The following is a 144,179-nucleotide window of genomic DNA, read 5'->3' as shown; positions in this document are numbered from 1 at the left end:
ACTACATGTACTGTACTGCTCCCTACCTGTACTACATGTACTTTACTGCTCTCTACCTGTACTTCATGTACTGTACTGCTCTTTATCTGTACTACATGCACTTTACTGCTGTCTACCTGTACTACATGTACTTTACTGCTGTCTACCTGTACTACATGTACTGTACTGCTCTTTACCTGTACTACATGCACTTTATTGCTGTCTACCTGTACTACATGTACTTTACTGCTCTCTACCTGTACTACATGCACTTTACTGCTGTCTACCTGTACTACATGTACTGTACTGCTCTCTACCTGTACTACATGTATTGTACTGCTCTCTACCAGTACTACATGTACTTTACTGCTCTCTACCTGTACTACATATACTGTACTGCTCTCTACCTGTACTACCGTACTGTACTGCTCTCTACCTGTACTACATGTATTGTACTGATCTCTACCTGTACTACATGTATTGTACTGCTCTCTACCTGTACTACATATACTGTACTGCTCTCTACCTGTACTACATGTATTGTACTGCTCTCTACCTGTACTACATGTACTTTACTGCTCTCTACCTGTACTACATGTACTATACTGCTCTCTACCTGTGCTACATGTACTGTACTGCTCTCTACCTGAACATGTACTATACTGCTCTCTACCTGTACTACATGTACTATACTGCTCTCTACCTGTACTACATGTATTATACTGCTCTCTACCTGTACTACATGTACTTTACTGCTCTCTACCTGTACTACATGTACTATAATGCTCTCTACCTGTATTACATGTATTGTACTGCTCTCTACCTGTACTACATGCACTTTACAGCTGTCTACCTGTACTACATGTACTTTACTGCTCTCTACCTGTACTACATGTACTGTACTGCTCCCTACCTGTACTACATGTACTTTACTGCTCTCTACCTGTACTTCATGTACTGTACTGCTCTTTATCTGTACTACATGCACTTTACTGCTGTCTACCTGTACTACATGTACTTTACTGCTGTCTACCTGTACTACATGTACTGTACTGCTCTTTACCTGTACTACATGCACTTTACTGCTGTCTACCTGTACTACATGTACTTTACTGCTCTCTACCTGTACTACATGCACTTTACTGCTGTCTACCTGTACTACATGTACTATACTGCTCTCTACCTGTACTACATGTATTGTACTGCTCTCTACCAGTACTACATGTACTTTACTGCTCTCTACCTGTACTACATATACTGTACTGCTCTCTACCTGTACTACCGTACTGTACTGCTCTCTACCTGTACTACATGTATTGTACTGATCTCTACCTGTACTACATGTATTGTACTGCTCTCTACCTATACTACATGTACTTTACTGCTCTCTACCTGTACTACATATACTGTACTGCTCTCTACCTGTACTACATGTATTGTACTGCTCTCTACCTGTACTACATGTACTTTACTGCTCTCTACCTGTACTACATGTACTATACTGCTCTCTACCTGTACTACATGTACTGTACTGCTCTCTACCTGTACTACATGTACTTTACTGCTCTCTACCTGAACATGTACTATACTGCTCTCTACCTGTACTACATGTACTGTACTGCTCTCTACCTGTACTACATGTACTTTACTGCTCTCTACCTGTACTACATGTACTTTACTGCTCTCTACCTGTACTACATGTACTATACTGCTCTCTACCTGTACTACATGTACTATACTGCTCTCTACCTGTACTACATGTATTATACTGCTCTCTACCTGTACTACATGTACTTTACTGCTCTCTACCTGTACTACATGTACTATAATGCTCTCTACCTGTATTACATGTATTGTACTGCTCTCTACCTGTACTACATGCACTTTACAGCTGTCTACCTGTACTACATGTACTTTACTGCTCTCTACCTGTACTACATGTACTGTACTGCTCGCTACCTGTACTACATGTACTTTACTGCTCTCTACCTGTACTACATGTACTGTACTGCTCTTTATCTGTACTACATGCACTTTACTGCTGTCTACCTGTACTACATGTAATTTACTGCTGTCTACCTGTACTACATGTACTATACTGCTCTTTACCTGTACTACATGCACTTTACTGCTGTCTACCTGTACTACATGTACTTTACTGCTCTCTACCTGTACTACATGTACTGTACTGCTCTCTACCTGTACTACATGCACTTTACTGCTGTCTACCTGTACTACATGTACTATACTGCTCTCTACCTGTACTACTTGTATTGTACTGCTCTCTAACAGTACTACATGTACTTTACTGCTCTCTACCTGTACTACATATACTGTACTGCTCTCTACCTGTACTACCGTACTGTACTGCTCTCTACCTGTACTACATGTATTGTAATGATCTCTACCTGTACTACATGTATTGTACTGCTCTCTACCTATACTACATGTACTTTACTGCTCTCTACCTGTACTACATGTACTGTACTGCTCTCTACCTGTATTACATGTATTGTACTGCTCTCTACCTGTACTACATGTACTTTACTGCTCTCTACCTGTACTACATGTACTGTACTGCTCTCTACCTGTACTACATGTACTGTACTGCTCTCTACCTGTACTACATGTATTGTACTGCTGTCTACCTGTACTACATGTACTGTTCTTTACCTGTACTACATGTACTGTACCGCTCTCTACCTGTACTACATGTACTTTACTGCTCTCTACCTGTACTACATGTACTGTACCGCTCTCTACCTGTACTACACTGCTCTCTACCTGTACTACATGCACTTTACTGCTGTCTACCTGTACTACATGTACTGTACTGCTCTCTACCTGTACTACATGTATTGTACTGCTCTCTACCTGTACTACATGTACTTTACTGCTCTCTACCTGTACTACATGTACTGTACTGCTCTCTACCTGTACTACATGTACTGTACTGCTCTCTACCTGTACTACATGTACTGTACTGCTCTCTACCTGTACTACATGTACTTTACTGCTCTCTACCTGTACTACATGCACTTTACTGCTGTCTACCTGTACTACATGTACTTTACTGCTGTCTACCTGTACTACATGTACTCTCCTGCTTTTTATCTGTACTATATGCACTTTACTGCTGTCTACCTGTACTACATGTACTTTACTGCTCTCTACCTGTACTACATGTACTGTACTGCTCCCTACCTGTACTACATGTACTTTACTAATCTCTACCTGTACTTCATGTACTGTACTGCTCTTTATCTGTACTACATGCACTTTACTGCTGTCTACCTGTACTACATGTACTTTACTGCTGTCTACCTGTACTACATGTACTGTACTGCTCTTTACCTGTACTACATGCACTTTACTGCTGTCTACCTGTACTACATGTACTTTACTGCTCTCTACCTGTACTACATGCACTTTACTGCTGTCTACCTGTACTACATGTACTATACTGCTCTCTACCTGTACTACATGTATTGTACTGCTCTCTACCAGTACTACATGTACTTTACTGCTCTCTACCTGTACTACATATACTGTACTGCTCTCTACCTGTACTACCGTACTGTACTGCTCTCTACCTGTACTACATGTATTGTACTGCTCTCTACCTGTACTACATGTATTGTACTGCTCTCTACCTATACTACATGTACTTTACTGCTCTCTACCTGTACTACATATACTGTACTGCTCTCTACCTGTACTACATGTATTGTACTGCTCTCTACCTGTACTACATGTACTGTTTTGCTCTCTACCTGTACTACATGTACTGTACTGCTCTCTACCTGTACTACATGTACTGTACTGCTCTCTACCTGTACTACATGTATTGTACTGCTCTCTACCTGTACTACATGTATTGTACTGCTCTCTACCTGTACTACATGTACTTTACTGCTCTCTACCTGTACTACATGTACTATACTGCTCTTTACCTGTATTACATGTATTGTACTGCTCTCTACCAGTACTACATGTACTTTACTGCTCTCTACCTGTATTTTACTGCTCTCTACCTGTACTACCTGTACTATACTGCTCTCTACCTGTATTACATGTATTGTACTGCTCTCTACCAGTACTACATGTACTTTACTGCTCTCTACCTGTACTACATGTACTGTACTGCTCTCTACCTGTACTACCTGTACTGTACTGCTCTCTACCTGTACTACATGCACTTTACTGCTGTCTACCTGTACTACATGTATTGTACTGCTCTCTATCTGTACTACATGTACTTTACTGCTCTCTACCTGTACTACAGGTATTGTACTGCTCTCTACCTGTACTACATGTATTGTACCGCTCTCTACCTGTACTACATGTACTTTACTGCTCTCTACCTGTACTACATGTACTTTACTGCTCTCTACCTGTACTACATGTACTATACTGCTCTCTACCTGTACTACATGTATTGTACTGCTCTCTACCAGTACTACATGTACTTTACTGCTCTCTACCTGTACTACATGTACTGTACTGCTCTCTACCTGTACTACATGTACTGTACTGCTCTCTACCTGTACTACCTGTACTGTACTGCTCTCTACCTGTACTACATGCACTTTACTGCTGTCTACCTGTACTACATGTATTGTACTGCTCTCTACCTGTACTACATGTACTTTACTGCTCTCTACATGTACTACAAGTACTTTACTGCTCTCTACCTGTACTACAAGTACTTTACTGCTCTCTACCTGTACTACATGTATTGTACTGCTCTCTACCTGTACTACATGTACTTTACTGCTCTCTACCTGTACTACAGGTACTTTACTGCTCTCTACCTGTACTACAGGTATTGTACTGCTCTCTACCTGTACTACATGTACTGTACTGCTCTCTACCTGTGCTACATACACTTTACTGCTGTCTACCTGTACAAGATGTATTGTACTGCTCTCTACCTGTACTACATGTACTGTTCTGCTCTCTACCTGTACTACATGTACTGTACTGCTCTCTACCTGTACTACATGTATTGTACTGCTCTCTACCTGTACTACATGTATTGTACTGCTCTCTACCAGTACTATATGTACTTTACTGCTCTCTACCTGTACTACATGTACTTTACTGCTCTCTACCTGTACTACATGTATTGTACTGCTCTCTACCAGTACTACATGTACTTTACTGCTCTCTACCTGTACTACATATACTGTACTGCTCTCTACCTGTACTACATGTACTGTACTGCTTTCTACCTGTACTACATGTACTATACTGCTCTCTACCAGTACTACATGTACTGTACTGCTCTCTACCTGTACTACATGTATTGTACTGCTCTCTACCTGTACTACATGTACTTTACTGCTCTCTACCTGTACTACATGTACTATACTGCTCTCTACCTGTATTACATGTATTGTACTGCTCTCTACCAGTACTACATGTACTTTACTGCTCTCTACCTGTACTACATGTATTGTACTGCTCTCTACCTGTACTACATGTACTTTACTGCTCTCTACCTGTACTACATGTACTATACTGCTCTCTACCTGTATTACATGTATTGTACTGCTCTCTACCTGTACTACATGCACTTTACTGCTGTCTACCTGTAATACATGTACTTTACAGCTCTCTACCTGTACTACATGTACTGTACTGCTCCCTACCTGTACTACATGCACTTTACTGCTCTCTACCTGTACTACATGTACTGTACTGCTCTTTATCTGTACTACATGCACTTTACTACTGTCTACCTGTACTACATGTACTTTACTGCTGTCTACCTGTACTACATGTACTATACTGCTCTTTACCTGTACTACATGCACTTTACTGCTGTCTACCTGTACTACATGTACTATACTGCTCTCTACCTGTACTACATGTATTGTACTGCTCTCTACCAGTACTACATGTACTTTACTGCTCTCTACCTGTACTACATATACTGTACTGCTCTCTACCTGTACTACCATACTGTACTGCTCTCTACCTGTACTACATGTATTGTACTGATCTCTACCTGTACTACATGTATTGTACTGCTCTCTACCTATACTACATGTACTTTACTGCTCTCTACCTGTACTACATGTACTGTACTGCTCTCTACCTGTACTACATGTACTATACTGCTCTCTACCTGTACTACATGTACTATACTGCTCTCTACCTGTACTACATGTACTATACTGCTCTCTACCTGTACTACATGTACTGTACTGCTCTCTACCTGTACTACATGTACTTTACTGCTCTCTACCTGTACTACATGTACTGTACTGCTCTCTACCTGTACTACATGTACTGTACTGCTCTCTACCTGTACTACATGTATTGTACTGCTCTCTACCTGTACTACATGTACTTTACTGCTCTCTACCTGTACTACATGCACTTTACTGCTCTCTACCTGTACTACATGTACTGTACTGATCTCTACCTGTATTACATGTATTGTACTGCTCTCTACCAGTACTACATGTACTTTACTGCTCTCTACCTGTACTACATGTATTGTACTGCTCTCTACCTGTACTACATGTACTTTACTGCTCTCTACCTGTACTACATGTACTATACTGCTCTCTACACAAAAGATAAGGGAGGGATCCTCCAGCTCACCTGACACTAGGCATGTGTGTCGTGGACATCGCACGGACTCTCGTGTCGGCACACGATGGATGAGGACAGGCAAGGCAGAGGGTTGAATCCAGCGATGTAGAGGTTAAAATGGAAACTTTCCAAGTTTACTAAATATCAAAAGTTAAAACAGGGTCCTAAGGAGAGGAATCCTGGTGTGCAGGTGGGAGAGTGTCTCGGTCCAGTCTAGGGGCCTACGCGTTTCAGACGTTGTGCACGTCCTTAATCATGGCTATTTGGTGTTTAGAAACTGGGGCTCTGTTTTTATGTGTGTAAGTTCCGGTTTTGCCAGCTGACATGTTTGATTGCGCTTCAACACTGGGGTGAGTCACTGAAACGCACGCTAATGAGGTTTGTATATCCAGCCAGGGGTTACTACGTGGTGCACAATGTTCTAAATGAATCATCATGAAAGAGGGGAAAGAAACCTTTGTCTACCTGTACTACATGTACTGTACTGCTCACTACTTGTACTACATGAACTGTACTGCTCCCTACCTGTACTACATGTACTGTACTGCTGTCTACCTGTACTACATGTATTGTACGGCTCTCTACCTATACTACATGTACTGTACTGCTCTCTACCTGTAATACATGTACTTTACTGTTGTCTACCTGTACTACATGTATTGTACTGCTCTCTACCTGTATTACATGTATTGTACTGCTCTCTACCTGTACTACATGCACTTTACTGCTGTCTACCTGTAATACATGTACTTTACAGCTCTCTACCTGTACTACATGTACTGTACTGCTCTTTATCTGTACTACATGCACTTTACTGCTGTCTACCTGTACTACATGTACTTTACTGCTGTCTACCTGTATTACATGTACTATACTGCTCTTTACCTGTACTACATGCACTTTACTGCTGTCTACCTGTACTACATGTATTGTACTGCTCTCTACCAGTACTACATGTACTTTACTGCTCTCTACCTGTACTACATATACTGTACTGCTCTCTACCTGTACTACCATACTGTACTGCTCTCTACCTGTACTACATGTATTGTACTGATCTCTACCTGTACTACATGTATTGTACTGCTCTCTACCTATACTACATGTACTTTACTGCTCTCTACCTGTACTACATGTACTGTACTGCTCTCTACCTGTACTACATGTACTTTACTGCTCTCTACCTGTACTACATGTACTATACTGCTCTCTACCTGTACTACATGTACTGTACTGCTCTCTACCTGTACTACATGTACTATACTGCTCTCTACCTGTACTACATGTACTGTACTGCTCTCTACCTGTACTACATGTACTGTACTGCTCTCTACCTGTACTACATGTACTGTACTGCTCTCTACCTGTACTACATGTACTTTACTGCTCTCTACCTGTACTACATGTACTGTACTGCTCTCTACCAGTACTACATGTACTGTACTGCTCTCTACCTGTACTACATGTATTGTACTGCTCTCTACCTGTACTACATGTACTTTACTGCTCTCTACCTGTACTACATGCACTTTACTGCTCTCTACCTGTACTACATGTACTGTACTGATCTCTACCTGCACTACATGTATTGTACTGCTCTCTACCTATACTACATGTACTTTACTGCTCTCTACCTGTACTACATGTACTGTACTGCTCTCTACCTGTACTACATGTATTGTACTGCTCTCTACCTGTACTACATGTACTTTACTGCTCTCTACCTGTACTACATGTACTATACTGCTCTCTACCTGTACTACATGTACTGTACTGCTCTCTACCTGTACTACATGTACTATACTGCTCTCTACCTGTACTACCTGTACTGTACTGCTCTCTACCTGTACTACATGCACTTTACTGCTGTCTACCTGTACTACATGTATTGTACTGCTCTCTACCTGTACTACCGTACTGTACTGCTTTCTACCTGTACTACATGTATTGTACTGCTCTCTACCTATACTACATGTACTTTACTGCTCTCTACCTGTACTACATATACTGTACTGCTCTCTACCTGTACTACATGTATTGTACTGCTCTCTACCTGTACTACATGTACTTTACTGCTCTCTACCTGTACTACATGTACTTTACTGCTCTCTACCTGTACTACATGTACTGTACTGCTCTCTACCTGTACTACATGTACTGTACTGCTCTATACCTGTACTACATGCACTTTACTGCTGTCTACCTGTACTACATGTATTGTACTGCTCTCTACCTGTACTACATGTACTTTACTGCTCTCTACCTGTACTACAAGTACTTTACTGCTCTCTACCTGTACTACATGCATTGTACTTCTCTCTACCTGTACTACACTGCTCTCTACCTGTACTACCTGTACTGTACTGCTCTCTACCTGTACTACATGCACTTTACTGCTGTCTACCTGTACTACATGTATTGTACTGCTCTCTACCTGTACTACCGTACTGTACTGCTTTCTACCTGTACTACATGTATTGTACTGCTCTCTACCTGTACTACATATACTGTACTGCTCTCTACCTGTACTACATGTATTGTACTGCTCTCTACCTGTACTACATGTACTTTACTGCTCTCTACCTGTACTACATGTACTTTACTGCTCTCTACCTGTACTACATGTACTGTACTGCTCTCTACCTGTACTACATGTACTGTACTGCTCTCTACCTGTACTACATGCACTTTACTGCTGTCTACCTGTACTACATGTATTGTACTGCTCTCTACCTGTACTACATGTACTTTACTGCTCTCTACCTGTACTACAAGTACTTTACTGCTCTCTACCTGTACTACATGTATTGTACTGCTCTCTACCTGTACTACATGTACTTTACTGCTCTCTACCTGTACTACAGGTACTTTACTGCTCTCTACCTGTACTACAGGTATTGTACTGCTCTCTACCTGTACTACATGTACTGTACTGCTCTCTACCTGTACTACATACACTTTACTGCTGTCTATCTGTACAAGATGTATTGTACTGCTCTCTACCTGTACTACATGTACTGTTTTGCTCTCTACCTGTACTACATGTACTGTACTGCTCTCTACCTGTACTACATGTACTGTACTGCTCTCTACCTGTACTACATGTATTGTACTGCTCTCTACCTGTACTACATGTATTGTACTGCTCTCTACCTGTACTACATGTACTTTACTGCTCTCTACCTGTACTACATGTACTATACTGCTCTTTACCTGTATTACATGTATTGTACTGCTCTCTACCAGTACTACATGTACTTTACTGCTCTCTACCTGTACTTTACTGCTCTCTACCTGTACTATACTGCTCTCTACCTGTATTACATGTATTGTACTGCTCTCTACCAGTACTACATGTACTTTACTGCTCTCTACCTGTACTACATGTACTGTACTGCTCTCTACCTGTACTGTACTGCTCTCTACCTGTACTACATGCACTTTACTGCTGTCTACCTGTACTACATGTATTGTACTGCTCTCTATCTGTACTACATGTACTTTACTGCTCTCTACCTGTACTACAGGTATTGTACTGCTCTCTACCTGTACTACATGTATTGTACCGCTCTCTACCTGTACTACATGTACTTTACTGCTCTCTACCTGTACTACATGTACTATACTGCTCTCTACCTGTACTACATGTATTGTACTGCTCTCTACCAGTACTACATGTACTTTACTGCTCTCTACCTGTACTACATGTACTGTACTGCTCTCTACCTGTACTACATGTACTGTACTGCTCTCTACCTGTACTACCTGTACTGTACTGCTCTCTACCTGTACTACATGCACTTTACTGCTGTCTACCTGTACTACATGTATTGTACTGCTCTCTACCTGTACTACATGTACTTTACTGCTCTCTACCTTTACTACAAGTACTTTACTGCTCTCTACCTGTACTACAAGTACTTTACTGCTCTCTACCTGTATTACATGTATTGTACTGCTCTCTACCTGTACTACATGTACTTTACTGCTCTCTACCTGTACTACAGGTACTTTACTGCTCTCTACCTGTACTACAGGTATTGTACTGCTCTCTACCTGTACTACATGTACTGTACTGCTCTCTACCTGTGCTACATACACTTTACTGCTGTCTACCTGTACAAGATGTATTGTACTGCTCTCTACCTGTACTACATGTACTGTTCTGCTCTCTACCTGTACTACATGTACTGTACTGCTCGCTACCTGTACTACATGTATTGTACTGCTCTCTACCAGTACTATATGTACTTTACTGCTCTCTACCTGTACTACATGTACTTTACTGCTCTCTACCTGTACTGTACTGCTCTCTACCTGTACTACATGCAATTTACAGCTGTCTACCTGTACTACATGTATTGTACTGCTCTCTACCAGTACTACATGTACTTTACTGCTCTGTACCTGTACTTTACTGCTCTCTACCTGTACTACATGTATTGTACTGCTCTCTACCTGTACTACATGTACTTTACTGCTCTCTACCTGTACTACAGGTACTTTACTGCTCTCTACCTGTACTACAGGTATTGTACTGCTCTCTACCTGTACTACATGTACTGTACTGCTCTCTACCTGTGCTACATACACTTTACTGCTGTCTACCTGTACTACATGCACTTTACTGCTGTCTACCTGTACTACATGTACTGTACTGCTCCCTACCTGTACTACATGTACTGTACTGCTGTCTACCTGTACTACATGTACTGTACTGCTCACTACTTGTACTACATGAACTGTACTGCTCCCTACCTGTACTACATGTACTGCACTGCTGTCTACCTGTACTACATGTATTGTACGGCTCTCTACCTATACTACATGTACTGTACTGCTCTCTACCTGTACTACATGTACTTTACTGCTGTCTACCTGTACTACATGTATTGTACTGCTCTCTACCTTTACTCCATGTACTGTACTGCTCTCTACCTGTACTACATGCACTTTACTGATGTCTACCTGTACTACATGTATTGTACTACTCTCTACCTGTACTACATGTACTGTACTGCTCTCTACCTGTACTTTACTGCTCTCTACCTGTACTTTACTGCTCTCTACCTGTACTACATGTATTGTACTGCTCTCTACCTGTACTACATGTATTTTACTGCTCTCTACCTGTACTACATGTACTGTACTGCTCTCTACCTGTACTACATGTATTGTACTGCTCTCTACCTGTACTACATGTATTGTACTGCTCCCTACCTGTACTACATGTACTATACTGCTCTCTACCTGTACTACATGTATTGTACTGCTCTCTACCTGTACTACATGTACTGTACTGCTCTCTACCTGTACTACATGCACTTTACTGCTATCTACCTGTACTACATGTATTGTACTGCTCTCTACCAGTACTACAGGTACTTTACTGCTCTCTACCTGTACTACAGGTACTTTACTGCTCTCTACCTGTACTGTACTGCTCTCTACCTGTACTACATGTACTTTACTGCTCTCTACCTGTACATGTACTTTACTGCTCTCTACCTGTACTACATGTACTATACTGCTCTCTACCTGTACTACATGTACTATACTGCTCACTACCTGTACTGTACTGCTCCCTACCTGTACTACATGTACTTTACTGCTCTCTACCCGTACTACATGTACTGTACTGCTCCCTACCTGTACTACATGTATTGTACTGCTCTCTAACTGTACTACATGCACTTTACTGCTGTCTACCTGTACTGCATGTACTGTACTGCTCTCTACCTCTACTACATGTACTGTACTGCTCTCTACCTGTACTACATGTATTGTACTGCTCTCTACCTGTACTGTACTGCTCTCTACCTGTACTACATGTACTGTACTGCTCTCTACCTGTACTACATGTACTGTACTGCTCTCTACCTGTACTACATGTACTGTACTGCTCTCTACCTGTACTACATGTACTGTACTGTACTGCTCTCTACCTGTACTACATGTACTGTACTGCTCCCTACCTGTACTACATGTACTGAACTGCTCTCTACCTGTACTACATGTACTGTTCTCTACCTGTACTTTACTGCTCTCTACCTGTACTACACTGCTCTCTACCTGTACTACATGTACTATACTGCTCCCTACCTGTACTACATGTACTGTACTGCTCTCTACCTGTACTACATGTACTGCACTGCTCTCTACCTGTACTGTACTGCTCTCTACCTGTACTACATGTACTTTACTGCTCTCTACCTGTACTGTACTCTACCTGTACTGTACTGCTCCCTACCTGTACTACATGTACTGTACTGCTCCCTACCTGTACTACATGTACTATACTGCTCTCTACTTGTACTACATGTACTGTACTTCTGTCTACCTGTACTACATGTATTCTGCTCTCTACCTGTACTACATGTATTGTACTGCTCTCTACCTGTGCCACATGTACTGTACTTCTGTCTACCTGTACTACATGGACTGGTCTACTATCTACCTGTGCCACAATGAGCTGCAACTATGGACAACAGGTGAGGGAGGCTCCATTTTATTATTTCTGTACACGGTGTATACTTACAGGACTTTGAAAAAGCTTTTGTCCTCAGCATAGAAAAGTTATTTAGAAGCTTCCAGTGACTCTTTCTGACTTTTATATGGAAGGACTTGCTTTATCTGTCCACCTGACCTGCTCTTACTTGATTGTAGGATCAGGGGCTTTGAACCCACAACCTACATCTACAATACGTGGTCCTTAACAGGTTAAAGAGGTTTTCCCATCTCATAAAGTGATGGCATATCTCTAGGATATGCCATCACTTTCTGATCAGTGGGGATCTGCCGGGACCTCCACCGATCCTGAGAATGAAGGAGTCGCAGTGCTTGTTATTACAGATTTTCCCCGCACAGCAGCGCTCCCAGACACCCGCTGCGCAGAGAACTGCACACTCCCCTATTTAAGTGAATAGGGCCGTGCTGCAATAAACTGCACAGCTGGTGTCCAGAAGTGTTGAGAAGGGGAAGCAGTGCTAAATTAGCGTTGCGGCCCCTTTAATTTCAGGATCGTGGGGGTCCTGGCTGTCTAAACCCCCACGGATCTGAAAGTGATGGCAGATGAGAAAACTCAATAAGGGAGTTGTCTAATTTGGACAACCTGTGTTCATCTAATTGATCTTCCGACATTGTGCTGATCATGGGGGCTGCTGGCTGGGACCCTCCTAAATTTAGCTGTGGTGTTGATCATCTCTCCTTTAACATCAAATAAAGCATTACACATCACCAATTGAAATCAATAGGCCATCCATGTAATTTGCGGATGCAATGGGTCGCGCTCTTTGTATCGTCCCTCCATTCCGGCTAACAGATCGGGGTTCCCGAGCAGGGGACCTAAACCCCCACCCTAACAGCTATATGCTGTAAAACATACAACTTCATTAACAACTGATTGGTAAATGAAAAGTGGAATTAGAACCAAGGAAACAAAGTTCAGCAGAAATATATTTACAGATTTATTTTGTGTAAAAAAACAAACCAAAAAAATCAAAGTTAGTGAATTACACAGTTACAATTATCTTTTTTTCACATTCATGCTCAGAACAAATGTCCAAACTTTATTTCACTTATTTCTGTACATTAGATCCCTCCTAATAATCACACACGGAAAATAGCATTAGTTATCAACATAGATAAATTTATATTTCAAATACATATAATACCAATGTAAAAAGGATATTTATCTCATGTTTATCATTTGTTGTATACTTTAAAAAGCACTTTTTTTTTTTGTATATTTTCTTTGCCGTAACAATAAACTGCTGGTTTATTTAAGTATGAAATTAAATAAGACAATTGACTAAATCACAGTATTTAAAAATAATTAAAGGGTCGCTCTCAGGAATTTAGCACCAAGTATCTAAATATATATAGATGTGTTTATGTATATAGGAAACTGGTATTTATTATTACAAATAATAAAAGACAAAGAAAAGAAAATTAAATAAGTAAAACATATACAGTATATATATATATATATTCTTTCATCTATGTTATACCTGCCTGATTACGTTCGAAGCCAGATAAAAAAAACTGAATTGTCTGATCTATAACTATACCATTCCAATCACTGTATACAGAAACATAAACCTTAAAATGTAGCGAAACGTTTGACAAACTTCTGACATGTTATAGAGACATGTCAGAAGTTTGGATTGGTGGGGGTCCGAACACTGAGACCCCCACCAATCACTGGAACGAAGCAGCTGAAGCGCTCGTGTGAGCCGCTTCGTGTCTGTTCGGCTTTTTCCGGAAATCAATGTATCGGTGTACGGACTCAATAGAAAGTCTATGATCCCGTACTCCGATACATCAGCTTTCCGGAAAAAGCCCAACAGACACGAAGCGGCTGATCTCTCACACGAGCACTTCAGCTGCTTCGTTCCAGTGATTGGTGAGGGTCTCAGTGCTCGGACCCCCACCAATCCAAACTTCTGACATGTCACTATGACATGTCAGAAGTTTGTCAAACTTTTTAGCTACACTTTAACATCACATATGCTAAAAGCAAGAGTTGTAAACGGTAAACACTAAGCAATAAACATCCCATAGGTACCTGAAATGGAGTTCCAGATGGAATGACAGTTATCCCGCATAGATTAAAGACTGCTTTACCCGGGCAGACTTCTGCTCATAACGAGCGCCGATACCAGATATAACAAGTCAATCAGCGCTCGTTGACAGGATCTTTTACACGGGCCGATGCTTTCTGTATGGGGACGAACGATTGTTAATACGATCATTCGGTCCCCGTCAGTTTGCATCATTATTGGCAACACATACCCTGTTTAGACGCGGAGATGTGCTGCCGACAACAATGATTTTATAGGCTGCACAAACGATGTGATCGAGTGTTTCTGATTTGTCAGCCGATCGCTGCTATGATCGCACTGATCGGGAACGAGCGTTTGTAGGAATGCTCTTTCGGACAATATTTGGCCCGTGTAAATGGGCCTTTTACTCTTACCTTACAAAGCTTTCCCTAAGGTATTAAATGTAATGATAAAAAAATCATAAAATGGGTTAACAGTATTTCCATTTGTACATATATACAACTGTAAAGTGGGTTATACATCCCTACTGGCTAACAAGTTGTTATATATCATTTTTCATAGACCAAGGCTATTCTCTAAGAATCACTCTGAATGAAGTAGATTGTAAGCTATGGCTCATTGGAGTACGGTGCCTGAGGCAAAAAAGTATAAAGAAAATAAAGCAAAAATACGCTACAATACATTTCCTCTGTTAATGCAGTGAGAATCCGGATTGCATATATCACAAGTGTATTTTTTAAGCAGCTGCTGAAAGGAATCTATACCATAGCACACAGTGATGCCCAAAATCTGTACTGGAAGGATCCTATACACATAAAAGTAAAGTAGGTAATAATCCCAGGGTAATGTATCATTCAAACAGTCAGTGTTGCCTGTGAATTTAAAGGGGTATTCCCATCTTGGACATTTACAATATATCCAGAGGATATGCCAGTGACGGCTAGAGAAGGAAGGGCAGGGGGTCCTGTACTAGAGACAGGTGTGGGACCCGCACCTATCGGACATTTATCATGTGGATATGCCATAAATGTTAGAGATGGGAATACCCCTTTAAATAAACCCCAGTGCACACACAAAGAGCGACTAATAGACACACACAGAAAACGGCAACTTATTATTGATGCATGTGGCAGTCGATACCATTATCTATTGTTTATGCAGTTTCAATAATTGATCACTTACACTCATGAAAGGTTTCAAGATTAAGAAATGCAGTCATCCCTACATAGAACCTCTCCGGACATGTCTGTTTTTAGTTAATATTTTCTTAGAACTGTGCGTTGTGCTGTTCCTCTATTATTATTCCTGTAAATGTATGAATATAATGACAACAAAATGGAACATTACCATTCCAATTGTCAATGGGGTGTGTGATCACAGTCTGATCCAATCCAATCAGTGCCGACTGTGTCAGAACATGCCCTATTGGCAATAGTTGTCAATTTATTTACACATTTTCAGGAGGAACAACAGAGGGACGGAAACAGATTTATAAAAAATATATATTTTGTGGAACAGATATGTCTGGCTTGTTCTTATATATATATATATATATATATATATATATATATAAAAAATGGGAATAGATTCCAGAAGAGGGATCACGAATATTTTCTAAATTAAATATTTCCCTCCTTTCAAGAAAAATACAAAGAAAAGTCAAATAATTCCTTCCTTCAAATACTGTAATGGAAAACAACAACAACAAAAAAAAAGACATGGGTGAGTATCATAAAATAAACAATTCATTTCTATTTTGACCCTCTTGTCTGACAGGTCACTTGTTATTGGAGCTTGTTCTGGGCAGTGCTATCATTTAATAATAAATATATTGTTATATTAGCCATAATCATGATTATATTACTATTCACTGAGGCTTGTAAAAGGGAAAGGGCTGATAACCTTGATATATACAATAGTTACTAGGGCTTATTCACAAGAACGGGTGTCAAATCAGCGTTTTTCACGGCCGATTTGCATTCGTGCGGGACCCAATTTCACAGATCCCTCATAGATCTATTTTACGGTTTGTTAAAAAAAACCACGGCCGGGTGAATAGTTCCATAGAAGAACATTGATTATAATGCAGCCGTGTGATGGCCGTGGATTTAGCCAAATCCCCATTCAAATGAATGGGACAGAAACAGAAATTTCTGTAACTATTCTAACTCGTGTGAATATAGCCTAACTTAATTTTCACCTTCTTTTAATAAATACGGGAGTCAGTGATCAGCACTGATTTTTCAATGCCACCAAGACTCTCACTAAACAAAATCTCGGCAGCCTGCTGGAGCCAATGCAATCTGTATACACTTGGACACTAATAGTTGAAGTGGCTGGCCGACAGATCCATGAGAATTTTTAAGGGGGTTATGTGGGGACCGAAAAGTATTAGCAGTGTAGTCCCTGCAGTATGTGAGTACACTCGCTAATATACATTCTGGTCCACAGTTGCTCTGATTTCTGTAGCGTGGCCGGGAGACCGGATGTCTAGTTGCGCAGTCTTCCTTCATGACGATACGACTCGTCACGTGACCGGCCCCGCTGCACTCTATGTAACAGCTGTACTACTACTTGTACATAGAGTACAGCGGGGCCAGTCACATGATAAAGAGTCGTGTCACCATCAAAGAAGACTGTGCAACTAGACTTCCGGTCCCCCGCCAGCGCTATAAAAATCTATGAAAATCTCAGAATCAGCGTGACGGGGGACCGGAATGTATATTAGCGAGTGTATCACATACTGCAGGGACTACACTGATAATCATTTTCGGTCCCCACATAACCCTTAGGCTGTATTCACATGGGACAAAAATGCAGCAGATTTTCCGTGCAACTCTAAACAGGCTGCAACTAAGGATCTGTGCAAGATAAGTAATGTAATGTATTTACCACTATTTCTGTATATTCATTCTATTAATATACTAAAATGATGTCCACATTTTATTAAAAAAAAAATTTTTTTTTTTTGCTTTTTTTTTTCTACATTAAGTAAATATTCTGATTAAAAGTCACACAACATAGACAGTATGACAAATACATTATTACTTCACATAAAACCACAAACCCATGAATTGTTGTGCTCAAAGCCCCTTCCAAAGACCTACTCTTACATGAGCGTTTAGGGATAGGAAACACTTTATGTTCACTCCTCCCAATACTCGTGCAGATTATTGCTACAAATTCAATATTCAACATCACAAAATACTACACCATTCCTGAGAATAAAGTACATCATTGTGTAAGGGGGTTCCTTATGCTAAAGGTTGATAAACTGATGTGCTACTATTAGTGATTTGGGGTATTTTTTTGGAAATCTTTTAAATGTCTATGCAAATATTAGTAATCTTTTACAAATATATAAAATAATTCTCTACAATAACAAATAAACATTAAGGGAGCAGTATAGAAATGTTCTAATAGAGGTTATAGAAAATTACAGAATGTATCAGAATATTCATTTTAGCGGCACCGTAACAAAACATTCAGGTCTAGAACACTAAATTAGAAGTGTAACTTTTTTTTTCAGACCTGGTCTAAAAATACTAGAAAATAGAATAGCTACCACTTAAAGGCTATGTACACCTGTGAATTTTTTAATTTTTTTTTATCAATGTGTTTGGTGGAACTTTCTAAATACTTTTTATTAAAAATTATATTGACTTTTTGAGATACAGCTGCTTTGTATTCTGTAAACAGAGCAGCTGTATCTTGCACTGAGACCGGAATCTGTCAGGTCAGCAGCACTGACGGGTTCAGTGACAGCGGGTCCTGCGTTTCTCTGATCACATCTAAGTTATGAACTTAGATGTGATCGGTAACAGCTGAAACCGTCAGTGCCGCTGACCTGACGCATACAGGTTTCAGCACTAGATACAGCTGCTCTGTATACAGGATACAAAGCAGCTGTATCTCAAAAAGTAAAAATATTTTTTTTATAAAATGTATTTAGAAAGTTGCACAAAACACACTGTATATTATTTCACGGCCACTCCTTTCCTGCACTAATCCCCGATCATAAGTCAAGCTGAGAAAGAAAGCTATTATACAGACAAGCAGACTTGTACATAGCTTGCTGTTACTAGAGAACGTTGTGGGGTTAGGAACAGGTTCACTTATGTATTTGGTTTTTCAATGTCTAATAAGTGAAGGTTCATATCAGAAAAATAAAACTTTTCAAACTGGTTTTGTGTCCTGTTGTGGCTATTCCTTTATCTGTATAAATAAAACATAGTGATGTCATCTTGTTATACGATGAGCTACAATACCAGATACTGTCCATGGACAAGAGTAGTGCTGTGTCTAGGGAAAAAGCAGACCCTTTTTTATAATCCTAGTCGTCCCCTTATCTAGGCTGTACGTATACATGATGGGTGTTGGCTAAAGGCCCAATTATCGGGCAACGAGCGTTCATATGAATGCCCTTGCTCGTTCATCCGCTGATTTTATCATTGTAAATGCCAAAACTATTATCGTTGTCGGCAGCACATCTCCCTGTGTGAAGAGGGAGATGTGCTGCCAAAATGATAGAAATGTATGACGACAAGCGATCAGAGTAACGATCGCTCGTCCCCATGCATTGCTCCTTGTGAAAGAAGCAAACGAGCGGCGATCACCAAGCTGTCTCGTTGATCGGCGATCGTTTACATGGCCCATGTCAGGCCATGTAAGAGGACCCTAACGCTTGTTCGGCCGACAACTATTTCTCCCAAATCCACCATGAAATATTTTTTCAATGGGGAGCAGAGAATAAGCAGCTGCCAGACACCTCTGTCAGTGCCTTATCTCTAAGGCTTCGTTCACATCTGCGTCAGGGTCTCGGTCTGACGGAGCTTCCCGTCATAACGGGAGCCCGACTGAAACAATCGGAAACCATAGGTTTCCGTTTGCATCACCATTGATTTCAATGGTGACGGATACGGTGCCAATGATTTCCGTTTGTCTCAGATGTGCAAGGGTTCCGTCGTTTTGAACGAATCAATACCGTAGTCGACTGCGCTATTCATTCCGTCTCAACGAAGGAGTCCTTGCATAACTGAGACAAACCATTGGCACCAGATCAATCACCATTGAAATCAATGGTGATGCAAACGGAAACCTATGGTTTCCGATTGTTTCAGTCAGGGTCCCGTTCTGACGTGAAGCTCCGACGGAACGTCAGAACGGGACCCTGGCGGAGATGTGAACGAAGCCTAACAGGAACAAAAGATAAAGCCTGTTGAAATCCAACATATCCAATCCTTCCTCTGACATCTACAGTTGAGAGGCCCTCATTCACATTAGACTGTCAGTCGATCAAGGTGAAATTGGCAGCTTTGGGTGACTTTCATCCATGTGTATGGCCATCTTTGTTTTACAATCTGTATTTTTTCTTGGCCAGGGGTGAGAAGGAAAACTTTTTATTTGGTTTAACTACTTTATCCTACTGCGATGAGTTTCTGTTTTAGAAAACAAAAACTAAAATAGTAGAGGAATACAGACTTAAAAAAACGTAAAACACGACACAATATTAGCGTTTTATCAAGGATTCTGCATAAGAACAGAAAAGCTCTAATATCTATCGTAAGCAATTGGTGAAAAAAAAAGTCTGGTTCGGACAGTGGGGGCATAGGCTTTTAATATCGATCTCTAAAGGTCAGCTTTGCCATATTAAACACAACTTGCATTTTTATTGTTCACAATTGTTATATATTTACATTGCATTAGGGTAATATAATCCAGATATATAATGTATTGTACCAAATTGTTTTTCAATTATTTTTTGTAATTATTTTTTTAGAAAAATAGAAATCAGTTTCTATAGTTTATATCCTTCTACTTCTACATATACATTTCTATTTTCACAATTTATCAACGATATCCTAATAATACATTAATGATGCAGGTAAACCAGTGGATTGTCTTTGCCTTGTCTAATAAAGAATTCACTGGTAAACAGAGTAACATGTGCATGACAAGAGGAAGATGGGAACGCTGCAAAGTTTAGAATAGGCTTCGGAAACCTCTGCCACGCCACTTGCCGGGAAGTCCCAACATGTCATGGAAGAAGTGGGTTCCAAAATACCTGGGCAGGCACCAATGATCTTAGTTTTACTTGTTGATATCAGTAGTGTGATGTCATCGTCTAAAGTGCGAACACATTTATGACTGTCAAAAATTGGAAATCTCAACCTTGAATTTCCTAGCACTTGCCTGTATTGGAATTTTGCAAACTTTAGCAACTGCGGCCTGGTTTTCCTAATGTCGGTCAGTCATATATAGCACTAAAAAAACATGAAAAATAAAAGACACTTAAGCACTATCCCAGCCCTTCTAATTACAAAGATACAAATAGTATAAAACGTCACCTTAAATTGAATGAGCGTCAAAAATTTCCATCACTCGCGATTTACCACCAGGACTTTTAGTCCCGGAATTAACAGTTCTGGAGTAGAATTTATACAAATCGATGATCTATATTGAAGTGGGAGAAAAAGTTGCATGATGACCCACACACCAGATATCTCATGCCAGAAATGGCTGTGTGGTATTGGTCTTAAACCCAGTAAATTTTTTTATCTTAGTGGAAATGTTTTCTATTCAAAGAAAGATTCTAATGGGGACCCGTCAGCGGGCCCTCGAATTGATTTATGTACAGGGAATTATGCCTAGCATACAAAGTTCCTTTGGAGCTCCTTCATCCCCGAATAGAGCAATGTGGAGCAAATTGCTCTCCCTCAGGTAGGCAATTGCTTAATCTGAAGGGACTTGCAGAGTAGTGGCTTGAACTGTAAGGCCGGGTTTCCACGTAGCGTAAATGTTGCAGAATTTCCGCAACGGAATTCTGTGCGGAAATTCCACAGCATTTACAGTAGCAGCAAAGTGGATGAGATTCAGAAAATCTCACGCCCGCGCTGCGGAAAAAACGCAGCGTAAACGTTAATAAATTGACCTGCGGTTTAATTGTCAATTTATGCTGCGTTTTTGTTGATTTTCCGTTGCGGGTTTTCCCCATTGAATTCAACAGAAAGCTAAGTGTTGCGACTTTTGTGGCGTATTACGCTGCAAAAGTCGCACCTACGGAAAATATAAAAAAACGCCCTCCTCCTTCCTGCAGTCCGGCCTCTTGGGATGACGTTGCATCCCAATCACAGGAGGCGGGCCTGGATGATGTCAGAGGCCGGGCTCCTGGGATGACGTTGCATCCCATGTGACCGCTGCAGCCAATCACAGGAGGCTGGCCCGGATGACATCAGAGGCCGGCCTCCTGGAATGACGTTACATCCCATGTGACCACCGCTGCAGCCAATCACAGGGAGCGTAATACAGGGAGGCAGGACTGCGATGGAGGGACGCGCAATAACAACGACCTACGTATGTATGAGTGGTTTTTACTGCTGCTTTCCACAGCAGAAATTCCTTCAGAAAAAACAGACTGAATGTATAGCGGGTTCCAGGTCGGATACGCTGCGTGGTTCTTGCGCAGTGTATTTGTCCTGTGGGAACCCGGCCTAATAGGCACTAAACTTTTGCCAAAAACAGAAGTTCCTATCTCTGGCTGTTCGATCCGGGGAACCGTAGTGGAAGCAGAAGTCTGCACTGGCAAAAGTAATATTCCGGAATTACAAATGGACCCCCCCCCTCCCCTTTGTATATGGGACATCTTGTCCTGTAAACTAAGAAAATAAAATATGCCAAGGGACCAACAGGTCCCTAAAGTCAATATATCAGCTGCCATATATCTCAGTGCAAATATAACTACGTGGAAAAAAAGAAAATGATCACATTTCTGTAAAGAAAAAAATGCCATATTTATCAATATTTCTGCAGATAGAAATCGTGCAGGCAAATTCTGTTTATATTATTGCTTATTTTACCTAAGAAAATCAAAAAGCAAAGGATTTTTTTTTAAGCCAGTAATGGAGGCAGTGAATATCATGGCCCAGAAGAAGCAAACTTTTACTGAAAATCTCATAAGCAATATTTATATTTAATACTGTACAAACTAAAGAGGTACTCCGGTAGAATATACAAAAAATTATATCATTAGGAACACTAGATTTGATCCAACTTTATGAGGTACTAATTGTTACTGTTTCTTTCCAAATACTTGTCCATGAATGGATTGACAGGTAAGGCCGTATTCACACGAACCAGTGTCAAATCGGCCTTGAAAAACGTCCGTTGTTCACGGCCGATTTGCACCCCTGCGGGAACCGTTTTCACTTATACCTCATAGACTTGAGTCTATTAAGGGATCTGGGAAAATTGGCAAAATTAGGACATGTCCTATTTGTTCACGGGCCGTTCACACGGTCTGTTAAAAAAACAAAAAAACAACGCTATGGATAGGTGTCCGTGCCGTAGAACCGTGCCGGGAATTACGGAGCATGTCTTACTTTTTGGATTTTACGGGCCGTACTCCCATACGGCCGTGTGCATGAGGCCTTAGCGGGTCTGTCTTTTTTTTTTTTTATATAGGGGTTCTCCCATCAAAAACATTTATGACATATCCACCTCTGGGACCCGCACATATCTCTAGAAGTGGGTCCCCTTAACCGCGTTCTAGCTTTTTGGGCTCACGCTGTCTCCCGGCCACTTCCTGATTACATGGTCGGGAGTTACGGAAACAGCGTGACTCACTGAGCTACGCTGTTTCCGTAACTCCCATAGAACTGAATGGTGGTTATGGAAGCAGCATAGATCGCATGCTACTTCCATAACTGCCATTCACCACTAAGCGAGTTGCGCTGTTTCCGTAACTCCCGACTAGCTAGAACGGGGGATAGAAACAGCTAGAACGGGGGATAGGGGGCCACATTCTCGAGATAGGTGCGGGTCTCAGAGGTGGGACCCGCATCAATCTGACATTATGTGTCATAAATGTCTCTGATAGGAAGACCCCTTTAAGGCTGTCTTATTAGAGAGCAGTTGGCAGGACTGGTAGGGGAGTTTGTATTCACCTGAAGGAGATTTCCTTTGAGAAGTTAGAACACATCTAGTGACAAGTTATTTAAAAAAATAACCTGTAACAACTTTCATTCTTAGCTACTAAAAAAAACGGTAAAAGTACTAAAGTAAACCTGTTGGTGGTCGACTTATTAAGCATTTTCCTTATAACTGAGTTTGTTATTAGGAATACGATTCAAGAAAATAGAAAACCCTTTAGAGCACACATTTGAGATTTACTGTCCTTTCGGCTATTACACACAAGTACTTATAGTGCCTATAATAAAAATCCTCCATGTCATGTCAGAGTCTTTTTCAACCATTGGGATAAATTGCTTGCACTATATGTACCAGGAAGCACTGTGGACAAAGACATATCCTTGAAAGACAGTTACGGCACTGTTCACACTGGCATCATGCCTTTTGTTTTTTACAGGGTCTATAATGAATAAATCATGATCCACTTTGTAAAAACAGCTCCAAAAATGGCCGTAAAAAACGGCTAAAAATCTGAGTAATTTTTCTATGGGAATAGTTATCACGAAGCTATTCAATTAAAGTTGTTATGTGAACATAGACTACAATATATTAAAAATCTACAAGAATAAAACAACTACTGATAAGAGCTCCAACAAAACCACAACCAGCCAAATGCAAGGGGTTATGTGGGGACCAAAAATAATTATCAGTGTAGTCCCTGCAGTATGTGATACACTCCCTAATATACATTCCGGTCCCCCGTCACGCTGATTCTGAGCTTTTCATAGATTTTTATAGTGCTGCCGGGGGACCGGAAGACTAGCAGCACATCCATCTTTGATGAAGATACGACTCTTCGTCATGTGACCGACCCCGCTGTAATCTATGTACAAGCACTAGCTGTAGTACAGTGATTACATAGAGTACAGCGGGGCCGGTCACATGACGAAGAGTCGTATCTTCATCAAAGAAACCTGCACAACTAGACTTCGGATCCCCCGACAGCGCTATAATAATCTATGAAAATCTCCGAATCAGCGCGACGGGGGACCGGAATGTACATTAGCGAGAGTTGTCCCATGCTTGCAGAACTGACATATGGTGAAAAAGGTCATCACCAGTAAACTTACTCCCCTGACTAACAAAATATGGGTTCTCTAGGGTCAAGATGTAATAAAGGGGGTCCCCATTCTCTTTTAGCCTGAAGAAGAGATCTGCCAACAAAGAGCAGCTCCTACTCTGGAGTACAACCGTGTATGACAGATGTCTGCGGAGTTCCGCCGTTATCTCCGGGGTTTACGCTGCCGGACCTGCAGCGATCACCTGATCATCATTCAGGTCTTCATTTCAGATACTACAACCTCTGTAACTACTCTCAAGCTTGAATAACAGGTTTTTTTTCTATTTTATAACATTTTAAAGGCAACGCACAGTATTATTTTCCCACCTCAAACTTTCATAGTACATGTGAAATTTTAATTCTAATATTGAGATTTTATATACGAATGTTTTTTTTTTTCAGTAAATGTAAGCAGTCACATTGTGAGGTCACAGTAATAACTAAACTAAAGGATGACATAATGCAGCAAGAGTCTATGAAACCCACAGATACAGTAGAAGTTTATAAAATGTTGTATGGTCTTCATATAACAACTAGTTCTAATTTCTTTAGTGAAGAACGAAAATAATTCCCCCAAAATTTCACAGTCTTGCACTTCTAAATTCCAAATCTTTTGGGTAGCTCATTTATCTTTATACAAAAAAAAATCATGTATCTCCTGAAAGCTTAGAGTTGCATTAAACGAGTTCTTAACTTTTGGTCGTTTCTGCCCACAAGGCATGTTGGCGCCTTAGGATACATCCTATATATGTCTACACCTCCATAGAAGAATATAGTGATGAGTGTTTTATAAACCTCTATATTTTTCTATGCCGGTACAGATAGGAACATATCCTTGGAAGACCAGATAATTTACCTTTGGTCAGGTGAGTAGAAACCTCCAAGGTAAACAGAGCGCTGAAGAGATGACACAAAACATCATTGCTGAGAAAACAATTCTTGTCAAAATCACATTATCCCTTAAATTTCACTTCTCTCATCAAACAGTCTTATGTGGGGACCCAAAAGTATTATCAGCGTACTCACTGCAGTATGTGACACTCGCTAATATACATTCCGGTCCCCCGTCGCGCTGATTCTGAGATTTTTATAGCGCTGCCGGGGGACCGGAAGTCTAGTGGCACAGTTTTCCTCCATGACGACACGACTCTTCGTCATGTGACCGACCCCGTTGTACTCTATGTACAAGCAGTAGCAGTAGTATAGTGGGTACATAGAGTACATCAGGATCGGTCACATGATGAAGAGTCGTATCGTCGTCAAAGAAGGTTGTGCAACTAGACTTCCGGTCCCCCGGCAGCACTATACAAATCTATGAAAATCTCAGAATCGGCGAGACGGGGGACCAGAATGTATAGCAGTGTACTCACATGTATACTGTATAATTTTTGGTCACCACAAAACCCCTTTAAAGGTTTTTTTTAATGCCGGGCCAAACAGTGACAAATCATCCTTACTACACAGAAAAAGGAACTGTGATCAAGGTTTTTTATGGGTATCTAAACTATATGGGAAACTATAAAAATGGACACCCACACAAAAGTTCTAGGGCCAGATAGGAAGAGGAGCTTATATTTTGTAAATCATATAAGGAAAGCCAGTTTACGTATACCTCCAATTTGAAGTGTCCCAGGCTAATACAATAGGGAACTCTATAACCTGCTATATCCTAATATAATTGATGTCCAGAACGAGAGCAGGGAACCTATGTGGAAATCAAATTCTCTGTAACAGTCTAATGCTTCATGCACATGAACGTGTGCGCCGGCCAAGTCCCGTCAGTGATCCGTGGAAAGATAGGACATGTCCTATTTTTCCTCGAATCGGGTCAGTTTTCACGGACCCGATTCACCTGCTAAATGGGCCGGTCAAGACTATTGGGTGCCACTCGGATGCCGTTAAAAACAATAGATCTACAGACTTTTTATACACTATATAGCCATTACCCATAATGTCCTCCTATAGAGTAGCTGATAATGTAGTCCCACAAATACGAGCCTTGGCACTTCAAAAAATGGAGACCTGCTTTACAACCTTTTCATACAGGACGATTGTGAAATAGGCTAAAGGTTTTACAAACGACCAAATAATATTATTGCACAAAAATAAATATAACAAAACATGCAGAGTTTTCCCGCTTTACAATGTGGTATTCAGTGATCGACAGAGTAAGGCACATTGATCTGTACCTAGGACAATGACTTTCTTCATGCTGTTTCACCTCAAACTTTTTGAAAAATTAATAGTAATCCACTATTAGGTGATTTAATTTATTGGTTTCTTGACCCCCACCCTCACTTTGCAATATTACTTTACACTTTGTTATCTTTCTTTTTGCGCTTTTTAGGGAATTTTTTCCCCCGTTTTTAGTGAACAGAAGGGTATACTCAACTAACATTAAAGTAAATCTCCATTTCTTATCATTATGTAATTTTTAAGATTCAAAATTCTGTGCCAATTAATTTCTTAATCTATATTTATAGTGGTTGTAGTTTGTTTTTCTCATACAGAACTCCGCATCTCCTGCATATTCGTATAGTTAAAGGGTACCTGTGGTTTCATTTGACTTTTCAGGATAAGCTACCGTGTGTACATGAGGAGGAGAACGATTTCTGGCCATTACACTACACACCGTAAGAGGAGAATATGCTCCATAACCTTCTCTCTCACTCAGAAACATCCCCAGGATCATGCAGGATATATGGAGAAGTACTGACCTGTACTGATGTGAATAAAGTGCTTTGGTTGTGATAGACAGTTCCTATGCCTGTCGTTCTGCTCTTATCTCCTGCACGTCCTGTTCACTCTTCCCCCTCCCCTCTCCATAGACTCCCATAGACATGTGTAATCTGATACATGGGAGCTGCAGGCCGACTCGAGACGGATAGAGCTGAATTTTCAGTATGAAAGTCAGTTTAACAGAGGGAGGGGGAGCAGGAAAACAGCCGGATAAGAGCAGAAAGAGGCTTGTTACTCTCATAAGATATATTACAAAATTTCTTATAATCGCCTGTACTATTAATTTAAGCAAAGTTTGTTAAAATGACAGTGCCTATTTAACTAACAAACTTCTAGCTGCCTACATCCGCCATAATGTCCTGTTCCCACAGCGTTTTTTACTCTGATTTTTAAGTGGAAAAAACGCACATACCCTTAGGAAGGAGCCTAGGAGCTTACCGCATACTATTTATACATTAAACAATAATAAAACTGTAAGCTCCTAAACTCCCTTTAGTGGTGGCTGTAGACGAGGCAACCAGGAGTTGATTAAACTATATCTATGCAGGTTTATACTGTATCTGGGGATTATTACTATATATATATGTATCAGAAAAATGAAGCTCCGACCACTATAAAGTATTAAGAGATTATTTCTACACAAAATTTTGGGCCTTTTAAAAGCTCCAAAAAGTAAACACTCACTCTATAGCTTTATTCAGACGAGCGTGTCTCAAATCGGCGGTGAAAAATGGCAGTTTTTCCACGGCCTACTTGCACCCGTGCAAGACCCGTTTCAGGGATCCCTCATAGACTTGAGTCCTTTACCACCATGATTGAAAAGCACAGAAAGAAAAATTATTTAAAAAAAAAGCCATACCTTTTACCATTTAGGATTATTCGTTTTGTCGATGTGGTGAAACGTAAAATATTCCATGTAATAGTAATATAAAAATATGGCTGAAAAGCATAGACATAGCTCCGAACTATCAAGTGAAGAAGAGGGGGGTGTAGGACAGGCATGCCAATAAATTAAAGTCATATTAAAGTAAAAAAACTCTTAAGCACAATAGTTATTTGTAGAATAATCATAGACGGGAAAGTTTTTACATAATTAAAAGATGCATTAAAAATTTAAGACAGACAAAAAAAAAGAAAATAGTAACTAAAATACATTTCCTGGTCACAGAAAAGAAAGCTACCCAGTGTGTACCAAGTGTCATTTTTTTTGTTATTTTTTTTTCTGCAAAATATCACCCTTCCTAAACAAATATACCAAGCCCTGCTAAGTGTACCAAAAAAAACACCGAAAAAAATTTGTTGCAGTGCCCACAATGCACAATATTTGTAAAATTTGAAAATATTAAATTTCTTTTCAAAAACTTCAAATACAACACAAAATTGTTAATGTTATTTAATAAATTGTAAAATCTTTTTTTTCTTCACCAAAATATTTTCTTTGTCACTTCACGGAGTGTCCCTGCACGAGTCCATTTGTGTTTTATTTTCAAAGTTTAGTTTTTGTTTTGTTTTATATGAAAACCTTCTTAAATGACAATTAAGAATCATTCAATTTGCATCAAGGTTCCTGTTTGATGTAATAGCTGCCAGATCCATTACTTTCCTGATCTGAAGCTAGAAATGAATAGTCTTCTCCGTCAAGAAACTCCTCCTTTAGCTGCAGCGTTGGTACTGAAAAAAAAAAAAAAAAAAAAGTTTAACAGTCACAGCTAATCTTTTATTGTATATAATATTCAGGAGACAGGATAAAGTAGAGGAACTATAAACATGAATAACAAAATAGAAAGATGTGAGACCATATGAATCCATTTGGTCTGTCTGGTATTCTCAAAAGCCCTACGGGGCTGCTTTACGATCAAGTGAATGTCCCCCTTTAACACCAAACTTTTATAGCGGTCGGAGGTTTGTTTCTTTTTTTTTTGCTACAGAGCTCCAAATCCTCTGCATAAGCATAGAGTTAAATGATTAATACCTGGCTACCTGCATCCACCACTAGAGGGAGCTTACTGTACACTGCGACTGCAAAAAAGATATATTAAGAGATTACTTGATCAGCACAGAATTTTGTACATTTTCAGGTTTAAAAAAACAAAACAATGCTTAAGAGTGGACGTTCACTTTAAGCCTTTGAAATATTGAATTTAAAGGGTTTGCCTAGTTTAGATAACCCATTTTCAAATACTCTATTAGGGAATTCTGAGGTAATGGGGAGGTGGGGGGGTTCTCTGTTTAGGATCCTCATCTCTTGTCCAGAATGGAGAGTGGTTATAAAGGCCCCGTTCACACTGAGTTTTTTGCAGGCAGAAACATCTGCTTCAAAATACCGTCTGGAATTTTGAGGCAGATTTTGACACCGTTTGCTGCGTTTTTTGGCCACGGCCATTGAGCACCAACGGCAAAAAACGCATAGAAAAACACTTTCTCTGCCTCCCATTGATGTCGATCTGAGGTCAGAGACGGGAACGCCCAAAGATAGGGCATGTCACTTCTTTTTGCCGCTCGCGGAAAAAAAAAAGACTCCGCCTCCCATTGAAAAAATGGGAGGCAATTTTGGCAGTTTTTTTCTGCGGCTTCCGTTGCAAAAACTCAGTGTAAACAGGACCCAAGAGTGTCTCTTGGTCTGGAGAACCTGTCTTATCCTGCATCACATGCGCAACCCATTAATTTGAATGGGCACTGTGTGATACTTAAATCAACACTAACTTTTCAAACAATTTATGCTGATCTAATATTCTACCTGATATAGATCAACTTTGTAATTTAACTACTGTTAAAATGTATTTGATTTATCCATGCAAATTTGGTGTGAGGTTACTGCCACTAGGTGTCTCCCTTCCTGTAATCTGCTGTCCACCCCCTGTTGTCAAGCAATGTCTTTCCCTGTTTACAGAGCACAATTGATGGACTGCAGAAGGTGGGGGTGTGTCTCATCATTGCCTACTATACAAGTCAATGGAGAGGGGAGGGGGGAGCAGCAGGAGGGAGCAAAGAGAGAGTGAGTCAGCGACACTCACTGCATGTACGTTTATGGAGGGGGATGGGGTCCTAGGACTTACTTGACAGAGTATGGGTTAACCTTATGAGAAGAGAGGCAGAGCAGCCAGTTATGAGCAAAAAAACATTAAAACTTTATTCTGCAGGTTGTTACAATTCAGGTGGGACCAAATTTATATAGTTGTTTTATGTTTTACTACTTTTGCACAATAAAAACATTTTTTTTTTAAAGTATTTGTTTTTATGTAGCAATATTCTAAGAGCCATAACGTAGCTGTATGACAGCTTATTTTTTGCAGGACGACTTTTAGTTTTTATTAATACCATTTATGACTTTTTGATCGCTTTTTGTTGCATTTTTTGCAAGGTAGGACGAACACAAAACAGCAAGTCTGACATTGTTTTTAATTTGATTGGGTTAAATAATCTAATCTTTTATAGTTTGGATCGTTGCTGACACGGCGATACCAATTATGTGTAGCTTTTTTTTCCCCATAAATTTTGTAAAGGAAAAAAGTGGGTTTTTCATTACTTTTTTTTACTTTGGATTTTCATTTATGTATTAGTAACTTTTTACAAAATGTTGAACTTTTTTTTTTAAGTCCCATTATGGGACTTTACTATGCGATCGTTTGATCGCTCTTGTAATGCACTGCAATATCTCTGTATTGCCGTGTATGATGCTTGTTAGTGTAAAACTGAAAGGCATTCTATTAGCCCCTGCCTCTGGCATTCACTGACAGCAGACCTGGGGTCCTTTGTTAGGCCCACAGTTGCCATGGAAATGATCACGTCGCGGTGGTGCCGATGGGGTGACAATGGGAGCCTTCTCCGTCTGAAACCACTTAGATGCTGCAGTGTCTATTTACTGCATTTAAGGGGTTAAGGGCGGGATCGGAGGTAACGTCAATCGCACCCATAAGGGTACGGCCACACGGAGCGGCCCTGACACGGTCGCATTGCGGCCAACAACCGCGCTGGCACTATGTAGGAGCGGCTGTCAAATACCTCGTTAAGGGGTATTCCGGTTACATGCGCACTGCCGCTCCATTCATTCTCTTTGGGAGCACCGGAGATAGCCGAGTGCAGTGTTAAGCTTTTTCCGGCGCTGCCATAGAGAATGTTGTAATTTGCAAAATCGTGCGGCCATAAAGGGTGTATTAATTCATGGCCGCACGATTTTGCAGATAAAGGGACAATTTACCCGCGTTAGCATGCGGCCACTAACAGGCTGTTTGACAGCCGCACAAAACATGGTGCTGGCGCGGTCAGGGCCGCTCCGTGTGGCCCTACCCTTAGAGCAGGAGCCCAGCTGTCTTTAGACAGCCTGACACCGTGCCGGGTTTATGACACAGAAGGACTATTTGCAATATCGTGAAAAGTAAAAGGGAGATATGATGACCAAATTCACATCTTTGTTTATTCAAGCCGCATCTATTATTATTTTCTATTTCCTTAAGACCTCATGCACACGGTACAGTGATAATGGCATGGACGGCCGCGGACTGTTACCAGCATTTGCGGGCTAAGCCCCCATTGTAAAGTACAGGAGAATGGTCCGCAAGTTCAAAAAATAGGACATGTCCTATGTGTTGCAGGTCTTTTCTACGGCCCGGACAACTTCCCATAAATATATACGGGAAGGTGCCTGTGGGCCACAGAAATGAATGGATCCGTATTTTTATCTGCAATTACGGATCTGTAAAAATTACAGTCGTGTGTATGGGACCTAAAGGCTACGAACACCATTGGGATCTTTTTTTTCTTATTGTTATTGAAATGCATTTATTTTGGGATAAAAAAACTTTAGTGGCGGACTTTTATTCAAAAACAAAAGCGGTTCCACTTCTATGGTTCACCGTACATAGAGGATGCCGAAAGCCATTCTGAGCCGAATTCACACTTTTACTTGATCAGAACGGAGTTTAGAAAATCGCACAGGAGCCGCTGTCAGCCGAGCCGTCAGTGCATCTTCAGTAAGCTCCGGCATTCCAACTCACGGCTGTATGAAGGGAAACAATGGATTTGGAGCTCTGTGGTGGGGAGGCTCCTATCCCTATGAAGATTTTTTATGACATTACAGAATTCTGTAGGCAATTAGATTAAAAAAAAATTAGACCATAGGTACACTTGCGGCTCAAACGGGGGAGACCTGTATAAGAGTGGCGCCCGCTCTGGCAAACCTGGCTAGTACCATTCATGGAAATGCGCCCGTATTATGCTCGTATGAAACTGGCCTAAGGTCAATTCTTTATATGGGACTAGAACTATACTGTACATTCGTGTAGCACATTGTACGACGTCAGGACGGAGAAGACAAGCACACACAACTAATGAGGAGTTGTACGTGTGAATCAATGGTGCATAGGCCAGCTTTAGGCCTGATTCACACGAGTGTACTTTACGTCCGTGTAACGGCCGTCACACGGACCCATGTAATTCAATGGGGCTGTACACACGGACCGTTGAAAAATAGGACATGTGCTATTATGTTCTGTTCTCACGGATCCCTCCATAGACTCAAGTCTATGGGGATTTGTGAAAACGAAACCCGCACGGGGGCACCTTGGACGTGAAAAACGGCACGTTTTTAAAGTTCGAGTTTCCCCACGTTCGTCTGAATCTAGCCTAATGTGGATTGTTTTACCCAGGATGCTGTCAGTGTGAACTAGCAGTTATTATCCATCCTCCTAGTAGTAATAATGAACTGACAACACAGCTTTACAGCAGACGGTCAACGGGGATGTGTTCTTCATCAGCGTGGAGCAACGGGTGACATCGTGGCCAATATGGATCATTGAAGAATTTTACACTCGGATGATTGTGTCCCTTCTAGGTGTGTTTTTAAGCAATAGAGCAGATCGTGGCTCATGTCTACACAGTCTTCTTCAATAAATGAAGGGGAATATTTATATCATCCCCATTTAAGTTCCAAACTTATGACGTAAATGTGAAATTTCTAGAAAAAGTAGACATTTTTTAAAAGCACACCCCCAGCTGATATTTGCATATTTGTAAATTTTGGCCCAATGCACATACCCTAATTGTGACCGCTAAAATACGGTTATGTTCACACGCACTGTTTTCAGACGTAATTCGGGCGTTTTATGCCTCAAATTACGCCTGAAAAAACGGCTCCATTACGCCTACAAACATCTGCCCATTGCTTTCAATGGGTTTTACGATGTTCTGTTCCCACGAGGTGTAATTTTACGTGAAAAAGAAGTGCATGTCACTCCTTGGGACGTTTTTGGAGCCTTTTTTCATTGACTCCATTGAAAAACGGCTCCAATAACGTCCGTAAAATACCCGCGAAAAAGGCGAGTTGCTACAAAAACGGCTGAAAATCAGAAGCTGTTTTCGCCTGAAAACAGCTCCGTATTTTCAGACGTATTTTGCTAAGGCGTGTGAACATACCCTTAATCCGCATTTTGAGGACCCATTCTTTTCTATGGCCCCATGCACAGACACGACCATGATTTAGGCCCCATGTACACGACCGTATCGGTTTTGCGGACCACAAAAAAACCACTGGTCGTTGCAGTCCGTCGGCCACTAAAAAACCCTGGTTGTGCATCCATGTGTCATCCGGACTCACGAATCCACAATTCACCAGTATTGATGAATCCGCAAATCCAGACCGTATAATGACTTGCCCTAAATTTTTGCGGTCCGGATTTGCAGCCCCCACATCGAATTGTGTAAATCACGGTCGTGTGCATGGAGCCATAGAAAAGAATGTGTCCGCAATTTATCCGCAAAGATACGGTCGTGTGCACGAGGTCTTAGACGGATCGGATTTGCGGACTCACCAATGCTGGTGAATTGTTGTTGTTTCACGAGTCTGGATGACACATGGATGCACAATAAGGGTATGTTCACACGTAGTCAACAAAAACGTCTGAAAATCCAGAGCTGTTTTCAAGGGAAAACAGACCCTGCTTTTCAGACATTTTTTGACCAACTCTAATTTTTCGCGGCGTTTTTCGCGCCGTTTTCGCGGCGTTTTTTACGTCCGTTTTTGGAGCTGTTTTCATTGGAGTCTATGAGAAAACAGCTCCAAAAACGTCCAAAGAAGTGTCCTGCACTTCTTTTGACGAGGCTGTATTTTTATGCGTCGTCGTTTGACAGCTGTCAAACGACGACGCGTAAATAACAGGTCGTCTGCACAGTACGTCAGCAAACCCATTCAAATGAATGGGCAGATGTTTGCCGACGTATATGGAGCCGTATTTTCAGACGTAAAACGAGGCATAATACGCCTCGTATACGTCTGAAATTTGGCCGTGTGAACATACCCTAAGGGTTTTTTGCAGTCCAACGGACCGCAAAACCAAAGGAAAAAAAAAAAGTGCTTTAATGCACAGGACTGCGGGATCACAGTACTGACAGTATAGACAAGTTTTCTACAGAAATTGACCAGTGTTTTTCTCAATGTATTTTCTCGATTACGTTATGATGTTATATTTCGCTAGGGGATACTGATACAGCTTTCTGAAATTTCCACCGTCTCTCGTTGTTTAATGTGCCTATTATAACAGGGCTTATGTAAGTAAACACAAAACACAGCTAGTCACATGGCTGTATTATTTATTTCATCCATATCTCAAATCAGTGCAGGTTCTACCATTGCAATAAAAGAAGAAAAATGGTGTACCCAGCACTCTTGTAAAAAAATTGTTTTTGTTTTTAAAAAAGACCAAATAAAACCTATTAAAATGATAATCACGGGACCACGCTCACGCATTTCAAACCTCTAGGGTTCTTAATCATAACTTGATTTTTACAAGAGTGCTGGATACACCATTTTTCTTCTTTCATTGCCTTGTATACCTGCTGTCGACTCAGGATTTCTCTTGGGATATCTCCGAGCACCTTTACCATTTGTACCGTGGTCTTGACAAACGTATGGAATAACACAGTGGAAACGCGGTGAGCGAACCTTTATTTATTTTTTTCAGGTTCTACCATTGTCTATATGGGGCTGTCGTTTCGTAAATATAACTCCATGTTGTTGTTTCTCGCTCTATACCAATCCACTGTATCTCCTGTAAGGTACTCTGAAAACCTGTTCAGATGTAGAAATCCTGGGATCGAATTATCCTTGCACTACCTATGGTTACCATTATGAAGAAGGAATGGCTATACTTTGCATTTCATGCACACGACCGTAGTTTTTACAGATTCGTTCTGCGGTCGTGAATCTGGACCCGAAAAAAGACACATGTCCATCAAGTTCAAGCAAGGGATGGGAAAAATTTCTACACATAGGAGCTTATATTTTTTTTTTTCTAGAAAATTATCTAAGCCTTTTTTGCAGCATCTACTGTCCCCGCTGTGACGACTCCTGCGATGACTATTCCATAGATTCACAGTTCTCACAGTAAAGAAGGCTTGTCGCCTCTGCTGGTTGAACCGCTTTTTCCAGACGGAGGGAGTGCCCCCTTGTTTTTTGAGGGGGTTTTACATGGAACAGGATTTCACCATATTTTTTGTATGTGCCATTCATATATTTATATAAATTAATCATGTCCCCCCTTAGTCGTCTTTTTTCAAGGCTAAATAGGTTTAGTTCTTTTAATCTTTCCTCATAACTTAGATTCTCCATGCCCCTTATTAGCTTTGTTGCTCTTCTTTGTATTTTTTCTAACTCCAGGGCATCCTTTCTATGAACTGGAGCCCAGAACTGAACTGCATATTCTAGATGAGGCCTCACTAATGCTTTGTAAAGTGGTAATATTACATCCCTGTCCCGTGAGTCCATGCCTCTTTTAATACACGACAATATCCTGCTGGCCTTTGAAGCAGCTGATTGACACTGCATGCTGTTATTTAGTTTATGATTTACAAGTACACCCAGATCCTTCTCAACAAGTGACTCCCCCAGTGTAGCTCCCCCTAGGACATATGATGCATGCAGGTTGTTGATACCCAGGTGCATAACTTTACATTTATCTACATTAAACTTAATTTGCCAACTGGATGCCCGAACACTTAAGATTGTTTAAATCAGCTTGCTATTCACAAACATCTTCCATAGACTGAACATTACTACATAGCTTGGTGTCATCTTCAAAAATAGAAATAGTCCTATTAATCCCATCCTCTATATCATTAATAAATAAGTTGCATAATAGTGGTCCCAGCACTGAACCCTGGGGTACACCACTTATAACCGGGGACCATTCAGAGTAGGAATCATTGACCACAACTCTCTGGATATGGTCCTTGAGCCAATTCTCAATCCAATTACAAACTATATTTTCTAAACCTATAGTCCTTAATTTACCCATTAGACGTCTATGAGGGGCCGTGTCAAATGCCTTTACAAAGTCCAAAAACACTATATCCACAGCGGCCCCTCTGTCTAGGCTTCTGCTCACCTCTTCATAAAAACAAATCAGATTGGTTTGACAACTTAATACTATTTATTGTCACATAATCCTGTATATAGTCCCTCAATAGCCCCTCAAACATTTTCCCCACGATGGATGTTAAGCTTACTGGTCTATAATTACCCGGGGAAGACCTAGAGCTCTTTTTGAAAATAGGCACCACATTTGCCCTGCGCCAGTCCCTTGGCACTATACCAGTCACTAGAGAATCTCTGAATATTATGAAGAGGGGGACAGAAATAACTGAACGAAGCTCCTTAAAGGGAAAGTGTCACGATTTTTTTTTTTATATAATATTGCTTTTAGTTTGATATTAAAATAAATTTTATTTAGTTGTGTTCTTGTGTTGTACTTTTTACTTCTCTATGGGGCTGCCATTTTTTTTTCCATGTCTGTATGTGTCGATTAACACACAGACCAAAAGAAAGGATTTTGGCAGAGCGAAATCCGGCACCATTTTCATGTGGATCGGATGCCGCGGCCGAACAGTAAGATGACGACTTCCGTTCGCGGCTTCCGGCCATATGTTCAAGGCAGCGAAGACGCAAGGCATAGGAGCGGAGGCGGCAGGAGCAGGTTAGTTATGTGAATGTTCGTGTTATACTGTGTGATTACCACTGTATCTAATCCTCCTACACTGTGCATTCGCTCAGAAAATGGCGGCACACTGTGTAGGAAGTTTGAAGATTCAACCCCCTCCTTCTGGCACTAGCCAGGATAAGGGAGGGGGGATTGTGTGAGGACACTAGAGCGAGTGTGTCTACCCCAAATTTGCAGCATAAAGCAATGAGGTTGCTTTACCACATTGCCAATGCTGCAATTTTGGGAATTGCTCCCTCTAGTGACCAGCACATGGAAATGTTATAAATTAGAATCTAATTTATAATAATATTTCCTGACTTGTGAAAAAATTGTGTAATCACTTATATACTAACTGTTTAACTGAAAAAAAAATAAAAATTTCTAGCGACACATTCCCTTTAAGAATTCTAGGGTGTATCCCATCTGGTCCCGGGGCCTTGTGTACATTTATTTAATTTAGCTTGGACCATCTCTACATTCAGCCAATTCAGTATATCAACTGATATATTAACAGCACTGGCACCGGCTACATCAGCTGCTCTTTCTTCAGTTGTATATACAGAGCTAAAGAACCCATTTAGTAACTCTGCCTTCTCTTGATCCCCTGTGACCAACTCCCCGTTACCACTATATAGGGGTCCTACATGTTCAGACCTTGGCTTTTTTGCATTTATATACTTGAAGAATTTTTTGGGATTTGTTTTACTATCCTTGGCCACCTGCCTTTCATTTTGTATTTTTGCTGATTTTATTACCTTTATACAGATTTTATTAAGCTCTTTATAATTTACAAAGGCTGCAGATGTACCCTCAGATTTGTATTTTTTAAATGCCTTTTTTTGTCATGTATTGCCCTTTTTACAGAAGGTGTAAGCCATGTGGGTTTAATTTTAGTCGTTTATACTTCTTACCTATAGTAAAATCTCCCATTTATCATTTGTCCCATTATTTGACATTAGTTCTTCCCAGTCTATATCCTGAATTGCAGCCCTCATCCTGGGGAAATTGGCTTTCTTAAAATTAAATGTTTTTGCCCTCCCAGCCTGTGTAGGTTTTTTACAGTATATGTAAAATGTAACTATATTGTGATCACTGTTACCGAGGTTTTCACGAACATTGACATCCCCAACAAGCTCTGCATTATTAGAAATGACCAGATCCAACAGAGCTTCACCTCTAGTCGGGTCTTCCACAAACTGGCCCATAAAATTTTCCTGCAACAGGTTGAGGAAATGTCTCCCCTTTACAGTCGAAGCCGAACCATGACACCAATTAATATCCCGGTATTTAAAAGCTCCCATTATTACTACAGTACCCGCCTGTGCAGGCCGCTCCATCTGTTTATATAGCTGACCTTCCATCTCCTCAGTTATATTGGGGGGGGGGGGGGGGTCTATAGGTTACACCAAAAGTATTTTTTTCAGTGATTACCTCCCTTTGTAATTCCCACAAGGTTTCAACCTCCTCACAATCTTCACCCTCTAATGCCTCTTTCACACTCGCCTTCATATCGCTTCTCACATACAGACATACACCACTGCCTTCATATCACTATATGGCTGGGTTCACACGACCTATTTTCAGGCATAAACGAGGCGTATTATGCCTCGTTTTACGCCTGAAAATAGTGCTACAATACGTCGGCAAACATCTGCCCATTCATTTGAATGGGTTTGCCGACGTATTGTGCAGACGACCTGTAATTTATGCGTCGTCGTTTGACACTTCTTTGCCGCGTAATTTGAGCTGTGCTTCATTGAACTCAATGAAGCACAGCTCAAGATTTACAAGCGTCACAGACGGCTCGTAAATTACGAGGAGGAGCATTTACGTGTGAAACGAGGCAGCTGCAAACAGTCTGTCTTTTCACACGTAAATGCCTCTCAGCGTGTGAACATACCCTATCACTTCTCACATACAGACATACACCATCGCATTTCCTATTTGTCCTGTCTTTCCGAAAAAGTGAAAAACCCTGTAGATTTACAGCCCAGTCATGTGAAGAGTCCGGCCATGTTTCAGCAGCACCAACTATATCTATATTTTCTTCCAGTACTGTCGTGGAAGTCAATGGCTCAAAATATATTAGACTGAAATTTAACAAGGCCTCCAGCTCCCCCATTTTGCTTGCTAGACTTCTGGCATTTGTGAACATACACTTTACCTTGCCTTTAAATGTTTCACTTTCAGTATCAGAAATGTGATTATTTGACATTATTTGGGCATTTTTATTTTCAGTGCTGTTTTTTTATGTCATTTTATGGTTTGAATTTGCGGGTTCACAGTAATGGTGAAATATATATATAAAAAAAATGTGTGGATCCATGAATCCTGATGGCTCAACACAACAAATGTTTTTAGAAGTCTAAGGCCCCATGCACACGAACGTATTTTTGCGGCCACAATTCACCCGGGTGAATTGCGGCCCCATTCATTTCAATAGGCCCATGCACACTGTGACTGTGGTTTCCATGGTCTGTGCATTGCCCTGGAGCCTGGACCGCAAAAAGATAGGCCATGTCTTATTACGGCCGCGTTTTGCAGTCCAGGCTCGTTGAAATCCGTTAAGGTCCATTAGGCCTCATGCACAAGGCCGTAGTGGTGTGCACGGGCCGTGATTTGCGGCTCAGATGGCTGCAGAGTGTCACCCGTGGCACACCCGGGCCACAAATCACAGCCCGTGCACACCACTACGGCCTTGTGCATGAGGCTGAATGGACCGTAACGGATCCGTGGTTTTGCGGCCTGCCATGTGCATGAGGCCTAATAGTAATGAAAAACCAGTTCAGTTTTTGAATAAGGCAATTTGTCTGTTTGAGAAAACTGCTCATAGAGTTGTAATTTTTTTAAAGTTCTCAGTCCAGCAGATTTTATTGTTACTTATGTTTTTCGCATGTTATCCTTCTAGAATGTGGTTAAAGAAAATAACACGGCACTGTGTAAACTTTTATTATGGTTATTTACATCTACATTGACAGGTGACTTTGGCACAAACTTTAGGAAAAATTGTGCTGAAAACCGCAAATGCCCATCAAAATATGTAACGAAATGTTTTTGCCCGTTAAACAAAAATATATAAAAACTTTAATAATATTTAATTCGAAAAAATAATCAAAAGTATATAGAAATACACATTTGACCCAAACAAGACTAGAAAACAAATAACAATATCTGTATACAGAACAGATTCTTGGCTGAAGTGGTCACTGTTTAGAACCTGCTACCAGGAAGAGTTCTGATATCTGGAATTCAATTTAAAAATATCAATTACAAATAGATCTAATTATATATATATATATATATATATATATATATTAAAAAATAAATAATATTTCTATTCTGAGGATTAATGCATCTAAAAGTTTAGCTGTAGATTTGTAGGTTTTACTTAGGCCTTCTGCACAAAGCCGTAGCTGTGTGCACCGTCCGTGATTACGGCACGGACGGGCAGGGGAGTGTCACCCACTGGCCGTCTGCAATCACGGACTGTGCACACACAAGATGTGCATTCATCTCAATGAGGCCGGACCGCAATTGCGGACCGTATAATGACTTGTCCTATTTTTGCACCGACCGATGCATTGACCCATAGGTTATTGTGGGTTTTATACTATTTGCAATTGCCGCAAAACTACGGTCGTGTGCATGACGCTTAGCGTTCACCCCAATATCACACTTCCTGAACCTTTGTCAGAGTAACATATAGGGAGTGGAATTGCTTGGCAAGGTCCTCGCACATCGGAGCCGCTCTATCTTTCCTGGCTAACACTAGATCTGCCCTGTAATGTCAAATATAACTTATTTTGGCTCATTGACTTTGCGATGTTGCTAGTTTTAGTTAGGAAAAGAAAATCAATTGCGGACAAAAATAGGGCGGTTTATTTTTTGCAGATAATTTCTACGGCCCGGATACACATCCGTAAATATACGGAAAGGCGTCCGTGGCCTTCCATCAGAGGTTGACATCGGGAGTCCTCGAGATGTAGGCCTCCAACGGAAGGCAATATGCGGATGTGAAGGGGGCCTAAAGCCTTATTTAGATGCCAGTATTGTGCAAGCCAAAACCAAGATTGAAACCTACACAGAAAAAGTATAATGGAAAGATTTGTACCTCTTTTGCATTTTGACTAAAAATACCGAAGCAAAACACTTACTAAAATACTGCGGTGTAAAAAAAAGGCCTCATGCACACGACCGCATTGCAGTTCTGAAGGACCAAATGCATCGGTGTATTAAGCAACGCACATCGACTTCCATGTTCACAGTGTATGGCCATAATTTCCTCAGGTGAGGCGGGTGCAGAAATCACCGGCAACCGGGCACTTTAACTATTACGGTTGACATTGGGAGTACCAGCAGTGAGCTCCTTCGGGATCGGTGGCCACTGTAAAAGGTGTTGTCCAAGGTAAACTACCTGTTAAAATATTAACTATTCAACCAAAATGGATGAATTAACACAGCTGCGCTATTGTTTTCAGTAAACCCACGGACACCCTTTTTCTGATGGGTGCCGAAATGTCTACGTTGTTTAACAGAACCTGCGCTTCCAGCACTATAGGTTGTTCTGCTCCTGTGACTGAGCAGATCAACGGAAACCCGAATGCAAATGTGAACAGGGCCTAACTGCTGCTAATGACTTCATATTAGTGTAGTAGCTTTAAACATATATCACTTATAACCATTGCATTTTTTAGTTTTCGAATTTATCCATAAACATTTTTATTTATGGCTAAGGCCATGTTCACGTCTACGTTGGAGACTCCATTCAAAACCTCCGTCACAGATTCCATAAAATTTTTATTCAGGGATTTGAAATTAGAAACAAAACGACAAAATATATATTTTTTAAATGCTGTTCACTATAAATGTCGTGTTAACATTATTAACAGTACAGATTGTTATGAGGATTCCAAATACAGATTTATTATTTTGTTTATTGTAAGCCATTTATTCATTACAGTTTTTTAATTAAAAACGGGTTGTCCAGGCACGGACAACTGAATCCATATGATCGGTGGGGGCCCGACACCCGGACCCCTCACCGATCAGTTGCCTTCAGACACCGGATGTCCATAGCAGAAGCAGATGGCTCCGGTCACAGAATGGTGCACGAGCTGCAGCATGGTCTCTATGCATTGTACGGAGCCATCTGCCTCCGGCTCCAAATACTGCATTACATCCGGTGCCCGGATTGGTACGGGGTCCAGGTGTCGTACCCCCTCAATCATACACTGATGACCTTTCCTGTGGATAGGTCATCAGTTGTCCATGCCTAGACAGCCCCTTTAAATGTTAGTGACTTTTTCCAAATAATTATCGTTACTACATTTAAAAAAATAAAATAAAATTTGTCCCACTAGGAGACTTTTCCTTATATGTTTATCTTTTAATGATAATATATTGGCATCTTCATATGCCAGTGCATTAGAACATATCCAGGAATTTGTTAGAGGGGTTTTCCAGCTTCTGACAACTGATGACCTATCCACCGGATAGGTCATAAGTACGTGATCTGTGGGGGTCCGACACCCGGGCCCCGCACAGATCAGCTGATCCGGTGCCTCCGTGCACCGGACATATAAGCCAGAAGCAGTTAGCTCTGGCCATGGAATAGCGGCCGAGCTGCAGCTCTGCTCTTATTCAAGTGAATAGGAGCAGACCTGCAGTTCTCCAGCACGGCCGCCATGCTATGTACGGAGCCAACTGCTCCCAAGCTCCGTACATAGCATTATGTGCCACAACATCCAGTGCCCGCAGGCCACCGGAGCGGCTTATCGGTGCAGGGTCTGGGTGTCACCCGCGCCGATGACATACTGATGACCTATCTGGTGGATAGGTCATCATTTGTCAGAAGGTGGACAACCCCTTTAAGGAATACCTATCACAGAATTGCCCTGACTTTCGCAGGCCCCCAACTGGATGTATAAAAGTGTAAACCGCCAGTGATGGCGTCACTGGGATTCACAGGAACAATGGGGACCCGCTGTTTACGCACCTTAAATGCTGCGATCAGCATCGATAGTAGTATCTAATGAGTTAAATGGTTATCCCGTAATATCAATCCATTATGTGAAGGAAGGGGTTTTATTAATATCGCTGCCTAAAATCTCTGCTACATTCTAACACTGAATCCACAAACTAAGATTTCGTTCACATCTGCGTCGGGGTTCTGCTCGTGGGTTCCGTAAAAAACAAAAGCACGATTTCCAAAAGGAATAAAGGAGAAAAAGCCCCCCAACATTTGTAAAGCAACTTCTCCCGAGTATAGAAATACCCCATATGTTGTCATAAACTGCTGTTTGGGCACACGGCAGGGCTCAGAAGGGAAGGCGCGCCATTGGGCTTTTGGAGCACGCTTTTGCAAAGCCCCTGAGGTACCAGTACAGTGGGAACTCCCCAAAAGTGACTCCACTTGGCAAACTACAACCCTTGAGGAATTCATCTAGGGGCGTAGTGAGCATTTTGACTCCACTGGTATTTTATAGATTTTATAAGAATTGGGCAGTGAAAATAAAAAAATAAATAGGATTTTTTTCTACTAAGACGTAGCAAATAAAGGAGAAAAAGAACCTCAACATTTGTAAAGCAACTTTCTCCCTAGTACGGATATACCCCATGTGTGGCCGTAAACTGCTGTTTGGCAGGGCTCAGAAGGGAAGGAGCACCATTTGGCTTATGGAGTGCAGATATTGCTGGATTGGTTTTTGGTCGCTATGTCGCATTTGCAAATCCCCTGTGGGAGCAAAACAGTGGAATCCCCAGAAGTGACCTCATTTTGGAAACGACACCTCTCAAGGTAGGTATTTACATAGGGGTGTAGTGAGCATGTTAACGCCACAGGTGTTTTCCAGAAATTATTGTGCACTCGATGTTGCAGAGTGAAAACCGCAATTTTCCATAGATATGACATTATGCGGTGCCCAACTTGTGCCACCAGGGCTTAGGAGTGAAAAAGTACCATGCGAAATGGAGACCTAATTTGGCGATTTAGAAAATATTGGTTCACAATTGCAGGGGCTCGGAGGTGTATTTCACTTTATAATGTGGGGACATATGTAAGCTGTGCGGAGAACATCGCCACGTTTTTCCTTTTCCGTCTATGTAAAACCACCCTAAATCCTGTTTCTTGTAGTTAGAGCAGCATGATCTTGTCCAGTTCCCTAGAAAGCTGGGACTAGAATTAGGTTTTTTTTTTTTTTTTTTTTTTTTTTTTGTAGTAAACGAGAAATGGCTGTAACTAGGAATACATTAGGCTATAGTTACAAAAAGTATTTATCCAACTCCCAAAAAATTGCAGTAATAAATCACTATCCATAGGATTGAATGGACTAGCTTGGAAATCTCGTCATAATCACTCTAGCCAAGCGATCTGTAAGAAAAATGTTTTAATCGCTACTTGCTGGGAGGGATTGTTAAGCTACTCAATGCATTCCTATGGACAGCGATTTATTCCAGCATTTTTTTTTGTAGTGAGATACTGGTAAATACTCAGTAAAAAGCCCTAGCATAATGCATTCCCATGGACAACAATTTACACTGTAAAAAAAATGTAGGTCTAGCGCCAGCCTAATGCAGAGCTATCTTGTGATAGCGGCGATTCAATATATAGTTCAATCAAATTTTATTATGTTCATATAGAGCAGGGATCAGCAACCTTCAGCTCTCTAGCCGTTGTGACACTACAATTCCCCAACATGCCCTTACAGCCTTTTGCTAGAATACTAAATGGACATATGGACAGTGACGTCAGGAGCTTTCCCTGGGCCTGTCCCAAGGAAGAGCACCTACTAGCGCTCTGCCCAGGGACTCCGGCGCTGTGGAAGCTCCTGATGTCACCATTCTATATGGACAGTGACTTCAGGAGCTCCCCTAGTGACAGAGTTCCCGGGCAGAGCATCAGCTAGCGCTCTGCCCAGGGACTCCGTCACTGCTTCGGACATTAATGTTCATATACGGACAGTGACAGAGGGAACTTTGCAAAGCTGGAATCCCTAGGTAGAGAATCGGCAACGCTCTGGCCGGGGATTCCGGCTCTGGAGAAGCCCCTGACATCACAGTCCATATATGGACAGTGATGTCGGGGGCCTTCCCGAGGTATATGTTTAACGTATACCTGGGATGGATGTAATGCTGCATACCAAGTCACTCTTTTGGTCTGTGTTAGAATAAGAGAGCCTTATGAGCACATTCATCGTGTACGTCAGGAGCTTTCCCGACGTACACGGAAAAGGTAGGGCAATAACGTGATGCGAATGGGGCCCATCATAGAACTTGTTGTCCAGACCAGAATCCCTAGCCATTAATTTCTCCATTCCTTGTCTATTGGAAATCTCAGAGCTATATTCTTTTGAGTAGACATGACTCCCAGAAACATAAAAAAAGGGAGGCTCCATATAACTTAGTCACCTGAGTGTACAATTGATTCTACTTTCCCAGAAGGGAACAATAAGTCTACTGGACCATCATATATGTAAATATGTGCCCACCGTATCCCCACATCTCAAGCACACCTCAGAACACGGAGGGTATATTTCATGGAGTTCTATACCACCAGTATAGTCATTTATAATTTTCCTCTTGTAGTCTGCAGCAGATGGCGGACTTATGTGTAATTGCAAAACCCCTTAACCAAGCCTCTGAATCAAAAGATTATTGGGAACTGGAATTGGGCCAAACGGAACTGGGGAAGTATTCTCAACACTATTCAGCAACACTCCCTCCTACAGTTAGTGTCACTCCGCCACCTCTAACTATAGCCCGCTTCTGAACATGCCCACCGTAGCGCAATAGTGCACATACAGCCCCATATTACAAATGTACACTTTTGAAATACAAAAGGGAAGATTGGCTATACACAATGTCGGCCAAGAAGGAACAGGACAGCCAAACTACCAGAGGATGCAGGCCTCAGGGGACGTTGCACGAACTACAAAAATCATAGCATGATCTGTGAAGATTCGTTTGGGGCGCATCGCTATTGGGAGAGCTGTAGTCACATGGGCAGTGATGTTTCGTACTTTGAAGACCCAGCTAGAGAGGAGGAACATGTGACCATAGCGCGAAACGTCACTGCTCCTGGATGTAAATAGCCAATGCATCACGTGATTGCACTATTGAAGTATGTTTTTTAAAAGATGGATAACCCCTTTAATTCTCCTTGCACTTCTTCTGCGCTAAACTCCATCTCCATGCCTCCCGCATTTCTGGGGTTAGGGATGGGTATCTAGAGAAATAGTCTTTGGTTTTCGGTTGGAGTTCAGATTCTGTAAGGTCACTATTTTACCTCGAAGCAAATACACTTGTTCATAGTAGAAACAAAACTCCTGCAGAACATCTTTAGTTAAATGTAAATGTATTCTACCCTTGAACTGGAAATGTAGAGACACTACATAAGTAGTTGCCGATCTTGGTCTCGGGGCTCTTGCGAAATCTGCCGCTTTTGTCGCTGAACACTTAATACAGACGCTGTAGTCTATGCCTTGCAGCCACGTATCTCTGGTCCACTAGTTTTCGGAGAGCTATTCTGGTTTCATTTAATTTGCTCCAATCATCGGCTTGACTCTAGAGAAGTCAATCTGAAGCCAGCTTGGCAATGTCTTCTGTGCAAAATGTTTACATTTGTTTTTCAACCCCTTTACGACTGCCATACGGCTAAATACGTTCCAACTGCTGATGCCCTGTGCAGTTGTCACGTATATAAATGTTGACAGCCCGGAACAAGGTTTAATGAGTGCAGTGCTGCTTCAGTGTGAGCAGCGCTGCACTCTGTCTGCCGGGGCTTTAAGAGCCCTGAAATACACTCCCACTCTAGATAACGCCACACACAACCCTCTGTAAATTGCGCAAAACCCTCTGTAGATAGCGCTACCTAAGCTCCCTCTAGGATTTGAATTCCCGGTCAGCGCTCTGGCCGAGGATTACCCTTCTAGAGGGAGCCCCTGCTGTTCCTCCATCCCTGCAGTAGATAGTGCCACCCCCTGCAGATAGCAACCACCTAAACTCACACTAGGAGCGGAATCCCCAGTGACAGATCGCACTGGCCGGGGATTCCGCTTCTAGAGAGAGTCCCTGACGTTACTGTCCATATATGGATAGTTACGTCAGGGACTACACTTGGAGCGGAATTCCGCTTTTGGAATCAACCCCTGATGTCACTGTCCATATATGACAGAGACATCAGGGGCTCCCTGTAGGAGCGGAATCCCCGGCCACGGACTTCTTACAAAGGAATGCCTCCCTATGTGCTTCCACATAGTAGCAATGTACTCCTTTTTTTCCCCCATACAGTAGTTAGATCCACCTTGTGCCCCCCCCTATAGTAGTCAGGTCTTTCTTTGTGTCCCAAAATAGTAATTACAAAATGAGGGTGCCATTTACAGGGGGGGGGGGGGGGTGCTATCTGCAGGGGAGATGTTACTATCTACAGGAGGATGGCACTATGGCTGGCATATAAGCACTACCTACAGGGGACACTGTGGCACTATCTTCATGGGCACTGTGTGTGGCACTATGGCACTTTTGCAGTGGGCACTGGCACCATGTGGGCAATGTGGCACTATCTACAGTGGCATTGTGTCACTATCTACATGGGCACTGTGGTGTTTTTAGGGGGTTGGGACAAGAGACCCCATACAATTAAAATTCATAAATTTTGTTAAAAATTTCCATGAAAAATGGATGCCAAACGGCCGGGAAATGGATTCAAATTTTAAGACACATTGATGCAAAACAGCCATGAAAAACTGACAGCTGATTCGTTGTCGACTGCCATTTTTTCACTGTCGTGTGTATATAGCTTTATAGTCCTCTTCACTCTCCCCTCATAGCGATCCAGGGTGACGGAGAGAGAGAAGGACTAATTGTTGCAGAGCTGTACAATACAATATTATATATATATATATATATATATACACACACACACACACACACACACACACACACACACACATAGTATAGACACTTGTTTTTCTTACATATAATATGGATAAATATATATATTAAAAAAACAAAACACAAAAAGGTGTTTTTTTCACATTTTCTGTTATTTGTCTGCTCATAATAAAAATTAAAAACACGGGATTAATTAAACTAATCTAGAAAATTAAAGCCTTTACAAGTCTTGTTAAAAAAACAAAGTAAAAATAGTTGTGATATTCAAAGCAGTTATAAATAAGTGCATATCAGAAATGGAAAATTTGACCTGGACACAGGGGCATCAATGACCAACGGTCATGAAAGGGTTAAAAAAATGGGAGGAGTGAGAAATGAAAACTCCTCCCAAGACACATTTCAGTGCTTCCCATTGAACAGGGTGGATGGTAAATTCACCCCCCCCCCATCTCCCCTCACTAAACATCACAGGAACGCGATGCGACCAAACACATTTTTTTTTATCCACAGAAATAAAAAAAAAATAGAGAAAATAAGAAAACAAAAAACATACAACTTTTAAATGTTGTGAAATGTTGTGGCCAATTTTCACATTCCTTTTCCAGGAGTGATGTAAGGCCCTATTCACATGACAGGGATTCCTTTTGGGGTCCATTGCTCCTAGTGCGGCCACGTTCTTTGAACGGCCGTCACATGGCCGCACTAGGAGCAATGGACCCCAAATGGGGCTAGTCACACAGCCGATTTTTTGATGCCCCGGTAAACCTGGCCGTCAAAAAATGGAACATGCCCTATTTTTGGCCGTTATCCTGGCTCCCATAGAAGTCTATGGGGCCGTGTAAAGCACGGCTGTCACTCGGATGCAATCCGAGTGACGGGCGTGCATTCTGCTGCTCGCTCTCTTCTCCTCCTCACAGTGCGAAATGCATATGAAGAGGAGGAGGGTATTTTGTTGCTCCCTATAGGAACGGAGTCCCTAATCCTTCGGCCGAAGCGGTGGCCGGGGATTCCGCACCAGGAGATGTCCCTTACAGGAAGGTAGGGGGGTGCCATCTATGGGGGGGTGGCTATGTACAAGAGTGCTGTGTAGCACTACCTACAAGGGGAACTGTGTAGCAGTATCTACAGAGGGCAGTGTGTGGCATTTGCTACAGGGGGCAGGGTGTGGCATTTGCTACAGAGGGCAGGGTGTGGCAGAAAATGTACTAATTAAATTCATCCGTTTTTACAACTGACAGGGAAAAAAACGGATGCAAAACGGGTCAAAGGCTCTATACACACGACAGGGACTGAGTGTCGGCGGATAAAAACAGCCGATTTTGACCCGTTTTGCTCCCTGTCCATTTTAAAAATGGATGAATTTCATTTGTAAATTTTCTGCCACACACTTCCCTCTGTAGATCAAGCCACAGCCCCCCTTTAGGTAATGCCACACAGCCCCCCTTGTAGGTAGTGCCCCACAGTCCCTTGTACATAGCCACCACCTATAGATGGCACCCCCTACCTTCCTGTAGAGGACTGCTCCAGGGGAAGTCCCTGACATCACTGTCCATATATGGACGGTTGAGTCAGGGACTTCTCCTGGAGCGGAATTCAGCTAGGGATTCAGCTCCTCCAGGGAGCAACAAAATACCCTCCTCCTCCTCACATGCACTTCACACTGTGAGGGGGAGAAGAGAGCGAGCAGCAGAATGCATGGCTGTCACTCGTATCACATCTGAGCGACAGCCGTGCTTTACACGACCCCATAGACTTCTCCTGGCCGCACGGCTCCCAAAGAACGGCCCAAAATAGGGCATGTTCCATTTTTTTTATGGCCCGGCCCGTCAAAAAAAAAAAAAAACGGCTGTGTAAAGAGCCCCATTTGGGGGTCTATTGTTCCTACACGGCAGAGAATCCCTGTCGTGTGAATACGGCCTAAGAGCTCTCTCTCCCCTCACAGCTTGCACTCACACACACTCTTTATGAGGGAGAGATACTGCAGCTGCACCCCCTCCTCCTCTTTACTGTGAGCAGTGGAGGAATCTAAACATTTACAGAGAGCATGCAGGCAGGAAAAGAAGAACTACAGATTGCTGGAAAATGAGAAGATGCCACTGAACCCCCCATATGATAAATTACAAAATATCATGTATTCACAATTTTTTTGCCAAGAAATAAAAATAATAATAATAAGCACGTCTTAAAGCAGATCTGTCAGATCTCCTGTGCTACCGTATCTGAGGGCAGCATATAATAGAGGGGGATATAGAAATATAGTTTTATATGTTTTGCTTTAGTATTCATCTAAAAAGCTGGCAGGACTGATAAAGTCTGAGTCCAGCTTCCCCCGCCCGCACTGTATACAAACTTGTACAAGAAAAGCTGTCAATCCCGGAGCTCAGCATTTCTCCCTGACAGATCCGCCTTAAAAGGGGTTGTCCAGGCACGGACAACTGATTCATCAGTATATGATCGGTGGGGGTCAAACAGCTGGACCCCGTACCAATCAGCTGCTCCAGCTTTGGGCGCCGGATGTTATGTAGAGAATGCAGTATTCGCAGCCAGAAAAAGACGGCTCCGACCACTGCATAGTGGCCGTGCCGCAGAACTGCAACTCTGCTTCTATTCACTGCAGTACTAGAGCTCGGCCACTATTCCATGACCAGAGCCATCTGCTTACGTCATAGATGCCCAGAGGAGCAGTGCGGGTTCCGGGTGTCGGACCCCCACGATCATATACGGATGACCTATCCTATGGATAGTCAGTTGTCCGTGCCTGGACAACCCCTTTAATTTGACTCATTTTCATTCAAAATTGATTTAAAAAGAAAGAAAAACAACACACGGACTTACTCTTTTTGTGTCCTTTATACTGTTGAGACTTGGACTTCTTCTTCTGTTTGGATACAGTGGTCTGGTTGTCCTTCGTTGCTATAAAGAACAGGTAGACAATTATTTTTAGAAATCCGTTTACCCCTGTTACATTTCTTGCATGTCTACACCGAAGGGGGTCCTACTACTTGGAAATAACCCCTCCAGCAGGAGAACAATCACTAGAGGGAGCTATTTAAACAGTTTGTACAGTAAAGGTGCGTTCACATAGATCAGTCACATCAGCATTAGTTTTTTTTTTTGTCTCTAAAGTGATTACAACTGTTGCAAAAATTTGTCAGTTGCCATCAGGCTTTTTCACAATTTTTTTTGTATTTTTTAAAATCAAACAACTGTTTATTAAAAGTACATAACATACATCCATTAGCCGGTATAGTACATCACTAGTAGAAAATATACAGTATATAAAACAACATCTCTTTGGTCTCAGTATATACATTATACACTTTATACACACATCTCCACTAAAATCTACCTCCGAACATAAACTCCCCTTCCCACCCCCTTCCCACCCCCTCACTCAACCCTCTCCCCCCCCGACCGAGCGTTCTTCCTTTTCCTTGGTGTTTCCCACTCCTTTCCCCTATACAATCCTCCCGCGTATCAGACTTCCTTCCCGCCTTATTCTGAGAAGTCTCCTAATGACCTGCCGATCCATAGTAGTGTGTCCATTTGCCCCATTGCTTATCATATTTGTGTAGTGCCCCACGTTTCATATAGATTCTTTGTTCCAAAGATACCGTACGATTAACATAACTCACTAGTTCAGAAACCTCCGGGGGATCCACTTGTAACCAGTATTTTGCAATCAGTTTCCTTGCATGATATAATACCTTTTTAATAGACAATATTTCAGCTCTATCCTCTTCCACCCCACCCATGCAGACCAACAGAAATATCTTAGGGTCCAGCGGCAAGTCTCTACCATACACCCGGGTCACCATTCCTCTAACCTCCCCCCAATACTCGTGCAGCCTCGGGCAGCTCCAGAACATATGTTTCAAATCCGCCCCATCCAACGAACATCTCTGACACTCCATCGTTGATCTAAGCCGCATTTGCCAGAACAACTTAGGCGTTCTAGATACTCTATGTAGAAGAAAGAGTTGCGACCTTCTATGCGCTACACTTATGGAAAGGACTTTCGGTGATTCCAGTATTTCCTCCCACTCATCCTCCATCAATGTTCCCACATCCCTTTCCCATTTACATTTGACCTCTGCCATCGGATCTCCTAGGAATTTAAGAAGCAGAGTGCCATATAGCAAAGATATAAGCCCTTTCGGGTCTCTTGCCCCCAGTATCTGCTCCACCACCCCCATACTGGAACAGCTCAAATCCACCAATCGAGCCTGGGCTTGTGCCGCGTGTCGCAGCTGCAGGTACTGATAAAACAGCCTATGTGGGAGGCCAAACTCCTCCTGCAGTTGCGAGAATAACTTGAAAATTCCCCCTTCGTATAGCTGGCACACCAGTCGAACTCCTTTTTGTTCCCACTCCTGAAATCCGTCCAAAGTGTTAAATTCCCATAGGTATGGGTTATTCCAAATAGGCATGTAATTGGAGCATCCTGTAACTCCCAGTATTCCCTTACATTCCCACCACACCTTATGGAGCAGTAACAAGGTCGGTTCTCCCCTCGCCTCACTCTTCAATTTATGGGATTCCAGGGCCTCTAGCATATCCATGCGCTGACCCAAGTAAAACAGCAGCTTCCCTCTGGAGTCCCATTCGTCTCTATCTTTCCAGCCTGTAAAGTGTTGTAGTTGTGCCGCCAAATAATATATCCACGCATTCGGAATAGCAAAACCTCCCTGCTCCGTTGGTAACTGCAATTTTTCCAATTTGATCCGAGGGATCCCCCTTTTCCACACCAAGTCCCTGAACAAGTTATGTATCCTCCTGAACCAATACTTAGGCAACCACACTGGGGCATTATGCACCACATAAAGAACCTGAGGCATTAAAATAATTTTTATTAAAGTCGCACGTCCCAGTGCTGAAAGCGGCAACCCAAGCCAAATTTTAGACCTCTCTCTTATTTTCTCCAATAAGGGCTTCACGTTTAAGGCAACAAATTAATGCGCCTTTGCCGAGACTGTAATCCCTAGGTATCGAAATTCCGTCACACAGGGTATAGTTACCACCCTCACCACCAACGGCGAGCTCTTTTTCACAATTTTTACTACAAAACTATCAGTTGTCATCGGTTGTCGTTAGTGGTCATTAGTTTTTACCACAGTGGTCCATCAAAAAGGTAGTCTAGGGTCTGAAAATGTGCCCATTTTTTTTTGGGACCGATGCATCGGCAATGCTCTGGCCGGGGATTCCCACGCCGGTTGCTGCCGGAAGGTGGACGCGGAAGCACCTGGCGTTGAACTTGGGAACAATAGATTAAATAGGATACGGTACCGGACCTCCTAGGGAGCCGGACACGAAAACTCTGCAGGTAACGTTTTTGGATCCGGCTCCTGCACAGGTCCGGCGGCACAACGTACGTCCCATGTGCCAGAAAAGATCCCATAGAAAGCTATGGGATCCGTTCTATTATCAGTTTCCCTCCGGCCGTTCTGAAACACGCCGGAGGGAAACGGACAGGGGCAACGGACATATGTGAACGGCCCCCAAGTATTCCGTTCAAAGAGAGCTGCATGAATCAGACCATGGGGAACTATCCCTCTCCCTATTGGTGGCTGTGTGAAATGTAGCAGGGGATTTGGAGCTCTGTAACAGAAAAACAGAGCTCAAACGTCTTTAAGTATAGATTTCAAAATGAACAAGCACAGAATTTGGACCCATTACATGAAATAAAATTAATGTTATATGTACAATTTAGCCCTTTATTGCCATAGACCACTGTAAATAGTCCTTCACCATTCTTAACCACCAGGAATATTAGGTGTTGAGCCACCCTAGACCACCAGAGATATTAGGCATTAAGCCATAAGCACCTTAGTGCACCAAGGATATTACCATTAACCAATTCACTCCTCTAAGATACCAGATCTCTCTAGTGGTTTAGAGGCGGTTACATCTGATCACTAACCTCCAAATGTACCCACATAAAAATGCATTAAGTTGTATATTTATAAAGTTAGCAAAAGGACTATAATGGGGAGATATTTTGCCATCTCTGCCATTGGCCACTAAAGATTTTGGAAACCTCCCTTTTAAGAACTAAGTACATGCCCTTGTTTTTTTCTTCTGGGTTTGTCCACTGCTGTTCTCAAACTATTTCTATGCAGCTCTCGATGAAAGAGATTAAAGGCTATGTACGCCTTCGAAATAGACATTTGTATTAAAAAACAAAAAAAAACAATTATCAGTGTGATTGGTACAACTTCCAAAATACTTATCAAAAACTTTTACTTTTTGAGCTACAGCGGCTTTGTATCCTGTATACAGAGCAGCTGTATCTTGTACGGAGACCTGTATCCGTCAGATCAGCGGGACTGACGGGTTCAGTGCCAGCGGGTCCTGCGTTTCTCGGACATCAAGCTGTTACCGATCACATCTAAAATGTGATCGATAACAGGTAAAAGTATTTTCACAGTTGCACCAATCACACGGATAGACATACGCAATAAAAAAACAAAAAAAAAAAAACTATTTAAAAAGTTGTACATTTTTGCTGTGCATGGTACTCTTTGCATCGGGAGGGATGTGTGTGGGAGGGGAGGGGGGGGGATGTTCCTTTTCTTTTGTATTACATGTTTTTATATTTTGGAAAATATATCAATAAGGAATATTTGATTTAAAAAAAAAAATATACAATATATAATGTACAATATATAGCGGTTAGGTCTAATGTTGGCTATACAATTTAGATAGAGGTCGTCCGAGGGATCGTTCGGCCGACAGCTATTCCTCCAGGCTCTCCATACACTAGTACGATAGGCCAATCGGTGCGATCAATAGGGAAAAGGGAGAAAGCCGCTGCCAGACTCCTCTGGCTGCAGCTAATCTACTAACAAAAAGATAGATCGGGCATGTTGAAATTCAACAGCCCAAACCTTCTCTGCCCAGACATCTGCAGTAGGGGGAAAGTCGAGACGCCACCACACACAGATAGTCGACTGGGCCCGCCAAAATTTTGGCAGGTTCATCCGACATACATCTAATGTGTATGACCAGCTTAACACTTATATAAAGCTCAGATTCTAAAACCTGAAAACACAATCAATATGGGTTTTGCTTAGTAAAACATGTCAGCTTCTTACATTTCAAGATTGTGCGGTTACCAAAACCGAAAAACCCAATGTCCCCTTACCAACCCTAGCAATAGGGTTGTGTGAAATCTTGTATACAAAGATATTGATAACCATCTTGGATATTCCATATAGTACCTAGTGCTAAAGTCCCTTTGTCTGTTCGCAACAATCGGACCTGACACAATGGATTACTTTCTAAGAAATATCTGTCCTTACTCTGCTCCCTCATCATCACAGTCTCTGAATATAAGAAGGTACAGGCACCACTGGTGATCATATGAACTAAAGCTATTTAATATTTCTGTAGAGCAATTTTAATAGTCATGGCTATCAGACTCCGAGTAACTGTAAATGCGTCACATTGGGGACAGGGACAATGTGGTCACGTGACTGCAAAGTCATACTGCGGCTGAGGTTTATACTGTACGAAGCCTGTGGAATTGCGACAGCGAATTAAGGTAAAGTGTTTAATGCAAAAATAAAAATTGTAATTCAGTATGACCCATATTATGGGCAAAGGGGAAAAAAATAGTTGCCAGTTTGAATAGGAAAGAGAACATTAGGCTTTATTCACATCAGTCGCAGAGTCTGTCAAAACAACGCACACCTGAGCGGAATCTGATGGACCCCGCTGTAAGTCAATGGGGTTTGTTGGGCACCACTGGTATTCATTTTGCAACAGATCCGGCACTGCGCCAGTTGTATGAGGTCTCTGCCAACCAACTGTAAATAAATTTGGATGGAACATCGTGAGCTTCTCTAAGTTATAAGGGTATTTCCACCGGATTGATGTGGATCCCAGCTCTGGCTCCCGCACCTATATCAAGAACGAGGGTCACGGACCCGGTTTCACCTGGTGCGGCGGCCGCTTGCCGCAGATTCCCGAGGACTAGTGGAGAAAGGCCTGGGCATGCGTGCATCTCTCTTCATTCTGTTCAATGGGAGTTATGGAAATAACCGAGCAAGCGCTTCTCTCTCTTGATCTAGTTCCCGACTAAAATATGCAACTAGCGGCCGTCGCACCAGTTAAAACGCAGTCGGTGATCCCCGTTTTTGATATAGGTGCGGTCCCACAGCTGGGACCTGCATCTATCAGACATTTATGGCATATCCTGTGCCTCTACCATAAATGTCTAAGTTGGAAATAGCCCTGTAATGGAGTTCAGCCAATCAGAACCTCTGGTGGCATCCTCAATAAGGTTTATTGGCTGCGCACAGCTTTGCTCATAATGATCCTAAAAAGGTCCTTTTCAGCTGGAAGTCAGAAATCGCATAAAGCCCCTCTCCCCTAAATTCGGGTTTTGGTAGCTGTATAGTGGGCGCTTTCAGCACAGGCTACTTTAAAAAAAACTCTATGGACATATGATCACATCACTCAAAAACACAACTTACATTGTGGTGCTGGAGGTTGTAGTGGGTATCCTGTTAATTGACACCAGCCAACGGGATAGAGGTCTGGGGATTCACAGTCTACCCACTGATCATACTCATCTTCCCAGCCATCGAAATGGATCCTCAGCAGCCTGTGTATAATGCGTGTGACTGTGGCAACGCACACTAAGCGGGGCTCCATGAGATCGACAGCTTCAAGCTTCATTCCAACACGAAAGCCATGATTGGGGACTTCCTAGAGAGAGACAAATAAGACTCCAACCATAAGGAAGAAACGGTGGGGATTATAGTACTTTGGGCAAAATGTATACACCGCAGGGTTTGCAAAAGAGAGGTGCACGTTACGAAATGCAAATAACACCAGAGAGAATCCCTGGGTCATGCTGGTCTCCTCAGGCCCTGCACTAGGAATAACAAAGTGGGGAGATTTACCAAAAGTGATGCAGTTGCCCATAGCAACCAGCTTCCATTTTTTCCCCCCAAAAGCTCTTTTGTTTTTTTTTTTAAATAAAGAGCTGCAATCGGATTGGTTTATATGGACAACTGCTTCACGTTTCTTTTGCCCTAGTTTTGATAAACCTCCCCCAGAGTGTACGGTTTGCCTAGAATATTATAAAACATGCCAGAGAACTTCAACCTAGCAGGTTTAAGAGATGAGATCAGAAAAACAAGGGACTACTTTTTCACCCCCCGCAAACTGTGCCACTCTAGTCAATGGGCTGTGTCCGGTATTGCAGCTGTGCTTCATTTAAAGGCTATGTACATCTTTGGAAACGTTTTTTGTTTTCTTGTCTTGCGTGGAGACCTGTATCCGTAAGGTCAGCGGCACCGACCGGTTCAATGACAGCGGGTCCTGCGTCTGACAGGCAGGATCAAGCGGTTACCGATCACATCTAAGTTATCGGCTGTTACCGGACCCGTCGGTGCCGCTGACCAGACAGATACAGGTCTCAGCGCTGCTCTAAGCTGTATCTCAAAAAGTAAAAAATCATTTTTAATCAAAAGTATTTAGAAAGTTGCACAAAACACCCTGATAAACATTTTTATTTAAAAAAAATAAAAAATAAACAAAAGTTTTCAAAAGTGCACATAGCCTTTAAGAAGAATATGCTTTTGCGTGTTTACTATTAAAGTACTGAATGGACCGTCATGTGTATATTACCTTGTTAAAGAGCTTTACAGGAGCGGCTATAGATCCAGTTTCCCTGAGGTAGTCAAACCATTTGAAAGGTAGTTTTGTGTAGCCTGGAAAATAAATAACTGCTAGTCAGCTTGTCCGGAGGATTAAACAAGATTTCCCTGAAAAAGGCAAGTTTGTACTGTATTTGTAAACTGTAAAGCCGGGTTCACATTAGCGTTGGTTTCTGTTCATCGGTTTCGTTGCAGCGTTCCGTCAGGGGAACCCATGAACGGAGACTAAAGCTTCCGTTTGCATTACCATCGATTTCAATGGTAATGCTTCCGTTCAGTAAGGTTCCAGTTTTTATTTTCGCAAAAATAACCGGAAACCAAGGCAAACGGAAGCGTTACCGTTGAAATCGATGGTAATGCAAACGGAAGCTTTAGTTTCTGTTTGGCTTTCAGTTTATCGGCTCCTCTGAGGGAAAGCTGCAACGGGACCCATAAACGGAAAACCGACGCGGATGTGAACAGGCCCTAAATGCGACTTGTGAATATAGCTTTTATCACGGTGATATTTTGAGAAGTATACAAAACAAAAACTGCTGCAAGAATCTCCATGTACCTTGGGTTTAAAAACAAAAAACAGAAAAAAATACTCCACAACTGACATAAAAGAAGTTTGCATTGGTAAGGCCTCGCGCACACATTCGCGGCCTGTTATACGGCTGTAAATCACGGATCCGCTCACGGATGGCTTCAGTGTGCGGTCCGTAGTTTTAACGGACCAATAAATAGACTGATCTGCAAAAACTAACAGGAATAGGACCTGTTCTATAATTTGCAGAACGGCCACGCGGATCCGCAAGAAAAAAAACGGACGTGTGCATGGCCCCATAGAAAAGAATGGGTCAGTGTGCTATCCGCTAAAAAAACGGGATAGCATACTGAAGAAAATAAAGGAAGTGTGCTTGAGGCCTAAGAGTCTGAACTGGAACCCACACCTATCACTAAGATCAACGGTCCCATTGTAATCTGTGAACGGCCCATCAAGTTTGGAGGTCTAGAAACCTCAGCTAAAAGCCAAAGATGCACTCAGGGGCTCAGAATGTGTTTTCCCCTAAAAAGTTTCAATACGGAATTGCCAAATGGCAAAAAAAACATTCCCACTCTACTCAAAACGATACTAAAAGTTAATCATAAGACATAACTCACTCCTGATGGCTAAAATATAACCTTTATAGGGCCAAAAACCTGACACATGAACTATCTAAGGGTCAGTTCACACAAAGTTTTTTGGGCACCGATTTTGATGTGGAAACCGCGTCGGAATCCGTGCCAAAAAGCTGCCAAATTCAGCCCCCATTGATTTCAGTGTGAGGAAGAGGCGTTTTCTTTACCGGGCAGCTTTTGGCTGCTTGCTTTATAAAAAAAAGTGTCATGTCCTTTCTGTCCAAGGTGCCCACCTCTCACCTCCCACTGAATCAATGGGAGGCAGAAAAACACCCATGGAGTGTTTTTTTGCCCTCGGTCCCTGCAATAGCCTTATTGGAACGTGGAAAAAGATTTGCAGGCAGTTCAAAATTTGCATTTTTTTTCTGCCTGCAAAAAACGGTGTGAACAAGGCCTAAAGCTCCAGATACTAGAGGCCACAAGTGGTAACAGAACAGATCAGCTGTTTGTTGTGGTAGCGACTGCAGTTCACTTCCCAAATTATTATGTTCAGGGCAGTACCATGCCGTGCTTAAAATGAAAAAAGCAATGCCGGTTGCCCCCCGAAATGTTGGCATGAGAACCAATGTCTTCCCTCAGGGGCCATGGCGACAGAAACCCTGTCCAAGAACCTTTTGAAGCATGAGATTTACCTCACAAGGACTCTCCCGTGGAGATGGCCATTTATAAAGAAGACCGGATAAAATCCCACTTAGTCATTTGATGGGCCAGCATCATGGCCAATAGAATCCATCGTGTAGACCTATCAATGTTTAGATATCGCACCTGTGGAAGTCCTACATATAATAAAACCCCAGTGGGCATGGTGCCAAGTCTGTGCATTGTGATCTTTATATGTGTGACTTACGCAAGCGCCATATCTCGACATTGATAGGCCTACACGAAGGATTGTCTTGGCCGTGACGCGGGTCTATCAGATGACTAGGCGGGCGTGTATCCTTTCTTCTATCGGAGTTCGAGGCTTCAAAAGGTTCTTGAATGGCATTTCTGTAACCATTGCCCAAAAATACGCCGGTTCTCGCCAAAACATGCCAGAAAGGGGGGAGGGGTGGACTTTTTCATTTTAAGAACGGCATGACATAGAATTTTAGGAAGAGTGGGAATAGGGCTTTTTTGGTTGCCATTTGGCAATTTATAGTTACCCAACATATATTTATTGCCCGCCACCTACTGGGGTTTTTTTCGTCAGTATTTTTCCCTCGAGGACCGGTCAGCTCTCCGGACATGTCTGTTTTAGTAAACACCTGCATTTCCCATAAAAGAACAATTCTGGGGCATCTTTCCTTAGAACGCTGCATTGTGCCGTTCTGTTATAGCTTAGAGAAAAATACACAGTCTCGGACACTGTCAGCATTGATCGGACATGGTCAGACTGTAAAGGGACATGCCACATTGATAGTAACACCAGTTTTAAATTATATTCTACATTTCCAGGAGGAATAACAGAGGAACGGCACAATGCAGAGTTCCAAGACAAAAATGCTTGGGCATTGTTATTCCACGGGGAATGCCAGTATATACTAAAAACAGACATGTCGGAGGAGCAGATAGGACCTCCCTAAAATCAAAACTCCAACAATGATCAGGTTCCAACCATGAATGCGGACTTGTAAATAATAGCGGTTTACATTTAGGTTGTATAATATCAATATAAAGCCGTACCTCGTGGTGGAGTTAGTTCAATCTTGTTAATTTCACAGAAACCAACAGGGAATATTGATGGGGATAAAGCATGGTAACAAAACCAGTCTGAGCCGTCTGCTGCTTCGGAGCCATCAATTCCAATCATTAGGTAGCCCTCTGCCAAAACCTAAAAAACAAAGCAAATCGATAGAAGATGAAATGACAAAATAAGAAGCGAACATGAGGTTCTGAAAACTGGAGAAAACATGGCCAGGTGGCCAAGCTGGACAATCATAAAGAAAGTTGAGCAGCACTTCAAAGGGTTTGAGGTCAACTGTATTTTGGACATACACCTTTACCCACTTCTGAATTTTGAAAGAGTTGTAGAAATCTAGCATGGATCCCCAATAGAAATGATATAAAAAACCAAGCATAAATATTGAATAGTGATACTACATTTAATCACCTTTCGAATGGTCGCTACACATATTGCAGAAAGGTTTAGTGGATCAATAGCTTCCAGTTTCATCCCTTCTTTGAACCATTCAGAGCTCTGGTCAACATCTTTGACCTAATAAAAAAAAAGAAAACAAAAATCAGCCAATTTAAAGGGAAGCTGTCATGATTTATTTTTTTCATTATTATATTGCTTTTAATATAATGTAAACAAAAATGTCATTTATTTGTGTTGTCACTTTCTACTTTTTAATGTATTCACACTTTTACTTCTCTATGGGGGCTGCCATTTTTTCCCCCCATCTTTGTATGTGTCGATTAACGACACATACAGAGATGGAATACGGCAGCTACAATGCATAGGACACAATGAACGGCTCCCGTCCACTGCCTCTGCTCTCCGGCTCTGTACTGCGCAGACGCAGGTCAGAGTCACACAGCAGAGAAGCCGGTTTGTAGGGAGATTGCAGGCTCCATTATGAAGACCGGCTGCACTGCAGGCAAGGTGTGTGTCTCTGTCTGTCCCTCTCTCGCTCACAGACCCCCGACGGCTCCCCCACCCGTCGCTAGATGTATTGTAATTTTTACCGACATCTGGAACACGAAAATTTTTGGTCTGGTGATTATGTGAAGCTATATGCAAGTAGACATAAGTAACAGGGTCATGTATGAACTCCGCGCATCTTGAACTTTTATATTTAGGGAGGTGTTGAGTCTCGGGCAGATTTTTACCCACAAACACGACTTTTAATAAAAAAAAAATGTACACAACATCACACACTTATGCAAAATTGAATGAAGGTGTCCATAAGTGTACAGTGCAGGGTGGCATTTTTACATTGTACTAGGTGTCTACTTACATAAAATATGTGGGTATAATAGGATTTTTTTTTATTTTACAATTCATGTTTTATTAGGGTTGGTCAAAAGCATGAAAACTGCAGCGGCAGCAAAAGGGTCAAAGCCAACATTGGACACAATCTTTCTATAGGCCTCATTTGGGACAGATCATTTGGCCATAGAGCTACTGATTTCTCTGGCACGTCTTGGCTATTTCCTTAGATTGTAGAAGTCTACAGATCGGCTTCATTGTTAAAAAAACAAAAAAAAAACAAAAAGGAGGTCGTAAAACAAGATACATGTGTTGAACATACAAATTTACCTTTGCGAATAAATGAGCAGGGGCATCATAATGAGATTCCTGTTTTTTAAATATATCTATAAAACAAAGTAAAACAGTATAGTGTAAGTTTAGAACCAAGAGAGTACTAAACACCGTAAAAATAGTCCCATGATAAGGCAGAGCGTCCGCGGAGTCAGTATACCTGATCTCTTAAAGCGATGACCTATACTTCGAGACCAACCAATGTGATGAATGAGGGGGCTGTACATGTGACACCAGAAATCATCCGTTTTGTCTTCACTTTCTTCATACACCAGTCGTAGTCGGCCTCCAATGACGGTGTCTACAACGGCAACCCGCGTCCGGCAAAGGTGTGTTTTGTCCACGACTTCTACCCTCATTAAAGACTTGAATGGATACTGCATGCCATCCGATACCTTCCAAGAAAATGGAGACGGTTAATTCCCGCCAGAAAAATATAAAATAAAAACAAAAAAAACACATGCGATAATTGTAATGCGTACTTCAGGAAAAAAAAAAGCCAATGCCATAAAAAGGAAAATTCACCGTAATATCTTACGTTTTTTTTTTTTGGTTTTTTTCTACTTACCTTTTGAGCAAAATCTGGAGGGAGGGTTTTTGCACCAGTCAGTCTTTTGACTAAAAAAGCTTTCCAATTCGAGTATTTGTGTTGTATGGCTGTAACGAGAGAAACGCAACAAGGTATTAACCTGGTTTCCCAATAGACAGGTCAACACCTACATAAACGTTATTTCCAACCTCAGACAGAAGAAAGCATATCAACTATTCATTTTACCAGAATGAATCTTATGACCGTCAGTGTACATATCAGAAAAACCAACATTTGAATAAAATATTAAGTTAAATATATTAAAATCCACTATATGTAAACTTTAAAAAGGAATTTAAAAAAATAAAATAAAAAAAAAGTCCAATTGTGGGCCTATAACATTCTATAGAACTCGCTACCGTTGGCTAATGGTTACCCGCTATTTATGTACTTCAGCAGTGGCTGAAGAGGCTCAGCTATGATCCATTGGCGCCTTCTTAACTGCCTTACCCAACAGGAGTCAGGCCCCATGAACAAGGCCGTAAAATCGCCCGTATTTACTGGCCCATTCGTTTCCATGGCCGACAGACACTTTCCTGTAAATATACGGGAATGTGTCAGTGCTGTAGAAACTTTCCAGAAAAAATAGGACATGGAGCAGGCGGCTTTGGTCAGCCATGTGCTTTACACTACAGTCCTGGCCAAAAGTTGAGAATCACACAAATTTTGGTTTTCACAAAGTTTGCTGCTTCAGTTTTTCTGTTGGCAATTTTCATTAAAGAGGCGCTGTCACCACGTTATGAGTGGCCTATCTTGTACATGATGTGATCGGCGCTGTAATGTAGATTACAGCAGTGTTTTTTATTTAGAAAAACAAATCATTTTTGACGGAGTTATGACCTATATTAGCTTTATGCTAATGAATTTCTTAATGGACAACTTTTACTTTTTGACCAAGTGGGCGTTGTGGAGAGAAGTGTATGACGCTGACCAATCAGTGACCAATCAGCGTCATACACTTCTCTCCATTCATTTACACAGCACATAGTGATCTTGCTAGATCACTATGTGAAGTCACTTACTCACATATTAAAGTTACTGAAGTGTCCTGACAGTTAATAGACATCACTACCAGCCAGGACGTGATGTCTATTCACAATCCGGACACTATAATTGCAGTGATCGTCGCATTAGCTCAGGAGAAAAAGTGTTAATAAAGACAAGGCAGCTGATATTCAAATCAGCATTGCAGAGTGTTAAGAGCAGACTGGTTGCTTTAAAAGGGGGATGGTGCTTGAAATCAATGTCTTCTTCTGTTAACCATGGTTACCTCCAAGGAAACATGTGCAGTCATCAGTGCTTTCCATCAAAAGGGCTTTACAGGCAAGGAGATTGCTGCTTGTAAGATTGCGCCTAACAACCATTTATCTGATCTTCAAGAACTTCAAGGAGAGAGGTACAATATCTGCGAATAAGTCTTCAGGGCACCCAAGAAAGTCTAGCAAGTGCCAGGACCGTCTCCTAAAGAGGATTCAGCTACGGGATCGGTTCAGTACCAGTGCAGTGCTTGCTCAGGAATGGCAGCAGGCAGGTGTCAGTGCATCTGAACGCACAATGAGGCGATGGCTTTTGGAGGCTGGCCTGCTGTCAAGAAGGGCAGCAAAGAAAAACATCAAGGACAGACTGACATTCTGCAGGAAGTACAGGGATTGGACTGTGTCATGCCAACAGTAAAGCATCCTGAGACCATTCTTGTGTGAGGTTGCTTTTCATCGACGGGAGTGGGCTCACTCACAATTTTGCCTAAGAACACTTGCATGAATAAAGAACGATATCTAAACATCCTCCAAAAGCAACTTCTCCCAACCATCCTGGAGCAATTTGGTGATGAACAATGCTTTTTCCAACATGATGCAGAAACAGGTCACAAGGCAAAAGTGATAACCAAGTCGCTCAGTGAACAAAACATTGAAATTTTGGGTCCACGGCCAGGAAACTCCCCAGATTACAATCCCACTGAGAACCTGTGGTCAATCCTCAAGAAGCAGGTAGATGAGCAAAAACACAGAAATTGTTATAAACTCCAAGCACTGATTAGGCAAGAACGGTGGCCATCAGTCAGGATTTGGCCCAGTGCGGACATCCAGCATGCCGGGGCGAATTGCAGAAGTCTTGAAAAAGAAGGGTCAACACTGTAAATATTGAGTCTTTGCGTAAACTTGATTGATGTATTGGTCAATAAAAAGTTAAAAACGTATGAAATGCTTATGATTGTACTTCACTAACCATAGAAACATCTGACTAAAAGATCTAAAAACACCGAAGCAGCAAGTGTAGTAACAGCCAAAGTTTGTGTCAGTCTCAAAACTTTTGGCCAGGCCTGTACACAGTGGTTTGTTTAGATTGTGTATAATAACCTCTCTTAAAGGCGTAGTCTCCTAAATACAACCCCTGCCTATAAGCCCTATTTGGCTCCATATTGCTCATCCCCCGTGAGCTGGAACGTGGAGACGCTCTGTAAGAGTGGCTCTTGTTCTAGCCGTCTAGGTATGACATGGGCGGCCAATTATTTAAATGGCAGACATGTAATACCGCATTGCCTAGAAAGAGATGTATTCTTGGCAGCGTAGCGTTGCGAAGATAAAATAACCACAAATTCTGAACACATACTTTGTGGAGGGACAAGGGGCTTTCCACTGCTGGCGCACCAACCCACTGGATGGATATCACTACTGCCGATGTTATACCAGAAGTCCAGGCTGGCATCATTTTCAAAGCCTTCATACCTCAGCAGAGCATTGTAGCCTGAAAACACCACAACAAAATACATTTAAAAATAATATATATTTTTTTTATTTAATGAAAAAAAAACGTTATTTTACACGGAACGGCACAAACATCCCATAATAATGTTATCTTTATTCAAGGGGTTGTACCAGAATGGCCACTTATCACCTATCCACAGGATAGTTGGTGATAATAGTCTGATCACTGGGGGTCCCACAGATGGAATCCCTACCGATCACGAGAATAAGGGTCCAGATCTCTCTGTTCCTCCTTACTGCACCCCCCCGCAGTGTGGAGGAGCTTGACTGAAGTGGCGGTCCAGCATGCGCATGCCTCTCCATTTAATGTCCATGGGTCTGACTATTTACTTTGCGGTTTCAGTCAGTCCCATAGACTTTGAATGTAGCATCATCGTGCGTGCTTGACTGCAGCTCCATTCAATGTCCTCCTCAATGCGGTCAATCATTGAGGAGGGACGGGGTAGGGGGGAAGATTTGGACCTCCGTTCGGTGGCGGTCCCTGTGTTGTGCACCCAGAAATCAGGCAATCATCGCCTATCCTGTGGGTAGGTGATGATGTGCGATTCTGGTATTAACCCTTTAACACTTACTGTCCCAAGTCTATTTTCCCTTTTTGACGTTTTAGGCATTTTCTAATACATACAGGGACAGTATAATCTATACCCTAGGGGAAAGGTGCTTATTGAAGGGAAAATATACATCTAAATATACACCGTTTAGTGTATTGCTATGTCAATTCTATGTATTTATGTGAATTAGGCACTCAGGGTGCTGTAGGAATGAGAGGAGGACACACAGGGAGAGGCAAGGTGAAGGCTGCAGAGGGTGCTAGATGTTGTGAGAAGAGTACCGCAATGTTCTGCTTTATGTTGTAAGAGAAGAGAAATATTTTAAAGTCATAAAGGAGTTAAGGTGTGACCTGCTTGATGGATGGAGCCTAAGACACTAGAGAATCTGTGCTTACAGGCTTCTGAGACCGTTCAGCCATTACATTAAAACCACCTGCCTAATAGTGTGTAAGTCGTCTCCAAAACAGCGCTGACTCGTCGAGGCACGGACTCCAGGTGTCCTGTGTTATCTGGCACTGAAACGTCAGTAGCGGATGCTTTAAAAAGTGGTTGTCCAGTCATGATGGCCTATCCGCAGAGCTCTTCTTCCACTTAATTTCCTTTGCCGCTCACACTGTGAATCGCAGACACACTTGAAGTGAATGGGAGGAGGCTCTAATATTGTGAATCGCGGCTACAAGTGTGTTGGCGATTCACAGCGTTAGCAGTAAAATAAATGAAGAGGAGGGAGCGGTCGTACGAGCGCTGCGGCCCCTTCAAAACAGTTGATCGGCGGGGGTGCCAGGAATTGGATCCCAACCATTCAGATATTGAAGGCCTATCCTAAGGATGGGCCATATATTTTTTAGGACTGGACACCCCCTTTAAGTTGTGAGATGGGGGTCCATGAATCAAACTGGTTTTTCCAGCACAGATGCTCGATCCAATGGAGTTCTGGGGAATTTGGAGGCCAAGTCAACACCTAGAACTCTGTCATGTTCCTCAAACTATTCCTGAACAATTTTTGCAGTGTGGCAGGGAATATTACCCTGCTAAAATAGGGCACTGCCATTAGGGAACTTCACTGCCACGAAGGGGTGTGTTTGGTCTGGAGCAATGTTTCGGTAGGTAATGTGTGTCTAAAAGTAACATCCATAGGAATGCCAGTACCCGAGGTTTCCCCAGAGCATCACACCGCCTCAGCCGGCTCGCCTTGTTCCCACAGTGAATCCTGGTGTCATCTCTCTCCCAGGTAAGGCTGTGTCCACATCAGCGTTGCCCTTCCGTTGAGGGGTTCTGTCTGAGGTTTCCGTCGGGTTCACCCCTCATCGGAAAGACAAACGGAAACCTTAGCTTCCGTTTGCATCAGCATTGATCTCAATGGTGACGGAAACGTTGCTAAAGGTTTCTGTTTGTCACTGTTGTTTTTGACGGAATCAATAGTCGACTGCGCTATGGATTCCGTCAAAACAACGGAACCCTGTCACAACGGTGACAAACAGAAACCTTTAGCAACGTTTCCGTCACCATTGAGATCAATGGTGATGCAAACGGAAACTAAGGTTTCCGCTTGTCTTTCCGTTGAGGGGTTAACCCGACGGAAACCTCAGACAGAACCCCTCAACGGAAGGGCAACGCTGATGTCAACAGGCCCCAAGGGACACACAGGCACCTGGCCATCCACATGACATGAGAACCAACAGACAGGCTGCCTTCTTACATTGCTCCATTTTGATACTCACGTGCCCATTGTAGGCGCTATCGGCAGTGGACACTCCGATTAGTCAGTGACTACGCATCAAGCTGAGATGCACTGTGTATTTTGACACCTCTCTATCATTTACAGAATTAACTTTTTCAGCAATTTATGCAACAGTAGCTCTTCTATGGGATAGCACCAGACTGGCTAGCCTTCGCTTCCCACAAGCATCAATGAGCCGTGGGCACCAATGACTTTTTCGCCAGTTCACCAGTTCTTTCTTGGACCACTTTGGTAGGTACTAACCACTATCCATTTTGGAGGTCTCAGATCTAGTCGTTCAGATCCTTATGCTTGCCCAATTTTCTTACTTCCAACGCATCAATTTCAATAACGAACTGTTCACTTGTTGCCGGATATATCCCCCCACCATTGACTGGCGTCATTGTAACGAGGTAATCAATCTTATTCACTTCACCCATGAGTGATTTTAATGTGATGGCTGAACGGTGTACATATAATATCCCGCCATGCTAGTGGGCATGAGCCCAAGTTTCCATAGATTGGTACAATTATCTCAACCTGAAAGCTTAGCTTTGCCTAGAGTTTGTACTGGTGCCCATCACCCCCAGCTTGAAAAAGCCCCCTTGAAATAATAATATAGATTAATAAAAGTTTGTTTGTGAATGGAAATGAAAACCGCTATGTGTGTACCCAACTATAAAAGCGATGAGGGTGGAGATGCCACTGACCTGCTAATTTCACAATGACAGCAATCCAGAACACTTTTGGAGACAGACTGTTGTCTGTATTGAGAACTTCTACTCTTACTCCTTCTGAAATGTCACCCCAGCAACTCCCCATTGGTGCCTGCAAAGGATAGAATTGAAATATTTTTACCTTGAAATAATTATATCTCATAAATGGATATAACAGATACAGTCAAATAAAGTCAACCAAGCCTTTCCAAACAGCTTCAGGAATCCAAAGATGTCATCTTAATGGCTATGCGCACCTCCAAAAGCTTTTTTTTTTTTTTTTATAAAAACGTGTATCAGTGTGATTTCTAATTATTTTTTATTGAAAATTATTCTTACTTTTTGAGATGCAGCTGCTTTGTATTCTGTATATAGAGCAGCTGTATCTAGCGCGGAGACCTGAATCAGTCAGGTCAGCGGGACTGACAAGTTCAGTGACAGCGGGTTCTGCGTGGATCAAGCGGTTACCGATCACAGACCGGTTAGGGACACGAAGAATCCGCTGACACTGAACCCGTCAGTGCCGCTGACCAGATGGATACAGGTTTCAGTGCTAGATACAGCTGCTCTGTATACAGGATACAAAGCAGATGTATCTCAAAAACCAAAAATAATTTTCTATAAAAAGTAATTAGAAAGTTGCACCAATTATACTGATAGACATTATATATATATATATATATATATATATAAATAAAAACAGAAAAGATCCAGCAGCACCGGTAGAAGGATGTGGGTGCAGGCCCCAGGGAGCAGACCAAGCTCTCAATATCAACAGAGATCCAAAAAAAGTAAGCAGCACACCATAGAATTTAGTGAAAAAGAGGGTACTTTATTGACCCATGTGCGACGTTTCAGCTCTATCCACTAGAGCCTTTCTCAAGCAATTTCTTCAGCTCTAGTGGATAGAGCTGAAACGTCGCACTTGGGGTCAATAAAGTAACCTCTTTTTCACTAAATTCTATGGTGTGCTGCCTACTTTTTTTGGATCTATATATATATATATATATATATATATATATATATATATATATATATATATATATAAAAAACTTTTGTGATGTATTAAAAGTATAGCCTTTCCTAAGACACATATATTAAATGTCATACAGAACAAGTGGCTCAATAGCTGCAATACAGCGTGACCGAAATACTAATGATGAATTCTTAAAACATCATTTTGATCGCTTGTATAAGGAGGGCTTCGCTCTGTATTGTAGTAAGTCAGAACCTTTTGGAGGATCTATCGCATTCTCACTTCCTACATAGTTGTAAATTGTAATTTGCTTAGTGGTCATCTGATTGATCATGCGCCCACAGGAGAAAAACAGGAATCGGTACAACACAGCTGCCCTAGGCATTATAATGGGGCAATGAGTGTATATAGCGGTCACATGCCTTATGCTGGCCGTACATAAGACTTGTTGGCAGATTTCATCTCTGCCTATTGTGCTGCCATATAGTACCTTGACAGGAAGAAGGATTGGGCAGTCTGTATTCTGCGCTCCAAGGAGAGAAGCACAACAAGGTGTCTGGAAGCCACTTTTCCCCCTCTTGCTACTAAAAGCAGAGTGTGCATGCTTTTCACGGGCCAATTATCGGGCAAACGAGCGTTCCCAGAACGTATGTCCCCGTTCATCGCTCTGTGTAAACAGGTCAGCGATCAGCAGATGAACGAGCAATCACTCATTCATTGGCTGATCGCATAGTTTAGGCAGCCGAAAATATTATCGTTGTTGGCGGCACATCTCCATGTGTAGACGTGATAAAAACGTATGGGGACGAGCGATCGTAGTAACGAGCGCTCGTCCCCATACGTAGCTTTTTGTGAAAGGAGCAAACGAGCGCCGATCAACGAGCGGTCTCATTGATTGTCGCTCGTTTACACGGCCCATGTTAGAGAGCGGTGTTGTCACAGATGGCCAAATCTCCCTTTCTATGGCTACATGATCTTTTATTCAGCAGTCCACATTTATAAACATCTCCGAGAGTTAGGGCCCTTTTACACGGGCCAATTATTGGGCAAACGAGAGTCAACGGAACGTGTAAACAGGGCAACGATCATCCGATGAAAGAGAAAACACTCCTTCGTCGACTGATCGTATCGTCTTTGAAGCAGAAAATATTATTGTTGTCGGCAGCGCATCTCCCTGTGCTGCCGAAAAGACGGTAATGCATGGGGACGAGTGATCGGAGTAACGATCGCTCGTCCCCATACATTACTGATCATAGCTCAGGACCAAACGAGCGCCGATCAACGAGCTGTCTCGTTGATCGGCGCTTCTTGTTACGGCCAAAATTGGCCTGTGTAAGAGGACCCTTAAATGTGGACCGGTCACGTGTTTGTAGCCTATGGCTGGCATGAAAGCAAGTCATTCTGCACCGTCATACAACACACTTGGTTCAAGTTAAAGGGAAATACTTACATGTTTGAAGCAAGTCACTGGTGCAGCCATCAAGTTAGTGCTAGTCATGTACTTGCCCCAGTTAAAACCCTCGGCTGTAATGGCTACGAGGAAAAAGAATAAAAGTATTAAACGTCAAGGTGTATCGTGGAGTAAAGGAAGAGGAAACAGGATTGTTCTTACCAGTTTTATTTAACGATTGATTCTTCAAGGTAGCTTGATATTGTGCATAAGCTGCCAACTTAGCAACTAATGGCTGTTTTTGGAGAACCTTTGCTTTTTTAGTGGGAGGTTTACCCTGAAGGAAAAAAATAATAATTGTATATCTATCTATTGGATGAACTATTTTATTTAAATGATGCAAAATATAAATGTTATCATATAAAAACACAAAACCTGGAGCATGTGTACTTAAAAACACTAGGTCCAACTTTGAACATGATTTTACAGCTTATATTATATATCAACTTTTTAGATACTTCAGTAATATTATGCAGATTCTAATCCACAGCCTGTATTATAGTCCGGAGCTGCATTCACAATTCTGCCGAGTGTGGATATAAACAGGCAAAAGCATCACAATCCACTACCTGTAGTCTTGCCAGGATGCTCGCCTTTTTAGAATTTGAGGAATAACTTCGCGAGCAAGAGACACTGCAGAACCTCTTTGTTTTGGAGTAGAAAGCATCTCGGACTCCGACCATTCCACACATTTCACATGTAGCTGATAAAAACAAGCAAAAAAAAAAAACCCCAAAGTTATAAACGTTCGAGGCAGATTGAAAAGCGTTCGCTGGAATACTATCCCTTTAAAGTAAAATTTCAGCTTATGGTCAGTCACATGGAACTCTACCTATCCCCAAAAGTTTTAATCACCTGAACGCTGCCATTTCTGCGACGACCTATTGTCCTCTACTATGTCCCAGCTGAAGCTTGTGCCGACCTTAAAGAGGCTCTGTCACCAGATTCTCAAATCCCTATCTCCTGTTGCATGTGATCGGCGCTGCAATGTAGATAACAGTAACGTTGTTTTTTTGTTTTTTTTTAAAACGTTGATTTTTGGCCAAGTTATGAGCTATTTTATATTTATGCAAATGAGGTTTGAAATGGACAACTGGGCGTGTTTTTTTCGTATGTCCAACTGGGCGTGTATTGTGTTTTTAATTGGGCGTGTTTACGTGTATGACGCTGACCAATCAGTGACCAATCAGCATCATGCACTCCTCTCCATTCATTTACACAGCACATAGTGTTCTTACTAGAACGATGTGCAGCCACATACACAAGTGTCCTGATAATGAATACACATGACCTCCAGCCTGGACGTCATGTGTATTCAGAATCCTGACACTTCTGAATCTTTTCTGTGAGCTTCCAGCAAGCCACTCGTAATCTTGCGAGATTACGAGGTAAACGAGATTTCGTTTCCCTTGCTGGAAATCTCACAGAAAAGATTCAGAAGTGTCAGGATTCTGAGTACACATGACGTCCAGGCTGGAGATCATGTGTATTCATTATCAGGACACTTGTGTATGTGGCTGCACATCGTTCTAGTAAGAACACTATGTGATGTGTAAATGAATGGAGAGGAGTGCATGATGCCGATTGGTCACTGATTCGTCAGCATCATACACTTCTCTCCACAACGCCCAGTTAGTAAAACAAGTAAACATGCCCAGTTAAAAACACAATACACGCCCAGTTGGACATACGAAAAAAAACACGCCCAGTTGTCCATTTCAAAGCTCATTTGCATAAATATAAAATAGCTCATAACTTGGCCAAAAATGAACGTTTTAAAAAAAACCAACGTTACTGTTCTCTACATTGCAGCGCCGATCACATGCAATAGGGGATCGGGATTTGAGAATCTGGTGACAGAGCCTCTTTAACAACTTGGCCACCGAGCAGCTGGTGCATGCAATAGAAAAAAGCTAAAACTACCAACCAGTGCAATTATCAGTTTTAGCATTTCCTATGCGATCTGCCAAATCCCAGTGCTGTGGCGATCAAGTGATCACAGTCAGCACAGGCTTCAGCGGACACAATCTCAGAAATGGCTGCTCTTAAGTTATTAAAACTTTGGGAAGATGTAGAGCGCCATGTGACTGGCCAAAATCGGAATTTCCGACCTGGAAGGAACGATACACAGATCTGTATGACTTGAATGTCAGCTTCTCCATTATAGGTTCAGCCAGTGAGGGAGATTTATCAAGACGAGTGCAGGCTGAAAAGTGGAGCAACCATTCAGATTCCACCGCTCCCCCTTTTATAATTAAAAGCAATGACCCCATTGGTTTTTATGGGCAGCTGCTCCCCATTTCCTTTGCACTGTTTTCTGTAAATCTCCACCATAAATGTCTACAATTGTAGATCCCATTGAAAACAGTGAGATCCACCCACCAAAAACCGCCTGTCTAGGGTAAGCTGGAGAAACGCAGGTCATTTTATGTTTTTTTTAGCCTTGTTGACAGATGTTGTATATAGAAATGTAGTCCGTGACTGCCACATGTTGCACAATACAGCAATCCTATATAAGACCATGTACTTACCCATGCCAGACTTTCCATCGGGATAAGTGTACACCTGCCCATTGTTCTTGATAATGGGGAGACTGGACTGCAACGGGGCAACCTCCTCTTCACTCTCGTCGGAGCTGGAGCTGCTGCTGGTGTCCTCGCTACAACTATCATACCCGTCAAACATTCCGAAGGAGTCCCGTCTTTTCCGCACACAGTGTGAAGAAAGCTCAGCCTGAAAAGACACAAACCCCAAACACCACGTAAATCAACACTGATCACACAGAAGTACCGGCCCTTGAGTTTTTCCAATATCACCACCGTTACGTCATCAGGGTGGTCATTGGTTTTCACAGACTCCTGGGTGGCAGTTCTGCCTAGTTATTTAGGGAAACACCCCAACCTGCCATTAATGACTCGGCAGGCATGACATTCTGGAGTCTGGGAAAGATGGATGTTGTGGGGATTGCAAGTCATTCCTCATATGCTGTCACCCAGCTTTTCCAGGTACAGACAAAACTAGAATGACTGATTTTTTTTCAAACAGCTGTATTCCCAATATAGGAAATAATATCCACATGAATTCCGGCTACTACAATATTCCTACTTTTACCACTGTACACATTACACAGGTTAAACACATGTGTAAGAGCTCGGATAACAAGATGTAATGCCATTTCATTGGGAGGATAAGTGGCAGCCAAGCACCCCTGATCTTAGAAATAAAGGATAGGAGTGCGGCTGCCTCCATACACATTACACAAATATGTAATGTGTATAGGAATTCCGGGCCATTGCGCTCGCTGGAATGAGGATTCCCCTCCGCAGCAGTACCTGAAACAACGCCATCCATGTCTGTGTGGCTGTGTCTGGTACTGCAGCTCAGCACCATTCACTGAAATAGGGTTGAGCTACAGTACCAGATAAAAAACTATATGACGAGATTGGCACCGTGTCAGGTATTGCAGTGAAGGAGCAAGAACTGCTGACCCTTCATTCTGCTGACCCACCGTAGTTACTGGGTTTGGACCCCAACAATTACACATTGATGGCCTAACCTAAGGCTAAGCTATTGAAGGGACACTCCGGCCAAAACTAAACTTGTGTCAGTCTCTCACCTGTTATTGTTCTTGCTGCTTCTATCTCTATATATCAGACCGGGGCAGTTGCTTAGCAGCAGTGTGACTCGGGCTCGGTGACTACTTTCTCTATTTGGGTCTATGGAGATCTATGTGTCACCCATCACCGGCTTCTGCAGTTCCTGTACCACACTAGTATTACACAGGGGGGGCAGAAACTTCTATCATCAGCTCCCACCGATACTTACACAGGTTCCTGTCACACAGGTATAATGTAGAAGAATATAGCGCAGCCTCCCTGTCTGTATACTTATGGTTTCTCAGTTTATTTAGGAGAATATAGAGAGAATGATAATCACAGTGTCCCCCAGCATGCATAAATGGTATGGTCTTTATCTGGTCATGTGATGCTGTGCTGAAGCATCATGGGATTGATAGCAAAGCAGAGAAGAAGAGAAAGCTGGGAAATCTAAGAAGCAATATGGAGGCTTTTTTTGAGCACAGACAAGGCAGCAGTTCAAAAAGTAAGTGCAGTATACATAAAAGAAGTGTAGAGAGTGGTATACAGTCAAGCGGGGGTGCAAGTAGGGCTGGGCAATTAATTGAAAAATCAAAATCGAAATTCAACGCCTTTAATAGACGTCATCTTGTGAATTTCGGTTTTATCAATTATTTTTTCCCAGATTTAAACTGTATCTGCATCTTCAGCATGCAGAAACAGTTGTATACAATGGTAGAGCAGGGGTCCGTACGGTCCCTCCTCTACCAGTCACTGTGTTTTGCTGGACGCGAGGCAGGGACGTCATCGCTCCTGCCTGCGCCGTGCCGCACAGACCAGAGGGATCTCCTCCACTCGTCATTGGAACAGGGTTAGGAGATTATGTATATTATTATTTTTATCAGGCACTATTGGGGACATTATATAGCGTGGGGGCAGCTATGTGGGACTTTATACTTTGTGGGGTGCATGTATGGGGGCAGTTATTGTGGCATAATACTGTGTGAGGGCAGCTATATGGCATTATACTGCCTGGAAGTCAGTTATAGGGGCATTATACTACGTAGAGGCACTTATGGGGGCATTATACTGTGTGGACGGCAGTTATGGGGGCATCATAGTGTGTGGTGGCAGCTATGAGAGGCATTATACGCTGAAGGGGCAGCTATGGCAGCATTATATTGTGTGAAGGGCAACTATAGGAGCATTATAATGTGTGCGGGCACCTATGGTGAATTATATTGTGTGGGGGTAGTACCAGGGTGTATATTATATACAGTAGTTTACAGAAGGCTAAGGGGATAAATATTAATTCAATGGCGTAGCATGCAAATAGGGGGTGTGGCATGCAAAAGGGGTGTGGCCTAATTGGTCAAAAATCGTAATCGAGGTTACATCTTCAATTAACCGTGATTTTGATTTAGGTCATGACTGCCCAGCCCTAGGTGCAAGGACAGAAAGTTGTGTTTCCACTGGTGGTCTTCTTTAATGGTATGTAATGAAATCAAGGCTGTAGCTCGATGGCCATCTCTAATACAGAACTCTTGCATTTTGTGTTGGACCTACACGATCTGGGTTGCACCGGCCTGGCCATTACGGCCAAGTTTCCGTCATTTACAACTTGGTACCATAGACCTTGCCGCACATTATTATGGGTTGTAGGGTCATAGGGCCGCCAAAGTTGCAAGTTCGCTTTGGCTTATGACTACATAGCCGCGACAGGTCTCTCCCAGAAACATATCTATGCCAAGAGCTACTCTAATAAAAAGGCACTAGCTGCTTAATATCTTGTGTTCATACAAACACTGAAAACTGTGCGGGATGCTTGACATGGGGGGGGGGGGGTCGATTTTAAAGGGGTTGTAGGAGGCAAAAAACAAAAATATGCCCGCTTTCTTCCAAAAACAGCTGCCCTCGTGTCCATGGGCTGTATTTAGAATTCAAGTGAATGGTGCGGAGCTGGAATACTAGACACAGTCCACGTACAAGAGTGGAGGGGGTTCTGGAAGAAAGCGGTCCTGTTTTAAAAATTTCCTACAACTCATTCAGGGAACGTGACCTTGCGGGACATTAGAAGTAGAATCGCGTACACCGCGCGCTGGAGAGAGCCGTACACTAGCAGGCTGCAGAGCATCTCACATAATGACAGTTCTGAAGAGACAATAGACTGTCAGGAACGAACCTGCAGTCATGTCAAACTTCACAAATAAGGGAGAGGCATCAGAAAACTGGGTGCCAAGTGAAGACACCAAAGAGCGTGACCTATTAGAACAGCGGGTAATTAAAAAGGTAGAGTCTACTTTTCTTGCTTCTTACCCAACACCCAGAATAAGCTCAGTAGTCATACATGGTGAGCTTATACACAGTATGGCTCTGTTCACACATCTTGAAATTTGACAAGATTTCGGCATGGATTCCATGTCAAAATCCGATGACAATCCGCATCCCATACATGTGAGCGGGGTTTCTGCAACCCCAATTCACATACTATAGAAATTCAGTGCAGATTTTAGTCCGCCCCATGAAAAAATAAAATAAATAAATGAACTCATGCGACTTATTTCCACAGATTCTGAATGAAAAAGATGAGGATTAAAGGGACTGTCCGGGCACTAGACTGTTTTTCATACTGATGAGCCATTCACAGGATAGGTCATCAGGACCCCGGAACGATTACCTGTTCCGGCTGCCTCCGGGCACCGGATGTTCGTGCCAGAAGCAGATGGCTGCGGTCACAGTATAGCAGCCGTGCTGAAGCTTTGCTCTTATTCAAGTGAATAGGAGCAGAGTTGCTGTTCTGTAGCACGGCCGCTATGCAGTAGTCGCAGCCATTTTCTTCCGGCACTGACCCTGCATACAGTGCATAACATCCAGTGCCCAGAAGTAGCTAGAGCGGGTCAACAACTCTGCAGCACGGCCTTATTTTGTGACCGGAGCCATCTACTTCCGGCATGGACATCCGGTGCCCGGACGCAGCAAGAACAGCTGATCGGCGTGGGGTCCGGATGTCAGTCCACCACCGATCATATACTGATGACCTATCCTGTGGCTAGGTCATCAGTATGAAAAATGGTCCCATGCCCGGGCAACCCCTTTAACCCCACTGATTCACAATGAGGCTGATCCTCTTCCGGAACCGCTGCACACCTGCGACAGAAATCCATGGCCAAGACTCAAATTTCAGCCTTGGAAAAACACATCAAATTTTAACGCAATGTGTGAACGGAGCTATATATCCACTAAAGTGTATCCCAGGATATATAATATATTATCTGCCCCAATTCTGCTGTCTGAATGGCAGCAAGAGCAGGGGTAGAGAGTGGGGTAACACATGGCGGCAGGATCAAAATGCCCACAGGGTTTGTTTATAGTCTGTAACCATGGAGACATATAGCACTGCATGGGTGCTGTATACACAAAACAGTACACTTTTTATTATTAAATGAAGATTATTAGCATGAAGTTCCTTTTTTTTTTTTACTTTTACCCTAGAGCAATGAATATTTTTAGTGAAATAGGGTAAAAAAAAAAATAGAATAAAAAAAACCAATCATTTTACATTTGTCAACCAAGCAAACAATTTGTAATGTGACAAAAACATGTTTTTTTTTAGACTTGCTGCTAGAGCCATTTAGTCTGTTAGTCAGGAGGAACACAAAAACGATCAATAACCACAGACAAGCATAGAGACCGCAAAACCCGCTCTACAGGACCCCACTGAACAGCACCTCATATCTCAGCTTCCTGGATCTGGACAACTGATGACCTATCCACTGGATCGGTTATTAGTACATGATCTATGGGAGTCCGACACCAAGAACCTGCACAGTTAAGCCGCTCCGGCAGCATTCGGCCACCGGACGTACATGCCGGAAGCAGTTGGCTCTGGACACTAAATAGCGGCGAGCAGCCGTACTGGTATTCAAGTGAATAGGAGCAGAGCCGCAGTACAGCCGCTATGCTATGTACGGAGCCAACTGCTTCCGGCTCCGTACATAGCATAATAGGCCGTAACATCCGGTGCCCGGAGATAGCCAGAGCAGCTTAACAGTGCGGGGTCTGGGTGATGGACCCGCACCAATGATATACTAATGACCTATCTGGTGGATAGGTCATCAGTTGTTCAGTAGTGGACAACCCATTTAAGCCCCCCCACCCCATTTATAAATAATCTGCGCTTTCATGATGCACAGATCTCAGAGGTTCTTTCTCTGGATCATCAAGTACAGTCCTGGCTTCCATGGTCATCTTTATATAGAGAAATACTCCTTTAGCTGGATGTTACAGGATCCATCAGAAAGAGTACATCAGTATACAGAGGACGGCCATGACATCACTCTGTGCAGATACTAAGAGGGTCCGGCTATGGGGTGGGAGACCATCAAGAACCTGAACAAACAATTCAGTTTTACCTGTAGATTTACTTACATATTATAGACAAACTAGGTCACCAGTCACTGTGATTTGTCATAGGTCCATGAGCAGAGACCATTACCCATCAGCCCCAATGAAGTCAATGGGAAATCCATCAATACTGCTCAGATATACACACAAGGAAAAGGAAGGCAGGACCCTGCATTCTTACGATCATTAAAGAAGTTTCTAGTGGAAACACAACTTACCAAGTCTGCACCCCCCACCTGACTCTATACCACGCTACACTTCTTTTATGTATACCCTACTTACTTTTTGACTTGCTGCCTTGATTGTGCTCTAAAAAAGCCTCCATCTTGCTTCTTAGATTTCCACAGTTTTCTCTTCTTCTCTGCTTTGCTATCAATCCCATGAATTCCCCTAAATAAGCTGAGAAACCATAAGTATACAGACAGGGAGGCTGCACTATATTATTCTACATTATACCCGTGTGACAGGAACCTGTGTAAGTATCAGTGGTGGCTGATAGAAGTTTCTGCCCCCCCCCCCTGTGTAATACTAGTGGTACAGGAACTGCTGAAGCCTGTGATGAGTGACACATAGATCTCCATAGACCCAAGAAGAGAAAGTAGTCACCGAGCCGGAGTCACACTGCTGCTAAGCAACCATCCCGGTCTGATATATAGAGATACAAGCAGCAAGAAATATAACAGGACACATGGAATACCAGAATGGCACACAGGGGAAAGATTCGTATTGGCCGGAGTGTCCCTTTAAGGGATCCCAGCTAATAGAACCCAACGATGACATCTCAATAAACCTGAACACACATTTATAATTGCTTCAGTGGTAAAAAGACATGACACTTCAGAACAGCATTAAGAATGCAAAATACAAGGGAGTATAGTCCACACCCTATAAGTAAACAGACACTAGGCTGTTATATATATATATATATATATATATGTGAGACAGATCCATTATACACAATTTCTGCAATAAAAGGGAGGACTTTACCCATTTAACTAAACATCAGAACACAATTTTTACAATTTCTAGATTATTGAGTAACTTAGTAAATACATTGCATTACTTATCCAGTACGGAGTTAAAGCCTGCATTATAATCCAGAGCTGTATTGATAATTCTGCTGGTTTCTATTGGAAACAGTCAGCAGGCACACATCACCTCCTATATGCAGTGGAAAATTCAGAAAATTTCTGTACGGTCGTGAAAACGTGATACAAATCACTAGAACTAGCAAGATTTCAGCTCTGAAGCCAGCAGAATGGTGAATGTAGCTCAGAACAAGAATACAAGCTGTAACTCAGGATCAGTACAAGATAATTAATGTCAATTATTGTCAAAATTACTAAATTTATATAGATAGAAAATATACAAACTGATGATCAGCACACTCTATATCTACATATACTGCCAAATATATTCCATAGCGAGAAGCGAAGAGTGCGGATCCCAAAATAACACAGTCGTCTCCCATAGAGACCAACGCTAAATAGTCTGATAGTCTAAATGCATTATATATTGTGCCATGGTTGGCACCCACTCACTGTATGGGCAGCCCCACTGTAGATGGCAGCATTATTCCACATGAGAAGGCATATAGCAACTAGACATACACCAAGTATATGGAGGCATGGGCTGCAGAGCCTGACATGCCACCTTCACACACAGTTGCCATGGGCACGGTTGTTGCTACCTATCAGTAAGGACCAGGTGACAGCCCCCCCCCAGAACCCATACACAGGGGTCCAATACCAGTCAGGCCTCACTGCAGCACAGGAATGGCAACAAAGGGGGTAAAGCCTGAATATTGCCCAGCCCGAGCCCTACACCACTTACCAGCTCCTTAGCCTTTTCCATCAGCCCCTCATGGAGGTCCCGTGTGTAAGTTCCCAGCGCCGTGGACACCGGGCAGATAAACGTGATCTTACCTCAGCTCAAAAACAATGAACTCCTGCACAACATCAACAAAACCAGCAGCACGACGCTACTGCGCCTGCGCGCCCCGCAGCTTCTCATAGGTTCTTGCCTTAGCGGTGACACCCACTTCCGGCGGAAGACTGGCTGAGCGTTCCGTCGCAGCGTCGGATGTGGGTGGTGCTTGCCAGTCATTGACGCCCAGAGGCTCCGGCGTTCACAAGCTCAGTATTGATAGTGCAGGAGCTGGGTGTAAAGCGCGGAGCGGGACTGGACGGTTGTTGCTGGGGAGGGCGGGTTTGTTGCTGGGGAGGGCGGGGTCCCGGTTTGAAGTTTAAAGGTCACAGGAAACTCCACGTGCTTTTAAAGAGGTGAGTGTGTGTAATGGTTTGTTGCAGATGAGGGGTGTATAGCGGTATGAGGAAGAGACCCGTGATGGCTGCTGGTTAGCATGCGATGTGTGGTGGTCATGTGCAGTGTCCAGCTTTTTAAAGGGCTCTTCCATCCATCAACACTTATCACCGCTTCGTATTATAGTGAGTGCCCACGGCTGTTTTCGTACCTCTCATAGATTTGCATGGAGCAGCGGTGCACGTTTGGCAACCGCTACATCCGACTCCTTCCCACCATGGACTGTAGTCGCCTGTTTTAGGTGGGGATTGTACCCTATTTGATCTAATGTTTATCACCTTTACCATAAATGTACCTGACTGGAAAACTTAAAGGGGTTGTCTGATTTTTATATAATTGTCATACAATTTTCCTCGTGCTTTTGAAGATCTCTGCTTGTTGTTGTTCAGTAAGAACATTCATTATTTACTTCCAGTGCATAAAGTTCTGTCCATGGTCATGTGATGGACACACAGGTGCGGGGATCGTTACAAGACACCGCTCTGATACGCGTAGTAAAGGTCGTTTTACACAGCCGACTATTGGGCAAACCATCATTCATAGAAAGCTCATTGCTGATAATAGTCCTGTGTAAACTGGTCGTATTGTGTTTTTTTTTTTTTTTTTTCAAAGTACATTTATTATGGTTGTCGGCAGCACATCTCTATGTGTAAACAGGGAGACGCGCTGCAACATGATGATGATGATGATGTATGGGGACGAGCGATCAGAGTAATGAGCGCTTGTGACTGGAGCAAACAAGCGCCGATCTGCGCTTGGTGCACCGGCCAAAATTGGCCAGTGTGAGAGGACCTTAACTGCAACGAGTTGTGCATGTGTGTCCGTCACATGATCACGGACAGAATTTTATCCACTGGAGGTAAACAATGAATGTTCCTACTACATAACGGCAAGCCGAGATCTTGAAAATAATATAACTTAGGCCAGATTCACTCGAACGATGAGTCCGGTCACAGAATTGGTGAATAGGTGAAGTTCCGCAGCACGGCCGCTATGCGATTTACGGAGACCATTGCATCTGGTACTGTGCAATGACATCCGGTTCCCGCAGGCAGCCGCAGCAGCTGATCAGTAATGTCTGGGACGGCAAAATCCATTCCATAGATCTGAATGGGCCGGTGTCTGTGGCATTTGCATGGGTTTCTGAAAGCCCGATTCAGATAAATGGGACAGTCACAAAAATTTCTGTCACAAATTTGCCACATGTGAACATACCCTAAGGGTATGAACACACAGTGTAAACACTGCAGATTTTCCGCAACCGATTCATTGCGGAAAATCCGCAGCGTATTACAGTAGCAGCAGTGTGGGTGAGATTTCAACAAATCTCGTCCCCGCACAGCGGAAAAAAGCCACAGAAAAAAACGCATATAAATTGAGCTGCGGTGCGGTTACTTCAACCGCAGCATGTTAATTAATTCTGCCGATACATAGGTTGAAAAAAGACACAGGTCCATCAGGTTCAACCATTCTCAATAAATTACCCGTCATTCATTGCTTGATTAGTTATAACCTTCAATGCCATTCATCAGTAAATAAGCATCTAGCCTTTTTTTTAAATGCTGACACAGTATCTGCCATCACTACCTCTTGGGGTAGGGCTTTCCATACCTTGACCATTCTAACTGTAATCGACACGTACAGAGATGAAAAAAAAATGGCAGCCCCCATAGAGAAGTAAAAGAATGAAAAAAGTAAAAAGTACAACACAAAAACACAAATAAATAAAATGTATTTTAATATCATACTAAAAGTAATATTATATAAAAATAAATAAATTTCCGTGACCTTCCCTTTAACCAATTCTTCACCCACTTGCACACACATTCCCCCAGTCCCTGTGTCTGTAGCTTCAGAACAAGACTGTTGTGTGGAACAGTATCAAAATCTTTTGCAAAATCCAAATAAATCACATCAGCCGCATGACCAACATCCAGATTTGCACTGACCTCCTCATAGAACCCGAGCATGTTGGTGAGGCACGACCTGTTTTTCATGAATCCAGGCTGGTTATCAGTTATTAGACTTTTCTCCGCTATATACTTTTGTAGTTCATCTCTTAGAATAGCCTCAAATACTGAATACCACAGATATCAGACTTACCGGATGGTAGTTACTCGTTTCCACCTTTTTGCCCTTCCTAAATATTGGTACAACATCAGCCGTCCTCCGATCCTGTGGCACTGATCCTGTTACAAGAGTCTGATACGCAACTCTTCTGTTGCGGGTTTACCCGTTGAATTCAATGGGCTGCTTTAACCTGCAACAAACCACTGTGTTGCGATATTTGCATCAGAATCACATCGATTACGCCGCAAAAATCGCAAGTAAGAAAAAAAAAAAATAGTTATACTTACCCAGAATTCCCTGCTTCTCCAGTCCGGCCTCCCTGGATTATGTTGCAGGCCATGTGACCACTGCAGCCAATCACAGGCTGCAGCGTCACATGGGCCTGCCATGTCATCCAGGGAGACCGGAGCATACGTCAGAGGAGGGAGGGGGTTAGTATGTGCGATCATTTACGCAGTGGAATGTACGCCCGAAATAACGCACCAAAGTGGGATTTCGGACGGCAATCCCTGCAGTGTTCAGGTCGGATACGCTGCGCAGCTTAAAATAGGACAAGTCATTTTACGGGCTGCATTTGCGTTCCGGGCTTTTTAAAGTCAATGCACATCTTGTGTGTGCACGGTCGGTGATTGTGGACGGCCCGTGGATGACAATCCTCGGGCAGTTCGTGCCTTATTCACGAACCGTGCACACACCTATAGTCGTATGTATGAGGCCTAATGCTGCAGCTGCTGCAGAATCTCTTTTCTTGAATGTGTCAATAGAAAATAACCTATGAGATTAATAAAACATTTTTTGTTAATTATATTTTGTAAAAATATTTGGAAATATATATATATATTTTTTCCATGTACCTATATTAAAAAAAATAATAGTCCTAAAGTCTTGCACTTTTCACACTGACCACCGAGCCTCACAATAGACTGACCCTTCCTGTTCTGTAGAGATCATTTCTCAGCAGTCATCTCATTATCATCACAGGCAGGATTACAATGACCGGTAACACCTCTATATAGATAACACAGGATCCACCATTCATAATAGACTGATCCTTCCTGTTCTGTAGAGATCACTTCTCAGCATTCATCTCATTATCATCACAGGCAGGATTACAATGACAGGTAACACCTCTATATAGATAACACAGGATCCACCATTCATAATAGACTGACCTTTCCTGTTCTGTAGAGATCACTTCTCAGTATCATCACAGGCTGGATTACACTGACAGGTAACACCTCTATATAGATAACACATGATCCACCATTCACAATAGACTGACCCTTCCTCTTCTGTAGAGATCACTTCTCAGCAGTCATCTCATTATCATCACAGGCAGGATTACACTGACAGGTAACACCTCTATATGGATAACACAGGATCAACCATTCATAACAGACTGACCCTTCCTGTTCTGTAGAGATCACTTCTCAGCAGTCTTCTCATTATCATCACAGGCAGGATTACAATGACAGGTAACACCTCTATATGGATAACACAGGATCAACCATTCATAACAGACTGACCCTTCCTGTTCTGTAGAGATCACTTCTCAGCAGTCTTCTCATTATCATCACAGGCAGGATTACACTGACAGGTAACACCTCTATATGGATAACACAGGATCCACCATTCATAACAGACTGATCCTTCCTGTTCTGTAGAGATCACTTCTCAGCAGTCATCTCATTATCATCACAGGCAGAATTACACTGACAGGTAACACCTATGTATAGATAACACAGAATATAAAAATAGATGATATAAAATATTACCTATCAGTATCTGGTTTTAATTTATAAAAAAAGAAAACATGGGTGATAGATTCAGAGAAAGAGAGTAGTACTTGTCAGTCAATCAGTGGTTGACACAAGAGAAGAATCTTCCTGCAAAAGTTGTGCCTACTGTATATAGCGCCATTCTCCTCTGTAACTGTCCGGCTCTGACATAAGAATGTGATGTTTATGCAAATATTTTTTACAAATGTGTCTAAAATATGTTTGTTTTTTATGTCGTCTTAATTTTTTCTTCTCGTTGTCAGAAGTGAAATGCTGTCAGCAAAGCGTAAGAGCAGTGTGGATCATGTCCTTCCTCGCGGACAGTGGCAACTGGATAATTCAGAGGTGCAATATGACAAAAAGCAAGAAGAGGAGCAGAGGGCTAAAAACTTAAAGACACTTGACGCTAAAAAACAAGATGTGGAGAAATTCTTGGAGGATTTGGTATTTGGTGGTGAGGATGAATTTGTGGACCGGCTTCTCTGTGATTCCAAGGTATTTTTATTTATTAGGTAAAGTTGTCTGAGGGTGCTGGATTATAATTCTATTTCAGTTCAAGAAATTCTTTAAATAGGGTTATCCGGATTCTTCCTAAATTTCCACCAAGAACGTTCTATGTTCTCGATAATAATAGCCTATTTTTTTTTTATTTTATTTTCCTACCCATTTTAAAATGCATTCGGGAGACCGGAAGTCTAGTTGCACAGCCTTCTTTGGTGATGGTACGACACTTCGTCACATGACTGGCCCCGCTGTAATCCATATACAAGCAGTAGTACAGCGAGTACATAGAGTACAGCGGGGCTGATCACATGATGAAGAGTCGTATCGTCATCAAGGAAGATTGTGCAACTAGCCTTCCGGTCCCCCGTCATCTATGATAATCTCAGGATCAGCGTGACGGGGACCGGAATGTATATTAGTGAGTGTATCACATGCTGCAGCGACTACACTGATAATCATTTTTGGTCCCCACATAACCCCCTTAACATGGCTGTATGAGGGCTTTTTTTTTTGGTATTTTTGCTGGATGCGTTGTAGTTCCCAATGCGATCCTTTTGGGGTTCATATAACTAATATGAATCGGTTAAAAAGAAATTTGGTGGGTGGGTGGGTGGGTGGGTGAAAAAGTTCCATCATTGTTTTTGTGGACTTTTTTTCGCACCTTCCCCGTGCAGTATAAATAACATTAGCTAGGCAATACCAAACATATACACCGATCAGCCATAATGTTAGCGCTACCTGCCTAGCATTATGTAGGTCGCCCCTGTGCACCAAAACCGCTCTGACGCGTCGTGGCGTGGGCTCCACAAGACCTCTGAAGGTGTCCTCTGCTATCTGGTACCAAGACGTTCTAGTTTTCATTGGTACCATTTTGCGATATATATTAAACGTTTTGTTTTTTTTATGATTATTTGGGATAATTTGATGTCATGGGTCATTACGGTTGAAGTAATTCCAATTGTGTACTTTTTTTTTTTTTTTTTCTAAAAAAGTTTTTTTTTTAATTCGATTAAAGTGGATTTTTTGTTTTATTTTTCTTTTACTCTTCTTTTAGATTTCTCAACTTTTTATTTAACTTTCTTTTTAAGTTTTATTCCCAGTAGGGGACTTGACCATGTGGTCGTTTAATCACTTACATAATACACTGCAATGCTTATGGCAGGGCTTACCAGGTATACACAGAAGAAAGAACTGAGAGCCTTCACTAGCCTCCCGGCTGTCATGGCAACCCATGGGTGCGTCGCATAGGTGCCAATTGGGAGGTCGTCATTGGCTGTGGTATCTAAGGGGTTAAATAGCCGGGATCGGAATTCTCTCCTGTCCCGACCTTTACAGCAGAGTGTCAGCTGTAAACTACAGCTGACACCCGCTGCGGATGGTGCGGACACCGTTAACTACACAGTGCTAGCACCGTAAATGTGTGGTGTATGTCTTCAAGGGGTTAATCTTAGGGCTGATCGGTGTATAGTTTACTTCTGTATTATAATTTATCATATGACCTGTTCATCTAAACCTGATAGGCAGTCTTTTAGGCCGTGCATAATGCGGGGCCTGATAGGCATATGCTGGTGGCAGTCTTAGGGACCTTTGTTAGATTGTTTGAAAACGTTACTGGAGACACCAATGGGTTAAAAGCAACGCACTACGTTTGTTCACCACCCTATATGCCGTAGCTGCTGTTTACGGCAGCATCTGAGTGGTTTAACGGCCTGGACTTTGCAGCGGGATGTCAGCTGCTAGTTACAGCGGGCTCCCGCAGCGGATGTGCCCGTGCCATCACCGCAACGTTCAGTAATAGTATGGTGGTTTGCGGGAATGACCCACTTACCGTGACATGCTTTTACGTCGCAGGGCGGGAAGGGGTTAAAAAGGTGACCACTAAGCACATGAGCAGGTCTTGTATGTAACAGTGTTTTACTTTTCTAGCATCGTTGTGTGTTTTATACCTCCTTTAGATCAGCGTTGATCCCAGCGAAGATCTTCTAGAGAGCGACTCTGAAAATGAAAGGGAAAATGACGCGGCCGTCCCTAGCAAGAAACCGGCTTGGGTTGATAAAGATGATGAGGTGGATGAAAGGTATGATGGCAAACTGGCCTTGTAAATACCGCTTGAGGACCAGACCATTTTTGGTCTTGAAATCCTGAAGAATTTTTTCATTTTTATTTTTTTTGCATTCTGGTGGTCATAACTTTTACTTTTAGGTGGACGTAGCTGTATAACTACTGTGTTGTTTGGAGAATAAGTTGTACTGTCTCTAGGTGCCATTTGGTACATATATATTCGCATTTAATTCATATTTTTATTTTTGGAAAAATGCTAAAAAAAGTTAATTGTTTGTTTTAACACTGTTATTATGTCTATATTATATTTTTTTGCCCCTTCGTGACCACCAATACGCCTTTTCACTGTGGTCACTAAAGGGGCCTTAGGCTAGTCTGCCGCCTATTCAAGGCAGGCTAGTCAAAATCCTGCTCTGTCACCCATCGATGACCTGCACATGCGATTGTGGGCTTACCAATGGACTACAATGGCAGCCGGGGGCCTAACAAAGGCCCCCAGAGCTGCCCCGGCTATATGCTTATTAGGCCGTGCCAGAGGCAGGTCCTAATAGATCGCCTGTCTGTTTTACACTGACCCGCAATAATGCTTTGGTATACTAAGTATCCCAAAGCATTATATCTGCGATCAAAACATCGCATAGTGAAGTCCACTAGTGGGACTAAAAAAATAAGTAATGTTAAATAAAAATGCACAGTAAAAAAAAAAAAAAAATCCACATATATGGTATCGCCGCGATCGTAATGACCCAAACAATAAAGTTAGCATGTAATTTAAACCGCAAGGTGAACTCCGCATTGCCCCATATAAAAGTTAATCAATAAGTCCCATGTACCACAAAATAGTACCAATGAAAACTGCGTCTCGTCCGGCAAAAAACAAGTCCTCGTATCACTACATTGACGGAAAAAAACCAAAATAATATACGTATGTGGTATCGTCGTAATCGCACCGACCCATAGAATAAAGGTAACGTGTTATTTACAGTCCCGCAAAAAAAAACCCTCATACAGCCATGTCGACGGAAAAATAAATAAATTATAGCTCTTTGAATGCGACGATGGAAAAACAAAAAAGTCATAATAAGCCAGTCACACTAAGGGGTTAATGTCTTGGGACTTATTTATTTAATGCTTTTGTGTTAAAGATTTATCTGACACTATCCACAGCAGGTGTGCCCCCCCTATCTTTAACCCTTGTAGGCCAAGGTCCGGTTTCTCAGATCTCCACCGTTATACAAACTATTCCGGCCATTGTCCCACTCCTAATTGTAGCGTATGCACAATCAGGGTTACGGGAATGCTTGTCATGATGTGGCTACTGCCTGCTGCCCATGACGAAAATAATCGTCGCAACACGTCAAACAGTTAAATGCCAGGTTTAGCGAATGCAGCGTCACTGTTATCTGATAGTAGGTACTTTAAATAAGGGATTCTGACAGATACTCGTAAAAGGGTCAAGACAATGGGTGCTCAGCAACACTGATCGGAGGAGAGACCATTTAATTACATTTTTCTCCTACTAATATACAGATGTTGCAGAGTTGAGTTGGTCATCTAAAACAACTCTCATGATATTTCAGTGTGTTTTACATAGGACTAAAGGGGTTCTCACAATTAATAAAATAAACCCTTCAAAAACGGATCCATCTAGATCTTCGTATATGCCATTTCTGAGGGTCTTTGAACGTAAGTGATTCTGACTGTTGCCTTCAAACTTTGTATTTGCAGCATTAAAATGACCCATCGCTACAGGAAACATGTGATGAAAAGTAAAGCTGAGAAGACGCTAAACAAGGAAAAGCTTCAAACCCGACTACAGCAAGAGTAGGTGGTTAGCTTGTTTGTCTTCTTTCAGCGGAGGATCATGGGTAGTGGGCTATATACTATAAGGCAGGGCACGGTACAAGACTTTCTTTCTATAAGCCTACCCGTTAGTTCTATATGATTGCTCTGTGTTGCTCTCCAGAAGTCACAATATGTTCCGCTCTCACTATAAAAGAGAATCCATCTTGACATTTCAAATGTTAGGGTCAGTTCACACGGCGGGTTTTGCATGGCGGGTCCCGCGCAAAATCTGGAATTATTCCTAATCTCGGCAGGAAGATGACTTCAATGGGAGGTGCGGGTGGAATCCGCCTGAAGATCGGGCAGAACGCTTCTTTTTCCTACTAGCTGAAAGAATCAGCTAGCGTGAAAAGGAAGAGTCCAACTCCCATTGAAATGAACGAGAGGCGGAACTCCGCCGTGTGAACAGGGCCTTACACTTCAATGAATCAAAGTTATTATAATAACAAATTAGTTAATCTGGTTTTTATTACTTTTCCTTCATCTGTAAGATTCCAGAAAGCAATGGGTGGAGTTCCATCTTGGGCTTCCAGAGATTCCAAGAAAAAACATTCCAAACAAGGTGAGCGAATAATAAGTGAGCCTGTACTTTTTTTTTATTTTTTTTATGCGTCATCTTCAGCACAGCGAGACCCCAAAACCTAGAAAAATAATTGGGCATCTTCACGTTACTACCAATAAGCTAATACCTCTATATTGCACCACTGCATAAAGACTTTATGGCGTCCATGTGGGATGCTCTTGGTTTTGCAATGTGGCATTGCGTTTAAGTGTCCCACTTCTACTTTACCATTCTGGAAACTTTCTTTTCTGTCCTCTATTATTTCCGCATATGGTAAGGGTCCTCTCACATGGTCCGACGTGGGCCGTGTAAAAGAGCGCCGATCGACGAAACGGCTCATTGATCGGCGCTCGTTTACACAGGGATAACGGCTGCATAAACGACACTATCAGCCGAAGAATGAGCGCCGATCAATGAGCTGTCTAGTTGATCGGCGCTCATTTACACGGCCCAGGTTGTAAGAGGAACCATAGATCGCTTCAGGAAAGGTTTACATGCTTTCTCAAGACAAATTTATATAAAGGGTCACCAGATTAATAAAAATACTAAATTTAACTATGAACCAGTCGGATCATCACAGGAGTCAAGACAGATTTTTTTCATTTATTTTTTGTTTTTGGGCCAAATTGTCCGTCCCTTTTTTTTTTTTTTTATTCCCTTACACTCTCGTCTCCTAAAGCTAAACTAGAGGTTCAATCACACAATGTAACTATATACTGTATGTGTGTCATTAGAGACTGACTTCATATTATTGCATTGATCATATTGGTTGAAGTGATGGCCATGTCTGTTTTTTGTGAGCTGTTCATTGTTACTGGAATATTATAACTATAGGACTGTGTAGGGACTACATACTATTTTTTTTTAACTGAGAAATCCGTTAAAATTGTTCACTTCGTAGAGAGCAAAACACTTCTCATATGACATTGGTTCAAATACAGAGATCTCATTAATACGTTGCTAAAAAGGGTGGGTTTCATATCCGACACGTCCGTGTCTGTGCTCTCTAGTAAAGTGGAGTGAAAGCTGTAGACAAATTAGGACCAGTGTATTGAGTCTAGGATCACTTTCCCCACAACTTCCAAGAATTAATGGGACAACCTCCCTTTTTTTTTTTTTTTTTTTTTTTTGGTATACACTGTATCCGTATGGGGTGACCTAGACTTCCACTAAGATGGTAAGGTTGGTTGATTCCCATACAACACGTTGCTATTGGCTTTCTAATGAGAAAAAGTACCTAGAGTTCTGAAATATTTTCTCTTGGTGGTGCCACACTTCACCTTCAAGCAAAATTCCCGTAAGTATGCAATAGTGGATGGGACAATATTAGTAGTCGTCTGAGTAGTCAACTACTGTAGCACCTTCTGGCAAATGAATTGTTAGGACTACATAATTTTCATGATGTACCTTTTGGCATCAACTAAAAATCTCTTTCGTAGATGAAGATGATGAAGACGACGATGAGGAGGACAGCGAAGATAACTTGTTAAGTAAAACTGGCAATTTTCTAGCAAAATCCACTTACCTACCAAAGGGTATTTTACAGGTAAGAAGCTTCCGATGTCAGCTGCACTCCTATCCGTAATAGTACCACGTTTTTGGGGCCCTTTTTACACAGGCCAATGATCAGCTAAATGAGCATTCATATGATCGCTCGTACCCAATCGTTGCTCGGTGTAAACAACGGTCAGTCAATCGGCAAGCCCTCGTTCATCGGCTGATTTGTATAGTTTGTGCAGCAAGAAATCTCATTGTCGGCAGCACATCTTCCTGCTACCGACATGATGGAGATGTATAGGGACGGCGATCGTAGTAGCGATCGCTCGTCCTCATACATTACAGATCACAGCTCCTTGTGAAAGGAGCAAACGAGCGCCGATCAACGAGCTGTCCCGTTGATTGTCCACTCGTTTTTACGACCCACGTTGGCCAGTGTAAATGGATCCTTCGGATCGGTGGGGGCTGAATCAACCATACCCCAATCGATCAGTAAGTGATAAAATATTCTAGTGGTATTCCTTTACTTGAATGATGGGAATAGTCCTTAAATGTGTTGGTCAAAGCATATCATTATTACAGTGTGGCTTAATATCAGTGAAAACACAAAAACCTGTATGCAAAAAGCATTTTTTTTTCCACGTTTATATTATAGATATCAAATATCACTATGAACACTACCCATTATTCAACTTCTTATATAGTATTTGGAATAGCAAAGATTGCTGTCAAACCTTCTTTTCTGTGGATTTGTAGATAAAAAGTTGCGTGAATGCCAATTATGAGAGGCCATCGAAAGCTCCACTCACTACAGTCCAGTTCCACCCGTTGGCTCAAGTTGTTATGACCGCAGGATTTGATCGTTCGGTATCGCTATTTCAGGTTTGTTGTGTTTTTTTTTTCTTTTTAAAAGTGACCCGCCTTAGTGAGTAGTTTTGTTTCTAAACTTAAAGTAGAACTCTACTTTAATCTATCATCTGAGAAATCAGTATAGGCAAGTCAGAAGAGGTAGGTGAGCTCCGGCCATCACTGGTTCCCACAAACATTACTATCGATTTCAGTTGGTGTTCGCTTAGTAAGGTGTTGGGCCGCTAGAATTCTTAAGCAGTGCTGAATAGGTTCAGACCCTTGGTTGTAGAAATCTACACTGTCTGAGCTCATGGAAACCCACCAATGATATCTTCAATAATAAAGGGGTAGCACCGAGAAGCAAAGTGATAATTAACCAATTTGCGCACCACGACGTACGTCTGGGTGCGGGAGGTAATGTTTAGAGCGTGCTCACCCGCTGATCCCGCTCCGTACGCAGCAGGTGTCAGCTGTGTTTTACAGCTGACACCCGGGACTAACAGCCAGGAACAGAGATCGCGATGTTCCTGGCCGTTTAACCACTTAGATACTGCGATCAAGCACGATTGCAGCATTTATGATGGTAGAAAGGGGGTACGTCCCTTTCACAGCTCATCAGTCCCCCCACAATGCGATCAGGGGGCACCAATGGTTATCATGGCATACCAGGGGCCTAATGAGGGCCCCAGGGCTGCCTTTCTTCATCTCCTGTTAAGACGTGTCTCTGGCAGGGCTTAACAGGAGCCTGTAAAAATGACAATGTACTGCAATACATTAGTTTTGCAGTGTATTGTACTAACGATCGCTGGTTCAAGTCCCCTAGGGGGACTAATGAAATGTGTGTAAAAAAAAAAAGTTATAACGTTTTTAGTAGTGTAAAAAAAAATTAAAAGTTAAAAACAAAACTTTTCCTCAAGTAATTTAAAAATTATACAAAATTGGTATCGCTAAAGTCCGAACTATTACACTATAGCGTTATTTAACACGCATGGTGAACACCGTAAAAAGAAAAATATATAAAACAGAATCGCTGTTTTGGTCACTTCTTATACCACAAAAAAATGAAATAAAAAGTGATCAAAAAGCCTCATGTGTATGCAAATACCATGGTCCCTGCTAAGCCTGGATTCTGTATGTGCAGGGACCATGGTATTGTACATAGCAGTGGGGATGCAGACTGAAGGCAGTGACATGGAAGCTAGTGGAGGGCCAACGATAGGAAAGACAGACAATGCATTATGGGGCTTGTAGTAAACCCCTTCTATAGTGCCATCACGTGTGCCTCCACTGAATCTCTCCCATTCTGCGGGGCATGGAGAAGGGACATGGATACAGGAAAGGACCATAGAAGGTATATTTTGTTTCAAGTTCTAGGCTTCGTACAGTTCCATTTATACATGTTCGGCAGCTTTTGGGAGCAAAGTGTGTCTTGGGACGAACCCCTTAAGTGTTTTCGTGTTGTATGTAAATGAAGCTTAAAGAGGTGCAACCCTTAGAAGCTTTACTTACATAAAACTGCTCCGGTGGAGCATACGGCTTCATATCGGCTGAATCCTCCGCTCGGGACCCCATCTGTTAGCCAGAGTGGAGAGCCGCTGCATGGTCGCACATTCATTTATTCACAGCTTACCCTATTTAAAACAGCAGGGTAAATGCTCAGAGTTTTAGCAGATCGCCAGAGCGGCTTTGCCTTGGGGATATTAAATTGGCATGAATATAATGTAAATGGTCTAGAGTAACACAGGACTGATGGCAGATATTTACTTTTGGTATGAAAAATGATCCACAAGGTTTGACTTAAGCTTAAGGGGGTTATGTGGGGACCAAAAATGATCATCAGTGTAGTCCCTGCAGTATGCGATACTCTCACTAATATACATTCCGCTCCCCCGTCGCGCTGATCCTGAGATTTTCATAGATTTTTATATCGCTGGCGGGGTACCGGAAGTCTAGTTGCACAGTCTACTTTGATGACGATACGACTCTTCGTCATGTGACCGGCCCCGCTGTACTCTATGTATTACTGCGCCTGCTTGTACATAGAGTACAGCGGGGCCGGTCACTTGACGAAGAATCGTATCGTCATCAAAGTAGACTGTGCAACTAGACTTCCGGCAGCTCTATGAAAATCGTAGAATCAGCACGACGGGGGACCGGAATGTATATTAGCGAGTGTATCACATACTATATTAGAATTGTCTAATATATTTTGGGTAACAATTCCTTACATTTTCAAGATCTCTGCATGTAAAACGGATAGATTCTTAGTTATTTGCAATGGAAAAAAGAAGTCCTGGTATATGCTGAACACACAAGTGAAGGACTTGTTACATTGGTTATCAGCTGTGTGATCATCACATGACCAGGACAGATGTTCATCCAGTTGAAGTACATGAGAAAAGCTTTCCATTCAATGACTACGAACGGAGATCTTGAAAATCCTGATTCATTTGATACACAAAGGATATTGTATGCTGCTCTTCATTACACGACGAATACGCTTTATTGGCTTTTGCCGGAACTCATTGCTTAGTCTATATCATACTTCTCTTAGTTCATCTTTCCTTGTGGTTTCTCGTAGGTTGATGGCAAAATAAATCCAAAGATACAGAGCATTTATTTAGAAAATTTTCCCGTTTTTAAAGCTCAGTTCAGTGCCGATGGAGAACAGGTGATTGCCACAGGACTGCGGCATAGAATATTCTATGTGTACGACATGATGAGTGGAAACATTATTCCGGTTCCCAGGATAAGAGGTGGGTCATTCTCCCATGTTAAAGGCTATACGCAGATTTTTATAGGCTCGGTGTATCTCAAATGAAAGGCTAAGCCACTTTACAAATGGCCTTCATTAAAATCTCCTACCATTTTGTGTCTGCAACTATTATACTAGACCTATGCGTCTCCGTGGTAACAGACTACAAACAAAGTGGGTGTAGTCTGTTCGTGCAGTCAGACTCCCATCTATTCCCCCAGGGGCAGATGGAGCGATCTATGACTGCCGGATCAAACGACACAGGGATTGTTTCTAGTCTGTAAACAGGGAGACGCACAGGAAACCCAAAATGTTAGAAAATAATGTCTATTGGAGAAAATTGATTCCGTTTTTATTTCTCATTGGAGCAAAAATAAAAATGTTTATGAAGGTGGACATGTATTTATGGATTACTTTAAGTAATTCAATGGGAGAAGGCTGCTACATGTGTATCAATGAAGGGGAAGTGGCGTTCGTACAAGCGCTGCACCCCCTTCAAAACGGCTGATCGGCGGGGGGTCCCGGGAGTCAGACCGCGAATGATCAGTTATTGATGGTCTATCCTGAGGATAGGCCATCAAGTTTTAGAAATTGGAAAACCCTTTTAACTTTTTTGTATATTATTATTATTTTAGGCTTGGAGGAAAAGCGCATTAAGAAATTTGAAGTGTCTCCGGATGGGTCTTTCCTGTTGCTCAATGGATCTTCTGGCTACTTACATATGCTTTCCATGAAGGTAAAATTGAATTGGCACCAGAACACAAATCAAAGCGACCTAAAAAAAAATTCTATGCTATTGGTCGACTGGGTTATGGCACAAGACACTGTTACTATGTTTTTCAAACGACCGCTAACTTCCTAGCGAAGTAAACATACTTGGTATCGCCTCGTCCGTAAAAGTCTTACAAAATAAAATGTCATGTTCTTTAATCCGCCGTTCGAACGCCGTAGGAATAAAATATTCATGTTTTTATGTTTTTCTCCTTGCTTCCACAAAAAAAAATGGAATAAAAAGTGATCAAAAAATTGTACGTACCCCAAAATTGTACCAATAAAAACGACAGCTCGCGCCGCACCATCGACGGAAAAGTAAAAAAGCTATAACGCAACTTTTTTAACAAGTAGTTTTTACTTTAAAAGTAGTACAACATAACAGAAACGATATCAATTTAATAAGGTTTTTAATGCCGTTTTTAATGCTTTAACAATGAAACCCAAAAAACAATAGAGGAATCAGGTTTTTTTCCCCACTATCACCCAGTTTAACAGTGCTTTATATGGTACATTAAATTGTAACTAAACGTTTGAGGATCTTCTGACATGTCAGAGTGACACGTCATAAGTTTTGATTGGTGGGGGTCTGAGCACAGAGACCCCCACCAATCGCTAAAACGAAGCGACAGAAGTGCTCGCGTGAGCGCTCAGCCGCAACGTTTCTATTCGACTTTTTCGGGATAGCCGATGTATCGGAGTACAGGCTCATAGACATTCTATCGAGCCCGTACTCCAATACATTGATTTCCGGAAAAAGCCGAACAGATACGAAGCTTCTGAGCGATCACACAAGACCTTCTGCCGCTTCGTTTTAGCGATCGTTGAGGGTCTCAGTGCTCGGACCCCCACCAATCCAAACTTCTGACAGGTCACTAGGACATGTCAGAAGTTTGTCAAGCGTTTAGTTACCCTTTGAATAGTGACATTAAAAAGTACAACTTGTTCCACAAAAAGCAATGTGGCCATGTCGACTAAAAAATATAAAAGTTATGGCGTTTGGAACGCAGGCAGGAAAAAACAAAAATGAAAAATGGCTGTCATACATGCTTGCCAAATACAATGGGCCCTGGCATTCAGTCAAGATGGCCAATGCTGCCAACGACTGTTCAATGCTTTTATGTTTCCAATAAGGTGGGATTGGGATGGCCTGGGAAGTTATTGTCCAAAGATGAAAATGTCCGTTTATTCTGAAATTTATATACAATACAAGAATTTGTGAAATTCATATATAGAATTTTTTTTTTTTTCTTGTATAAGACCAAGGAGCTTATTGGAAGTATGAAGATGAATGCAGAATGTAAACAAGCCGTGTTTTCTCCAGACAACAGTAAAATCTTCTCAACTTCTGGTAATGGGTTTGCAAATTCGATGACGGTGTATGTTTTGACTTGAAAGCAGCTTTGTAAATGGTCTTCATTAAAAATATCCTCTGATTTGTGTATACAGCCCCTATGCAGACATGTGTCTTCATGATTACAGATTACAAACAATCCCTGTGTAGTCTGATCCTGCAGTCATAATCCATAATCTGTCCCCCTAATTTTTGCTTGCCTAACAAATGTATGTTCGTAAGACCCAACCAGATTCAATCCCATTCATAAAGTGCACAGCATTCACTCTGACCATTCCTGTTTATTGGACTTCCCCCTTACTAGAGTTTGACTACTCTAACTGTAAAGAACCCTTTCCTGTATAGATGTCTGAAATGTTTTTCCACTTGCAATGGGTTTCCCCTGGTCCTATGTAGAGTCCTTGGCGAGAACAGATTATGTGCTAGTTCTTAGTGTTGACCACACATATACTTAGACATATTAATAAGATCACCTCGAAGGCGTTTTCTTTCCAAGTTGAACAAGCCCAATTTCTCTAGCCTTTCATTAGGTGCATCTATCAATGTATATCTTCTATGTATTATGCGTTGAAGTGTCTCCTCACTCATGTACCTGCTTTGCTCCTTTCAGGTGATGGTGATGTGTATGTTTGGGATGTAAAAAGCAGGAGGTGTCTGAACCGGTTTGTAGATGATGGAAGTTTATGTGGAGTTTCTCTTGCTCTATCGAAGGATGGCCGATATGTGTCTTGTGGGTAAGTGTACTGCCGGCAGGACTCTCGCTATTCAGACGTCATGTGATTGTATATTGATCTCACAGTGAGGCTTAGGTAAGGCTGGCCGATTTTTAATTGAATGAATTTGATCAATTCGCTCTTCCAATGCGCCACAGCTCTGAGCCTTGGAAAATGGAATTGAGCCCTGTCCCCACGGCAGGGGCTTCTCATCTGCCACCACTGGCCCCTGTGCTGCAGCCACCGCCATCAATTACCTATAGGTGTGACTGTCCCAAGGGCAAGCAGAGGCAGTAATACCGTACCACTGGGCTGTAGTATTTTATGTCATTGGTAATGAGCGGCTGTGTGTGACGTATAATACTACTGCCCCTCGGTCCCAGCTTTCCTGTGCTCTGTATACCAGACCTGCATTTACTGCACGCCAGCTGCCTCTACTTAAAGGGAATGTGTTGCCAGCAAAACATGTATTTTTTTTTTTAGTTAAACATTTAGTGTGTAGGTGATTAAACATTGTTCAAATTTTTTTTATTTTTTTCACGAGTCAGGAAATATTAAAAAATTAGATTCTAATTTATAATATTTCCCATTGCTGGTCACTAGATGGAGCTATTCCCAAAATTGCAGCATTGCATGTGGTAAAGCAACCACATTGCTTTTTGCTGCAAAATTGGGAAAAAAGCACTCGCTCTAGTGAGCTCTGAGAATCCCCCCCTCCTTTATCCTGGCTCGTGTCGGGATAAACGAGGGGATTGAACGGTCTAACCTCCTACACTGTGTGTCGCCATTTTTTGAGCTAACACACAGTGTAGAAGGTTTACATACAGTAGTAAACACACACAAACACGAACATACATAGAAATCTCTTACCTGCTCCTGCCGCCGCGGCTCCCTCCGGCCCGTCCGCTCCGTCTGCTGCCGCTGGTCTAAGTGCACAAGTCCGGAAGCCGCGACCGGAAGTAGTAATCTTACTGTCCGGCCGCGACTTCCGGTCCACAGGAAAATGGCGCCGGACGGCGCGCATTTCAAATTGGACTGTGTGGGAGCGGCGCATGCGCCGTTCCCACACAGACGGCGTACACAGAAGTGGATGGGACGGGCCCCGTTCGCAGTCCCTATGGGACTGTGGCTGACGTATTCCATGTCTGTATGTGTCGTTAATCGACACATACAGAAATGGAAAAAAAAATGGCAGCCCCCATAGGGAAGAAAAAGTGAAAAAATAGAAAAAAGTAACACACAAACACACAAATAAATAAAAACGTTTTTAATAAAACACTAACATAAAACTGACATGAAAAAAAAAATTTTGGTGACACTGTTCCTTTAAGCTTGGGCGCCGACAGTCACATCCATAAGTAATTGATTGAGGGCGGCGACAGTCGAGAGGGCAGGGGCGGTGGCAGTCGAGAGGGCAGGGGCGGTGGCGGTCGAGAGGGCAGGGGCGGTGGCGGTCGAGAGGGCAGGGGCGGCGGCAGTCGATGGGGCCAGGGGCGGCGGCAGTCGATAGGGCCAGGGGCGGCGTCAGTCGATAGGGCCAGGGGCGGCGGCAGTCGAGAGGGCCAGGGGCGGCGGCAGTCGAGAGGGCCAGGGGCGGCGGCAGTCGAGAGGGCCAGGGGCGGCGGCAGTCGAGAGGGCCAGGGGCGGCGGCAGTCGAGGGGCCAGGGGCGGCGGCAGTCGAGGGGCCAGGGGCGGCGGCAGTCGAGGGGCCAGGGGCGGCGGCAGTCGAGGGGGCAGTGCCGGCGGCAGTCGAGGGGGCAGTGCCGGCGGCAGTGGAGAGGACAGGAGTGGTGGCAATAGTAACTGTTCCAGTGCTCTTTTCCGCTATTATGAGCGAGGTAACGGCTCATTATACAAGCTGTTTGTGCGTCGGTGTAAATGTGGAAAATTATGTCAATGTATAGTGTGTACATAGGTATGATATTTAATTGTATGTGTAATGAGTGTGTGCGTCTAAGTAGCTGTGTGCATGTGTGTGTTTGTAGGTAGTGAATGTGTGCGTGCGCAGGTATATATATAGTGTGTGTGTGTGTGTGTGTGTGTGTGTGTGGTAAATGGGAAGTTGTATGCATGTTTGTCTATGTGGTGAGTATGTGTTCATACATCTGGGCATACCTTTTGGTAATGAGTGTGCCTGTTGTAGTGTACTCGTTCCAGTGTGTACATGGTAAGTGTGTATCCATGCATGTAGTAAGTATTCATGCCTGTATGTAGTGTGTGCCTGTGTGTAGTGTACTCGTTCCAGTGTGTACATGGTAAGTGTGTATCCATGCATGTAGTAAGTATTCATGCCTGTATGTAGTGTGTGCCTGTGTGTAGTGTACTCGTTCCAGTGTGTACATGGTAAGTGTGTATCCATGCATGTAGTAAGTATTCATGCCTGTATGTAGTGAGTGTGCCTGCAGTTATGTAGGGCACCATGAACGGTTTGGGTGCAGTCACACACGGCAGATTTTGATGCAGAAATTTCTACAAACGAAAATCCGTTCCTTTCGTCTGAACAGGGCTTACAGAAATCCATGCGCTCACTGCAGAAACAACCCCATTCAGATGAATACAACGCATTTTCAGTCAAATTCATTTCTGCTACAAAATCTGCTGTGTGTGAATCCACCCTAAATACGGCCGTTTCCAGTCAATGTGCGGTGATCCTGGTGAGATATTATTTTTAGACCGAATCGCCCAGCCCTATGTCTTGGTATGTTCTATAGTTAATTTAGCAAGAAAAAAATAATGGAGATTATAATGAAAAAGAGTCTATAAAAATGTTTAAATTTTTTGAAAATGGCTCTTTTTGTTACATTGGTGGACACAGATCGTGCGCATATGCTGTTGGCACTAAAGATTCTAAATTGTAACACCTACTACAGGATATACCCTGCACCCAGACACTGCCCATAGGAGGCAGCACATCTGATTAGGTAGCAGTAGTAGAGTCTCTAACATTTTTTTATGTTAATTTATTTTTTTTTAATTTTAATTTTTTTAATCCATTTTAACTCGGAAACAGGATTGACATAATCTCCCTATTGTCCCCTCCAAGGTGGGTGCAAGGTGTCATCTCTTCATTACTATTAATGAAACTGTGGCCTACGGCGGCTAGGCATTGCAGTCACGTGATGTGAGATTGGGTTAGTGGGTATGTCATGAAAGCCCTTTCCCCTTAGTTTTGACTAAAGTCCATTGCTCAGGCCGCAACAACTTAGTTCTTCATTTCATATTTTTGGATCAGTTTCGTAATTGACACATTTATGTTTCAGGTCAAACTCTGGCGTTGTGAACGTTTATAATTATGGCGACTGTCTGCAGAGCTCGGCACCAAAACCTCTTAAATCTGTAATGAACCTAGTAACGACCGCGTCATCGCAAGTTTTCAATTCTTGTACGGAAATCCTGGCGGTCGCCTCCAATACCACAGATGATGCTGTTAAACTGGTATGGGGCTTTTTCTTTTTACACTCTGTGTGTTGCATTACTTGATAAAGTGGATATGGGACAATGATTACTACTTAAAGGGAACCTGTCACGTGGAAGAAACAGTCTTATCTGTGGACATCATGTGATAGAGCAGGAGGAGCGGAGCAGATTAATAAAGAGTTTTGTGGGGAAAGATTCGGTATAACTTGTAATTTATTGATCTAATCCTCTGCTCGATCTGGGCCTAGGAGTGCAGTGGGCGGACCTAATCAGATAAAGCTGTCGATCATTAAGTAGGACCGCCCACTGTACTCTTTAAGTCCAGAATGAGCAGAGGGTTAGATGAATAAATTACTAGTTATACTGAATCTTTTCCCATAAAACTATATATCAATCTGCTCAGCTCCTCCTGCTCTATTGATGCCACAGGCCAGACTGAAATTTCGACACGACAGATTTCCTTTAAGGATGTCTGTGAACAGCTTATCTCCAGGGCACCCTTTTATCAAAAAGGTATTGTCCAAAGCGGAGAACCCATTTTAACACTACAGATGGTCCTTTTATTTACTCCCATTTGGTAAAGGTTGGCTATTAGTTTTCCTTTTATAAAAAAACATTTCAATAAATAATTTCACATAAACTGTTTAAAAATGAATTTGGTTGATCGGGACTTTCTATTCATGGTTTATCTAGGCTAGATGTCCAACTCTAGTGGGGGGTCCGACTCTCACCAATGAGCAAAACAAAGTGGCCTTTGTTCCGCAGTCTCTTTGTTTTTTCAAGCACAGCACCCTACATACGACTGAGGCTAGTACTATAGCTTAGCCCACTCAAGTGAGTGGGTCTGAGCTGCAGTACCAGACACAGCCACACTCTTATGTACAGTGCTGTACTTTAAAGGGGACCTGTCACCTCAAAAAACGGCAGCTGACATCTTAGTTAGATTGCAGGCGCCTCACCGTTTCTGCCGCTTCTTATTTTTTTTTCTAGGCCCCACCGTTGCTGAGACATCAGTGCCGTTAGTTTTGTTGCTCGATATGCAAAGGAGGCCTTTGACTTTCAAGTGGGCGATTACCCCATATCAAGTGACCGGTGTTACCCGCCCACTTGTCAGTCACAGGCCTTATTTGCATATTGGGCACCAAAACTAACGCCACTGATCTCTCCGCAGCGGCGGGGGCTAAAAGAAAAAAAGAAAAAGCGGCAGAATCTGTGAGGCGCCTGCAATCTAAAGGAGATGTCGGCTGCAGTTTTTTGGGCAGGCGACCGGTCCTCTTTAATCAATGATGGGTCACATCACTCCAGCATTCTGGTCTCTCAGTTCTGCTGATGGGGTGTCCCGTGTGTGGAACCCTCACCTTTCATACACTGATGATCCAACCTTTTTAACTTTTTTTTTTTCGTCGTCTTTGAATAGAAATGAAACCCATAAATAACTTCTTACCATTGTTTCCTCAGGTTCATATTCCTTCATTTACAGTTTTTTCAAACTTTCCGGTACAAGGCAAAAAGAAAAGAATTCACTTTGCACGAGCAATGGATTTTTCTCCTCATAGCGGCTTCTTTTCAATTTCAAACAACAAAGGTGAAGCTTTACTGTACAGGTGAGTAGTCCTTAATGCTTGTGGTTAAGGTCCCGACACCGCAGGAAAATATAATACCGGAAATATTAACTTTTATACTTCTTGTTGCTTTTCATAGGTTAAAACATTACTCTGATTTCTAATAAAGGAGAATGACCGGTAAGCGACTACACTAGATTACGCTTTTATGTTATGTTTTGACCCTTTGGTAACGCAATTGTTTTAAAAGCAGTGATGAATCAGGGAAACATACACTCCTAATATTAATATGTGATATTAAATACATTGTAATCATAGTGGATTGTGCATTGATCTAAAGCGTGCATTGTCTTTAAAGGGGTTTTTCCACTAAGAGCATGGATCCCCTATACACGTGTTAGGTGATAAGTGTATGATCACTGGGACCCCCACCGATCACTAGAACAGGGTCCCAAGCACTCCGTTCCTGCATGATCGCCTCAGGAGGAGTCCCATAGACATTGAACGGAACGGCAGGGCGCATTCGTGACCACCGCACCATTCAAGCTCGCAGTGAGGAGGAACAAGTGATCGGTGGAGGTCCCAGCACTGGAGACCCCAGCCGTGACTTGAGATAAGGAATTTTAGAAAGTGCTTTTATTTGTTACAACTGTTTAAAAAAACAACACAGATCTATCAAGTTTAACTCGTCTTGGTCAATTATATATCATTTATTTATAGATTGTAACTTTTAAAACCATTTGTCACTAAATAAGCATTTAGACTTTTTTGAATGCTATCATCTGCCATTACAACCTTCTAGAGTAGGACATTCCATAGTTTAACTGCTCTAACTGTAAAGAACCCTTTTCTATATTGGTATTTTAATTGCCTTTCCCCCACACCTAGTGAATGTCCCCAGGTCCTTTGTAAAGTCCATGCTGCCAACTTATCTAGGTCTTTCTGTAATATTTTACAATTTGGCTTATTTTTAAGTCTACTATAGTTTTTGTATCTTTAGCAAAAACTGACCCTTTACTTTCAATCTCATCCGCAAGGGCCTAACCCGGTTTCTTGTGGTACCCCACTGCTGAGTTCAGTTCATTTTGAGTCTGTACCATTAACGACAACTTTGTAGCCAATTCTTTCCCACGGGCATGCATGTGCCCCCCCCCCCACATCTGTAGCTTTAGAATAAGACTGTTGTGTAGTACAATAGCAAATGCTTTTACAAAATCCAAAAATATCACCAGTCTCATGACAAACATCCAGATGTTCATTTACCTCCTCATAGAAACCGAGCATGTTGGTTAGGCATTGACCACAATTCATGCTGGTTATTAGATTTTTACTGCTATATACTTTTTGCAGTTCATCTCTTATACCTTCAACTATTTTACATACCAGAGATGTCGAACTCTAAGATGAGATGGTCTGTCCGTTACCGAGCTTAATTCGCTAAATACCTGTGGATGATTCACGTCTGGACCAGGAGCTCTATCAATATTGGCTCAGCTGTACTTCCTCCTGTGTTAAGTTAATAACGTTCGGTGGAGAACCTCGATTTCTGTCCCGCTGAATATCTGGCACACACAGCTCGTCCCTAAAAATTGATGGCCTATTCTCAGGAATTTGAACTTTAGCAACCAGTGCCAGGCAGCTGCTGCCAAGGCAAATAAAATCATGGGATGCATCAAATGAGGTATAATTTCTAATGACTAGAACATAGTTTTGCCTCCATATAAATCACTAGTCAGACCACACATGTAAGGCCTCATGCACACGAACGTAAAAACGGCCGAAATTACGGGCCCATAGACTTCTATTGGCCACGGGTACCTCCCCGTTTGCTTTCGGGAAGGTGCCCGTGCCGTTGAAAAATATGGAACATGTCCTATTTCAGGCCGTAATTACGGCACGGGCAGGCACATAGAAGTCTATGGGTTTCCTGTAATTACGGGCGACTACGTGTGTGCACCCGTAATTACGGGAGCGTTGCTAGGCGACGTCAGGGGATACTCACTGTCCAGTGTGCTGAAAGAGTTAACTGATCGGCAGTAACTTTCAGCACCCGGGACAGTGACTGCCGCTGGAGTTAATAGTATTAAAAATTAACTTACCTGCTTCTTCCTCCAGTCCGGCCTCCCGGGATGACGTTTCACCCCATGTGACTGCTGTAGCCAATCACAGGTCAATCACAGGCTGCAGCGGTCACATGGACTGCCGCATCATCCACGGAGGTCGGACTGGATGTCAAAAGAGGGACGCGTCACCAAGACAACTGCCGGGGTATGTATGAACTTCTTTTACTTACAATCGCTGCATTCCGCTGCGGAAACTCTGCCCAAATTGGCTGCCCCTTCTCCCTATCCACCACTCATAGAGAGAAGGGGCTGCCGATTAGTGCAATGCAATTTTGCAGAGAAAATGGGTCCGTAAATACGGGTTGAATACGTGTGACAAAGGACCCGTATTTACGCCGGTATTTACGGGAGGAAAAAAATACGTTTGTGTGCATGAGGCCTTACTTTGTGTACAGTTTTGTATAAGGACATAGCTGTAATAGAAGGGGAGAGGCCGAAGGTAATTAAGGGAATGGGAGTGGAAGAAAGGTTATCAGCCGAGTGGTTATTCAGTTTGGAAAAAGACGGCTTAGGGGCGATTCAATTACAATGTACAAATATGTAATTTCAACGGTACAGAGATCTTTCTAATGATCTTTTTACACCTAGGCCTGTAACTAGGACAAGGGGGCGTCCTCTACGTCTGGAGGTGAAAAGGTTTCACCATCATCACAGACGGAGATTCTTTACTGTAAGAGCAGTGAAACTATGGGACTCTCTGCAACAGGACGTTGTGAATAATTAAACACGTTCACGAGGGGCCCGGATACTTTGCTTGAAACATATAATATTATAAGTTATATTTATAGATTACTGGTGATGGGTCGTTGAGCCAGGGATTTATTCTGATGGTCTTATTTGGAGTTAGGAAGAATTTATTTTTCTCCTCATATGGGCAATTGGCATCTTCTTCGTAGGGGGTTTTGCCTTCCTCTGGATTAGCACGGTAGGAATATAGGTTGGACTTGATGGACCTGTTTCTTTTTTTTTTTTCAACTATGTAACTAACCTGCGGGCCTTATTATAATCGGGCCATTCTTTTTACAGTTGTCCCGTCACATACACAAGTGATGTCTAGTTTAAGCCCCTTCTATGCAGGCATTTTCTACACCACTGATAAAAAAAAAATGCAGCATTTAAAGGGGCACATTTATTTATTCTGGGAACTTATTTGGTGATTCGTTTTGTTTGTGATATTTTTTTTTTTCTCATTTACTTTCTTTATGGCAGTTTTTATTTCAAGTTTTGTGCTGTTTTTATATTTGACTTTTTCATGAATGGAAGTCCATGCACAATGGTTATACTGATCATATGCATTACAGATAGCTTGGCTGTAACTGAAACTCCCATAGACTTGAATGGCTGCAGACATACAAAGCCACCTGTCCATTCAGTCTCAGCCCGAAGCTGTCTTACTTGGCGGAACGATGGGGGCTGAAACTTTATATATATATATATATATATATATAATTAGCTATGTAATTTTGTGTACAGTAGTGACATCTAGTGGTCGTGCTTCAGTATTCAGAACTGGAGAATAAATAGGGTGTAAGTACTACTCAGACTTATGCTACTGTCATAAAATTACCAATACATTGTATATATGTATGTGTGTGTGTGTGTATATATGTATGTGTGTGTATATATGTGTATGTATATGTGTGTATATATATATATGTATATGTATATATATATATATATCTATCTCTCCTAAGCTTAAAGGTAATCTTTTTGTGCTATTTTTTTTTTCTTCTAGGACGGATGTGGTTTGCTGGGAAGTGGAAGATGACTCATCTACGTTCTGAGTAAAGTCGCCTCATTCATGCAGGAATGCCTTTTGTAACATAATGTCACAATACTTTTCTCATCTAAGGACTCTCCAAAATAAATATTTTTAGTTGTAATATTTGTATTGTTACTTTGTCAGCATGAATGTTATAAGTTAAAACAACATCTATTGATTAAATATATATCGTTCTCCTATATTTAGTTTAAAAATCTGCAAGAAGTACCTATGCTTTAACCCCTGTGACCAATCTGTCTTAGGCTTTAACCCCTTAGGCCTCATGCACACTTCCATCACCGTTTTCCACGGATCCGTGTGTCCGTGATTGAAACCATGTGCTTCCCTTGTGTACTCCGTGTACACTTCCGTGTTTCAGTTTCCGAGAGGAAACTGAAACCTGTTCACACTATGTACACGATATTGTGAGTGCCGCCCACGCTATTCCCTGTCCAGCGGTACTCACTGTCCAGGGTGCTGAAAGAGTTACTGCCAATCAGTGCAGCCCCTTAACTCTTTCAGCACCCTGGACAGAGACTACCGCTGGACAGTGAGTACCATGTGCGGCGCTCACATTATAGATTAATGGTTCATTAAAAAAAACCTGCAACAATAAAAAAGTTACTACTTACCCAGAACTCCCTGCTTACCTGCTTCTTCCTCAAGTCCGGCCTCCTGAGATGACGTTTCCGACCATGTGACTGCTGCAGCCAATCACAGGCTACAGCGGTCAAATGGACTGCCGCGTCATCCAGGGAGGTCGGACTGGATGTCAGAAGAGGGACGCGTCACCAAGACAACGGCCGGGGTACGTATAATCTTATATTTCTTAATATTGCTGCATTCCAGCACTGATCAGCAGCCTCTCTTCTATCAGTGCTGACAGAGAGAAGGGGCTGCCGATTAGTGCAATGCAATATCTGTCTGTATGTGTACCTCTGCCTGCCCGGCCGTTGCTAGGCAACGGCTCCGTCATACACGGATGCCTTCCATTTGCCTTCAGTTTTTTTGACGGCTCCATTGACTTGCATGGGCCTCACGGTCACGGAATCTCGGACCAAAGTAGGACATGCTCTACTTTTGTCGAAACGGAGCAACGGGACCGTCAAAAAAACTGAAGTGTGGAGATGGCCCCATTGAAATTAATGGGTCAGGGTGCTAGCCATCAGAAAAACGGCTAGCACCCTGAAGAAAAACACAGAAGTGGGCATGGGGCCTTAAGGACGCAGCCTTGTTTTGGCCTTAATGAGAACGTTTCACCTCCCCATACATGTGCAGCTGAGTGCCGAATGTAATGGGGAGTGCTGCACAAACCCTGGGGCACTTTACATTTTTTTTTCTACCCTCCTCCGTTATATAGATATCGGTGCCATTCTATTTGGCGCCCGATATTTAAATAACCCCCTGAACTGTCAATGGGGAGTGTAATGGCAAGGGGGCGTGTTACTACAGCTGTGACACTGTCCAATCAGATACAGACAGTGTTACAGCAAGAGTGAGGATAGAGAGTGCGCGCGCACACTCTCTCACTCTTCAGCTGTCAAGATCAGATTTCTGCTGAACTGGCAAGGGGGCGTGTCACTGCTACGGACAGTGTAAGAGCTGTAGAGAAGAGAGCGGCCATGTGGTGCCAAAACCGTGGAAACCCCCCAAAAGTGACGCTATTTGGCAAAATACACCCCTCAAGGAACTTATCGAGGGGTATAGCGGGCATTTAGACCCCACAGGTTTTTTGCTGCATTTTGTGGAATTTGGCTGTGCATTTGAAAATCACATTTTTCTGATAAAAGGTACAAATTTTGACAAGGAATAAAGGAGAAAAAGCACTTCAAGATTTGTAAAGCAATTTCTCCCGATTACGGCAATAGCCCATATGTGGTAATAAACTGCTGGTTGTACATACGGCAGGGCTCAGAAAGGCAGGAGCACTATTTGGCATGTAGATCTTGCTGCATTGGTTTCTGGGTGCCATGTCGCATTTGCAGAGCTTCTGAGATACCAGTACAGGGGAAACCACAAAAGTGACCCCATTTTGGAGACTAGAGGAATTCATTGTAGTTTTCATGTGGTCGATTTGACTTTTAAGAGGCGTGGTGACTAAAAAACAGCAATTCTACTATTGTTTTTTTATTAATTTTTTTTTACAGCGTTCACTGTGCGCTATAAATGACATATTCACTTTATTCTGCAGGGCGATACGATTACGGCGATACCAGATGTTTATAGTTTTTTATGTCTAATGGCGTTTGCACAATAAAATACTTTTTATAAAAAATCATTTACTTTTTGTGTTGCCTTATTCTAAGAGCCAGAACTTTTTTTATTTTTCCATCAATAAAGCCGTACGAGGACTTATTTTTTGCGTAACGAACTGTAGTTTCGATCAAGATCATTTTTAGGTCCTGAAGAAGTTGAACGGTTTAATTCGCATTCGAACTGTTTCATATAGAATCTCTGCGGTCGGTGGAACGAGGAGAGTTCCTCTCATCCAAGCCTCCACATCCCTATCGCAAGGACACACCAGCAAATCCTTTGTTTCGCCATCAATGCTCACCATTTCCAATTTGACGCCCACCCCTTCAGGCTCACCATTGCTCCACTGGTCGTCACCAAGATCCTGGCGACTTTCATTGTGCTTCTCAGCTCCAGGAGAATTTCCTGTCATCCCCTTTCTGGATGACCTATTGGTGAAGGCTCCCTCAAGACAGGAAAGTCTTCCATGTCTTCACATCACTCTGGACACGTTGGAAAGGTTCAGCTTGATCAGTAGTGAGGAGAAATCCTCCTTAGTCCTAACATCAGGTCTGCAAGGATCCTTCTCCCAGAGGACAAGATCATAACCCTTTGGGCAGAGGAGGCTCTCCTTCTCCGGAACACTCCCTCTTCCATCAGCTTCTGCATGCAGGTGCTGGGCAGAATGTTGTCGACCTTCATAGCAGTACCATATGCACAATTTCACTCCAGGCCCTTCTAGGGCCAATCCCTTCATGATAGGACCGATGTCAGACCTTTTGACAAGATGATTCTCCTGCCCTCTCGGCTTTGTCAGGAGTTGGGCTGGTGGGAAACTTCACCGGCCATCACACTGGGGCAGTCTTTAATTGCTTTCCAGTGGCTTGTAATCTCAAAGTATGCCAGTCTGACCAGGTGGGGTTTTAGTCTCCCCACGGTCCAGGGCACTTGGTTGATGGAGTCAGCTCTTTGGTATTTAGGGCAATCTTTCTGGCCCTCTTTCATTGTTTTTTCCTTCTGCAGTGTCACCCTGTCATGATCCAGACAAATGACTTCACGGTGGTTGCCTCTCTGAATTACGAAGGCGGCACCAAGAGTCGAGCGGCTCTGTGGAAGTTCTCTCGCATTCCCATATGGGCAGTGTATCGTGTACCAATGCTGTCAGCAGTCCACATACCAGGAGTGGACAACTGGGCCATAAACTTCCTAAGTTGAGAGAGAATGGATCTGGGAGAGTGGTCTTTTAACGTCACCTTTGCTAGAAGTAGGGAACCCCATACTTAGATCATCTTGCATCTTGTCTCAACCACATGGTTCCAACCTACGTGGCCAGGGTCAGGGACATCGCAGTCAAAGCCCTGGTCACTCTGAGGGATGAGTTCTCCCTCATATATGTCTTCTGCTCTTGCCCAGAGTGCACAAGAGACTCAAGAGGAATGGCATTCCCACAATCCCTGTGGCACTGGACTGACCTCGCCGTGCCTGGTACGCTGACCTAGTTAACCGACTCGCCTAGGCATCTTGAAACTCAACCCAACCTCCTTTCCCAAGAGCCACTATTCCACTCCACGTTTAATCAGATGTGCCTAGCCAAGATTCTGAGGCTATCCAGACCATGTTGAAGGCCCGCAACCCGCTAAGGCACCACTATTCTGAGTGGCCATCATTTTCATTAAATGGGTTTCAGAACTGGGTGCCCGTCCTCCAAGTCCCTTTTTTTTGGTCATCCATAGGGATAAGTTTGTTTTCCGACTTGTTCCATCGTTCCTACTGAAGGACGTTTCGGCCTTCCATATTAATGAAGAGATCCTGTGCATTAGGTGGTTCACATGACTACTTTTTTCCTTATTTTTTTCCACCCTCTGGGGCTTGTTTAGGATGCCCCAAGGTGCTGTGTCTCCAATGATATGAACGAAAAAAATAGGATTTTAATACTCGTCATAAAAACTCTTTCTCATTGTATTCATGGGGGAAGAGAGATTAAGAAAATAATTAAGAACATATGCTGGTCAGGTTGTTCATTAGTAATAATTTTCCTTTACCAGAAATTATTCTAATAAATGTGATTTTCAGTTCAACTCATTGCTCTTGTGTTTTTTCATACTGATACAAGTAATAATGCCCACCATGAAGAGTGTGATTGCTAATACTAGGGCTTTCTTACTGAAAAGTACAAACTCCATATGCCTGATCATAGGGAACTGTCAGCCACACAGTCCATTCTCTCCTGCATCAATATCTGTGAGATTAATACAGCAAGCTGAATGCATTCACCTTTTACTGACACAGGCTGCATATACCTCTCAGCTGTCCCGGATTCCAGGTGATGTCCCCCTGTCCCGAGAGGCTGGCAGTATTTGTTGGTCTCAACTATTTCTGCATCCTCAAGACCTTGTGATACCTGCCTTGAGTGGCATGATGATGACGGGCGCGATACAGTGATGGCATCGTTCCTGCCTGCGCCAGGCCACACATAGCACAGACCGGAGGAGACCTGCAGAGGGACCTTCCCCATTTATTGTGGAAACAGGGCAGGGAGAGTATTTTATTATTTTTAGGAGGCACTATGCCCCACTGTAGAGGCATTATACTGTGTGAGGAGGCACTATGGGGGCTTAATAGTGTGGGTGGGGGCACTATGGGTGTATTATACTGTGTGGGGAACAATATACTGTGTGGGGAACAATATACTGTGGTGGGGCACTATAGGGCATTTTACTGTGTTGGGGGCATTACACTGTGTGTGTGGAGGCGCTAAGGGGCATTATACTGTGTGAGGGCTCTATAGCGGGATGATACTGTGTAGGGGGCGCTATGGGGGCATTATACTGTGAGGGGAGGTACTATAGGGCATTATATTGAGGGGAGGTACTATAGGGCATTATATTGTGGGGAGGTACTATAGGGCATTATATTTTAGGGAGGTACTATAGGGGCATTATATTTATTCTGTGTGTGTAGAAGCAATTCTACTGTGTGTGGCGACACTTTCTGTGCGCCATACTAGGAGGCACTATGCCCCACTATAGAGGCATTATTCTGTGTGAGGAGGCACTATGGGGGCCTAATAGTGTGGGTGGGAGCACTATGGGTGTATTATACTGTGTGGGGGACATTATACTGTGGTGGGGCAATATGGGGCATTTTACTGTGTTGGGGGCATTACACTATGTGTGGAGGCACTAAGGGGCATTATACTGTGTGAGGGCTCTATAGGAGGATGATACTGTGTTGGGTGGCGCTGAGAGGGCATTATACTGTGTGTTGCGACACTTTCTGTGCGCCATACTAGGGTGCACTATGAAATTTTGTGGGACCCAAAGGAGGGCACTATTACTGTATGGGGGCAGAAAGGGTGTATGTGTATGGACAGGGATTGAGCGGGGTCAGAGGCGTGGTTTAGATTTGTTCTATCTCATCCACTTTGCTGCTATTGTATTATGCTGCAGGTTTACGCTACGTGTGAACTTACCCATATAGAAGCCATATCGAAGTGCAATGATAATATTAAGCCGCCATGATGAGGAACCGTGATGAGGGTTGCGAGCTTGTGCCAAAATATCAACAAATACCTGTTTATCATTTTTACATGCTGAGCTTGTGATGTTGGGGGAGAATGGGGTGGCAGTACTTTGTGTGATACACTTAGGCTGGGTTCACACGAGCATGTTACGTCCGTAATGGACGGAACGTATTTCGGCCGGAAGTCCCGGACCGAACACACTGCAGGGAGCCGGGCTCCTATCATCATAGTTATGTACGATGCTAGGAGTCCCTGCAATACTGTATGCCAGCACGGTGCACTACATGTAACCGTGCGACTGGCATCTTATCTGTGTGCAATTCTACTGAGAAGCCACCCAAACCCACCGCATAATGGTACTGTTTGTGGTTTTTAATATTGTGACTTGTCTGCATCCTGCTAGGAAATGGTTTTGTTTAGAGTATGGCCTTTTTCAGTGATATGACAGTGGCCACAACTCCCTAAAAATGAACTAAAAAAAAAAGCAGAAAAGCAGTAGAAGTATTCTTGCCCTAAATAAATTGTTGCCACTAGATGGCAGTGTTGTTTCAGAGAAAAAAATAGCTTTTAAAATTGATAATATACAACAAATGTTTTACGTGGTCTATACAAGGCAGAGCGCATACTATGTTATTAATGGTACTTCAGAGTTCATGGCTGCAGAATGTATTCAAATACCTTTCCTTTTACATAAAACCCACTATTTGTTCTTAATCTGGATCAAAAATATCCACTAGACCTTTATTTTGCTTTAATCTGAATTTTGAGTTTAAGATTTATCTGTATAATTGTATTTTGTTTATTTGAGTCTCTTATGCAGTAACAATAATTCCCATTTATGTATTCAACTACCACTCGACTACAAAAGACGGCATTCCTGTGTCGGTATAAGGATATCAAATTCCCTGTTGCCCTGAGAATCCATTACTTTTAAGCACATGCAGACTAAGGCTTCATTCACATCTGTGTTGGGGTCCCGTTCTGATGTTCCATCGGAGGTTTCCATCAGAACGGGACCCTGAGCAGACACAAACTGACCAGAGGTTTCCGTTTACCGGACCCGTCGTTTTGCCAGAAGCAATAGGGAAGCAATAGCGTAGTCGACTACGCTATTTCTTCCGGCATAACGACGGGTCCGGTGCACAACAGACGCAAACGGAAACTATGGGCACCGTCTCCGTCACAATTGAAATCAATGGTGATGGAAACGGAAACCTCTGGTTTCCGTCAGTGTGAGTTTGTGTCTGTTCAGGGTCCCGTCCTGACGGAAACCTCAGACGGAACGTCAGAGCAGGAGCCCAACGCAGATGTGAACGAAACCTAAAACAGTCATAAAACAGTATGCATGCCCTGTTGTATCAATCAGACTGCTTTTTAAAAAAATATTATTTGTCTTGCAATGATTGTTTTTACAGCCTGTATTATAATCCAGAGCTGAATTACAGTCTCCAGAGCTGAAATACTTTCTTGCTGCTCAAGTCTGCAGAAAGTTAGTTCTGGTAATTTGAATTACAGAAAGCGTCATCTTTACACCAGGGACTTTTAAGAAATCTGAGCGAGCTACGCTGTTTTTGTAACTCCCGACTATATAGTCAGGAAGTGGCCGGGAGGCAGCAGGAGCTCAAAAAGGCAGAACGGGGATTAGGGGGCCCCGTTCTAGAGATAGGTGCAGGTCCCAGAGGTGGGACTCGCATCTATCTGACCTTTATGACACATCCTGTAGATATGTCATAAATATCCCTGATAGGAAACCCCCTTTAACTATATGTGATTTGTCTGACAACAAACTTGTTGACTGTTTCTCAAATTTCTTTGTACAATTGTATCATTTAAAGAAGGGTATTTCACCACTTTTGTCAATGGGCTGAGTCTGGTTAATTTGAAACGGGATGAGCTGTAATACCAGACAAAGTCTATAAACAAGAGTGGCGCTGTTTATGGAAAAAAATAAACTAAAAGTAGTTCCTTTCACTCCTCTTTGACAACTCTTTTTTTGTGAGTTCTAGGGCCTAAAGTTTGCCAGTTACACTATTTAACCCCTTGGCGACATCTGACTAACTATTACGTCAGATGTACGCCATCGCAGTATGCCACGGACTCAAGGGCTGGGGTCGCACCATACACGACGGGTGCTGACTGTTTCACACACCTCACACCAATGGCCGGGATTGGAGATAACACCGATCCCGGCAATTTAACTTCCTCTGTCCCCAATCACCCCCCCCCCCCCAGTGGAAAAAACTTGAGTTGCTGATGGTTTGCAATTGCAGCCATAAGCCTATTGATCAATTTTTTGATCTATTATTTAGTTAAGCTAAAAGCGGTTGTCCAGTCGCCAAAAAATTGATGGCCCATCCTCGTGATTGGGCATCAAAATCTGATCGGTTGGGGTCCGACTCCTGGCACCCCCGCCAATCAGTTGTTTTAAAGGGGCCTAGTAAAAGTAGTAATACATTAAAAACACTATATAAATTTGGAAATCATCAAATTAACTTGCCGAATAAAGTTAACATGCACCGTAAACGCCGTATAAACCAAACCCAAAAAACAATAGAGGAATTCGCTGTTTTTTTTTCCCATTCCACCCCACATAGAAATCTTTTTCAGTTTCCCAGTACATTATGTGGTACAATAAATGAAGCCAAAAGAAAACTCCAACTCGTCCCGCAGAAAACAAGCCCTCATAGGACTATATCAATGGAAAAATAAAAAGTCATGGCTGTTGGAAGGTGGGGAGGAAAAAACTAAAATTAAAAGCCGAAAAATAGAACAATATTCCTGGTCAGAACAAAGGAACATACTGATAGATTAAAATGTACCCTAGTGTGCCCGTGTGTGTCTAAGATAGGGTAAATTAGATTTGGAGCCCCATTGAGGACAGGGCCTGATGTGAGTGATGACAAACTTTGTACAGTTCTATGGGTTATGTTGGCGCTACATGGGTCAGTTCACACAGAGGTTTTTGTTAGACATTAAAAAACCTGCCTCAAAATTCCTTCAGGAAATTTGAGGCAGATTTTGAAATGGCAGCATTTTTTGACACATTTTTTCTTTGTGCTTTTTGTGCCCTCTTTTAGGTGTTTTTTAAATAAATGCAAAGATCGCAGCAAAAAAAACATGCCACTTTTTTTTCTGCCTCCCATTACTTTCAATGGAAGATAGGAAACCACTCCACATTCCACATGCCACATTCTTTTTCCGTGAGTGGTCAAAAGCCGCACTGAAAAAAAAAAACCTCAGCCTCCCAGCGTTTTCTGGCAATGATTCCGACGCGGTTCCAGGGCAAAATCAGCGCCAAAAAAATTGCTGTGTGAACTGACCCTTAAAGAAAAAAGGAAATAAATATATTACGTTACGCACAATGGTATTATGGGGAGTACTGTGGAGAGTACTATGGGGAGTACTATGGAGAGTACTATGGGGTGCCAAAAAACTGTGGAGAGTACTATCGGGAGTACTATGGGGATTACGATCGGAGAGACTGTCACTTGAGATATGCAAAAAGATTCTTTGTTTCGCCTTATCCACTAAAATAGAATACAATGAGAGAATTGATTCACTATTCACATAAATTCAGCAAAAACAAAGTTCTAGCCTGACAATTGATTTGCCAAGGCATTGTAAATAAAATCCTAAAAAAAAATTACCCAAAAAAGTTACCAGAATGCTCAAGGCCGGGACATACATCTTCAACTAGTCCTTGCACCCTCTTTCCGTTCTTCAGTGGTAGGAGGGATGGGCATCATTTGACCTTGTGCCTAGGGCAGCAGAAATGATAGAATTGACCCCGGCGTCTACACTTACTAAATATATCCAGGTATAGTAGATATTTTTGCACAGCTGGTAAAATGGAGCAGTAAAGGGAATTCTATCCGCTAACTGAGGAGTAGTGATACTGAACCGTTACATTTTGTGTAATACTCCTTCCTATATTCTGGTGTGATGAGATGAAGAAAGCTGGACGATTTTATTTTTATATAGCCCAAAATTATTTTACATGGAAACAAATGTATATCATTGGGAAAAGTTCTATAAGAAAGAAATAGTAAAGATAATACATTTATCCTTTATAAAATGTAGACACAAAATAATAAAACGAAGCACAACAATGATACTTGGATCTGAAAGCCTCATAAACAGAAATGGTAAAAAGATGAAAAAAGTTATGAAGATGGAAAGTGCTTCACTCCATGTTCACATTCTGGCAGTAGGAATAGTAAACCATTGCAAAATGCTATATAAAAGTGCTACTATATAATTATAGTGTTAGAAAATACATTATATTTCAATATGTAATATCACGAAGATTTATGTGAAACACATACAAGCGCTTGCATAAGAGCCCTGCTTATTTTGTGTGAAATCACATTTCATTAAAGGGCTATTCCCATCTTGGACATTTATGGAAAATTCTCTAGGACCCACATCTATCTTTAACCGGGTCCCCCGATCATCGTCCCGCCTGGTCGCCGCATTCAGGCTGAGAATCAATTGTGAAGTAGCCGGTAATGACTAAAACAGCCGGCTGTTCCCGTAATTCCCTGCCACCTCTCCATAGATTCCACGCCTGGATGCGCTAGCCAGCGGCTACCTCAACAGGCAGGATCGGGTCAAGGGACCCCCGCTCTGGAGATAGGTGCGGGTCCCATTTATCAGACATTTATGGCATATCCTGTCATACATGTCTAAGATGGAAGTACTCCTTTAAAGCAGGGTCAGATTATAAAGAGGAGAAAAGTCCCCAGGGTCTCAGAATGGTTGTACTATCAATTTTTGATGCATTGCTTGAACCTAGGACCTCTGGGCATTGTACGACTCCATTATGGTGGTAGTATTTGTGCACTATATGGTAGCTGTTTATAGGATATTGTTGCAATTGCGCTAGTTTTTGTCACCAGAGAAGCGGATCCTTTAAGCTGCAATCTGTTTGGCGCTGGCTAACCGGAGGTGCGTAGTCAAAGGAATCTCCCCGTTCTATGAACTTTCCCAGGTCGCAGTCCCCAGAGTCATCAGTGATTTAGGGCAGATGCACTCAGGGAATATCCGAAGGGTAGTCTGGAACTGAGCCAAGGGTCGTCACCAGGAGAGCGGTCAAGATGCGACAAATCAGTGAACGAGACAAGGATGTAGTCAGAGGCCGGGAGAGAACCAGGAGAACAACAGTTGTCAGATGACAAATGCAAAGAAGCAAGATGGGAGCGGAATCCGGACACACGGTCAGGGTCAGGATCGAGAGTCGGGAACAATGCAATCACAAGAATGTACCGTAATTTACAGATGATGGGTGTCAGCTGGATTCCTCTTTAAAAAGACTGCCAGGCCTGGCAACATAGCGAGCACTGGTCTCCATAGTAATGCAACGCTTCTGGAGGACATCGCTGGAGCGAGAGGCTGGCGAGAGGAGCGCCGCGGGCTACTAGCAGGGACCTATTGCAGGGATGGGGAGAGGTAACACTTTTTGTGTAATATTTTGATATGTTGTAGCGGTTTTATTTAAATTGTTAGGCCCTGTTCACATCAGCGTCGGCTTCCGTTCATGGGTTCTGTTCAACCTTTCCGTCAGAGGAAACGATAATTGGAAAGCCAAAGAGAAACCGTAGTTTCCATTGCAGTTGGTTTCCATTTGTTTCCATTCCACAAGGTTTCAGGTTTTTTTTGCGGAAAGAATAGCGCAGTAGACAAAAAAACGGAAACCAACTGCAACGGAAGCGTTACCATTGAAATCAATAGTAATGCAAACGGAAGCTATGGTTTCCGTTTGGCTTTCCGTTCATCGGTTCCTCCGACGGAAAGGTCGAACGGAACCCATTAGTGGAAGCCAGACACTGATGTGAACAGGCCCTTATCCTGAGCTAATCTGCCGTCACTTCATATTTTAGAACAGTGAGGGGGCCTCTACAGGCCTTGACTTAAAGGGGTTGTATGAGAAGATGTTGGTTAAAAGGTTTTGCAAAGCCTGTGTCAAATGAACTGCGATGAGCTGCAATACCAGACCCTGCCTATGCAGAAATGTGGCACTGTTTGTAGAATAAAACAGACCATTTTTTTCCAATCTCATACAACCTCAAACCAGAGTCAAATTATACTGAATTACAGCCTCCATACTCTGACCCTGAAGGATATCCCTGTTTACTTGAATGATGGCAATTTGACGTTAACAATACCTGAAAAGACTGTCCCCAGGGTATGGCCAGGAATTTGGTAAATATTCAGGTGCTGTACTTTGACCGAAATTGTATTCTTAAAGGCTATGTAAACCTTTGAACACTTTTTTCTTACTAAAACAATGTATATTATTTTAAAAACCGGAATCCGTCAGGTCTGCAGGACTGACTGCTTTGGTGACGTGACGTGTCTCTGACACACCGGATTCACCTGCTATCCATCACATCTGAGTTCAAAACTTAGATGTGATCGATAACAGGTGGATCGTGGTTGTCTGAGACACGCAGAAAATACTCAGAAATTGACCGGCTTTTTGAATCTGCAGCGTTTGAAATGGTATTTGCGTAATCGCTGCGTTCGTGTTACGGGTTTTCCCCATTGTATTCAATGGGGAGATAAAACCCGCAACTAATAGCAGATGTTGCGATTTTTGCTGCGGAAAAGCTGCGATTCAGCCGCAAAAATCGCAACTCAGAAAAAAAATCTTAGACTTACCCAGATTTCTGTGCTTTTTCATCTAGGCCGGCCTCCTGGGATGACGTTTCATCCCATGTGTCCGCTGCAGCGGTCACATGGGATTAAACTTCATCCCAGGGCTGCAGAATGTCAGGACTTCAGAGGTACACTTTACGCAGTGTATCCTCTGTGTGATGCTGTGCTGAAGCATCATGCAATTGATAGCAAAGCAGAGAGGAAGAGAAAGCTGGGGATATCTAAGAATCAAGATGGAGGCTTTTTTAAAGCACAGACAAGGCAGCAGTTCAATAACGAAGTACAGTATACATAAAAGTGTAGCGTGGTATACAGTCAGGTGGGGGGTGCAGACATGGAAAGCTGTGTTTCCACTGGAGGTCTTCTTTAAAGAAGTTGTATAACAAATTCGACCCCTTTTTAAATGGAAGCTGCTGGGGAAGCTGTTTTTGGCAACTCGTTTGTTCTGCAGCATTACATGAACACAAATGAATGGCTGACCATGTAAAGCATAGTACACCACAATGTTCAACTTCAATGGAGAGTGACAAACTCTCCACTACTATCGGAAGACTGGGAACTTTTGTTATCGGGATAGTTAGTAGTCATAGCAGTCAGACTCCCGGCAATCAGACGTTTATAAAATACTTCTATACAGAAAATGTTAACAATTTAAAATTCACTTTAACAAAGATCAGTGTTCAGTAGTTGCAAATTACAATCACTACTAAGCCATTACCTTGGTGGCTGATGACTGGGGCAGAACTACCACCTTAGTAGCCACAAAGTAAAAGGGCCATGCTAGGAGAAGGGAGCTGACTCATTATTCATTTCTTCATAACCATTGATAGCTAGAACTTAAATTGACACTAACTTTTCAAACAACTTATACTAATCTAATAGTAGACCTGATATGGAACAACTTTGCAATTTACTTACCGTTAAAATTTAGTGCTTTTATCCATGCAAATTCTGTTTAAAGATACTGCCACTAGGTGTCTCCCTTCCTGTAAACGGCTGTCCACCCCCTGTTGTCAAGCAAAGTCCGTCCCTGGTTACAGAGCAGAATTGATGGACTGCATAAGGTGGGGGTGTATCTCTTCCCTAAATCTCCATACAAGTCCATAGAGCGGGGTGGGGAGCAGCTGGAGGGAGCAGGAATGGAGTAAGAAAGACACAGAGGATGCTGCAGCTTCTAGTAAGAATTCTATGTCCCCCAGGTGCTGGACTCTCAGCTACACTCCCTAATACTGCTGTATAAGGTTCTCCATGCTGCTGCTGCTGCTTCTATTTATATATATATATATATATATATATATATATATATATATATATATATATATATATAATAAATAGAGAGAGGAGAGCAGGATTCTTTTATTGTACGTGTGCAGTGTATAGAAGGGGAAAACTGCTAAATAATGCAGAATACGAGTCATATAATGGCCAGAAATATTCTTTCTTGCCGTGATTAAGAACGCAGACCGCGTTCGAAACGTGTAGGCTTGGGTATATACCCTGACTACTTGCACTTTGGGACTGCGTCTCCCTTTCAATTTTACAATTTTTTCCAATAAACATGGGACTCATTTCCCTTTTAGGCTATGTTCACACGGGGTATTTTGCCGAGTTTTTTGACGCGGAAACCGCGTCGCAAAACTCGGCAGAAACGGCCCGAGAACGCCTCCCATTGATTTCAATGGGAGGCGTCGGCGTCTTTTTCCCGTGAGCAGTAAAACTGCCTCGCGGGAAAAAGAAGCGACATGCCCTATCTTCGGGCGCTTCCGCCTCCGACCTCCCATTGACTTCAATGGGAGGCAGGAGAAAGCGTATATCTCGCTGTTTTATGCCCGCGGCGCTCAATGGGCGCGGGCGAAAAACGGCGCGATAATTGCCGCGAAAATCGGCGTGCAGGGAGAGGAATATCTGCCTCAAAGTTCCAAACGGAATTTTGAGGCAGATATTCCTCCCCCAAAATACTCCGTGTGAACATAGCCTTAAACTAACATCAGCGCTGGATCACTCTTCCTTCTACATTGTTGTTCCATACCGCGGGCCGTCGTGGGGATCCGATTGACGCTGTTGGAGACGCAGACCGGTGAGCTGGAGGTTCTCTCCCTGTTTCTATTAGCCAGAAATACTGTTATTCCTCATGTACAAACATATGACAGCTTATTCTGAAAAGTTAGGTACGCTTTAAATGTGTAAGGTTTTATTAAATCGTTTGGGAGTGTTAGTTTGAAGGAAAAATGCTAAATACCTTTCATCATGCTGGTAACGGGCGCTAATAATTGAGTTTTGGACATGCACATTGCTCTGTAACTCCCCAGTCCATATTTGTTTCTCTATTTTCTCTTTGCTCCTAAACTTCTAGGAATAATTTAAAGAATTCATTTACTGCACAGCGCTATATGTGGCGTTTTTCCCTGCATTTGTTGTGGCCAATAAGGGTGTGTTCACACGGCTTATTTTCAGCCGTTTTTCGGGGGCGTTTACGGCCCGAAAAACGGCTGAAAATAAGCTGTGTGAACATACCCTTATTGGCCACAACAAAGGCAGGAAAAAACGCCACATATAGCGCTGTGCAGTAAATGAATTACAGGGGCTAAACGCCTCCAAACATCTTCCCATTCATTTCAATGGGAAAAACGTCATTCTGTTCCGATTGGGGCGTTATTTTGCACCTCATTTTCAAATAACGGCGCATAAAAAGACGCCCCATAAAAAGAAGTGCATGTCACTTCTTGAGCCGTTTTTCATTGACTCAATTGAAAAACTGCTCCAAAAAAGTCCGTAAAACGCAGCAAAAAACGCTAGTTGCTTAAAAAACGGCTGAAAATCAGTGACTGTTTTCCCTTGAAAACAGCTCTGTATTTTCAGCTGTTTATTTTGTTAAGCATGTGAACATAGCCTTACGCTGTGGCCAAATGTTGGCTAAAAAAATTATAGTAAAATATAAAAGGAACTACAAACAATGTGTTTTTTTTTTTTTTTTAGTAATGCCCCTGGGTAAGGCCACTTTCACATCTGCAATGGAGGCTCCGTTAGGGGACTCTGTCGCAGATCCAGCCAAGATTATTGTATTGTCTCTGGTAAAATCATGGACACCCAGATGGAAATCAATGGAACCTATTAAAGTCAATGGGCTCCGTCGGCCACCGGCAGTGTATGTTGTGCAACAAAACCGTTGCTTCCGTTGTTCCCTTGTTTTGCTCATCTGACAAAACAGAACGACGGAACACACTGACACAGGTGCGAACATAGCCTAACAGCACACTTCTACAAGCCGGTCCCATCCTTTGCTCTATGGTATTTACTTCTGCAGTCTTCATTCATCAAGCGTAAATCTATAATAAAATTGGGGATTTCCAATTTTCAAACAGTTGTTAGCTCTGCATTAATATGTGAGATATATGGTGCTGAAAAAAACCCATTCTCATCATTTATACAATATTTTATTAACATTTATTGAGATGCTGACAGTAACCAAACACAATTAATGAGTAGTCTTAGAAAAAGTGAAGCTCGTATTCAGTTTTTACTCAAATGAAAAGAAAAAAAGAACAAAGAATAAAGAACTAGAACGCAGAATTGAATTCCTTCTGCAATTTAAACTGAAGCTTTTGTTCAATTGAATAAATCAGATATGAATTTCAGAAAGATGGGGGAACGATGGAGGAGACAGCCATAAAAAGTTAAAGAATGTCTAAAAGGTAGCATAAAATAATAACAAAAAGATGGCGGAACACTCACAGAATAAACAAAGGATGAAACTTCCAGCTGAATAACAAAATCTGTTTTTGTTTCAGGAACTACTGGAGAAGAAATAATTTCATGGATTTATACTCTTTAATAATATATATTTATATATTATACATATATCGCTCAACATCTTGGTTCATTATGGAATTAACAGAACAACAGCAGCTTTGAATTTTCTTTTTTTTTTATGTTCTTCTTTGCTCAGATGTTCCAGTATGCATGTATGATAAAGCAGTACGAAGGGACTCCCAAAAGTCGTGGAATGAGGATATGGATCCACTCTGAAAGTGTTCAAAGCAACTTTATAGAAAGAAAGCCGTATATATATATATACAAAGGCCAACAAGTCTTTCACTGTGTAGCTTGTAAATTCACAGAAACTGTGCTAGATGTCTCATATTTCGAGACAGATTTTATGGACGTTTTTGAACGTTTGTTCTATTGTTCTCCTTTGTTTTAGATTTTTTTCTCATTTTTATTCTTTTTTTTTTCCCCCCCCCCTTTTTTGCTGCCATACTTTCACGCATGATGGATACAGTTAATGAAGTATATGTCCAAGAAAGTGAATGAGACTGGAGCAAGTTATGTTTATCCTGTGCAGCAGGCTTTCTGCTGACAATCCTCCGGACCTTGACTATTATCTTCACTTGAGAAGCCATTCATTCACTAAAAGAAAAGTAAAGAGAAACATATTAAAACCAGCTAAATGATATGAAGTCATATATGTGGTGTATATAAAGCATGTACTGTATGTGCTGGTATTATAGTATTGTGTTTTTCTTTAGAATAATCGCAACAGAATTGGGTTGGGTTAGATTAGAAAAAAAGTTCCAGGAACAGCGCCACTTTTGTCTTTGTTTGGTATTGTAGCCTCATTCATTTATAAGTGACTAAGTGAATAGTGACGAGCTGCAATACTAGACACAGCCTATGGAGAAGAGTGGCGCGACTATTGGAAAATAAATCCGATCTTTTTTTTTTCTAATCTCAGATAACCCATTTATCAAAAATGATTGTTATGAGTTTTCACTCATCTGTTGTGATTGTTTGCCAAAAAACTATTTCCTTTATGTACACATACCGATCGTATTACTGACCTCTGCTCTACTATATATCTTTACAACCTCTGGAGTAGATCCTTCTGCTCCTCCGCTCTGGGCAGTGTGTGGCTCTGCGCAGACAGGTGCGATGACATCACTACATCGCACTTGCCTGTGTCGAGCCGCTCACAGCTGGAGCTGGCACCACACAGTGAATGCTGGAGCAAGGAGCCGTCAACTCCTTGCTCCAGCATTGGATTCAACTGTGTCTGTATCCTGAGGATGCAGATACAGATGAAACCGGGACACACCACCGCTGGGGGACCGGCCCTGGGCCCCATCTCAGTGGGCCCGAGCCCACCGTCCTCCTGCCCCCCTATTGCTACGCTACTGGGATAAATAGAGAGAAACTGGAACAACACCTGTCACGCATTGCCGCTACCTCCTCTACCTGTGGTGAGACTAATAAACACACCCACTACCGTGATGAAGGAGTCATGATGACAGGTGGGGGGAGCCCAATAATCAGATTCCCACAGGGTATTAAAAAAAAATCTTCCCAATATACAGTTAACTGGTGATGTTTCTTCTTGTCCCCTTCCCAGCCATTGGTTGTGAATGGGAACATTGGAGTATCCATACACGAGTCCGCTGGATACAAATGCAAGGTGTATGTTGTGGTATACATGACATGCCATGATTAAGTACAAGGGATTTGTTTGGAAATGCGTAGGTTTTTGCTTCATCCACCCCTTTGTGCTTATTGCATTTTAAAAGAAATCATAATGAAGTTGGAAGATACTTTTCTTTTACAGCGCTCGATCAAGTTTTCTCTTTTTACCTAATTTAACCATCTGCCGCAACGAGGATCCATGCACAGTCGGAGATCGGACACGGGAACCGGTGAGCTGGAGGATTCATTCCCCCATGTTTTTTTATACTCCTACCTACTTTTACTGCCCTCTATAATTCTCTCCTCATGGGAAAAAAATTACCTCCACAAGTCCTAGAGGCATACATAACTCTAAAACACAAGGAAGGCAAAGATGCTGAACTCTGCAGGAGTTATTGCCCGATATTGCTTGAAATGCAGATCAAATGGTGGGCCAAACTTCTATCCCACAAAATCAGCCACCTTGTGCCTAAAATCATTGTCCCTGAGCAGACAGGTTTCGTCCCTCAAAGAGAGGGAAAATATAACACCCCCAGAGTAATAAATGGCATAAGTTACCCTAGATACCATAAACTCCCATTGGTCCTTGCCAGCACTGATGCAGAGAAGGCCTTTCACAGGGCTAATGGGAAGTTCATGAAACATGCCTTCCTAAAATTCGCTTTCCCTCCCGATTTCATGTAGGTTATTTTCTTCTTATGCAACACCCCTTATGCAAAAATAAGAATTAATGGCACTCACTCATGGAAATTTCATATCGATAATGGAACAAGACAAGGGTGCCCACTCTCCTCTGCTCTCTTTGTACTGGTCATGGCAAACTTTATCTAGAAGATTTGCCAAGACCAACAGATCAGAAGCCTTAAAATTGTCTTCTTTACCCGCACAACGGCTGTCTTCTTTACCCGCACAACGGCTGTATCTGTTGACGATCTTCACTTTTTTTTTAACGAATACCATACAAGCTCTCTCAAGACTACTTTCCATCTCTGACCAATTTAGTAACGTTTCAAGTTTTAAAGCTAATTATAAGAAATTCGGAAGATATCAATATTTAGGATCCGCAGAAGTTGAACCCAGACTCAAAAGGAACTCCCCTTTCCTCTGACCTACTGCTATCAAATACTTCGGAACCTTCGTCACTCCCGACCAAGCACTTCTCTACAAGGTTAATTATATTCCCCTGCTCTCTAAAGTGAAAAGCCTATTAGATAAAATCAACCTTCCATTTGTCTCTTGGATAGGCAGGAAAAACATATGTGCTCCCCCAATTTCTATACCGATTTAAATACTGATGTCTTACAATAATAAGATTTAGTCTAGTTTAGCCTAACGTCCGTTAATTCCAAATGGTGACTTCTCCCTCTCAGACCTACAAACGTTCTATAGGGTCAATCACCTAAACGTAGTCTCCCCTTTGCAACTGCATATAGAGATTGAACTAGCGCTACTGTGCTCAGATAATCTATAGAAATCAGATTTCTCCACTGTAAATCCCACCGATCTGTTCATCGAAGAACAACGTCTACAACTCTTTGGCAAAAAAATTAATACATTTTGTTTTGCCCTCGGCTACAATGCCAATTAGCCTCTTTCTTGCTTTTCTATAAAACCAAGGCATCCGCTCACCTTATAAATGACCGCAATTTATTCAGATCCCAATCAAGAATGTCTTGGTCTCCTCATCCTTACTGGATCACTACATGTTAAACCCTAAACAGAACCTACCGGCTGCTTTCAATAGACACCAACTGGACTTATTTGTCAATGCTTTAAGAATACATTTCCCAATCTTAGGCAATAATTTTGTCTGAAAGCTCAATTTGTACTTCCAAACAATCTCCTCTCTAGGACATATGACAGACATATCTTCTGTAGTGTAGAACGTGCTCAAATATCTTCTTGAATGTGAACTAGAGATCACATTTTTATCCCAGGAGTCTTCATTTATGGCGTCTCGCAATGTGTGAGAATACAGGATTACTCTTTTTGTGCCCTTCTACAGGACTCTGTTGGCATCTCCTCAAAAAGGTTTAATCGCGTTCACCTATTTGGTGGTCGGGTAAACATATTAAGCCCTTCTGGAAGGAATAATTAGATTGATTCACCAAATTTGTGGAACTCCCTTGAAGCTCATCCTGACCGTAGATATCCTCTGGTCACCTTCCATTTACCCTAAGAGGAATGACCTGCCAACTCACATGACCTAGCAAACTTCTCATTCCCTTGAACTGGTGTTTCAAAGACCCATCATCAATTGAAATGAAAAGTTCCTCACCCTTTGGCAACCATGGCACTGAAGACTGAAACGAGATTGGATGACCTCTCATGTTTACTTGGCGCAAGTTGACTGACCTATATGCATATTTCGACCTATAGAATACTGCATCTATTTTGATCAACTGCCTACCCCTATGGAGCTCAGGACTTCCTCTCTCCCAGTCCTTTCCCTCCTTATCTCCTTCCCCCAAGGAAGAACTCTGTTATTCGTATTCTGTATTACCAATTAAATGCTTTCATTAATACCCCTGTGGGTCTGCAAACCATACATTAACCTCTCTGTGATTATTGCTGTTTTTTCGCTGGACTTCTGTTTTCGCTTTTTCATTTCTCAATAAAAAGATATTTGATAAACAAAAATCGAAACATTTTTTAACATAAAAACTTGATTTAAAAATTAAAACACTTTCTGATGACACATTCCCTTTAAGCTGACCATAAACTAGTAAGTTTTCAAACAGATTTTGTCATCCAAAAAGGCTGATTTAGACCATTATCGGCCAACCGTAGATTGATATCTGTGGAAAAGTTGATCTGCCATGTTGGATTTTATTGTTGGGTGGGGTCTTCAAAAGTTGATCATGCCAAATGACAGATCTGCATTTGATCAATAAAAGTCCAGACCAGGCCACAGATCCAGACAGAGATCAATCAGTGATTTGTCATTCTGGAGTTATCGTCCAGAATGACAACCTTCAGATAATGGTCGTCTGAAATCCCTTACGTATGGCCAGCTTACATTTCTTCTTACATTTAAAAGAAGAAGAATGAATTATGAATTTATACATCAGAATGTTAAAACCTTTCACATTGTGTATTGAGAATGGGGTAGAAATCAAATTATAGTACTTTTTTTTTACATTTTTTTAAATTCTTTTTATGCTTTAACTACATATGTATAGCAATTCTGAGGCAAACCCAGAAAACCGCCATTTAACAGCATAACTTTTTAATGCACACAGCTAGTAACATAAACCCACATTTATAACAATATTATACAAATTCCCAATAGTTTCCTTTTCAAATCTAAAAAATGAGAGCATGATGAAAAAAGAAAAATTATGCTCCTCCATTATGTTTCTTTTTAAACCTTTAGGAATTACATTTGCTGAGCCCCACGGTATTATCTGCTGGAGAACCAAACACATTATATCAATAGCTCTTTTCAATAATAAAAGCAAAATGGTATAATACAATAAGACCCATTTACAAGAAGAAACCGCAACACAAAACAGAAGCCCTTAAAAACTCTGCGTGAATGAAAAGCAATTTAGGTCATTGGGAGCCTTTTAATGAATGTTTTTATCATTACTATTGATACAAATTCATTTATTATTCCATTATCTGTCATTTTAAATCCCCGGATAATGTTCAAAATGTTCAATGAAGTCATGTAAGAAATGAAAAAATAAAAACAAGACTTCCATTTGTATAGGAGCCATGGCGGATAAAATGGATCTGTTATGATTCATTTTCCTAATGGATCCTGACACATCTCATTAACTTATAAGGATCAGTCAGGTTTTGGCTTTTCGTACTGGGTAGAATATATAGAATGAAATGGTTGAAATGCGTGGCAAGTATTTTTAATAGAGTCTGAGTTGAGAGACATCCCATTGGTTCTTCTTTCTCCGTTGCCTTGTGTCTTCCATCCAACATGGCCACCGCTGTCTCAGACTTGCACAAGAAGCGTAGTCTGCATGTCTGAGACATTCCCCTCCTCCTTTACTTCTGAAGTGTCAGTGGCGATGGACCAGTGCTGATGTCGTCAGTGCTGGTCCATTACAGGGCAGTGAAGGAGGGTGTGTGTCTCAGACATGCAGACTACGCTCCCTGTGCAAGTCTAAGACAGCGGCGGCCATGTTGGATGGAAGACAACAGGTACCGAGGATGAGACAACGGAGAGAGAAGAACCAACTAGGTAAGTCATTCTACTATCGCTAGTTTATTTTTTAGTGGGGACTGGAGGGTCGCTTTAAGTGCCTTGAAGCAGCGGTCTCCAACCTTTTTTGCACCAAGGACCAGATTCATGCAAGAAATATTTTCCAGGGACCAGCAGTGGGGGTTAAGGGTCAGTTGACACGTTGTGTAAATACCACAGAAAATCCGCAGCATAATACAGTAGCAGCAAAGTGGATGAGATAAAACAAAACAGACCCGCAGCATGTCAATTGTATTTGCCTAAACGCTGCTTATTGCTTGCGGGTTTTCCCCATTGAATTCAATGGGGAGGTAAACCCCACAATAAATATAATTTCTTACGTTTATTGTGACGGAATCGCAGCGATTCCACCGCAAAAACTTAACTCCGAAAAAATAAAAACTTATACTTACCCAGAAGTCTGTGTTCTTCCTCCAGGCCGGCCTCCTGGGATGACATTTCATCCCATGTGACCACAGCAGCGGCGGTCACATGGGATGAAGCATCCCAGGAGGCCGGCCTGGATGACCTCAGAGGGCCGGCCTTCTAGGAAAACGTTTCATGTGACCGCCGCTGCAGCGGTCTCCTGGGATGAAACGTCATCCCAGGAGGCTGGCTAAAATGCACAGCAGTTTTCCGCACTGGACGTTCCGGGTGAAAAACTGTACCACAGTTTGGTGCAGTTTTTGCCCAGAATTCCCTGTGGCCACGGATACCAGATACCGCGGCCCCGTACCAAATGATCCGCGGCCCGATATTGGTCCGCGGCCCAGTGGTTGGGGATCACTGCCTTTAAGGAAAGTCTTGTGATGTATTTTTAAAGGAAATCAAGGGACCGGTTGGAGTTTTACCATTCTGATCCTTTCATTTGGCACCAGAGGTATATAAAAGCCTGTTGTTTCTATCCAATGTCTATGCTTCGCTTTAGTCATATGGAGCGCCAGTGCTTCTGACATATCACGAAACATATACAACCATTTATGTACCACAGGAGACCAGGGAACATGGACCCAAAAGACTGGTCCACAGTTTTCCAATGCTGTACTTTATTAAATATCTTCTACATATAAAGTATCCAGAGTAATTTGCTGCTAAGTTTTATAGAAAGAACTATGTATATAAGATGAGGGACCAGGAATATGTATTTATTACCTATTCTATTTATAGATGGCCTTCCCAATATTAACCATCAAGGTGAATAAGAAAAGATCTTACCTTTATATTGTAGTTTCTGTGCCCTGTTGTTTGGACAGTCTCTCCCCTGTAAACTGAAATTGATATTAGTTCTGATGCAGCGGTTGTTCAGGGGTTGGACTGGTCTGAAGTTGTCACTCATGCTTGAAAATATCTGGGATGGCTGATTTTGGCTTAATAGTCTTAATGAATGCATCTAAAAAAAGAAAACAAGAATGGATTTAGAAGTTTTGCAAAATTGACTGTAATTATGATACTACCGGTATCCAAAAATTTTAAATATAGGCAAGAGTAAAAAAAAAACATTGAATCTCGGAGTACTACACATAGTTTAATGTACGGAAAGGATGTCTATGATGTCCTGTCATAAACCAAATTGAGTCCAGTCCTAAGCCAGACTATAACATTGCCTATGGTCGAGACCAGGCCTAACCATACATAAATTATTTTTTTTGCTGCTTATCTAGCGCCAACATATTCTGCAGTGCTGTACAGAGATTGTTATCACTCACATGTCCCTGTCCCCAGTAGGGGCTCGCAATATAATTTCCTAATTTCAGACACATACATTGGAGCTAATTTCATAGAAAGCCAATAATCCTATCGATATGTTTTTTGGGAGGAAACCAGCATGCATTATGGGGTCTGCTTTTTGTGAAGTGTAAGGTGAACTCACTGATCTTCTCTCTCTACTTCTGTGTTGAAGCCAGCAGGAGAACAGTCTGGTTGCCTAACATCGAGCTCTACTGGTCCCCACTTTTAGGCCTACTTCTAGATTACGATCTATTTTTTGACCTGTGGTCAAAACTTTTTTTTATTCGTTAACTGTTATGGAAGAATAGTATTTGAAGATTTTACCCATGAAGTTTTAAGAAAGCGTATCCATAGAAATAGATACACTGTGATGGTAGAACTGTATAGAGGTCTTCAAAATTCAGGTTCAGTTCTGACAAATGTACATTTTTGTGAAAAAGTAGATCAACTCCTAGTGGAAATGAGATGATAAAGGTCATTCTCAATTTCTCTTATGGCTCTGTGCCATCTGCAGGGGAATGTTATATAACTTCTTTATGAGATGCACTTTCCAGCAGCTGTTGTGCTTTGGAGGCACTAAACCAGTGCATTGGAGCCAGTCTACCTCCTTCAGATTTGAACAAAAATTAAATAACTCATCGAGTAACCCAATGTTCCCAGTGCTAAGGCAGACATAAACACTTTGACTTTTTGATTTTTATTCTTTTCCATAGGTAGGGCTTAGTACAGAACTCATTTTCTTTCCATGTGGTATGGGAGCCACACAGGTAATTTGCAATAATTAAAATGACCCACCGGTCCCAGGACAAAATTATGAATGTGATGGGGTATATGGAGTAATATTACCTGTGTACTCCAGTTGTTCCCCCTCGGTCATGTATCCGGCGGTTTAGGGTCCCCTGTGTGTTGTCTCAAAATGACCACAGCACTTCTAAGATCGAGTCTAAGACACTCCCTCTGTTCATGGATTGGACAGAAATGCTCACATGAACAGCTCTAGCCATTCCGCGAACAGAGGGAGTGTCTCTGACTTGTAGTCTAAGAAGCAATGCAGCCATTTTGGCACAACACAGAGGGGACCCTAAAACGGCGGATCCACGGCAGAGGGGCGCAACTGGAGGGCATCAGATATTATTACTCCATATACGCCATTATATTTAAAATGTTGTCCCGGGACCGGAGGGTCGCTTTAAATTTACACCTTCCTAAAACATTTGAAGAAAACTTTATCTTATTAAGTACCCAATCTTGTTGTTGCTACCTCATGTTCAATTTTTATAATTGCTGTGTAAGCGATCTAAACATCAACTGCACTGTAGGTGAAGCCTTTTTGAGACGACCACCCAAAATTGCAGTGGCAAATGGTCCAATGGAGAGAAGGTCCTCTTAAAGGATAGGGCAATGTGATATGATATAAGGGATCTAAAAATTTGTAATTGTAAAAGCTAGTCTACATTAGGAGTGTTCTCTCAAAGAAAAGACCAATATACATAAGATAAGTATCTGTCATGCATCGGGGGTGGCTTCACAAAGAAGGACATTTGGAGAGGTTTCATTGGATTTTATTTAAAAAAAACAATATGTTAAAATAACAATGTTGAAATGTCCTATCACAATGATGGAAACATCAAACACTCAAACCTGCTTCATAAAAAATGGAGACACAAAAATTCTTCAAAAACTTGTTTAATTAAAATCGCCACTCCTCTTTAGTGATAACAGCTGGAGCTGAGGGGTTAGGTAGTCCCAGAAGTAGGACCAGCACTGAATAAACTCATTATCAGGGACCTGTCAGGAGAAAACAGCACCGTAATTTCAGCCGTAATGGCATGTGCAGGCGTCTTTTGCTGCGTCCATTACGGACGTAATTGGAGCTGGTTTTCCATGGAGTCCATTTACGTCTGAAGAAGTGACAGGCACTTCTTTGATGCGGGCGTCTTTTTTACGCGCCGCCTTTTGACAGCGGCGCGTAAAAAAAAATGACCGTCGGCACAGAACATCGTAAAGCCCATTCAAATGAATGGGCAGATGTTTGCCGACGCTTTTGAGCCGCATTTTCGGACGTAATTCGGGGCTAAAATGCCCGAATTACGTCCGTAAATAGGCCGTGTGAACCCAGCCAAACACTCATGCGAGAGAAGTTAATCACATAGTATCATATCATCTAAATACACAGAAAGTCAAACAATATCTAAACTAGAGTACATGATAATCCTAGGTTTAATGAGGGGACAAATAACAATTAAAATTGTTGCCCAGGCATGGGGCGGTTTTTCATGAGGGTTCGACACCTAGACCCCGCACCGATTGGCTGTACAATATCAGACACAGCCTATGGACCAGAATTGTGATGTTTCTGGGCAGAACAGAAAGCATACAGAATACAAAGCAGCTGTATCTCAAAAAGTAAAAATAATTTTTAATAAGTATTTCGAAAGTCATTTTTATTTTAAAAAAACAACAACAATTTCATAGGTGTACTTAAATTACTTCTTGTAACTCTAGGGCTTCGTCTGTAGGTAAGGACATTGACCAGTGTGTGTAGTCTTTTAAAATCATTAAAGCTCCTCCTGAAACATTGAATTCCTCATGCGCCATATAACTCCGAACAGTACATCATTTCTGAGCAGGTAATTATACTAAATCTATAATAACCCACATAAAAACAGTTCCCTTGGCAATATCTACATTTGGTGGCTCTAAAAGCGAAGGTAGTTTTGCCGCTGTGGATGATTACTCTGGAAAAGTATATATTGAGGGTTCAGTAGCTAGATAGTCCACTTGTCAGCACTATGGTACTTTATTCAGATATTATGCTTTCAGAGAAACATACATAGCCTTATAAAAGATTTCCAATTTGCAGTTCATTAAGTTTTATGTGTCCGTTGATGTTTATTGGGCCCGAATGACCAGTTCGGCTCTGTGACAAGCCTCATCCAGTCTGTAATTTCTACTAGGTAACCACCATTCTTCTTACTTCCCTACAAGAATTTTTCAATTTGCCGGTAAACAATTTTCCGTTGGTTCCTTTCCGTGTGTCAGCCATTAGGTGACTATTAGTGAAAAATTGGATGACTGAAATAATTTTTTCATTGGTAAGTAAACAATAAAGTCTTACATCTTCTAATTGGTACATTATTATGTCCTCTCCTTGTTACTTTCTAGGCATTTTTGTCCAATGTCCCATTAATAGGATATGCCATAACATTCGGATCGCTGGCGGTCCGACCTATGGGATCCCCGTCGATCTGGAGAACGAAGGTACCAAGGCTTTTCTCCTACACCATTGCACCCTTGGCCACCCACAATGCCTGGAATTGCAACACAGCCCGCGTTGAACCTTCATGGATCAGTAAGTGATGGCATATCCTAGCTTTGCCATCACTTATTAGGGTGGGAAACCCCTTTAAACTTTTCTTCTGTATTTTAGGATGTTAGTGCATGCACTAGCTCAAGATCTACAAAACTCAAAATGAAGGGGTTGTCAATTTTTCTTTACTCATTTATAGAATAGGGAATCATACCGTTTTCTAATATACATGTATTAGAAATTCTGCTCACATACATTTATTATAGTGCATTAGACCCATGTCACAGTAGAATGGTATAGCCCACAGATTAGTCCTGTGTAATGCATCCACAGGTTAACTGAATCTGAAAAACATAGCGTCATGTGAACCGCACGCATACACACACACACACACGCACACGCGCACGTACACGCACGCACACGCACTGGGGCAACAAAGAGGTCACATCCATGGGCTATGTGAATATGACTAATGTTAGAAGAATGATAAACAACTAGTGCCTCTAGATGATTTATAAAATGGCTGCCTGTCTCTATGAGATGTTGTCATGTTGTTAATAAAGTTCAATAATAATAAAAAAAGATACACAACACACAGAGTAGACATGGAGAAGAATGTAAGGCCTCATGCACACAAAAGTTTTTTTTTTCCTTCCGTAAATACTGGCGTAAATACGGGTACTTTGACAGACATATTTGACCCGTATTCCCCCAGTATTTACGGACCCGTTTTCTCTGCAAAATTGCATTGCACTAATCGGCAGCCCCTTCTCCCTATCAGTGGTGGATTGAGAGAAGGGGCAGCCATTTTGGGCAGAGTTTCCGCAGCGGAATGCAGCGATTGTAAGTAAAAGAAGTTCATACATACCCCGGCCAATGTCTTGGTGACGCCTCCCTCTTTTGACATCCAGTCCGACCTCCCTGGATGACGCGGCAGTCCATGTGACCACTGCAGCCTGTGTTTGGCCTGTGATTGGCTGCAGCGGTCACATGGGATGAAAAGTAATCCCGGGAGGCCGGACTGGAGGAAGAAGCAGGTAAGTTAACTTTTAATACTATTAACTCCAGCGGTAGTCACTGTCCCAGGTGCTGAAAGAGTTACTGCCGATCAGTTAACTCTTTCAGCACCCTGGACAGTGACTATCCCGACGTCGCCTAGCAACGCTCCCATAATTACGGGTGCACACACGTAGCCACCCGTAATTACGGGAGCCCCATAGACTTCTATGGGTCTGCCTGTGCTATAATTACGGCCTGAAATAGGACATGTTCCATATTTTTCAACGGCCCGGGCACCTTCCCGTAAGCAAACGGGAAAGTATCCGTGGCCAATAGAAGTCAATGGGCCTGTAATTACGGGCCGTAATTACAGCACGTAATTACGGGTGTTTTTATGTTCATGTGCATGGGGCCTAAGAGCTGCGCCTAACAGACATGATGATGAGATGTTGTTGTATGTAGAAATACTTTATAATTTCTGCTCCTCCATAATACATTACTCACCTGTTATATGCCTGGATAGTGTTACCTGAATGCCAAGGGTCACATGATGTGGGTCACATGACTGACGCCATCTTTAGTCCATTTTTATTCTATGGGTGCATTTCTATGGACTAATCTATGGGCTATACCATTATTATTTTTTAGACAGAGGCAACTACACTGATATAAGAAAGGTATGTGAGCAGAATTTTTAATAAGTATATATTAGAAATCTGTATGATATCCTATTCTATAAATAAATTAATGAAAAAAATAAAAAGTGGACAACCCCTTTAAGTTTTTAGAATTAATAGCATTATCTCATCTCTGAATTGTATAAAGTAGTTTATATGTGTACTGTAAGCAATGTGAGATATAGATATAGGCATGCCTAGGTACATAGAGGAAAACTAAGCAGTAATTACAAAAACATCTTTCACACATCACATGGTTTATGATCAAGTGGATGGCTGATCAAACATGTGCGGACTTAGTGGTTACCTCCGATCGAACATTCCAGAAATGACAACATGAGATGCTACATAGTGTCACTAATGCCCTAGGAGTATGGATCTTGCCAATAGTAGGTTTAACGGAGTTGTCTAAACTGGACACCATTATTCAGAATGTAACCGGCCTAGGAGAAGGGGAAGATATAGGTCGCCCCACGTATCCACTGTATAGATGTCTGCAGAGGTATCGTAGTATTACATTGCGCCCATTTGAATGAATGGCCGTGTCAAGTCCTCCAGAGTAGGAGCTGCTCTTTCTACAAATAGAGTCCGCAAAACTTCTTTAAGGCCCCATGCACACGGCAGTGCCCATAATCATGGTCCGTGATTATATGCACGGATGGCCGCTGGCGACCCGCATTTTCGGCATGTGCTGCCACACAAATTATGGGAGCACGGTCCTTAAAAGGCAAAAGATACATGTCCTATATTTTGCGGAGGCTTTCTACGACCCGGACACCTTCCTGTAAATATACTCGAGGGTGTCCGTGGTCAATAGAAATTAATGGGTCCATAATTGCAGACACGGAACGTAATTACGGCCCACAATTTACGGACGAATTCTACAGTGGTGTGCATGGGGCCTTAGGGAATATATAGCATATAAAGTTAATAGTATAAAAGAGTAAGGCCTCATGCACATGACCGTAAAGGTTTTTAGGACATGTTCTATATTTTTTACGGATCATTTCTACGGCCCGGACACGCATCTGTAAATATACGGAAAGGTGTCAGTGGTCTGCAATAAATGGGTCCGCAATTTCATTCGTAAACACCTGACCTGTAATTACAGGTGAAAACTACGGTCGTGTACATGAGGCCTTACACAATTATTGGCGCCATTCATGGACAGCAGTGACAAGGAACAGGGTAGTCATTTTTTTCATAGTTGTGGGCCAAGGTGCCAGTCTTTTTTGAAAATCTAACAATGGTCCTAAATACTAAACACATATCCGTATTATAAGGATTATATATAGAAAACACAGAGATCTATTAGGGTATGTTCACATGCCCTATTTACGGACATAATTCAGGCGTTTTACGCCTGGAATTATGCCCGAAAAAATGACTCCAAACCGTCTGCAAACATCTGCCCATTGAATTCAATGGGTCTTACGGTGTTCTGTGCAGACAGGCTTTTTTTTACGCGCCGCTGTCAAAAGACGGCACATAAAAAGACGGCCGCCTCAAAGAAGTGCATGTCACTTCTTGGGACGTAATTGGAGCCGTTTTTCATTGACTTCAATGAAAACCAGCTCCAATTACGTCCGTAAAAGACTCCGTGAAAAACGCGCGCAGTTGTCAAAACGTCTGAAATTCAGGAGCTGTTTTCGCCTGAAAACAGCTCCGTAATTTCAGACGTAATTCGTATTGCCATGTGAACATACCCTTACTATGAACCCATTTACCATCATGTTTTCTTTATATTATTGTTTTAGAGAAGTTATAGATATAAAATGTGGATTTCTTTCTAGGATTTTCCATCATGAACGCCTGCTTTCATTTTATAGCTGAAATGTTTCACTTGTGATGTTTTTGTTTTTTCTTTTTCATTTATTTTGCCTGATAATGTTGGTAAAACGAAATCCAGATGTTTACACAAATTTGAATTTACACAATACAGCTGCTAGCAATTATTTCACCCTGACAACACGAACGACTCGGTGCATAAAATTATATATGTATACTGTGTATACAACCAGGTGCCATCAATATATATTTTTTCTATTTGATTATTTACCTTGCACTAAGTCATTTATTTTTTAGCTTACATTTTCCAGACAGCTGTGTTGAATTTCAATGATATTTGTTGTGCATAAATGTTTATGTGAGCCAATAGAATTTGTATTTCTAATTTCTTAGCATTTCATACAGCCAGGTTGGCTTGAATTAATTTGTTGTACTTTTATATTAATTTTATTATTGTTCAGTTTGATCAAGGATGCTTTATTGACTTGTTTTTATTTGATTATGTAATTTGTAAAATTGGCTTATTCTTAATGTTATTATAATTCAGTGTAGAAATGCAGGTTCAATTTAGGAGGACTGTATCATTTCGTAGAAATCTGAAGCCAAATTGTATGTTTGTTAAAATTTAACGAGTAAACTGTCCTTTAAAGCAAATTTCAAGCTGAAATTTACAACGCTCAAAAACGCACGGTTTATCCAACAATCTATTATATATTTTAATCATGTTTAGATTTACAAGCAAAACAGAAAAGAGAAATTGTTCATAGCACGATATTTAAATAAATCATTCCTGATCCCGAAAGCTACCATCTTCAATATGGCTAAATTTCTACTGGAGTATATCTTAAAGGGTTTCCAGTATTAGAAAAACAGCTGTTTTTTTTCCAAAAACAGCGGCACAACTGTCAAGAGGTTGTGTGCGGTATTGCAGCTCAGCCCCATTCTCATAGTGGAGTTCAGCTGCAATACCAGACTCAAACCAGACTATTTCTGGAATAAAACAGCCATGTTTTTCTAATAGTTGCCAACCTCTTTAAAACTTATTTTCAGGTTTGTTTTTTTCAATTTTTTTAAGAAGTTCTAAGCTTCAGAAAGCATAATAAAATCGTATAGTTTTATTTAAAATTGCAAACCTCTCGTTATTATTATCGCTATTTTCTGTCTAATAGCTCAATCCATTGAAATGTAACCTCGAGAACTAATCCCATCAGGCACAAAGATGTCTCTATAAGAGTAGAGGGCCCATGGGCTCGTCCCCATGCATTGCTCCTTGTAAAAGAAGGAAACTAGCGCCGATCAACGATCTATCTGATCGGCGGACGTTTACACGACCCATGCCCATAAAAGGACCATAACCTAGATCACTGACAAAATTCAAGAAAGAAAAAACAAAGGCGGGAGGTGAGATCCGGGAAATGATTGAATGTAATTGCTGGGCTGAACTTGCCCGCCACAGTGCTTAAGGATCTTCTGATGGGCCCATGCGCTGAAACAATAATGGGGCCAAAAGGTGCAACAAAAAAAAAAGAATGCATTTGGAGATGACTTTGGAGCCAAACATATATTCTGACTAAATTAAAAGTAGACAGGCACATCGCCCAATTTCCAGAAGTCCCAGAAGAATATTCATAAAATATGGCCATATTTAGATTAAGGGTAGAAATACTCTTTGATGTGTCTCAATCATAAAGACGATGATCCACATAGAGCAAAACCCATTCAGTTTTTAAAATAATGTTTTCACTTTAGCTATAATAAAATTATCATTATTTCTCCAACAGTGTCCACTTTGGACAATCAATCTTCTGACAAGGGTCCATTGATAATAAACTGATTACAGGGTGTTACACTGCTGGGACCCTCTGTAATGTGTGGGAGAACCCGGCAGCAAGTGTTTAATATCACTGCTCTGCGAGACACAACACAAAATAACGCATTACCTAGTTATCACTGAAATCAATGGATTGTTCGAGCAATGTATAGATGTGCTGGGTCATTTAGAGCGAGAGACATTTTTAGCCACTCTCTTTGTAGATGCGGGTCTTGGGTGGGTGACCCCCTTTTTTAACTCGGTATTCCTTAAAGGGGTTATGTGGGGACCGAAAATTATTAACAGTGTACTCCCTGCAGTATGTGAGTGCACTCGCTAATATACATTCCGGACCCCCGTCGCGCTGATTGAGATTTTCATCATTTTTTACTGCACTGGTGGGGAACCGGAAGTCTAGTGGCACAGTGTTTCTTCTTGATGATATGACTCTTCATCATGTGACCGGCCCCGCTGTACTCTATGTAATCGATGTACTACTGCTACTGCACGGGGAGTACAACGGGGATGGTCACATGACGAAGAGTCGTGTTCTCATGAAGGAAGGCTGTGCAACTAGACTTCCGGTACACCACCAGCGCTATTAAAATCTCATGATCAGCACAACAGGGGAACAGAATGTATATTAGTGAATGTACTCACATACTGCAGGGAGTACACTGCTAACAATTCTCGATCCCCACATAACCCCTTTAATAGGGTATTTTTTTTTGTTTCTTTTAAATCAGAGAGGCCCTTTAATATGTATAAAATGATTTCTGAATCCTGTTACAAAATCACCAGTCAAGGCCTAGCATGAGTGGTAACAATTGTAAAAGTTTTTCACAAAGTTAGAAATATTTTAAAAGTTCGTTTTTAATTTGCTACATTTTGTACTTAATTCAATTTATGTCACCAGTGTCCGCTATTAAAAATGAGCGAGCAGGAGTTTGTCTATCTGGATCCAGAACATAATAAAAGACAAATGATAATATCTACTGCCGCAGATTTTGAAGGGCTTTTACAGAAATCATTTTAAGCATCTTACAATGTAGCCTTTAACCCACAAAACTTTTCATGGCACATCCTTGTAACTGGATAAAATCTATAAATGACATTTCTCTCTTTTAATATAGATCGAAATGACAGTGTTGGTATCCTGTTCTTTCATTTTTTTGCAAAATTGAATGCCATTTGAAAGTATCACAGTAGGTGATAGTCCTGAAAGGGTCGAGTCAATTTAATTCTACATTCTAATAAAAAAAAAATATCTTTGAATCTAAGTTTCATATTAAATGTAAGTAATACATGTCCAAAGAATATCTGATACAGATGAGCAAATTGATCCATTAGGTTAGATATCACTGACAGATTCCCCTGGCAGCCGCTTATCTCCCGCCGGAACAATTGATCGGGCATGTTGAAATCCAACATGCCGATCCTTATTCCTACCGGCATCTGCTGTCAGGGTAAATGTGGAAAACCCCCATATGGATTAGATAGTCGGACGGTTGGTTCAGCAAACTTTCATCTAAGGCTTCGTTCACATCTGCGTCAGGGCTCCATTCTGGCGTTCCGTCTGAGATTTTCATCAGAACGGAGCCCTGACTGAAACAAACGGAAACCATAGATTTCCGTTTGCATCACCATTGATTTCAATGGTGATGGATCCGTTGCAAATCGTTTCCGTTTGTCAACGTTGTGCAAGGGTTCCGTCGTTTTGTGGAATGAATAGCGCAGTCGACTAAGGTATTGATTCCGTCAAAACAACGGAACCCTTTCACAACGGTGACAAACGGAAATGATTTGCACCGGATCCATCACCATTGAAATCAATGGTGATACAAATGGAAACCTAAGATTTCTGTTTGTTTCAGTTTGGATTCCTTTCATGAGTTCCCCTGACGGAAATCTCCGAAGGAACCCATGAGTGGAGCCCTGATGCAGATGTGAACGAAGCCTAACGTGTATGGCTGTCTTTAGGAATTTGCTTTATGAGCAGGAGAAAAATATATAAAATTGTAAATCACACAAGGTAAAGTGCCTAGTAGATATGCACAGATCAGAACAAAAGTGAAGATAGCTTAAAAACTAATATTATTCCTTAAAGGGATTGAGCTATAAGAAAAACCCCTGTTTATATTTCCTATTAGGTCATATAAACGTCATCGCGAGGGGGAGGGGGCATCCAAAACAGCTGACTCTACCTGTCCGTGCATCACATGATCAGCCATTCATTTTAATGGCTGACATGTTAATTCTACGTATACAGCCTTTTTAAGTCCCTCCACGTTTCCCTAATACTTTTATTAGCATCATCAGGGGACATAGGAAGTATATCGGGAACATTAATGCTAGATATGAGTTTGCCAGGATACTAGAGGCAAATAATTTCAATAGTTTTGAAAATCTCCAAGCAGTCACCAATACTGGTTAATATTTTCAGTTTTTATTCTATGAATTGCATTTTATTTGGTAATGTTTTATTATGCATTCATAGCATACGGCAGTTGTGAGGGGCTCCACCTGCTTTGTACAGACTGAAGAGAAGAGTGGTGTTCCTCTAAAATTAACTATTGTATGAATCTTTGAAAGTAGGAAACCACTCTTAAGTAAAAATAGGAAACGGCTTGGACGAGGTCTCTGAGAAACGTCATATGGAGCTTTCGGCAGAATAAAGCGTACTTGTTGGAGATACCTACATTAAACCTCCCAACTGTCCTGGATCCAGTGGCACAGTACCGGAAGATGGGCGCTGTTCCACTGTTATGGGACGTTTGCCGCATGTCTGGTTTCCAACTGTATCTGCATACTCAGGACATTAATACTGTTGAATTTAATGGTGGAATCTGCTCCACCATTTCATCTTAGAGCCCAGCCGTCGGGAGTTCTGCACCTGCCTGCAACCAATCGCAGACTGCACAGGCCAGATGAGGCTCTACTCCATTCGAAGGATCAGGTTAGTATTAATTTTATTACTTTAAAGGGCACTAAAGCTTGGAAATGCAGTAAGAGGGCATCATTACTGTGTCAGGCACTAACGGGGCTTCATTACTGTATGAGGGGGACTAAGGGGGGCACTAAAGGGGCACTTAAAGGGGAATCATTGTGATGGGCACTTAGGGGGCATTATCACTGTGTGGGGACACAGTTATTGTGTGCTGTACAAAGGCACTCTACAACTGTGTGGGGCACTGAAGGCACTATTATGTTTTTCAGGGGGAACGTATCGCTGTGTTGGGGCACAAGGGCACTATGAAAGTGTGTGGGACACCAATGGGCACTTTCACTGTGTGAGGGCACTATTACTGTGTTCTGCACCAAGGATTTCACTATTTTAGTTTTTTTGGGGTACAAAGGGAACACTATTACTGTGTTGGTAGACTATTATTGTATAGGAACAGTATTACAGTGGAGTGGCACTAATACTGCATGGGGCACTATTACTATGTGTGGCACAATGAGGGCACTATCATTGTATGTGGGCACTAATATTGTGTGTGGCACAAGGCAGGCACTATTTGTGTGTAGCACAATGGTGGGCACTAATTTTCTGTGGGGCACAAAGGGGCATTATTACTGTGTGGGGCACAAAGAGGGGCAATATTACTGTGTCGGGGGCACTATTACCTTGTGAAACACCATCTGTTTGCCACTATTATAAATTAAAAAACTCTGTGTGCCTTCAATCCTAAAAATTAACGGGCAGCAATGCTGTTTTAGCGCTGCATCACCTACACGGTTTTTCCTGCACAGTGACACTAGACTGAGCGGAATTGGGCATGTGCATGGACAGTGATTGGGTGGGGTAAGAGGCGTGGCTTACTATCAAAAATTCACCAGTCCCTCTTTCTATTCTTGGAAAGTTGGGACGTATGTCTTCATATTGATTTCTTCAAACTCTTTGTTGAGAGACTGAGATGGTAACTTTATGGCCTCAGCCAACGCTTAAATATGGACATATGAATATGGATAATGTGGACATACTTGTAACTTTGGCCAGTAATAGTCTGAAGTGTTGCCTGATTTATAGGTGATAAGTTATGGACATGTCTACAAAGCTGAGGCAAGTTTTAAAATCTCGAATTTTGTTATTTCATAGGCACCAGTCAGGGGCGTAGCTGTGGAAGGTTAGGGCTGTCGGAGCATTTGTTTCGGGTGCTGGAGGTTGCCCACAGGTGCTGTATGCTGGAGGTTGCCTTCATTGGCCACGGCATTAACATATAAGACAAAGTCAGCAAACTGGATCTTTATTCGGATGAA

The 144,179-nt window shown here is 42.1% G+C and overlaps 3 protein-coding genes across 9 annotated transcripts in view; 1 reads left to right on the top strand and 2 right to left on the bottom strand.

Annotated features, from left to right (window-relative positions):
* Positions 1-26,376: 26,376 nt before the first annotated feature.
* On the bottom strand, positions 26,377-81,605 carry MBTD1 (mbt domain containing 1). 4 transcript variants are annotated; one of them, XM_075846144.1, is made up of 17 exons: positions 81,429-81,605; positions 74,148-74,349; positions 72,186-72,319; positions 71,779-71,893; positions 71,617-71,699; positions 69,185-69,302; positions 66,049-66,183; positions 63,418-63,506; positions 63,010-63,244; positions 62,847-62,902; positions 61,695-61,799; positions 61,268-61,415; positions 58,416-58,498; positions 57,254-57,488; positions 51,612-51,689; positions 29,888-29,934; positions 29,468-29,586 (listed from the first exon to the last, which is right to left on the bottom strand). In XM_075846144.1, exons 1-17 carry the CDS (start codon positions 81,447-81,449, stop codon positions 29,569-29,571), a joined length of 1,902 nt encoding a protein of 633 aa, XP_075702259.1. In that variant the 5' UTR covers positions 81,450-81,605; the 3' UTR covers positions 29,468-29,568. The 4 variants fall into 4 exon arrangements, with proteins under 4 accessions (XP_075702258.1, XP_075702260.1, XP_075702259.1 ...); XM_075846143.1 differs by lacking the exon at positions 29,888-29,934 and having other exon boundaries at positions 26,377-29,586; XM_075846145.1 differs by lacking the exon at positions 29,888-29,934 and having other exon boundaries at positions 26,377-29,586; positions 81,521-81,602.
* A 55-nt stretch (positions 81,606-81,660) lies between these two features.
* On the top strand, positions 81,661-107,661 carry UTP18 (UTP18 small subunit processome component). 3 transcript variants are annotated; one of them, XM_075846147.1, is made up of 15 exons: positions 81,661-81,877; positions 86,029-86,260; positions 88,225-88,346; positions 90,059-90,154; positions 90,667-90,737; positions 92,177-92,283; positions 92,991-93,116; positions 95,665-95,839; positions 96,474-96,574; positions 97,870-97,960; positions 98,574-98,697; positions 101,937-102,111; positions 103,552-103,697; positions 103,795-103,835; positions 107,514-107,661. In XM_075846147.1, the coding sequence occupies exons 2-14, from the start codon at positions 86,036-86,038 to the stop codon at positions 103,817-103,819; spliced, it is 1,584 nt and encodes a 527-aa protein (XP_075702262.1). In that variant the 5' UTR covers positions 81,661-81,877; positions 86,029-86,035; the 3' UTR covers positions 103,820-103,835; positions 107,514-107,661. The 3 variants fall into 3 exon arrangements, with proteins under 3 accessions (XP_075702262.1, XP_075702264.1, XP_075702263.1); XM_075846149.1 differs by lacking the exon at positions 81,661-81,877 and adding an exon at positions 81,899-82,042; XM_075846148.1 differs by lacking the exon at positions 81,661-81,877 and adding an exon at positions 82,063-82,158.
* A 16,527-nt stretch (positions 107,662-124,188) lies between these two features.
* CA10 (carbonic anhydrase 10) overlaps positions 124,189-144,179 on the bottom strand; it is a 179,601-nt gene continuing 159,610 nt past the window's right edge. For both annotated transcript variants that reach the window (XM_075845439.1, XM_075845440.1), the window contains 2 exons: positions 130,823-130,997; positions 124,189-124,359 (listed from right to left, as the gene is read on the bottom strand). In XM_075845439.1, coding sequence (XP_075701554.1) covers positions 124,337-124,359; positions 130,823-130,997 — 198 coding nt within the window. In that variant the 3' untranslated portion in view covers positions 124,189-124,336. The remainder of the gene's footprint in view (positions 124,360-130,822; positions 130,998-144,179) is intronic.

This window comes from Rhinoderma darwinii, chromosome 13 (genome assembly GCF_050947455.1).
Source record: "Rhinoderma darwinii isolate aRhiDar2 chromosome 13, aRhiDar2.hap1, whole genome shotgun sequence".
Classification (NCBI taxonomy): Eukaryota; Metazoa; Chordata; class Amphibia; order Anura; family Rhinodermatidae; genus Rhinoderma; species Rhinoderma darwinii.
This window is presented reverse-complemented; position numbering and strand designations above follow the sequence as displayed.

Excerpts from the sequence above, each read along its gene's own strand:
- MBTD1 (XM_075846143.1), bottom strand. The coding sequence starts at position 81,449 with ATGGAAAAGGCTAAGGAGCTG. Across the intron at positions 63,507-66,048 it reads GCCCCTTGTCCCTCCACAAA|CCATACAACACAAATACTCG; the intron begins GTATGTGTTCAG and ends CTCTCGTTACAG. Across the intron at positions 51,690-57,253 it reads ACAACCTCCAGCACCACAAT|CAACGAAGGACAACCAGACC; the intron begins GTAAGTTGTGTT and ends TGTTCTTTATAG.
- UTP18 (XM_075846147.1), top strand. The coding sequence starts at position 86,036 with ATGCTGTCAGCAAAGCGTAAGAGCAGTGTGGATCATGTCCTTCCTCGC. Across the intron at positions 86,261-88,224 it reads GGCTTCTCTGTGATTCCAAG|ATCAGCGTTGATCCCAGCGA; the intron begins GTATTTTTATTT and ends TACCTCCTTTAG. Across the intron at positions 93,117-95,664 it reads GTTCGGTATCGCTATTTCAG|GTTGATGGCAAAATAAATCC; the intron begins GTTTGTTGTGTT and ends GGTTTCTCGTAG.